This window comes from Mirounga angustirostris, unplaced genomic scaffold (genome assembly GCF_029215605.1).
Source record: "Mirounga angustirostris isolate CCGP_5_RB_7025 unplaced genomic scaffold, mMirAng1.0.hap1 SCAF_5, whole genome shotgun sequence".
Classification (NCBI taxonomy): Eukaryota; Metazoa; Chordata; class Mammalia; order Carnivora; family Phocidae; genus Mirounga; species Mirounga angustirostris.
In genome coordinates, this window is record NW_026991713.1 from 114,934,204 (window position 1) to 115,078,382 (window position 144,179).

The 144,179-nt window shown below is 40.0% G+C and overlaps 1 protein-coding gene and 2 pseudogenes across 4 annotated transcripts; 1 reads left to right on the plus strand and 2 right to left on the minus strand.

Moving 5' to 3' along the window:
* Positions 1-692: 692 nt before the first annotated feature.
* Positions 693-116,658, minus strand: APBB1IP (amyloid beta precursor protein binding family B member 1 interacting protein). 3 transcript variants are annotated; one of them, XM_054507320.2, is made up of 14 exons: positions 116,638-116,657; positions 70,290-70,361; positions 65,386-65,473; positions 61,891-62,183; positions 58,891-58,968; positions 52,608-52,767; positions 51,108-51,229; positions 39,505-39,591; positions 36,819-36,962; positions 32,177-32,287; positions 19,546-19,644; positions 18,859-18,982; positions 10,974-11,077; positions 693-8,484 (listed from the first exon to the last, which is right to left on the minus strand). In XM_054507320.2, the coding sequence occupies exons 2-14, from the start codon at positions 70,359-70,361 to the stop codon at positions 7,975-7,977; spliced, it is 1,992 nt and encodes a 663-aa protein (XP_054363295.1). In that variant the 5' UTR covers positions 116,638-116,657; the 3' UTR covers positions 693-7,974. The 3 variants fall into 3 exon arrangements, with proteins under 3 accessions (XP_054363295.1, XP_045730225.1, XP_064448004.1); XM_045874269.3 differs by lacking the exon at positions 116,638-116,657 and adding an exon at positions 115,659-115,793; XM_064591934.1 differs by lacking the exon at positions 19,546-19,644 and having other exon boundaries at positions 116,638-116,658.
* LOC123844155 (large ribosomal subunit protein eL21-like) lies at positions 26,906-27,586 on the plus strand (annotated as a pseudogene).
* Positions 95,549-97,220, minus strand: LOC123844156 (elongation factor 1-alpha 1-like; annotated as a pseudogene). Its single transcript, XR_010411676.1, has one exon. The product of XR_010411676.1 is annotated as an elongation factor 1-alpha 1-like (transcript).
* Positions 116,659-144,179: the final 27,521 nt, after the last annotated feature.

Genomic DNA, 144,179 nt, shown 5'->3' on the forward strand with positions numbered 1-144,179 from the left:
AAACAACACTAGCAACAATATATTAGAGGATTATGGCTTATGTGTAAGTGAAATCAAGGACAGTAATGATATGAGAAACAGGAGGGGGGAATAAAAAATATTTTGTTATAGTACTTGCACTGCCATGAAGCATTGCAGTGTTACTTGAAAATGAACTTGGATTACTTGTAAATACATACTGCAAACTCAAGAGCAACCACTAACAAAGTAAAAATAAAAAGTATAATTGATGTGCTAAAAAAGGAGAGAAAATGGAATCATATAAATGCTCAGTTAAAACCACAAATCGGGGGCGCCTGGGTGGCTCAGTTGGTTAAGTGTCTGCCTTTGGCTCAGTTCATGATTCTAGGGTCCTGGATCGAGTCCCACATCAGGCTCCCTGCTAAGTGGAGAGCCTGCTTCTCCCTCTCCCTCTGCTGCTCCCCCTGCTTGTATGTGCTCTCTCTGTCTCTGTCTCCCTCTCTGTCAAATAAATAAATAAAATCTTTAAAAAAATAAAACCACAAATGGTAGAAAAAGAGTGGAAGACAAAAGGAGAAACAAAGAACAAGGGCAATGAGTAGAAAACAGTAACAAATATGGTAGATAATTATCCACCTACATGGGTAATTGATTTAAACATCAGTTGTCTAAATGCAGCAATTAAAAGACAGATTGTCAGAGTGCTAGTCAAAAAGCAAGACCCAACTACATTCTGGCTACAAGAAATCCACTTTATTTTTTTTATTTTAAAGATTTTTATTTATTTTTTGACAGAGAGGGAACACAAACAGGGGGAGTGGGAAAGGGAGAAGCAGGCTTCCCGCTGAGCAGAGAGCCCGATGCGGGGCTCGATCCCAGGACCCTGGGATCATGACCTGAGCTGAAGGCAGATGCTAAATGACTGAGCCACCCAGGCACCCCCAAGAAATCCACTTTAAATACAAGAGCACATATAGGTTAAAATTAAAAGGATGGAAAAAAGATATACCAAGCTAACATAAACAAAAGAAAGTTGAAATAGCTATATTAATTTCAGAGCAAGGAAAAGTATCAGGGATAAATAAGTGCATTACAGAATGATAAAAGGGTTTATTCTTCAAGAAAACGTAACACTCTTTAATGTGTATGTGCCTAACAACAGAGTGTCAAAACACATGATTCAAAAACTAGTAGATTCAACAACCTTACGTCAGAAATGGACCGATGCAGCAGGCAGAAAATTAGTAAGGACACAGTTGAACTCATCAGCACCATCAATCAACTGGATATAATTAACATCTACTGGTTATTTTATCTCATAACAGCAGAATACACATTCTTCTCAAGCTTACATGAAACATTCACCAAGACAGACCATATTTTGGGCCATAAAACACACCTTAACAAATTTAAATTAATTAATTAATTATTTTAAGATTTTATTTATTTATTTGGCAGAGAGAGAGAGAGAGCACAAGTAGGGGGAGTGGCAGGCAGAGGGAGAGGGAGAAGCAGACTTCCCATTGAGCAGGGAGCCCGACATGGGACTTGATCCCAGGACCCTGGGATCACAATCGAAGCCGAAGTCAGACATTCAATCAACTGAGCCACCCAGGCACCCCAACAAATTCAAAAGAATATAAATCATACAATGTCTGCTCTCAGGTCATGATGGAATTAAATGCAGAAATTAATAGCAGAAAGATACTTGGAAAATCTCCAAAGACTTGGGGATTAAACAACACACTTCGAAATAACATAGGAGTCGAAGGAATCTCAAGAGGAATGAAATAGTATTTAATGAAAATGAAAATACAACTTATCAAAATCTGTAGGATGAAGTGCTTAAAGAGAAATTTATAACACTGAATGCACAGAGTAGAAAAGAAGAATGACCTAAAACCAATAATCTAATCTTCCTCCTTGAGAAGTTAGAAAAAGAATAGTAAATTAAATCCAAATTAAGCGGAAGTAAAGAATTGAAAATTAAAGCAGAAATCAATGAAATTGAAAACAGGAAATCAATAGAGAAAATCAACTATACCAAAATCATGTGGTCATATCAATAGATGCAGAAAAAAGCATTTGACAAAATTCAACAGCCATTCATGATAAACAGTCTGCACAAACTAGGAATAGAGGGGAATTTTCTCAACTTGCTAAAGAACATCTACAAAAAACCTACAGCTAACCTTTTACTTAATGGTGAAAAACTAGAAGCTTTCCTGCTAAGGTCAGGAACAAGATAAGGATGTGCCCTCTCACCACTGCTTTTCAACATATCCTACTGGAAATCCTAGCTAACTTAATAAGAAAAGGAAATAGAAGGTATATAGATTGGGGAGGAAGAAAATAAACTGTCTTTGTTTACAGGTGACATGATTGTCTATGTAGAAAATTCAAAAACAACTGACAAAAGAAAATCCTGGAACTAATTAGCAATTACAGTAAGGTTGCAGGATTCAAGGTTTTATGCAAAAGTCAATTGCAATTGTATTCCTATATACTAGCAATGAACAACTAAATCTGAAATTAAAAATACCATTTTCATTAGTTCCCCCAAAATGAAATGAGTACATTAGGGAAAATATACAAAATTAAGAGATACAGAGGATAGTTAGAAGGCCCGACATACATTTCACTGGAGCTCCAGAACTGGCAATATTTGAAAACAAAATATATGAGAATATTCCAGAATAGTGAAATCCACACATTTTAAAATTAGGAGCCTCCACAGATTCCCAAGTATTCAAATAAAAAGTAACCCACACTTGGACCCCAATAAAGAGAAGTCTTAAAATCATCCAGAAAGGGAACAAAAAGATGACCAAAATGAAATGATAATTTGACAGCCAACTTCTCAACAGCATCAGTGGAAGCTAGAAGATAGGGGGACAACATTCTCAAATAACTCACTGTTCTTTGGTATTTACTAAAGTTTATCTACAGCCAATCCAGAATTTTATATACAGTGATACCATCTTTCAAGAATGAGTGTGTAATAAAGACATTCTAGGAAAAAAAAACAACCCTGAGACAGAATTCAAACACTGGACAATATAGTGTGTGTGTGTGTTTGTGTGTATGACTGAAATTAAAGTGTTCTCAAGTCTTGTATTGTCCTGGTTAAAGCTGTTTAACTTTAGACCTTCTTAAGTATGATATTGTCACTTATAGGTAGCCACTGAAAGAATAAAAACAGAGTGTATAACTTTCCAATAAGATTCAAAATGGAGTAAGGGAAAAAATCCTTAGTTACATGAAAAGATAGAAAGACAAAAGCCCCAGAAAAATCCAGATAATAGAAAGTACAAAATAAGATATTAAAAACAGTACAAAATAAGACTTATACATATAATCATCACAGTAAAGGTTAAAAAAATAAATTTGCCAGTTAAAAGACAATGGTGGCTGGACTAGATATAAACACAACAAAATCCACTTCTATGCCATCTACAAGTGGCAAACCTAAAATATCATGATATAAAAAGTTTGACAATAAATGGATAGAAAGATTTTTCAGGCAAATAACCAAAAAGAGATGGTACAGCCGTATGAATATACCAAGCAAAGAGCAGTATACAGAGGTCTACCATTCAATTTGCCAGGAAAATATACAAATAAATTTTGTTTATACTTAATATTAAGTGTCAGAATATGTAAGGCAGAATTTACCAGAACAATTAGAAGCTATTGAAAAATCCACCTTCATCAAAGGGGATTTTAACACATTCTTCCAAGTAGTTGATGGAACAAGCAGACTACATATTAGGCTGTGGAAGCCTTGAGCCACATGCTTAGCAAGGCTATTCTAAGCAACATTTACAGTACATTGTACCTAAACACATGTGGGTCATTTATAAAAACTGACCATATATCAAGCCAAAAAATCTCAAATTTCAAAGGCTCAGTTATCATTGAGTTTGATAGTTTCAGTATCATACCAGCCATTGTTTCTATGACTAAATAAAATATGTAAATCACACAGTAGAAGCTTAAATGTTCATTTCCCTCTGAGACCCGCTGAAAGCAGGAGAGTCTGTCTCCTGGCATGTTAAATCTTGTTTCTTGTAAACTTGATCAAACCCTGTGTTTTGTTTTGCTTCGTAGTTATCCTATTACCTGGGTCTTTGTCCTGTTGGCAACATTATACACGAAATTCTGTAATTATTATAAATTATGATACAGGATTACTGTCTTAATCCCACAGTTCCTTCCTCGATGGCTCCACCCCAAAGATGGTACTTCCCTCACATCCAAATTTGTGGCTAAGCTTTTCATGAAAGGGGAACAGATTTTGGTGCATTTTCAAGGCTGACCTAAGTAGACTCATGTATAAGTAGTGTTTGTGAAGACCTTTCTGCTAGACACTAGAGATTCTGTTCCACTTGAGTGAAAATCACACAGAGCTCCTGATCTGGTGCTTGGGCCTAATGAAAGCAAACTTCTGCCCCAAGATGAGGCAAAAGCAGCCCCAATTTCTAAAATTCCTGACTGAAAAGACCTTAACAAAGGATTCTTTCTTGGATAACAGAGATCAAAGTGGGCCCACCACACAGGCAAAGACTAGACACACACAATGTATTCAACCCTTTGGTTCACTAAAACTATCAACACTTTGACCACAAAATCAGTTAATTCTCTTCGGGAGCTTTCCTAAAATTCATATTATCAAATGTTAAAACAAACATTTTAATGTTTGAATTTTTATATATTTTTTCCCTTGTAGAGGAAAGGTATGGTATGGATGGGAGTTACAAAACTGGGGCTGTAACCCAGCTCGGTGGGATCTAGGTTAAGCACATTGTCAGGCCCGATTTCTCTCTGTTAAGTTAGGAATATGTTTGAAGTGACATTTTTTGGGTCTTCTGTGAAGCCCATAACAACCACAGCTCTCCCTCTGCCCTCTTCAGTGCCTTCATCCTCCTCTCTCAGCCTTCTTGATCCACAGTGATGGGTCCCAGTACCTCTGGTGTTATGTTCTGGCTACTAATGATTTGGCTGAGCAATGACCCTTTATTCACTCAGGCCAATGAGGTTCTCTTTTAGCGAATTTTCCCAGTTGGGGCTAAAAGGTAGACTGCCAGTCCATCCTGGCCTCTAGACAGATGCAAAGAGAAATTCAGCAGTTGGAAAGTGAAACTGTCTTCCACCATAGGAACCGAAAGGTGGAGTGTCAACACAAAGAGAGTAACAATGTTTGCAAAGAGAGGGACAAGGAGGCAAGTGTATGGACAGGAGCAGAGATGAGAGGGGAAAGCTATGAATTTCCAGGCACCAGTTCTAGGTCCTGTGCAATAGTCTAGGGGCACATGTAGCCTTGGGTACTGGCATTCTGCTCCTCGGAATTGTGTAATTAAGTCCTACTCTTTGCTTAAGATTGCTCCAGGGTCTTTGTCATGTAAAGTCATGATCCTAATTAATGTAGTGGGTCGTTTCCAGGGTCCCTTCATCTTGGCGATTCTGTGGCTGTGGGATGGAGAATGTGTTTGCTTCCTGCTCTAGACATGGCTGGGAAGTGCCATCAAGGTTTTTATACTCTGAAATCCAGTCGGCAAAGGATTATTATTTTTTTGATGGCAGAGGCACTGAATTCTAAATTACTCTTCTCAAGTACTAATGCGTTTCCTCATCTGCAAACTAGGTGGTCATTTTGAACAAAGCAAGTAAGATCCAGGTAATTCTAACGAACAACTTTTTGTCCTGAACCTCACAGGCTTGGTTCATTAACCTATGTCAGGTTGAAGCAACCTGGACAATTCTGTGTGGCCACAGACATTCTGTTCTACATTTCCTCTGTGAGCTCTCCATCTCCAAATCAGTTCCTAAGAAAATTCTGCCATTAACACCTTTCTTGTATTGTCCTAGAGATCTGCATAATGATCAGGCTTTCCTCAGGTCTCAGAAAAGTTGTGTTTTTAATGCATCTGGCGTCAAAGATCATCATAAAACAAAAACAAACAGGAAAGGGTTACTGTGCATGAGGAGACATTTAATGTAAAGCATTTATCTTCTATCCTATTTTAGGAACATGCTTAGGAAAAGTGTAGAGCACCTCATTAATTTTAATTACTAAATATTTTGGCTTTAAGATCTGAATTTGCCTTTCTGTAATGTCAATTTAGAGCTTACTTCCCCCCAAATATTAAAACATAAGATTAATCATCTTCACTTAGATGGTGTAATGTGTTTATTTGCAGAAAGCTTCGCTGTCAAATACATTTGTAAAATGCTGCATGTAATTTCCTCTGAAGATTATAATGCATATTTCCAATAAACCTGTTTAATTTGAAAAAAAAGATTAATCATCTTCCTTAAGTAGAAAGTAACATATGAGTTATTATTTATTTTCTATCTGCTTTAAGAAGATTTTGAGATGTGGAGAAAAAGTAACCCTTGTGCACTGTTGGTAGGAAGGTAAACTGGTGCAGCTGCTGTGGAAGACAGTATGGAGGTTCCTCAAACAAAAACAGAAACACCGTATGATGCAGTGATACCTCTACTATTTGTCCAAAGAAAACGAAGACACTAATTCTAAAAGATAGGTGCACCCCTACGTTTATTGCAGCATTATTTACAATAGCCAAGATATGGAAGCAAAGTAAGTGGCCACAGACAGATGAATGGATAAAGAAGAGGTGCTATATATACACAAAGGAATATTAGCCATAAAAAAGAATAAAATCTTGCCATTTGCAGCAACATGAATAGACCTAGAAGATATTATGCCAAGTGAAATAAGCCAGAGAAAGATAAATCCTGTAAGATTTCACTCATACGTGAAATCTAAAAAAAAAATCAATAAGCAAAAAAAAGCAGAGACAGACCCTTAAATACAGAGAACAAACTGATGGTTGCCAGAGGAGAGGGGGTGGGGTGGGGGAATGGGCACAATGGGTGAAGGGGAGGGGGAGACACAGGCTTCCGGCTATGGAATGAATAAGTCACAGGAATAAAAGGCGCAACATAAGGAATATAGTCAATGATATTGTAATACCTTGTGGTAAGCACAGCCGTTACATACAGAGTTCTCGAACCACGATGTTGTACCCCTGAAACTAATGTAACATTGTGTGTTAATTATACTTCAAAAAAAAAAAAAAGATTTTGAGGTGTTTCACAATTAAAAAGAAAAAACAGAACCATGGAAATAAAGCTCAGAAAATCTAAAAGGATTCCCAGAAGTTAGTTTGAAAGAGAAGTGAGATAGGGTAACAGGAACTCAAGATAAATTGGCTATTAAAATTGAGCATCAAATTTATCTGAGAGATAAATGACTGCCTTTTCCTGTCTCTAAATTTTAATTTATAGTGTACTTACAGCAGTGTAATAACAGAGAATCCCCAAACTCTACATATCTCTTTTCTTCATTACTATGTTATTTGACCTTTGGAAAACCAAAACCAAAACAGTATATGTCCAGAACCCCCATCAATCAAGCCATGAGTCTCAAAGAAACTGAATTCACTTTGCCTCTCCTGTTTTTTCCTTTTTTCTCTTTCGATTTTTCAGAAAATTCTGAAGGTCATGGGGGTGGAGATGGAAAATATCTCCAAGATCAACAATACTTTAGAAGGCCCACGACTTTTGAAAGCTATTTCAAAAGGTCAAGTATATTGTAACATGGCGTCGATATCACAATAGATTTATATACACTGATATTTTTAGAAGTATCATCTCCAAGAAAAAAAAATTTAACTTTTATTAATTTGATGCTTCTGAACATAGTAAGATAAAGGAACATAAAAAATTTTTAGTTAACTTGGAAGGGAAGATGCATTCACAGAAGTGGAAACAGTTAAGATATGTACATTTAGCAGAGACTAACTTCTGTGTTAGGTTAATGGTTATGAATGTATCTGAGCTACGGTGAGACATTTTACATCATTTCTCGTCTGAATGGGTCAATATTTTATCGAAAATGAACAAGATGTCACGGAAATAAAGTAGTAAAAATGCACTTGAGGTGAGAAGTGATTATGCCCATCACAAGAAGATACTGATCCGTTTCCCTTAGGATATGTTGCCTCTTTTCTTTTGCAAAGCTTTCATGAGATCGGACATGAAATCTTGCTCTCCGCTGCCTCCCCCGCCGGGCGGCGCTGGGTTCTCTTTCCTCTTCGGGGGGACTGGAGGTCTTTTGACGCCAAGGGCGGGCGGCTTCGCGGCTTCGGGGGCAGGTGCAGGTGGGGGCGGGGGCGGGGGCGGCAACGGAGAGCCCGCATCCCCTGCGAACGACGGCGGTGGGGGAGGCACGAAGTCCGGGGGCGCGTCGTTGAAATCGGGGGGCGGCGGAGGGAGCTGGCCGTCCTCCAGGGGCGGCGGCGGCGGGGGGGGCGGCAGAGAGTCGTCGGGCGGGGCCGGGAAGCCGCCGCCCGGGCCCTTGACCCTGGCGGATGTCTTCGGGCTGCTGCAGGAGTCTGACGACCGCCGCAAGGGCGGGGGCGGCGGCAGGCTGGCCTTGGGAAGCTGGTGCGCCCTCGGCACTCCTGGCTCGTGGGTACCAAGGGCTGGCTTCTTGTCCTTCAACAGAGCAAACGCAGCGTGAATTTCCACTGGACGGTGAGGTCTGCCTCCCGAGGGTCGGGGAGCCTCCATTCCTCCGGCCCTGCGACTACATACAGGTGGTTCACGAGCTAGCTCCTCTTTGCGTTAGGAGAATGACTCCAAATGGCCCTTAACAGTCTTACCGATGATAACATTATTTAACGCTAATCTACCATGTCTTCCTCAGTAAATGGAACACGAGGTGTTTATTATGTTTAGATTATAGATGTATCTCTTCCCAACCACCACATCATCGAAAGAGCTTTAGTGATACAGAGCTAAGCTAGTTATGGGGTTACTTCAGTCTTTACCTACCCTAAGCTCAGCCTAAGTAAACTCAGAATGGAAGCAAAACGGCTCTCCTGGAATTCCCACTCAAGCCTTGGTTCCCAAGACAACCCCCCTCCCCCCGCCCCCGCCCGGGGGTCCTCAGCCTATGCAGCCATAACATTTTTCTTGGTCTGAGTTGAGCTGGTTGTGAAGCTCAGTTGTCAGGGGCAGGTGTCTATAAAATTATTTTGCTTCTGTATCATACCTCCAGTGGCCGAAAGGTGATTAAGAAGCTTCCCCAAACCTTCCCCAAAACTCCTGGCTTAGATGTCCTCCTTTGATTAGTACAAGGAAGATGGAAGGGAAAAATAAAACAGAGAGAGTTCTCTCTAGGCTACCGGTAAGCTTTGTACAAATCTGGGCACAAAAAATAACTCTCCTAGCAAAGAACTGTTCTGCCTTCTCTTGCATCAGTGATTGCTGGCATGCCAAGAACAAAGATGCCTTTCCCCAGGACTGTGGGCTACCAGGGAGAAGCCAATTACAGGCTTTTCTCCCTCTGGCATGACAACTTCAAGGGAGGCGGTGGGTGGACTGAGAATCCACACACCTGGTCCACAGTCTTAGATTTACCTTTTCTTAACTGTGTGAAAGTCGGCTGGCCAATCAGGGATAAAATGAGCATCATAGGCTTTGTTATTATCTAGGCCTCAAGGTTATGATGATACCAAGTGAGCTAAATGTGTGGCTCGGTTCTGTGCAGTAAAATCATGCTGCCCATGCTACTCCTGGAGGAAACCAGAACATCAGACTTGGCCAAAGGCTAAAGAGGCACAGTTCCCCTTCTGCCAACAGTGGAATAGATGATAATAGTAACTTAACATTTATATAATGCAACTTCCCCAGGAATTTCAGGCAGCTTAGCTGAATCCCTCTGTTTTCCTGATAATTATCAGGCTTTCATTTTTTTTCTTTGGCTTAACCACCTCTTACCACTGACGATTAAATTTAGAAGTTATGTAGTTTTTTTTTTTTTTTTCCTACAAAGTGCCTTATGATTGAGTTTCTATTTTATTTGGTTTATTTGCTTGGCATGATAAGCTAGTTGACTAGTGATGTACACTTAAAAACAATTCTGAACAGGCAGTTTGGGAACTGATGTTCACACAAAGCAAAGTGGTTTCTATTCTGGGATCCTTTTGTTGCTTTCAGCATTTTCAAGTGTTTCTCTTCAGTTGGCTTTACAGGAACCATAGAAATAATAAGAGCTGAAGGTGAGGTGCCTGATGTCGGACTTGAGAAGCTCATAAGAATATTAGAGAAACACAACTTTTAATGGTCTACAATGGTTTTCAGAAATTATAACAATTTCAAAAAATACAAGATTTAATTGCTCCCACCACTGGCTGATGGACAAAATGAGAGGGGGAGAATGAAGTGAAAAATAATGGAAGGTACAATTATTCAAGGCTGTTTGAATCACACGTGGAAAATATTCAACAGAATAGTCACTTGAAATGTTACCAGTTAGACTAGTATATAGATTACAACTTTCAGCTACAATTTTCAGATTAAATAAATCTTCACTAATCTCTACTGAAAAAAAAGTTATAGAGAATGTTATATCAATTTGGCTATTATTTTAAAATGTGTTTTCTTTTCCATCACCCTGAGGATGTATGTTGAACATTAACAGAAAAATATAAAATGCACATTTTCTAATAGAACCCTTTTAGTAGTCTTCTAATCTAGTTTTGGGGCTTAGATAGCATTTAATATAGGGCTTCTGACTAACTGTTCTAATTTATTCAAAAAAAGTAAAAATCCCAAGGGCTTAAAACTCAGGGTCCACTTTCAGAGTGCTAAAACCACTTGCCCTTCAGCAAGAAAATCCCTTCAGCCAAAATCAATGTAGCTAAATTAAAAATGTTTACCAAGCATCAGCATTAAAAAAAAAATTCTTCCATTTTCCTGGAGCAATGTGATAACAGTTGGCTTTAATTTTCCATTCTAGCCTGTATAACTTTAAGATTAACAAAAAGGCAACTATCTAAATAAAATTATAGTGACTTCTTAGTTGTTGGAACTAGATTTTCTCTTTTTAGGAGAGCAGTTATTGGACACTGCTAATGGTTTAGAATATGGGCTTACTGGAGACAGGCTGAGAATGTCAGTTACTTACTCTCTGGCCTTACCTTAGTTGTTTCTGCATGCCTCTGGGCTTCTTCGAGAACAGCGCTAACAGAATGTGCAGCCTGGGGAATCTGACCATTGGCCTGGGTGGTTCCTATTTTAAGTCCTGAGAACGGGGAAGAAAGACAAGAAGAGTGGATAAGGCATATTCAACATTCTTGCAAGTTCATCTAAAAACATAAAGTAGTTTATATATTTCCAAAGCAAAAGACAAGGAGTCATAGGTACACAGGCCTTAACAGAAAATCTAAGGTTCTATGGCAATATTTCATGAGATTCAGCAAAGGTTCAGGAAAGTGAATGCTTTATATAGGCTACAACATCTGAATTAACTAGGGGCCTAGAGAATAGCATGTTCTGTTTTCAAAAGCCTTTAAAGAAAAAAAATTATTTATTCATTTATTTTTAGAGAGGGAGAGTGGGGGCAGAGAGAGAATCTTAAGCAGGCTCCACACCCAGCATGGAGCCCTACACGGGGCTGGATCTCAACAACCCTGAGATCATGACCTGAGCCAAAATCAAAAGTCTGACACTTAACTGACTGAGCCAGCCAGGTGCCCCTTAAAAGCCTTTTGATAACTGGAGAATAAACTTTGAAAAACTGTTTAAAAAATTGCTGTTGTTGAAGATTTTTCTGAAATGTATGTTTCTAGTTTCATACTATGCCGTGTGCAGGAACAACTTTTGAGCATTATTCTCAACAAAATGTACTATGGGCACAAAAATAGTAGAGGGGACTGAGCAAAATGTGCAGGCTCCTGAGATAACCGGGAATGGATTTGCTTCCAGAAAGTTCTGATAAGCCCTTATTTTATTTTCCTGCCTTTTAATTTACCCTTTGTCACGAAAGTGAGACTAACTGAGGTTTCACAGTTTTGAGGGAATCTGACAGATTTCTTCAGATGTCCGTGGATCTCTCCAGTTCCTTAGAGAACATCCTGGAAAGGCTGGCCATCTCTCCACACATGAAAGCCATTTCTCCAATGCCCCCAGCCAATGCTGACAAGAGGTCTTCTCACTGAATGAACTCAGAGATTGCTTTAGCTATGCTCAGTGCCAGCTATTCTGTCAAATGCTTGTGAAATTACCGTTTGCTTGCTTCTTCAAATATTTTTCCAATAGTTTGAGAAACCCATTCATCTACATAACAACTCAAAGAAGGCTGTTAAGAACTTGAGATTGGGAAGAAGCGAGTGTTTGATGGAATGGGATGTTAACAGGGCCTCAAAGTGTCTCTCTACAAATTATGAAATACCAGATGAAAAATCTGTACAGGAGAGAAATCGGACAACACATTAGCCAAGTGATCAAAAGGCACGTTTCCGATGAGGGGCAAACAGACATCGTATGCCTCCAATCGTGATACCCTGAGAAGGACATGTAGCCCTCACACAGGATTCCCGCCTGAAATGCACTATCTGAAATGAATCATAAGGAAACATCAGACACATCCAAATTGAGGGGTGTTCTATAAAATACATGGCCCTTATTCTTAAAAAGCTGTTAATGTCCTGACAGAGAAAGGCTGGGGGAATGTTCCAGATGAAGGGGAACTAAGGAGACATGGTAAGTAAATGCCATACACGAGCCTGGGTGGAGTCTGAGCCAGGAAAACACGCTGCTATCGAAGGCACTGCTGCGACGGCTAGCAATACCTGAACATAGGCTGTGGCTTAGATAATATTAATATGAAATTCCCTAGATCTGATAATTGTACTACGGTTAGTAAGAGAATAGCCTTGATTTTAGGAACCACAAAGGGAAGACTGGAGGGGGAAGGGGTATGAGGTAGTCCGTCTACTCTCAAGTGGTTTGGAAAAAACATGTCTGTGGATAACATATGGAGAAGCGGGAGTTGGGAGATAGAAATGATAAGGCAAATATCTCAAATTTTCAAATATCTCAAAATAAGACAAATACTCAATATTGGTGATCTGGGGAACGGGTTCTTTGTACTATTCCTGCAACTTTTCTGCGTGTCTGAAAGGACTTCAGAATAAAAAAAGATATTTGTGTCCATTTATGCAGTTGAAATATTAGAACAGGCTAGAACCACGTTCTCTACTAGCAGTTTTTCGTTATAAAATCCATGTTCCTATTCAGCAAGGACAGCCACCTCGTTGTTCTGAGCAGACCTTCGCTTGCCCTCCTCAGCGCGCCCAAGCAGTATTGTCCGCACGTGCCCCGTAAATGTGCATTTCTCTAGCTCTAGGCTCATTAAACGTCTCTAATTAGCCAAAGCTTTGTTCTGGAGGTCAGGAAGCAATATGTCTAAACATCTTAAAGCCTTAGGATGTTTATACTTAAGACTTTCTTATACATATTCAAATCCTTTCTTTATATTTAAACACCTTTGTACAAAGTGAACAGAAACTGAAGCTGAATCCTGAAGAGCATTGGGGGAAATTCCTTTAAAGGGCACTAATGTATTTTCTTTTTGCTTCTTTTGCCCAAACACATACACGGGCTGATTTCTCACCAACACATTGTGTGTTTTTATGTTAACTAGGATGTCCTGGTCTTTAATCTGTCTGTGAGAACAAACGAATAATAATAATATCCCAAATGCTCTAAGCTGCTGTCTTCCCATGTACCAGGAAATCCAATCTTTTCTATGGGCTCTCTGCCCCATCCTGGGACAACCCATGGGTACCCACATAACCCATATATTCTGTAGGTGTCACTGACTTGGGATCTAGGTTGTCTGGGTTCACTGTATTAACAGTCCTTGCTGTCAAGTAGCAATATAGTCTTTCTCTCTGCCTCTTTAGGAGTTCTTAGAGGAATTAGGGGTTGGAAGTTGATTAAACAAATACGAGCCCCAAATGCTTTACAGGACTCAAGTGCATTCTGAAAATTGGACCAAATGCCATGTCCCTCATTCTTAACTCACGTGGTTTGTGAAAGGCCAATCCTCCCACTTGACCTGGCACGTCAGAGGGCAGCAACCTCATGGGCACAGTGAGATCGATAGGAATGGGCACGAAACAGCCCTCCCAGAGATGGGGCTCTGTTTTTCAGAGATGGGGCGTTCTATTTATACTAATATTTATAGCTGTGTGAACAATGTAAGCCCAGAGAATCACTGGCAGTCCTTGCCACCTTATGGAGACAGTGCCTAAGAAAGAAACCGTATCTTGATGACATCACTTACACTCCTGGATCCTGCTGTGCCTGAAAGCAGCATACCCCTGGACCTCCTATTTTGGTGCATTAATAAATCTCTCCCCCTCATTCTTTGTTGCTTAAACCAGACTGAGTTGGATTTGTCAATTACCATGTGAAGAGTCCTGACTAAAAACAGTTGCTAAAGTCAAAGTGATTTAATAAGTGCTAAAAAAAAAAAAAAAAGAAACCCTCTATGGCTGTTCTCTAATATGAAAAAGAAAAAAGCTGTCATTTATCAAGAATAAATCACTTGTTAAGCACTTTGGATACAGAACAATGGCTCTCCATGTTTTTTTTCAGTTGGGAAATCATAGCAGAAACACCTCATGATTTCCTTCAGTGTCTAGAGGAGAAAACAGTTCTAAACTAATCAAACAGATTATTAATTATGCCTGGCTAGTAAAGGATAATTCACTGTAGACCTGAGGATAGGAAGGAATTAGCCACATGAAAGAAAAAATATCACAGAGGGAACAGCATCCGAAGTCCCTAAGAAACGATGGTGTCTGGGGCTTTGAAGAACTAGGAAAAACAAGTGGCCCATGAGCCAGGAACAGGAAAACACAGGGGTGGAAAGAGGCAGCACAGCTGGGCGAGGCTCTTGATATGCAGGCTTGGTTGGCCTTGCTAAGGATTTGGGACTTATCTAGATAAAGGGCAGTGGGAAGCTTCTGAAACGCTACCGGCAGGGGAGAAATCACATTTACGTTTAGAAAGGTGACTCAGGGCGGGAGAGAAGTCTGCAAATGTAGGGAGTTGAGCTGGTACACCACTACCATGGGAGGCCAAGTGAAAGATCACGGCAGCTTAGGTTTGATGGGGATGGAGATGAACAGACCTGGACAGATTTGACCGATATTTAGAAGGTAGAATCAACAGGATTTGGGGGTGATTGGATTTGGGCATGAGTGAACTTTTCTTGCATGTGTCCTGCATAAGCAACTGGGCAGATGATTATTATTTACAGAAACTCGAGAACAACAATGGAAGAGCAGGTCTGGAGGGTAATATGATGAGTCAGTTTTACAGATGTTGAGTCTGATGTATCCAAGTGGAGCCATTGAGCAGACAGTTGGATACATGGTTTTGGAGGTCAACAGAGAAGTCTGGGTTGGATTTATATATTTGTGGGTGGTCAGCACAAAGATGGTGCCAGGAGTGGATTTAGACCACTTAGAGAGACAGTGTAACAAGAGAACAGGGTTAGGATGGACTGAGTTGTGGATAATTTAAGGTAGAAGAAGAGTTAGTAGAGGAGGTTAGAAAAGAGTGGCGGGGGAAGTTGGGGGTGAGATGGAAGATCTGGAGTGTGTGCTATCTGGAAAGCCAATAGAGGAGACTGTTTCAGGGAGGAAAGGTCAATCCTGTTGATGCTGCTGAAAGGTCAGATAAGAAGATAAGTTTATAATACTTGCATTTAGCAGCATAGAGGCCACTGGTGGGATTAGCAAGAGCCTTCTCCATGGGGTATTAGAAGCAGAAGCTTGCCTGAAATGGGTCGAAGAGTGAGTGAGGGTAGAAAAGTGGAGGCAGCATATGTGGTCCACCCTTTAGAATAGTTTGGTGGTGGCGGGGGTGGGGGGCAGTAGCTGGAGGGAGATGTGGAGTCATAGGAGGGTTTTAAAACTTACTTGCTTGAAGAAGGGAGCAGTGTTGATGAGAAGGACCCAGTAGAGCAGAAGAGAAAGTAGAAGAGGATGGTATAATCTGTCTAATCTTTGTCCTGAGTTCCTGGCACAGAACTTCTAAAACCTGGGTATTTCCAAAGTGATTGGAATGTCTTTGCTATTCAATGAACCCCTAGGATCACATCTGGGTTTATGCTAACAAGATGGCTTGGGATGCGGGTTGGCTATCAGAAACACTAACAGGTGATTAGAGGGTTGGGGGCTTTGAGCTAACCCAACTTCTGGGGAGGGCACTGAAATCAATCATGTGGTCCATGAGAGGACAAAGAAGCTCTGCAGCCAGGACCCTCCAAGACCTTGGCTGGTCCTGATATGTATCCTTTATAATAACATTATAATAATAAGGATAGCACTTTCCTGAGTTCTGTGAGTCATTCTAGTGAACTGTTGAAGCTGAAGGGGTAGTGGGAACCCCTAAAATTGTAACCAGTAGGTCAGAAGTGTGGCTGGCATTGGAAGAAAGGCAGCCTTGTTGAGGATGTTGCCCTTGGCCTGTGGAGTCTGAGCTAATTCCAGTGGTGGGCATCAGAGTGATACTGCAGAAGATCAGCCGGTGTTGGAATAGGGGACCAGAGCATGCATGGAAGGACTGGCTCTTGTTAGGAAGTAACATAATGGACGCAAGCTAGGACGGGTACAGATGCAGGGAAGTTGTTGGGTTTTGTGGTGGGAAGTCAAAGGAGTTCCCATTTGATGGTTCCATTTTCTCTGCTGAGAGTGAAGGATTTGGGGGTTGGAAGTCTGAGGAGAGTGAAGAACATTTGAGACAATGAGAGAAACTAGGAATTACATTGACAGGAACAGGTTTTCTCAACATTATTGGCATCTGGGACTAGAAAATTTTTTGTTGTGTGGGGGGCTGTCCTATGCATTTTAGGACAGGCAGCATCCTTAGCCTCTACCCATTAGATATCATAAGCATTTCCCCTAAGGTGTGATAACCAAAATTGTTTCTAAACATTGCCAAATCTTCCCTAAGGGGCAAGGTCACCCTCAGCTGAGAACCGCTAGTCTAGAGAACTGTAGTAAGATCAATAGGCAGTATTAAGGGCCCAGTTGTGGGTGATGTCCAGAGCTCTGTGGTGGAATCACTTGCTTGGTCTTTTTGGTGAGCAGCCCCCATCCTAAAGCTACCAGGGGGTCCACCATGAGTCATCTCATTAGCCTAAGAAAGACACGATGGCTCAGGAAATTCCTTGGGCTCTTGAAGCTTTGTCAGGAATTGAGGCCAAAGACCAGATATATTTCTTTTTTAAAAAAATTTTTTAAATTTAATTTTATTATGTTATGTTAATCACCATACATTACATCATTAGTTTTTGAGGTAGTGTTTCAGATATATTTCTTACTGAACCACAGAGATAGTCTGTGATCTGAATGATCTGAATAAATACAGCTGATGCCCAAGATGATCCCCTGAGCATCTGATTGGATATGGCTCTTCCTGGCTGCTGACCACAAAACCCAACTTGCTGACGGATACCTCACTCAGCCAGAACCAGGCTAAGAAACCTGTCTGGGTGACAGGATGATATACAATACACTAGCTGCTTCATTCTGGGAAATGGCTGATATGCCAATGCTTGTGAAAATTAACTAGAACAATTAGTTGGTAAGAGACAGAGCTATTTGCTAAAGTCAGTGATCCCAATTTCAGAGAAAAGTGTTCAGAAGAAAAAATTCTTTGGCTGTCTGGAAAGCAAAGGCATCTTAGCGTTCCCTCAAATCAAAGGACTTACAGCCTTATGGGCTCACCCTCAGTGAGTAAGACCTAAGGCCACAGGATCTGCCTCAGAAATAGCCCAGGAGCCTTTACTGGAATAGCGGCTGGTGCTCCTGGGAGAGATGCCCCAGATGGTCTCAGGGTGCCTCATCCCAAAGAGTGACCCCATCTTGGGAAGGGGAAACTTGACAGCCAAGAACTACAAGTGGTGTTTCACTCCCAAGATGAAGACTGATAGAATTAGGAAACCCAACTCCCAACCAACCCCAGCAACCCTTTATTTAGTAACTCAATAAATATTTACTATATGCCAGGCTTGTAAACTCTGGGAACATAATGTGCAACCTGGTGAAATGGTCTGTTGTCCTTTGGAGACTTAGAGTCCAGTGGAGAAAACAGGCACCAGACACGTTCATGGATACATAAAATAATTACAAATCATGGTAAGTGCTCTGCAGAAAACAGTTTTATTCAGCATAAACACTTCCAGAAACTCACTCTACACAGAGCAGCCAATCTGGACACATCCAGTGAAAATATCTTTAGGTGTTGGGTCAAATCTGCCGTATTGCACCTTCTACACTTTCAAGCTGCTTTTACCCTTTGAGCAGCAAAGAATACATATACTGGCTTTGATATGACCATTCTCTAGCACTGAAGGACAATGACCAGAACTTTCCTGCTGTAAATGGTTCCAGTTCTTTCAACCATTATTTATCATAAAGACAAGGTGTTTGAATTACAGCGCAGCCACGGAGAAGACACTAGGCACTTATACCAGCTTCAGAATATCTTCAACTGTGGAGTGCGGGTAATGATCTATACTTTGCAGGGTTGGTGTAAGAACCAGAAATAGTCTATGTAAAATGATGCCTTGCACACACTTCATCTCTCAAAATTCTGTCCTCCTCAAAATACAAACAAGAAGCTGTTATGTTACCATAGAATGTGATGTCCAGGATTGGGTACAAGGCTCTGGCCATGATACCATGAGGCAAAACATTGGGGATTGATCTCGTCCTTTTCGTGGGCTGTCTGCTGGGTGCTAACGAAGCTTTGGACAAATATCACCTTTCTATTCTGATGAGACACAGTATTCTTCTAGTTCACCCTACACTGGTGGTCCCCATCTCATCCACAAGCATATCATGAGAAAAGTGGTTGAAGCTTTGCTAAGAATCACTTACAAAGAAATAGATACAGGTGGGTGTAGAGATCTTGAGCCAACATTTATAAAATGTGTTGGCTATGTTTGAACATGAGCTCTAAGCTTTGAGCAAGTGTCAGGATTTCTTCTTTGCACGGTACCTGTAGCAGGTGGGGCCGGTGGAGCTGGTGGTCCCGCGCTCACAGTGCCCAGGTTTGTCCACCGGGAGGCGAGCCCGGCTCTCGCCATAGCCCGCTGATAGTTATCGTAGAGAGTCTTTCCATACTGGGGAGAGAACACAAAAGAAGCAAGAAAGAAATCCATTTATCCCAAATCCTGCACCCAATTGCAATATATATATAGAAGGAAAAAAGTACTTTATAGCTACTTTTTACTTCTTTCCTGAGTTTTCTTAGTGTATTTCAATAAAAAAAATCCATAGATTATTTTCATGTGTTAAGTGATTTTCCAGATTAGCACAGTCAGTTAATACTTTTACCCAGATGTTAGAGGAGGGCTTTCGCCACCCACTTCTGATCACCGTAGGTCTTCATGTAAATCTACCACAGGTTATGTGTTGTGTTTCTCAACTTAAGCTCTCAACAAGTAAATAAAGATCTGAGAAGCCTCGTGGGAGAGTAAACCCTTGATTCTCAGGTCGTTGGAGAGGTCTGTGTTTCCATCACTCTCACCTATTAAAAAAACCCCATGGGCAAGAAAGTTAAGATGGTATCATAGCGCTGACCCACTAAGGATGGGTCAGCCATTTCCAAGTAGCACAGAGACTGCACCCAGGCCAGGATGCTGGTATACAACTCAAGACAGGGTGAGTCCACATGCTCTCTCACCTTGGCAATCCTTATTCCCATGACCCACTGGTTTAGGGTTCTCGCGTCGTCACAGCAGAGATATTTGATATACTGGGACTCCTTTTGAATTTGGGGATGCTAGAAAAAAGTAATTTCAAAGACCATTTATAAACTATTTATTAGCATCTTCCGAATTTTTTTTTTAAAAACTTAACAATGTATGTGATTTCCTGAGATGGTGGAAAATTGCTGGTAGCAATTTTAGGATTAGGACTAGGGGTACCTTTTATTTTTTAATTTTTATTTTATTTTTTATTTTATTATTATTATTTTTTAAAATATTTTTATTTTATTTTTATTTTTTTAAGATGTTATTTATTTATTTGACAGAGAGATAGAGAGCACAAGTAGGCAGAGACGCAGGCAGAGGGAGAGGAAGCAGCAGACTCTCCACTGAGCAGGGAGCCCGACGTGGGGCTCGATCCCAGGACCCTGGGATCATGACCTGAGCCGAAGGCAGCCGCTTAACCAACTGAGCCACCCAGGTGCCCCTATTTTATTATTTTTTAAAGATTTTATTTATTTATTTTGAGAGAGAGTGAGAGAGATGAGGGGCAGAGGGAGAGGGAGAGAGACTCTCAGGCAGACTCCCTGTTTCCCCGATGAGCGCATAGCCCAACGCAGGGCTTGACCTCATAAGGAACAGGGGTACTTTTAAATGGACTAAATTTTGAAAGGATTTAAGAAACCTGTGACATGATTTATCATAAGCACTTCTTACTATATTATCAATAATAATTTTCTCTTCTGCTTTTTTAGCTTTTGAAAGCCTTCGCATACAGCATGTCTCCTTCCCCACAAGAAACCCGAATTGTCTCTCCATTTATCAGATAAGGGACCTCACCTGATGTAATTCTTATGTCACAGAATTAATGCTCTGTGACTCCCAGTCAGACCGCGGGGTATTTCTGTTACCAGGAATTCAGGATTTCACCCATTCTTAATTGCCTTCTCCTACCCAAACTGGCCATTTTGGCCTCTGGAGGGATGGCCCAGAGAAGGAATATTCTGTTTATTCTCAATTGGCAACGGCTTGAGGTGCTGCACTAGGATCCGGGCCTTCCAGGAGCTCACAGTCAGAGAGAGCAGTGATACTGGCAGGAATGAAGAGGAGGGAGAGAGAGACACTGGTCCCTGGTCATCAGATCACCCTGGGCCCCTCTTTTTAAATCCTCGTTGCCCTTGTAATTTCTGTTGTGTGTGGCTGTCTCTGATAGACTGTGTGCTCCATTACGGTGGGGACCATGTCTGTCACTCACTGCTGAAGACCCCCAGTGCTTAGCACATGCCTGGTGCATGATCAGTATTCTGGTCCAGAGGTGGAAATACTTGTTGAAGGAAATAAATAAGAGCAAGCTTTCCTGTTCAGCCAGAAGTCTTATGGCTACAAGGCGAGGGGCAGGCAACCAAATCTAGATTCTAAGATTTGTGCCACATGAATTTTCACGGGTCTTTGTCATTTTTTTAAAAAGATTTATTTATTTATTTGAGAGAGAGAGGGAGAGCACGCCAAGGGCAAGTGGGGGGAGGGGCAGAGGCAGAGGGGAGACAGGCAGAGAAGCAGACTCCCCGCTGAGCACGGAGCCCCAGGTGGGGCTCCACCCCGGCATCCCAAGATCATGACCTGAGCCGAAACCAAGAGTCAGAAGCTTAACTGCTGTGCCACCCAGGCGCCCCGGGTCATTATCATTTTTAATAAGTTTCATTATATAGAAAAATAATTATAACCGTAACCATTGTGTGTGCACATGGGTGTTTGTGTAAGACCAACTCTTCTGCCTCCACTTCTCAGAGGGGTTTGCTAATCCTGCTAGCATGGGGACAAAGCGGTGGTGAAATGGAACTCCAAGAGAGTGGGGAGCTGTGTTCCGGGGCAGGAAAGGAGCGGAGCTATCAGTTCCTCTCTTAGGGCATCGCACAGACCTTCACTTTTGCTTTTGGCTTCAGCACTGACCATCAAGGACATGGCTATTTTCGAAGTTGATCTAAGTCAAGTGCAATGTGCCTTTGAACGTCAGTTTGAATCTGAGAAGCAGCATCCGGACTAGTCTCCGTGCTGATCTTTCCCACAACTCAGTGGCATTGCTGTCATTGCCCAGAAAGGATAACAAGACCCGTGCAGACTTGAAGAGCTTGATGAGAGGTTAGTAAGTTTGGGTTTTACAGATGAGAAAACTGAGGCCCAGAGAAGTTACTATATATTTTACACCATGGTCCACTAGACTCTTGGAGGTCTCTTGTCCTGCTACCTAGAATTTCTGTATTTATATTAAGCTATTAGGCCAAAATTCCAAACTTTAAAGATACCACAGAAAAAAATTAATAAAATGTAAAGAATTCTTCCTTTTAGCCTTTTGACCCAGTTGAGGAAATTCCACCTTCATACTTTTCTCTGTGAATGGACCATTCTCTTTGTTTAGGTCCTTCGGCTCTGAGAATTTGCATCCGTATCACTGGAAGAATGGTCTTTTTTTTTTTTTTTTTAATTTTATTATGTTATATTAGTCACCATACATCATTAGATTTTGATGTGGTGATCCACGATCCATTGTTTTCGTATAACACCCAGTACTCCATGCGGTACATGCCCTCCTTAATACCCATCACCAGGCTAACCAATCCTCCCTCCCCCCTCCCCTCTAAAACCCTGTTTGTTTCTCAGAGTCCATAGTCTCTCATGGTTCGTCTCTCCCTCCAATTGCCCCCCCATTTTTCCCTTCCTTCTCCTAATGTCCTCCATGCTATTCCTTATGTTCCACAAATAAGTGGAACAAGGCACCCTCCATGCTATTCCTTATGTTCCACAAATAAGTGAAACCATATGATAATTGACTTTCTCTGCTTGACTTATTTCACTTAGCATGATCTCCTCCGGTCCCATCCATGTTGATGTAAAAGTTGGGTATTCATCCTTTCTGATGGCTGAGTAATATTCCATTGTATATATGGACCCCATCTTCTTTATCCATTCATCTGTTGAAGGGCATCTCGGCTCTTTCCACAGTTTGGGTATTGCGGACATTGCTGCTATGAACATTGGGGTGCATGTGGCCCTTCTTTTCATTACATCTGTGTCTTTGGGGTAAATACCCAGGAGTGCAATTGCTGGGTCATAGGGTAGCTCTAATTTTAAATTTTTGAGGAAACTCCACACTGTTTTCCGAAGTGGCTGTACCAACTTGCATTCCCACCAACAGTGTAAGAGGGTTCCCCTTTCTCCACAACCTCTCCAACATTTGTTGTTTCTTTCCCTGTCCATTTTTGCCATTCTAACTGGTGTAAGGTGGTCTCTCAATGTGGTTTTGATTTGGATTTCCCTGATGGCTAATGATGATGAACATTTTTTCATGGGTCTGTTAGCCATTTGTATGTCTTCTTCAGAGAAGTGTCTGTTCATGTCTTCTGCCCATTTTTTGACTTGATTATTTGCTTTTTGGGTGTTGAGTTTGAGAAGTTCTTTATAGATCTTGGATACCAGACCTTTATCTGTAGTGTCATTTGCAAATATCTTCTCCCATTCTGTGGGTTGCCTCTTTGTTTTGTTGACTGTTCCCTTTGCTGTGCAGAAGGTTTTTATCTTGATAAAGTCCCAAAAGTTCATTTTTGCTTTTGTTTCACTAGTTTTTGGAGATGTATCTTGAAAGAAGTTGCTGTGGGCGATGTCAAAGAGGTTATTGCCTATGTTCTCCTCTAGGATTTTGATGGTCTTAGGAGTTTTCCTGAGGGTGACAATACGGAGCTCCCCAGTGTTGACTGTAGTCTTCCATTCTGGCCAGCAGATGGCAGCATACACTTCTGAATGGCTGCTGTGCCTTCTCCCCCGTTAGGGGTTCAAAGCTTCCTCATTAATTCTGAACGTTAGATTTTAGCTTTATTATAAATGTAACCCCAATGATCATCCTCTGTGGGGGCCTTTAAAATGGAAACTCTCTATCAACTCAGATAATGTGGCCTAGCAGCAAAAGTGGATTTGTAACATTAATTAACTGGAAGGTCATATTGATGACAAGTGACTTATTTCCTGGATGGAATGTAACATTCCACAGATGCCTGCAACACTCCCTCCAACAATGGAATCCGCAAAGTCAAACCAAAGTTCTTGTCTTTCCGTACCTGAAACACAGCTCCCTGACTTACAACAGCATTCTCATTGACGGTCATGTAAGAGGGGCAAACTTGGGTCTCTTCAGCAACTTAATGCTCACAATTTTTCTTAGAAAGCAGTTATTATTTTTTTTTTCTCCTGAGAAAATTTTTAAAGTTAACATTGTTACCTTGGGCTTGCTATCTTAAAATATTCTTCGTTTGTTTTTTGGTTCATGCTTCGCGAGAGCCAGGTTCCTAACCGCAGACTATACGTCACGTTGTGCTTGCAACGAAGAGCACCAATCAGCTGTCTGGGTAGAGGTACCCACTCGAGCGGTACCCACCCAATAAATAATTTCTTAAGTATGTTATTTATCCAAAGAGAGTAAAATGTGGTTATTCCATTGAACATAATGGGTTTTGAGGATAAAACAGAGGCAAGAACTCTTGAACTTGGGTTCTGACATGGCCCCCCTGTGATGATGAGGTAGATGTACAGACCTTGGTTCATTCTCACTGACTTCCTTACACTACATGCATACTACAAATGTACATGGGAGAGTCAGCAACCGATGACCTCTGAGGTTGCTTGCAATCCTCAGATTTTATGGTTCTAAGACGAGCTATCTAGTGGGTACGAGGCTCCTTCCTGGCTCCCAGGACGTCATACAGCAAGTCACTGTGCTTGTTTTCCAGTCATGGTTTAGGACCTTGCCAAGGGGTTTCCTCCCTGAGCCTTTCACTGAAAAATTATTTGCAAAGGGGTTTAAGGAAAAAAAACTGCTGGTTCAGTACCACTGGCCAGTCTCTTGTGCAATTGGTTGGATTGTTCCTGAAAGAGAGAAGCTCTTTCATGCAGCACAATACACAAGGGTCAGGGCAACTGCAGATCAGAACAGATCTTACAGATCCTCTAAACTGAGGTAACTCTGTGTTACAAAGGAGAAAACTGTGTCGAGAAAGATTAAGCCAAAGCCGAAGGAATGGCTAAGAACTAAAGACCTGTGCATTCACCAAATACCTTGGGGTGCTAAGAAATATACCTGTCATTAATAAGGATGAATAAGAGGCTCACACCATAATTAGGAAGTGGCGGCTGGGCATGTTGCTGGAGGAGACCTATGTCAACAAAAATATGATTACTCTATGACATGGTGAATTTCATAATAAAAGTTTGAAAACAGAGAATGAGAAAGGCTCTTTGGAAGAAGTGTATTCTATCACTCGATCCCATCTGAGGCACATCTAGAAATTCTGTGTGGCTAAGGCCTGGGAGCCATGGAAAGAAGAGGCAGAAAATGAGCTGGAGCCAGAGTCCAGTGCCTGGTGTCAAGCTCGCATCTGGACATTGTCCTGTAGGCATCAGACATTTTAGAAGATCAGAGGGATGCAGGCAACCCCCGGCAGTGATGTGGAAGATGGGCTTGGAGTGAGGGGGAAGGACAGACAGAGAGGGCTGGATGAGACACCTCTGTGATGGAAAATCAAAGGTTGATGATGGGTTGGACAAGAAAGGGAAGGGACTTCTAGGATGGTTTCTCTATCTGTAGCTTGGAAAAGTAGTTGGGTATTATGGGCGTAACTGCGTCCCCTCTAAAGATATGCTGTAGTCCTAACCGCTGGTACCTGTGAATGGGACCTTATTTGTAAATAGGATCTTTGTAGACATAATCTAGTTAAAATGAGGTCACGCTTGATTAGGGTGGGCCTTAATCCAATACGACTGGTGTCCTTGTGGGAAGAAAAGAAACACAGACATGCAGGGAGTGGAGGGCATGTGATATAGAGGCAGAGATCGGCGTTATGCGGCTGTAAGCCAAGGATTGCAAGGATTGCTGGAAACGGACAGAAGCCAGGAGAGAGGCATGGAGCAGATTTTCCCTCAGAGCCCTCCAAAAGGAACCAACCCTATGGACACCTTGATTTTAAACTTCTGGGTTCCTGAATTGTGAGAGCAAAAATTCCTGTTGTTTTAAGCCAGCTGGTCTGTGGAACTTTGATATGGCAGCTCCCCAAAAGTAATACAGTGGGGATGGTACCACTCATCTGGAGTGGGACTGCAGAAAGGAGGAGTTTGTGGGGGTGGAGAGAAAGCTGAAAACACCATGTGACAGGTTATGGCTGAAGTGCCCTGGGGCACAGTTATCTCAGGTGAAAGACTGGGAAGAGAAGGTGAGACAGTTGTCTATAGACTGGGAATTATTAGTGTGCAGACAACAGCTGGAGATGTGGCTGTGAATATGATTCCTCCGAAAGAGCAGGAGGCTGGTGAAAACAGAATATCGAACCCTGGAGAACATTCCAGTGTGTGTGGGAGGAGGAGGACCCCGCAGAAATGGAAGAGCAGGTGGATAGACGGGTCTGGGTTGAGGGCGAGCCTGTTATCACCAATGCAAATGACGCCAGGAGGACCAGAAGCCTGAGGATTGAAACAGCTGATTGTTCACCAGAAACTGTAATAATAGTTTCAGCACAGGAAGGAGGAGAAGCCAGCCAGAGTGCAAGCTCCACAAAGCCAAGTTATTTGTTTTGTTCACTGTGTATCCTAAGGTCCTGGATAGCAGTAGGTTGGAGAGAAATATTTTGGAATGAATGAGTTTTACTGACAGAATAAAAGTTGAGGACAAGGAGGACATACTGCTCTCTCAGGAAGTCTGAGTGAAAGGGAAGGCAGAAGCCAAAGGTGTGGGGAAGATCAAACTGAGGGAAGTGATTTGGAATACCCGCCCAAGGAATATTTGAATGTGTTGTAGCCCAAGAGAAGAATTCTCTGGAGAGAGGGTGAAGACGCTGAAGCAAAAGGGAGTCACGGATGGTGCAGGTCCCAGGGAAGGGTTAATGTTGGAGGGACTGGCCTTGGAGGAAGGAGCCTTTTCCTCTGAGACACAAAGTTGGAAGGATGATGACTGTGTTAGATTAAGTTGAGAGGTAAACAGGAAGTAAACCAGGGCAACTCAATCCTTCCCTTTTCTGTCTTCTCCAATTAGAAGGCAAGGTGTGCTGACTAGAGAGGTTCATAGGTGAGAGACTCTTTGAGAAGAGTATAGATGATGTCAGGGGATGAGGTAGGAGATTGAGTTGAGCAGAAAGCAGGGGGAAAAGCTGCTAAAATCTTCTGTGAGGGCAGGAGTTGACCTGGTCAGCAAAAAGCAGACTCAAGAACCAAAAGTGAGCTACTTAGCTCAACTGTATGAGCCCCACATGTGATGTGGCTCTTGAGTAGGCTAGGGAAAGGAAGGTGCAGTACTAAGAGAATGTTGACCCTAAATCTTAGCTCTAAGAGATTCAAGATAGGAGCGAAGAGGGAACCGCCATCTTCCAGTAATTCGCCAAAATGACCAACACAAAGGGAAAGAGGAGAGGTACCTGCTATATGTTCTCTAGGCCTTTTAGAAAACATGGAGTTATTCCTTTGGCCACATACATGCGAATCTATAAGAAATGTGATATTGTGGACATCAAGGGAATGGGCACTGTTCAAAAAGGAATGCCCCACAAACGTTACCATGGCAAAACTGGAAGAGTCTACAATGTTACTCAGCATGCTGTTGGCATTGTTGTAAACAAACAAGTTATGGGCAAGATTCTTGCCAAGAGAATTAACGTACGCATTGCGCATATTAAACACTCAAAGAGCTGAGATAGCTTCCTGAAGTGTGTGAAGGAAAATGATCAGAAAAAGAAGGAAGCCAAAGAGAAAGGTACTTGGGTTCAACTGAAGCGCCAGCTTGCCCTACCCAGAGAAGCACACTTTGTGAGAACCAATGGAAAGGAGCCCAAGCTGCTGGAACCCACTTCCTATGAATTCATGGCATGATAAATGTAAAGAAAATAAAAGACCTCAAGACTGTAAAAAAAAAAAAAAGAAAAGAAAAAGATAGGAGTGAAGAGAGTTCGTTCTCAAGGGAACACACTTTATGTTTAACAATAAGCATGAGGTGACCTTGGCCAAGTTCATGAACCTCTGGGAGTTTCTGTTTCCACATCTACAATGTAGAGATGATAATGCCTCCCTCAAAGGGCTGTTGAAAGATTAAGTGAAATAATGTATGAAAGGACCCAACACAGAGCCTGTAACATGAGAGGGCATACTACTATTAATATTAATGACAGAAGGGGTAATAATTAATATTAACGACAGCACAACAGGGCAGGGAGCTTGATGTGCATTTCTGTTCATTCATTCGTTCAACAGATGTGAATTAAGCATTTAATACTGATTCAGGCTCTGGAACATAATAGTAAACACAAAAGAAAAAGTTTATATTCTACTAGGGTAGAAATCCAATAAAAATATAAAACGTTACGTAATATAATTTCAGATTATGAAAACTTCTGTGAGGAAAATGGAGCAGAGTAAGGGGTAGAGAGAAGATGAGTTAATGGAGCAGAATTCCAATGCTCTTTCCATGATAACTCCACGGCCTCTGAACAGACCTCGATAAAAACATCATTTCTCCTGGAATATGTTTACTTCCACTGACCCGTCGCATTTAGCCTCAGACTGGAGTGAGAGAGAATTCACAAAGGAGGAACTCCATCACAGGCTCAGAATGGGAGTATGCCTCAAAGACAAGCACAAGGAAAGAAATGATTCTCGAGTACCAAGTCCTTTCTTTGGATTCTGGCATCTTCCCCGTGAGTATGCACAAGCTCTAAGGGACGGATGGGAGTATGCCTCAAAGACAAGCACAAGGAAAGAAATGATTCTTGAGTACCAAGTCCTTTCTTTGGATTCTGGCATCTTCCCCGTGAGTATGCACAAGCTCTAAGTGACGTCTATCCTGCTTTCTCAGAGTGTGGTCCTGGCAAATGGCAGCAGCAGCACCTGGGAATTCCGTGGAAGAGTTAATTCCTGGGCCTGATCTCAGACCCACTGAATCAGAAACTCTAGGGGCCCAGAAATCCGTGTTTTAGCATCTCTCTGGGTGATTCTCATGCACAGTAAAATTTGAGAACCACTGGTCAACAGAAATATTACTAATGATAAAGTGTTGTAATGATGACTACCAATTAATGAGTGCTATGTTTCCAGACATGGAACTCAGGGTGCTTTGAACATATATTATTTAATCCACATAAGAAGGGTCGGGTACAATCATCCCCACTTTGTAGAAGAGGGCCACAGGGTGTAGAGAGTGTCGATAATGTGCCAGGTGACAGGCCAGGACTCACACTCTCATCTTCCTGATAGCAGGAAGGTGGACTGTCATAATCAGTAAGCTCACACTGAATAAGACACTTTTGGACTGGATTTCTCAATCAGTGCGTGGCTATGGAATCATACAATCTCTTAACCTGCTTCTCCATATCCCTAATTCCTTTTGTAATGTATATACATATTCTTTGAATTCTGTACATCTGTTCACCCTAATGAAATATTTTAATGTCAAGAGATTTTTTTCCCATAGTGGACAGAAAGGGAAATAAGTGACCAAATGTTCATAAACAAGTTAAGTTCTCCAAACTGCAACAGACCCTTTTACTCAGCAAATTAATAACAATTCCCAGTATTGTGGGAAGGTACTGAGAATCATGCTTAAGAGCAGAATGAGCAGGGTGACTGCTCATAAAATTGGTTTGAGAACAAAACTGATCACATTCTGAGGAAAAGGGAAATGTTCCATGAGGACTGTTCCTGACTCCTGTCCATTTCTGTATCTATCAGGCCTGCTTTTTTCCTCTATCTTGGAGCCCTGTACCGCCCCTAAACCCCACTTCAGAGAAGCCCCCAACCCTCTCCTGAAGGCTTAGGCCTTGGATATGTGGGTTTTATTAAGCATTTTTTTTAATTTTTATTTTTTTGGATATGCGGGTTTTAGATGTGCTAGTCCAATACCCTGGGTCTCAGCATGGCCATTCTTGGTGCAGCCCAGAGTTACCTGCAACCCAGGTCAGATCATTCAAATCGTGATTCCAGGACCTACTTCCAAACTTGTGAGTTGGCATGAGAAACTGAGTTCCTGTCCTGCTCGCTGTGTCTAAACCTCATCCTGGGAACCTCTGGGTCTGGGATATTGTTTTTCTCTCGCTAGACATCCCTGCTGGCCTCTGGGCCCCAGCCCTGGGTTTGGGGCCTTTGCTCCCTCCTGACAACTGTCATTCAATTTGTCCGCTCTAAAGTGTATTCCATTACCAACTAAGCCCTAACTGTGGATGTTTGGAGGTAGGACACATTCTAATACTCTGAGTGTAAAACTTGGCTGTGCTTAGGGAAAGCAAAAATTCCTGGGCCCCATCCTTAAGCATTTTGAGTCAGTGGGTCCAGGGCCTTGGAACTTGTATTTTTACCATAAGTCTGAGTCAGCCACTTACTGACCAGCATTTCAGAACCTCTCTCAAAACCTTCTCCCTGCTTAAGAGATGCGGGCATTAGAATGCACACGTGGAAATGAGGGCCTTCAGTCTGCTAATTTCTCAGGGTCTCAGAATTCCAAACAAGGGCTATGGGGTCAGACAGGAATACAATGAAGACACGGTTCAGGCCGGCTGGTGGCAGGCGTGGGGCAGGGCAGAGATTTTGCATCCTAACAAACAGCAGTCTCAGAAAGGGGCCTCTGAGCCACCACCTGGTTGCTTGCTTTCTTTCTTTTTTTAAGTAGGCTCCACACCCAGCGTGAAGCCCAATGCAGGGCTTAAATTCTTGACCCTGAGATCAAGACCTGAGCTGAAATCAAGAGTTGGACGCTTAACCCAGGTGCCCCCACCGCCTGGTTTCTTATCGTGGTTCAGCCACTTACTGGTTGGGGAGTCTCTGTGCTCAGCTTCCACATCTATATTTTAGGGAGAATTATGGCTCTTACCTCAAAAGGTTGGTAAGAGGATTAAATGTATTAATGTATGTAAAGTGCTTAAAACATTGCCTTATAGATGCTATGTGTTTGTCATTATTCTCACTACCCCGTCTATGCCAGGAACAGGAAAGGAGATGCAGGAACCTGAAGTAGGCAGGACATTCTCCTCATCGCTCTTCCTTCTGACCCAAAGGGACCCTTGCCTCAGGGCCTTTGCACTTGCTGTTCTTGTTTCTGGAATGCTCTTCCCTGGGTAATTCTTCCTCCCTCACTTTACTCACATCTTTTGTTAAATGTCATTCCCTCAGAGACCCTTTCCCTGGCCAACCCATTTAAAGAGGCCCTGGTCCTGGCACACTCTGTCCCCTACCCTGTTTCATATTTATCCAGAGCCTTAGCATTACCTGATATCACTTTCTTTTTTTGTTTATTGCCATTTCTCTCACACTGAATATAAACTCCATGAGAACAGGGATTATTATAAGTTTGGTTCACTTCTGTATTCCTAGCACCTGGGACAGTACCTAGCAGATAGCTGGCATTCAATCAATATTGAGTAAATGAACGAATGAATGAATGAATGAATGAACGAATGAATGAATGCCCAAGCTGCCTGCGCTCAATCAGAGTTTTGGGAACGTTTGGGTCTAGGAGACAGACACCCAACTCCTGGAGTAACAGATGCGTGACAACCTCACACTAGTGTGAGCACCTCTGAGATCATCTCTAATGACGTGGTCCTTGACAAAGAATATGTTTGCCATACATGTTAAATGTTAAGTGTTGTCCTCCACTTACGAAAATGATGTAAACCTGTAGTATAGACTTTGAACCACTTCCTCAGGAGAGGTGACATGGACACCCACATGCAGTGTGGCAGCAGACATTTCTAGGAACGTGGTGATGGGCTTCTTCCGTCGGGGGGGGTGGGTGGGTGACTGACCTACAAAGGAATCTCACCAGGACCCTGGTCTTATTAACACCTGCTCCACAGACTTCCATCCCAGATGGAAAATGAGGAACCTGACTCTCAGGAGAAATTCTGTACACAGCCTTGTGCCATACCTATGGAATTAGATAATCAGCACTCTCTGGTATGAGATGTGATTGAGGGGCTGAGAAGGGAAAGGAATTTATGGTGTTTGAGGCAACGGTATGGTCAGAATAGCTACATAAATTCCCTGAATCCATTTCTAGGAGTCAGTTGTTAATTTGGCGGAAAACAATCACTTCTGCCCAACCTTCCAAAAGACGGTGCTAACGTAAACCTTACCAAACACCCGATAATTACCTTTTGATAATATACACCTTAAAAAGTTTCAAGACCCAGTAATGCTATTTTTAGACAAAGTTTTTTTTTTCTATTTTTTGTATTTTCTATATTTTTCCAGGAAATCTTGTGACGTTCCTAATTTCTAAAAACTTCTTACAGCGGAATAATGGTCCAATAAAGAACTGAAAAACCATAGATCAGATTTGTTCAAAATGGAGAGCTTTCATTTTTATAAGTGATGAAGAAGCCTGGACAGATTCATTATAAAATAGTTTTAGATTCAGAAACAGGAACTGAGGGCAGAAATGCTTCCACCTTTCCTATTTTGGTTTAAAATGAAAAAATTACTATGATACACTTGTGGTTAATTATATAACATTTAGCATTTTTTTCCCTTAAAAGGAAATATTGACTCGAATTGCTCACAAATCTAAATCAAGGACTTCTTATGACATACCTTTAAAACAAAGCAGTAGTCAGTGGGTGCTTTATATTTCATTTTACACTGAATCCCATAATAAATGTTGACATTTTCAAACTGTATAAAACATGCCAGATCTCGAGATGTCTGAAAGACAAGGAAAAAAATAACCTTAACTGAGTTGACAGCTAATAATTTTTCAAGGCTGTCCTTGATGGCACAACTAAGGATTACATGTTAGCAGAAAAATATTGAATTTTAGGTAACTTATTTAAGCATCTATCATGTATATATTTTCTGAAAGTCAAGCCGGCATTTTTAGAGGTAAAAGAGCACACCCCAGACAAAACGGTGTGCCATAGACCCAGCAGTGGAGTGGAACGTTGTACTGCTTTTCTGGCACCTGTATGTGGACTCCCAGGGCCAGAGCTGACTGGCTGACCTTGAGCCGCTGTTACTGGTGCGGTCAAGGCGAGGGGACTGACCACCTAGTCAGAAATTTCATTCTGGCTTCTGCCATTCCAAGTCAGTGATTTCATGATTGAGCATTCAAAAAGAGAAAGTCCTCCTCAGGATGAACAATAAGAGGTAAATCTGATGCTCAGTAAATCAGCACACACGTCATGCACTTCTCCCTGAGAAAAAAAAAGATTCCTTTCATGCTTTCTCTTCGGTGCTGACGTTGCCATGGAGACAGAAACCTCTCCACCATGTATAATGTGCTTGTGAGGACTGCAATCTCTCATCTACATATTTGGTTACACTTCAATTAAAATTCACCCTATTACTCTTTTTTTTTTTACCTTCACATTCTATAATTCTTTACTAGGTTATTGAATAAAGAGCAGAGGGCAGAACGGCTACACCTCAGTGCACAATTCCTCCTTTAAAGATGGCTGTACAGTTTTTTTCTTGTAAGATATTTTCTTCTGGATTTTCAAAGTCTTGTTTTCTTTTAAACTGAAAAAATAAAACCTATTCATCATAATTTTAAGAACAATGTATTATACATTTATATAATTAAATGAAAATCTTCTATGCTCCTTTTTTCTAATTCCATTCTTTTCTCTGGAAGTACCATTGTTAATAGTTTGGAAGTATTCTTCCAAATGTTTCTGGGTGAACATTTATATACATATGTATATGGGTAGACATACCTATATACATACATACACATAAACAATTTTAAAAATATGGATGATGAGATTTTACTATAAACACTCTTCCATGAACTTGCTATTTTCTTAACATAGTATCTTGGGGTCTTTCTATGTCCAGACATACGGACGGATACACAACAGTCATGGAGTGAGTACACAGTGCTCCACTCCATGGGCGTAACGATTTATTTAACCATTCCTACCACAGATGACTAGAGGTTATTGTAATCTTGCTCTTGCAAAAAATACTGTGCATATGAGCAAATATTTCCGTGCGGCCGATTGCTAAATGCGGAGCTGCCATTTGAAAGGGTATTCCCCTTTATAGTCGAAAAGATCTTGTTAAATTGTCCCCCAATTTGGCTGTATCAGTTTATATTCTAACCTTCTGAGCATACAGTGTCCATTTTTCTTACTTACTCCTGCTGAAATCTGGATATTATCAACATTGTTCATTTTATCAATCTCATAGGAAGAAATATTTCACCTTTCATTTTACATTTCCCTGATATACTACTGGTAAGACAGAGCAACTTTTTAATTGTTCACAGGCTATTGATATTTCTTTTTCTGTAAATTCTCACTTAATAAGCTTTTCTGTTTCTCTATGAGCAGGTTTTTTTTTTTCTTATTGATTTGTTGAGGTCTATATATTTTGTGGGTATTCATATTTGGTTATACATGCTAAAGTGTACTCTCTAACTCCAGAGCTAGTCTTTAACTTCTTGTTTGGTATCTTGGGCAGTAAAGAATTAAAAAACCCCTGGGTGGGGGGTTGGGGTAACTGGGTGATGGACATTAAGGAAGGCACTTGATGTAATGAGCACTGGGTGTTATATGAAACTGATGAATCACTAAATTACTTCTGAAACTAGTAATACACTACATGTTAATTAAATTGAATTTAAATTAAAAAAATTAAAAACACTTTACATGGTCAAATTTGTCCTTTTTAATTTTGAGTTTTTAGTCTTACTGAAGGTTTCCCCATCCCCAAATTATGAAAATATTAACCTATATTTTCTCAGAAAATTTAAAACAAAATATAGATAAAAGAAGATTTTATATTTTTTCTAAATATATTTAATCAATCTATGATTTAATTTGGAACATGGTATGAGGTAAGAAACTATTTTCTCCAAATAGATATATGATTTTATTAAATACCAATGCTATTTATTAAATACCATAGTCATTCCCCACTACTATAAAATGCTCACTTTAATTTCCCTTATATTACTAGATCTGTGTTGATCTGTTTTCTCCACTTGTACTGTTTTTACCTAATGTTTTGGCATCTGGAAGGAGGAGTTCTACCTCAATTTTCTTCACAACTTTTTTTTTTGGGGGGGGGAACAGTATCTCTTCCTGATTAATTTTATTTTATTTTTTTTTTTTCAACATGGGGCTTGAACTCACAACTCTGAGCTCATGACCTGAGCCAAGATCAAGAGTTGGACACTCAACCAACTGAGCCACCCAGGCGCCCCTCTGATGAATTTTAAAAATCAGTCAGTGAAATTCAAGTCAAAACAATCCTATTGAAATTTTTCTTGGGGGACACCCAGATGGCACAGTTGGTTAAGCGGCTGCCTTTGGCTCAGGTCATGATCCCAGGGTCCTGGGATCGAGTCCTGCATTGGGCTCTTTGCTCAGCGGGGAGCCTGCTTCTCCCTATGCCTGCCTCTCACCCTGCTTGTGTGCTCTCTCTGTGTCTCTCTCTCTGACAAATAAATAAAATCTTTAAAAAAAAAGAAAGTTTTCTTAGGATTTAATATATAGAAAGTTTGGGAAAGAATATCTTTTCATCCACCAACATGGTATATTTCTATTTATTTCAGTTCTATTTCACTTCCTTTATTAAATTTTATATTTTATGCCACATAGGTCTTGAACATTTCCTGTTATGTTTATTGTTCAGTATTTTGTATTTTTTTGTTCCTACTGTGCATAAAATATTTTGCATTATATTTTAATTTGCATATTGTTTGTACAAAGGAAAACAGTTTCTTATTTGGTAAATTTATTTGGTCCTAATAGCTTTTCAGTTGAGTGTCTTATATTTCTGGTAGACAATCATGTCAAGTGTGACTAAAAAGAGTTTTGTCTCATCTTTTCCAAAAAATTCTACTTCTTATTCTTTTTCTTGACTCCTGGATTGTTCCTCCATTCCAAGGTTAATGGTAGCAGTGAGAAAAAGTACTTTGGTCCAAAACCAGTTGAACACTTCTAATTTAATCACTAAGTGTGTTGTGATAGGTTTATTTATACATCTCATTTACATGTAAATGCCAAAGTCTTTTTTTCCCCCAAACACTTCTAAAACAAAATTATTTGTGGGTCAGCTCCTCTTACGTCCCCATTATGGGACTGGACTGAAGATGGCACAAATGGGAAGGTATCAGTTCTCTAAGATCGACACTACGTAGGAGCCGTTGCTGCCCCTAAACCGAGTGTTACCCATAGTGCCTCTCCTGCATTCCAACAGCGGTAAGAGAGTCTTCCAACTAGAGCGGCAGACCTGGATATTTCCCAGGACTTCACCTGCTTGGGAACGTGGGTCAAGCCTTATTGGAAGAAGCCTGCAATTTGTACATATGCCATTTGGTGGTGCCCTGGATTTGGAAGTGAAGGCAAAATGCTTCAGAGTACCCCAGATATAGATGAGAGAGGTATCCTAAAGCTTTTTATGGGTAAGCAAAAGATGGAAATGCCCCAAGCCTCTAAAAAACGGTCTTAGAAAAAGCTAAGGGTCAGAATGAGAGTCAAAATTCATTTCAAAGATGGAGAATTTATGATATGCTTGTAGATCTGAGGCAATAATCTTAAATCACCACGTAGTTTAATGATACCTAAGACACTCTTCTAAAATAGGCAGGTAAATGCATCTAGTACACCTCAGAGAACAATTTAAATGTTCAAAGTATAAGGGGTACAATCTTAATGTAGATCTCTCAACACTTATACCTCTATGATTCCAGATAAAGGAAGTTTACTATAATGGTAAATACAGAGGAAGAAAATCTTCAGAAATAGATATGTAAAGTAACAAATTAATCTCTAGAAAAGTGCTTCTGCCATAATTTTTGAAACCTGACTTTAAAATAGATAAAATTCGGGCGCCTGGGTGGCTCAGTTGGTTAAGTGACTGCCTTCGGCTCAGGTCATGATCCTGGAGTCCCTGGATCGAGTCCCGCATCGGGCTCCCTGCTCGGCAGGGAGCCTGCTTCTCCCTCTGACCCTCCCCCTCTCATGTGCTCTCTCTCATTCTCTCTCTCAAATAAATAAATAAAATCTTTAAAAAAAATAGATAAAATTCTTCACCTTCAGGAGAAAGCTATGGAAAAATTCAAAAGGACTTCTGCAATTCTGTCTGAATAGGGTATGTATTTGTATAAACATCGTAATAACATGAATTTCAGAGCGAAAGAGTGCATTTAAGTTGCCACCTGAGGATTTCTTCAGTTTCATTTTCATAAAATGATTTTTTGATAAAGAGTTTTATTTTTCCTTCTCACCTTAGTCTTTCCTTTGGGTACATAATAAATTCCAGAAGCCCGTAAAAGAAAATAGCGCCTTTTCCAGGATTTCTTTCCATCTTCTTTCAAATAAAGAGCTCCTTCAAGTTCTGGCACAATGATGGATGTTCCACAGAAACTTTCCTGAAATTGAAATTCCAATTATAGAGAACCCAGGAAAGAAACAAAAACCACATTTTTGTTCACATTTAAACAAACTATGGCAAACTAGGCTTTAGGCTAAAAGTCATTTGTTTATAACTCTGAATGCATACAATTACACTGCATGCTATTTGTCAAAAGAGAGGAGGGATACCATGGTGGTTGAATCTCAGCTCTTGAGTTACACTTCAAGGCTTCTTCACCACTTAGCTTTGTGAACGTGGGCAAGTCACTAAATCTCAGTTCCTTTACTTGTAAAAACAGAGTCATAATAGCCCAGCTTAACAAGAAAGGTTGTGAGTACAATCTTGGTTTACTCTAAAAGTAAGCATTCCATAAAGGCTATTTCTGTTATTGTAAGTTGGTAAATACAAGAATTATTCCTTTTCCTACAAGTAAAAAAATTACTATTTTACTGCTAGGAAATAGAAAAATTAGAATATATAATCCTATACCTAAATATGTGTAAGTTAATTTATTCCTGTGATGGTTTTCTTACTGAAGAACAAAACAAGCAATTAATACTATGGTAACAGAAAAGGAGAGGGACAAAATAAATTTTCTGGGTGTAGATTTTCAAATGTCAAAACTTGCGTACAGTTATATAATTCTTAGAAATTTCTTTTAAAAAGCAATGCAGTAAAATTACATATCATTCTATCTCCCAGTTCAAATACTCAAATTTATTTTGGGCTTTCTTTTTTATAACTTTCAACCTCCTTTTGGGGTGCCTGGGTGGCTCAGTCGTTGGGTGTCTGCCTTCGGCTCAGGTCATGATCCCAGGGTCCTGGGATCGAGCCCCGCATCGGGCTCCCTGCTCTGCTGAGGCCTGCTTCTCCCTCTCCTACTCCCCCTGCTTGTGTTCCCTCTCTCGCTGTGTCTCTCTCTGTCAAATAAATAAAAATAAAATCTTGAAAAAAAAAAACCCAAAAAAACCAAAAAAACTTTCAACCTCCTTTCATTCCATCTCATAAATGTAGAATAACTTTTATTTTTGTACCCTGAAAGTAAATTTATATGTAGTAGAGCTGGGATACATTTGTGTTCACATTTCCCCCCAGTTTAGCTAGCATTAGTTTCCTTGTCAATAATCTTTTCAATCAGACTTTTGTTCCAAATTGGAAAGCAGGATAATGCTGATTTTTCACAGTATAACATGCTTTGTATTTTCTTTCACATCCAGCTTTTAATACACTGCTCAAGTCCTGTATCAAGAACTATTCAGGCAATTGTATACATCAAGGCACAAGCAGTCCCTGATTTACAGACAGCTGATGGATAAGCACTGATTAAAAACAAATGGCTGTGTCAGGAAACTTCACCCTCCCCTTCCATGTCTGTCAGTCCTGATCACTGCTAGGTACACTCAGAACCTGAATCTCCTTGCTGCTAGGGACACCTGGTGCTTTCTCTTCCTCAACTCAACCTGGAGTCTGGTAAATGCAGAGAACATCCCCATTCCCACTGCAGGGCCTCTGCGGGAAATACCCACTGTGTGCTCTTGGCCCCTGAAAGCAGAATCTGTAACATGTTTTCAGAACCTTGGGAGTGGCTGAAGGTTCTAGCACCTCCTCCACCTGGTACAGGGCTGGGAGAATGTGGTGGGGAGAGAAACCTGTGCGGGAGCCTGGCCAGACCTTGGTGAATGAGAGGGTGTTCGTCAAAGTCAACCAGCTGGTTCCAGGTGTGAATGTGGCCCAGGTGTCACTGGGTCTTCTGAGTTTTCAGAAGAAGCCTCAAATCTACTAATTCAAAAAAAGGTCAACACACTGTTGAAGAGGAAGAAAACCTGTCTAGGGCTCCAGCATGCCCATCTGTGACCTGTGATCTCTGCACTCCTTTGCATTATGTGCTGGGAACAAAGCCCTGAGTTTCAGCATAGTTAGTATGTGAAAACTCACTAGGAGTTTAAAAAAAAATCAACCATTAAATGAACTTCTGGAACATGACCCTATAGTGATAATCACAAACATGTGCAGAGTAATCGACACAATGCTTCCACTACCTCCTGGGACAGCTGTAATAATTCAATATGATCCAGGAGACTGAGGTCCTTGGACTCGCCCGATAACACATGAACCTCAGTGGTAGGCCCAGAACTTGTGTCAGGTTTCCCAACTCCAAAGCTCATCCTTCCTACCACACCTGGCTACTGGAAGAGCGTCTTAGAATTCACTGTAAAGGTTTGGAATTCCTTACATCTGACTTCTGTGGTGCACTTAAGTAATGAAAAACATGGAACGTTAAGAGGTGAGTTTTATGCGGATTCGTAAGTGTTTTAGTCCAGAATTACTAATCCAACTTCATGAAAGTGAAATATAGGCCAAAGCCATACTTTTAAACAACTAACTCAAAGAACCAGTTTAATTACCTAGCTATAATTTAGTAATAATTTGATTTTAAAGCCCCAAGTTAAAATTTCAGTGTGTCTCAGAATCTCCCATTGTTCTAAGAAGCAAATAATTTAAAAATAGATACAGTTAATACCCTTCTCTTTTCTTCCACTCAGCAAAATTAAACTTACCTCAAGTAAGGATTCCTTGTTCTTAGCATTCATTTTCTCATTTGTTTCCTTTCCTTCTTTTTTTCCTTTGTTATCCAGGTAAAAATTCTAAATAAAATATACAAAGAGCAGATCAGTAAATGTTCATCGCCATGCTAACCACTGCAGGGAACCCATGGTCTTGCTGGAGAGAGAACACCCACCTACAGGAAATAAAGTGGGAACCACAGCCTATGGTATGTGTCAACCAAACACCTACCGACCGACCGTTTACCAAGCGCTGACTACGTCGTCACTGAGGCTGATGTAAAACCTTCTCTTCTAGGGGCGCCTGGGTGGCTCAGTCGTTAGGCGTCTGCCTTCGGCTCAGGTCATGATCCTAGGGTCGTGGGATCGAGCCCCGCATCGGGCTCCCCGCTCTGCGGGAAGCCTGCTTCTCCTTCTCCCACTCCCCCTGCTTGTGTTCCTGCTCTATCACTCTCTCTGTCAGATAAATAAATCAAATCTTTAAAAAACAAAACAAAAAAAACCTTCTCTTTTTTTCTCAGCATTAAAATGCTCTAAATACCATAGGAGAGAACCCAGATCCACAACAGTGTAGATGCACTTAATGCCACTGAACTATACTTAAAAATGATTACAGTGGTAAATTCCATCTTATGTATATTTTGCCAAAATAAAAAACAACGAGCAGTCATAAGAGTGAATGCAGAGTGCTGCGCCCAAGTACCCCTCGCTGGAGAGTCCTGGAAATGTGAATTATGTATGAAAGAATGAGCAGAGAACACGAATGAGGAAACCCTGTAGCATGCGCTTTTCATCGTCATCTGGGAAAAGGAGAGCACCTGCAGGGATAGGTAAGGGAAAAGCCTTTCTAAACTGTGAAGGGCCTCATTTTATGAGGATATCCCAAAGGGTCAGGATCTGCAGTTGTGTCTTCTCTGAGATTTTCTCTGAGACCCCTCTCACTTTTTCAGCTCAGAATAAGTTTTTTCCCTCTCCAAGTGATGGTGCTATACTGTTTTCGTTTTAAAGAAAATGGAAAAAACACAAAGTAAACCAGAGCTGGAGTTCAGGGAGCTTAGTCCTTAGAACGGACTGATCGCCCTTGGGTCAGAACTTTTCATCAGTCGGGTGGTCAGCCAACGCAGTTTGGGCTGCTCTGTAGCAAGCAGCAGAGCTCAAGAGTGAACTCATTATCTGTTACACATGGAGCTGTGGGCAATCTGAGCTGAACAATAAGAGAACTTTAAAATGGGAAATGAGACTTTCAGTTACAGCTTGCTCCCTTTTCTCACAGCTGAAAATGCAAGATTCGGAGGCAGCTGAAAAGCAAAGAAACAGAGCATTACTTTTTAAAATATATTTTAAAAATACATTACTTTTAAAATACCACCTTCTTGGAATTAAGAGCAAACCAAGCAGTTATCAGTCCATGAATAAAGATCTGTGAGAACCCTCTACATGTAAAATACCCCTGTTCTGAGAATCTTTTTCTGTCTCATTGAGAAGATATGTATAAATAGATGGCTATGATCTATAGATGGGGAGCTACATGAGACACTGCATAAATTCAAAATGAGCCATTTCTATAGGTTTTCAGAAAGGAAGACAATCACTGTAGGCTGAAATGGTCAAGGAAGGCTTTGCAGAGGGGGTCAAAGTTTGAACCAGGCCTGGAAGATGTTCCATATTCAGATAGGGAAAAGGAATGAGGAAAACATTTGAGGCAGGAAGAGAAGCATGTACAAAGGCCTGGAGGTAGTTAAGGCCTGGGTATCTTCGAGCCACCAGTCTGGCTACGGCTCGGGACTAATGCAGCACAGCTGAAGACCAGACTCTCCCTGCCAATTCTTCTCTTCTCCCCATGTCCGAATACACTCGGGGCCCGTCATCAAGTGACGGAGCGGTGCCTTCGCCTACCATGGGTGGAATTCCTGTCCTTGCCCCACTTGTGTTGGGCTTAGCCACGTGACTTGCTTTGGCAGAACAAGAATGTGGGTGGAAGGGCATCGATTCTGAGCAGAGGACTTGAGAGGCTGTGTCATGTGTTTCCACACAACCCCCTGTACTCTTGCCATTCACCGTGAGAAGCATGTGTCACAGGGAGCTACTGGTTTGAGGACAGTGAGAGACAAGACATGACTCACATTCTGGAACCAAGGATGATGACCCAGGAGAGAGGAAATGTCTGTGACTGTAAGCCACTGGGATTCGGAGGTTGTTTTTATGCATTGAACACTGACTGATACACACGCCCACCCTGGCTGGTGAGTGGATCTAGGGCACTGAAGCCAAGGGTAGACTTTCCTTTAACATAGGAAGCCATATTGGAGACCAGAAATGTGATTACTGTAAGAGTTCTTCCTGCTGGGCCTGGTCCTGGATGGTCAAAGATGAACCTTGGTGGGAGAGGGAGGGTGGAAAGGAATGGCAGAAAGATGCCATGATCATTCCACCATGTTAATTTTCTCCCTCAGTGGCTGGTACCCTTCTGCACCTGAGGAGCAGAATGAAGTTATGTTTCTCTCTCTGTTCCTCACTCGTGCAGCCATCACTGAACCACAACCACCACCAAATTTCAGTTAAGGAACAGAACAGATGATGGAATGAACATTGCCTAAAATATCAACAACGATCATTGTTGGAGTGCAGGATTATGGATAATTTAAATTTCATTTCTTCTGTTTGTCAACTTTTTTCCCTTACAATAAGTTGATGTTATTTTTGAAGTCAGAAAAATAAAATATGTTACTAAAAGAAATAAAAAGAAATTCACTAAGCAAGCCACCTCATATTAACTGATTCACCAGTACCTTCTTTGAAAAACAGATTGTTCAGGCTCCCAGCAAGAAGAATGGCTAATGTTAATACTGCAGAGCTTCTCTACCTCCAGACACACTCCTCAGTCCTTACACCTCTCTTCTGGTTTCCAGGCAACATCACTGGTCTCTGCATAGTGGGACTTTGTGTTGGCATGACCCTGGGAAACAAAACTCTTCAGGTTGCAGCTGACTTCCACTTCAACAGCAGGCCTTATTTAGGAATAGCAGACAACCCTGTGCTTCCAATCAACTGGGAAGAGGAACTTTTCTAACGACAACCAGGCTGAGAAACTAAGCTGCTTTTAAAATAAAGTTGCTTTTATTAGGATAGTAAGTGTCCCGGTGCTCCTGGGTGGCTCAGTGGGTTAAGTGTCTGCCTTCAGCCCAGGTCATGATCTCAGGGTCTGGGATTGAGCCCTGCGTCCGGCTGTCTGTTCAGCGGGGCGTCTGCTTCTCCCTCTCCCTCTACTCCTCCCTCTTGCACGCATGCTCTCTCTCTCTCCAATAAATAAATTAAAAAATCTTAAAAAAAAAGAGAGAGAGTAGGTGTCCTAACCCACTTTACCCAAAAGAAACAGTACCACCTGGGCAAGAGGGGCCCCTGCCCTGACTCCACTCTTTAGAGGGTCTCTGCTCTAACCTTCACCCAGCCACTCCCCTACTCACAGGGCGACAAGTCTGAGGGGCTAAAAGGATATGCCCACTTGGAGCCAATGATCCCCCTACATTTCAGTCCACACTCTACAAACCCAGACCCTTGGACTTCCCTGCCCAAATGGCTCTGAGACTCTGCCCTATATCCATCCTCCCAAGGGTAGATGTTACATCCTAGGCCAGAGGGCGGCCAAGGGGCAGCTCGTTGCAGGGGAGTGATGGGTTGTCTGGAGTCTACTCTCTGGGCTGGATCATCCACATCATGCATGCAAGGCTCCCATGGTGCAGGATGGATGGGATGGGTGGGGCGGGGGGGGGGGGGGACGTCTAGAGGTAGGCCATGAGCAGCTCCAAGATACCACCTTGCACAGAACTCAAAGAAATCTAGGAATACTAAGTCCAAACTTTTAGGTCATTATGAAGGCATTAAGGTAAGAAGATAGAACACATTTAACTGCTTATTAACTTGATTTAGAACTTTAAATATATAGATATATGGTATATAAGCCTTCAATCTACTCTTGCCCCGGGCCCTAATAAATATTGGGGGTGGGCTTGCACAGAGGCCTGTCCTCCATTCCCTGTGGGATTCCACATTGCCTCCCACCCCATCCTTTTTATTCTCTTCTTCTAGTCATCAGGCCTACTTGAAATGCAAAATAGAAATACAAAAGAATTTCTTCAGACTCTTTCTCTTTGAGAAGATGCTTAAGTTTCTGGGACATTTGAAACCTTGGGAAACTTTCTCAGTTATAGAACAGCCACAGTTGTTAATGAGTAGAACATGACATCTCCCCTTCCTCATCCTGGATTTTCCTGCCCATCAGCCTACAGCCTTTAAAGTCTACACCCTGGAACCTGGGCTAGAACAGGTCCCCATCTCTGACAACTTTGTCTCAGTGCTTAGGATACAGTGCTAAATACCCTTCCTCAGCCCACAGTATCCTGGCTATACTTCACTGGCTACTGACCCCATGCCCCCAGGCACACAGCCAAACAGAATGTCCCCATGTCACTCATTTGTCCTCTGCATGGACCTCACTTCCTAAAGAATGCTGGTTGCTGTTTTTATTTTCACACTAGTTCCTAGATGCTTCTGCTCCTTCTGTCCATTACATCCGGCAGATAGGCCCTTGCATCTTGCCTACAGTCTCTTCCCTGGCTTTATTCTAGGACAATGTAGATGCTCAAGAAATGTTTGCTGGTTTTGAGCATCTTGAGCAAATACCTGGCATCCTGGGGAACCTAGGGATTAAATCCTTACCCCCTTAGTTTGTCCTGAACAACTTCAGGTAGCCTGAGGTTAGACTCCTATTCACACTTCTTTGAGTCCTTGCCCAAAACTTCCGCGATTATACAACACCACTGTCCTAGATCAAAGTCTGGTCTGGCTCCACTGTGATCACCCTAATCTGAGAGCAACCGCTGGAGAGTGGCTACCACCCTCCTGCGTGCCTCCACTGTTTCTCTTCTCCAGACTATTCTCAACAATGAAGCAAACTAAAATAATGATAATTATTACTCTTTGTGTGGATGATAGCCTTTAATTCTCCCCGCACACTTCTAAAAACAAATTATCTCCATTTTCAGACAAGAAAATAGAGACTTGGTGAAGTTAAATGATTTGCTCAAGGGCCCACGGCTAAAAAGCAATGGAATCAGGATTCAAATCCCACCCATCTAACTTTAGGATCCACAATCTTGGCCACTCCATGAGAATGCTTTCCAGGGAGAGGCAGTTTTGTAGAAGGCAAACTTGAACAGAAGATGCCATATTTATGATGCTGAAAACTCTCAGCACAGTGTGGCAGGCCCACCAACCTGGCCGGGCACACCACTGTCCCCACAGCGTTCTCCACAGCAGCCTCAGTGGGCCTTTCTACTCCTTGAACATGGCATACAATCTTGATTCTGGGCCTTGATAATCCTGCACTATAGCTTAGAATCTCCCCCCCTGCCTCTCTCCCTCATCTCAATTCCCTTGGTGAACATCAGAAACATTGCTTCCTCAGGAAGGCTGCCTCTGACCCCAAGAACTGGAAGACCCTCCTGCTGGAGGCTCCCAGAGTCTCCTAGTCTGTTCCCATTACAATATACACTTCACTGGCTATAGTTAGCTAAGTGTCCTTACTGGTTGACAAGAAGTTCAGTAGCACCCACCCTCTTTGAGCCTCCTGAGAGTTGAAGATGAAAATGACACAAATCATCATTTTAGAGTAGTTGTGACAGATTCAGAAGTAGGGAGACAGTTAACTCTGGGGGAGCCGGAGCCACCATTCAAGGCCAGGGGCCTTTAAACTGTGTCCCCTTTGGAGCGTGTACTGAAGCCGCTTGAAGGGTACATGGGCATCAAGTTCCACATCCTCAACTTCCATGTGTACTCTTCTCTAAAGTGGACCTGCCTGAGAACGGAAGGCCCTTTTCCCACTTCACACGAGAAAGGCACACCTTACAGCCACACCGAATCTTACTGACCTGGGTGGGAAGTTCAAAAGCTCCAAACAAAGGGACAACTTGAAACACAGGTGTTGAGAGAGGGAAAGACTCGCCACTCAAAACAAATCTTTTTGGAGGTCAAGTGGTTTCTAACTCTGCTTCTCCACAATGGAAGGCAGGCACCTAATCATCTTGTCAGGTGGTGTATTAAAAGAAGCGTCACTGGGGTGCCTGCGTGGCTCAGTCATTAAGCGTCTGCCTTCGGCTCAGGTCATAATCCCAGGGTCCTGGGATCGAGCCCCACATCGGGCTCCCTGCTCCGCAGAGAGCCTGCTTCTCCCTCTCCCTCTCCCCCTACTTGTGTTCCCTCTCTCGCTGTCTCTCTCTCTGTCAAATAAATAAATAAAATCTTAAAAAAAAAATTTTAGAAGAAGCATCATTGATCCCTCAGTGACAGATAACTTGGAAGGAGTTCAAGAAACGGAATGGCATTGCTCTCACAAAACTCTTCTATTCTCATCCACTTATTTATAGGAATAAGGTTTTTCACACTGATATCTATAAAAAGTACTTAACTTTTATAGAAACGAAAAACAGCAATATAATTGATACTGAACATTCATCCCTTTATCCTGGAACAAATCCCCCCAGATTTTTCTTTTTTAAGCTTAATACCAATATTTATGATTTTAATGTTTTTAAGTTGTTTTAACCAATTGTGTAATTTCTTAACACTTAAGTGCCTTATGATGACAGGATATAAAAAATTACTTATCAATTTATAAACAATTTGTTGAAGAGAAGTATGAGAGAGATCAAGAAGAGACTTAGAAACATAGAAATATATTATAGTAGGAGAAATCTTTGTGGAGAAAACAGAATGGGAATAGTTCATGGGGAAAAACAAGGAACAATGTAAAATTTTCCAAATGTTAAAAAAGCTTATTGTACACCACCAAGAGTGAACCCTAATGTACACCGTGGACTTGGGTGATAATGGCATGTCAATGTAGGTTCACTGATTGTAACAAATACACCACTGTGGTGGAGGATGCTTACACTGGGGGAGGCTATGCATGTGTAGAGAGTATATAGGAATTTTCTCAATTTTACTGTGAACTGAAAACTGCTCCAAAAAATAAAGTCTATTAAAAAAAAAGCTATTATAAAAATCGGGGTGCATGTCCCCCTTCAGATCCCACTTCCCTTTTTTTCCCTCCCATCCTCTTTTCTTTTACTATTAGTTGCCCTTTCTACTCGGTTTATTTGGACCATATCTGACCGCCTTCTACTGAAGATAACAATTTTCTACAATTTTCTTCTGAATCCTGCAGTTCATTAATTGTATTGATATATTGTCTAGAAGGTCTTTCAGATGCTATTTCCTGTCCGGTTCTGCAGTATTTTGTCATAAACACAATGTTGGTTTTTCCTCTTCTCTCATACTAAATCAGGGCAAGATTGTTCTGTAGGCAGTAACTGTCAACAGGCAAAATCTGTGGTCTGCCTTGAGCTGTACTCTCTTTGCATCTGTGTGGAGGATATTTTTTCCTTAGGGTGAGGTCTGAGGGGTTAACTGACTGCCCAGTTCCTACTTTCACTGACCTTCTAACCTTGGGTTTTTATGAACTAATATAGTAATTACAAAGCTAAACTTCTCAGCATACACCTTCACTAAAGCTCTTCTGTACTGTCAGGAGCATTTTGTGCACTGGGACTTCATCCTACACCGCTCTCCTCTTAAAGCTGGAAGAGCAAAGATGATCTTCATTTTTGTATCCTCCATAAATAGCGCAGGTTACACGTGTAAACAGATACTCCATAACGTTTGCTAAAGCCAAGCAAATGGAGTGAAGTCCACTAAAGTTTCATCATATAAGTCAACCTGGGAAAGACATTCAATATTTTGAAACCTTTTGAGAAGAATAAATAAATTGTTCAGAGTCTTAGCCTTTTCCTTTTATAATTTCTGGTTAAAACTAGTTCTTCGTGCACAGTTTCTAACTAACCCTTGGAAGAGTTCCTAGACAGCACCCTAATCCATCTGGGCCCGAAGATCAAGCCTGTAGGCTCACAGATGTAGCCCAGACTAGGGAGTGGAAGCAGATATCAGTAGGCACTACTCTGTTCTGGGATTCGCCACTACGTGTAAATGTTGACAATTATGTTTAAAAATAACTAACAACCCAAATGAAATACAGGATGGATTTGGATTTTTGAATTAACTGCTTGAGATACTGCTTGAGGAGAAAATCTAAGGCAATTAAACAAAAGAATCTCCAGATTTTGTTTCCATAAGAAACTTCCTCCGGAAATACTCTTCTCTAGGATTTGTTATTCTTTTGGTGTAAACTTAAAAAAAAGTTCCTGTTAAAAACGATCAAAGGGTCTCAGCATACAGGTTTTACAAAGGGACTGTGGGTATTTCAAAATTACAAAGCCTCCCTTTTAGGAGTCATGGTATCAACATGGGAATGGTCACAGTCTACTTCAAGAACAAGGCAAGAGCCCTAAGGTCAGCATGCTGAAGTAGCTATTCACGCAGAGCACTGACCAGAAGATAGATTATGCAACCAAACACTGAGAAAATGGAAATACTTAAAATCAGCAACTTCAAAAATGCTTCCACTTCCATTATGGTCTTTAAATGTGATTGTAAATTACAAGAATATACTTATATAGTTTTTAAGAACATATTATTATCCAGAAGAATTCAGCAGGAGGATTTCTGCTTCCTCCTATGATAGAGTAGCTTGCAGTCAGACCAAAGCTCCACAAAAACAGCTAGAAAAGCTGGATTAAAATATATCTGTGCAAAGGGCTTTGGAGAGCTATGGAGGCAACCAGGACTCAAGGGGCCAAGATCCAAAAGAGAAAGGAACCATAAAGAGGCGCTGAGACATTCTGAGAGCCACATCCCCTCCCCGCCCCCGATGAGAGGCTGAGAATCATGGCAGAGGACTTGAACAGGCTCCTCACAGAAATGGATATTTACATGGATAATAAACATTTGGAAAGGTACTCAAATCTTTGGCAATAGAAAATTCAACTTAAAACCACAGGCGATACCACTACACATTCACACAGAATAGCTAATTTTATTTATTTTTTAATGGCAGCACCAAGGGCTGGCAAGGACTTGGAATAACAGGAATTCTCATACAATACTAATGAAGGCAAATCATGCAATCACTTTGGGAAACTGCTTGGCACTTTATCCTAAGGCTAAATATGTGCATAACCTGTGATCCAGCAATTGTACTTGTAAGTATATATACAAGAAAAAAGTCTACATATGTTCAGCAAAAGACAGGTATGAGAATGTTCTCAACAGCATTACTTGTTAAAGCCTCGAACTAGATAAAAAATCAAATGTCCATCAATAATACAACAGATAAGCTTATTCTGGTACAGTCACACAATGGAATACTAAAGGGCAAAGAAAAAGAACAAACTATGGACTGCCATATGCAACAACATGAATGAAGGTAAACACCAAAGAATAATGATGATTCCATTTTATGTAAAGTTCAAAAGCCAGAAAAACCAAGGCCAGAGAGGTTGGAATCATGATTATCTTGGTAATGGGGATCAATGGCTGGGAAGGGTATAGTGAGTCTGCTGGTATACTATTTATCTTGACACGCGTGGCAGTTAAATGGGATGTGCACTTTGTAAACATTCATAGTGTGCAGTTATGTTTTGTGTGCTGATGCATTAGATGCCACGGCAAGCTGCAGATCCACTAACACCCATTTTCCTCCTCCTCCTCTTGGTTAATACAATACTATGGCCATGTTACACAACCTCTTGAGCACCATTTTTATAGACTCAATGTGAAAGTTTCTTTCTGGAGGAACTGTAGAAGGTGGGGACTCTGAATGTAACTCCCAGTTGTAGTTATGTGTATGGTTGTTCAGATAGAGATTGCTTTTGTCAGCTTCTTGTGTAGCTCAATATCACCATGTAACTAAGTGCTGGCTAATGGGATGGAAGCAGAAGTAAAAGTGTCATTTCTAGGTCTTTCTAGTAAGAAATCTGGTTGTACACTTCCCTGGCTCTTTCTTCCCTCCCTAAGGACTGGAAAATGGCCCGGTGAAAATAGCTGCCTTGGGCCCAGAGATAGAAGCCACGTGTTGAGGACGGCACAGCCCCCTATATCTGGACTGGTATGTGAGGAAGAATTAAGCTTCTAGCTGGTTTGAGCCACTGATTTTGGGGAGTCTCTTTGTTACAGAAGCTGAGATGGTACCCTAAATAACAGGCATTAAATCATGCCATTGAAGGTAGTTATGGTTTGAAACTTTGTGTAGTTGATCCCTGAACAACTCAAGGTCCATTTATACACAGATTTTTTTTGATAAGTACAGTACAGGACTATAAACATACTTTCTCTTCCTTATGATTTTATTAATAATTTTTTTCCTACCTTACTTTATTGTCAGAACACATTATATAAGACATATAACATACAAAATATGTGTTAATTAACAGTTTATGTTATTGGTAAGGCTTCCCAGTCAACAGTGGGCTATTAGTAATTAAGTTTCTGGGGAGTGAAAAGTTATACACAGATTTTCAACTGCATAGGTGGTTGATGCCCCTAACCTCTCCCCGAACCCCCAATGTGTTATTCAAGGGTCAACCATACTTTTACCGTTCATTATTTGTCAAAGACAATAGTATCTTTAATTGCTTTGTTGTCAGTGAGCCACCACAAAACCTAGAGGTGACTCTAGAAAAAAGCACAGTGCAAGGGAAAGAATATTTTCTCATGAGGAAGCTGAGAGTACCCTTCTATTTCTGCCTCTAGTGATATGGGACTTAGTTTTTTTTTTTTTAAAGATTGATTTGTTTTAGAGAGAGAGAGAGCGCACAGGGGGAGGGGCAGAAAAAGAGGGAGACAGAGAATCCTCAAGCAGACTCCCCCCTAAGCATGGAGCCCAACACAGGGCTTGATCCCAGGACCCTGAGATCATGACCCAAGCCAAAAGCAAAAGTTGGCCACTTAACCGACTGAGCCATCCAGGCACCCCAGGACTTGGTTCTTTTAACCTGTAAAATATGAAGGTGTCTGGATGTCCCCAATGATCTCGTCTGTGTCTAACATTCTTTGACTTTCCGAAAAAGACTTAATGACCCTCACGCAATTACGGTTGGCTGGAGGCCTCAGTGGGAAAAGGCCTATGCTCCTGTGACATCCTTGTACATATGACTTGGGGGAAGCCTTTTCAGATATGGAGAACAATGCTTTTTATTATGTAGACTGTTTGTAGAATTGAATCACAATAAACTGTACATTTTCTAGGTGCTCTCTTTAGTTATCCCAGCATCAATAAGCACCAAATATTAACAACAGCAAAAAGGAGTGTCTTTAAAACACGAAGCATTAATGACCCTTTGTGCATCAAGGTATCTTGAATTAATGTAGCCAAATGGAAATAAGGACAGAAGAAGAGGATTAGTCAACAGACAGATATGCTTTGGATGCTGAATCCAAAGAAACAAATGGGTTTCTTTTCTTTCTAAATCCTTCAGGGGCCTATTAGTTGACATATGACCTAAGAGTTGGGTTTGTGTTTTTTTAAAGGAATACATTTGCAGTATTTTGTGAGACAGTGAATGATGTTTGTTAGTATACAGGTGACACTAAAAAAAAAAAAAATCCTCTATACTTTATATGGTTTAACTATATACAAGTTATCTTACCTGGGGGTTTTTAAATACAGCATATTTTTCCTCTTTCTCCAGAAACAGCACTTTATTTTCTGTGTCTCTTGTCCAGTCTGATAAGACTTCAACAACATTTTCATGGTCTTCAAAAATCCTTTCTGATGAAACAAGAAAAAGCATTCTTTTGGACCCAAAACATTAGGCTTTCCAACAGAGAAATAAGCTAGTACTAAGTTAAACACAATGCTTCCAACCTTTCATTGGTTTTTAGAAATTCCTAATTCTTACATGATGTCATATTGTAACACCCCTATTACATTTCTTATTCAGTATCAGGTCAACTTATTTGCCATAAAAAAAAAACATGGCAGATGAACATACAATATCGTGATAATGGCCAGTCACTGCACTTTTTTCTTATTAGCATTTCTGACTTTAAATAGTCCCAGATGGAGGTAAACATCCTATCCGTAAGGAGGACCATGAAGCAATAATTGGCCAAACAACTCTGAATGAAATTGGGAGACATCTGATATGTTCTCTAAAACATCACCCCTGAAGACTCTAAAAACAATGTATGCATATCTGAACCAAACCTAAACATAAAGGAAGGCTTTCATTTCTCTATTTGACTCAGAGAGTTAAAAAGTATTTCAAGAGATTTCAGTGTAGAACTTTTACTTCAGAAAAAAAAAAATTCACTGAAAGCTTCTAAAGCAGGCAATTCTGTATTCCACCAAGCTCTCCTGAGAGAAAAAACTGTTCTGAGTGACCTTAACAATGAGAAGGAGAAGTAACAAGAATGTTTCTTTAATTGCTTTTTTACTTTTTTTTTTTTTAAACTCCATTAATTTCTACCAACTGTCTTTTGCTCTTTGGGGCTAAGCCTCGTCAAGTCGACAAAGTGAGTGGGGATGGTGGAGGAGAAATGAACATTGATGTACGGCAGAGTTACGCTATAGTTTAAAGAAGCAAACGCTAAAGAGATATTAGCTGCAGATACGCAGGCCCTCCCACAATCTGCTCAATTTACTAAGCATGCAGCAAGAAGTATCATCCTGTCACTTTGTTTTCCTTATGGAACCACCAGAGAAGTGGCAATAATAATGCTGACATCTCAGGGGGGCCTGGGTGGCTCAGTCGTTAAGCCTCTGCCTTTGGCTCAGGTCATGACCCCGGGGTCCTGGGATCGAGCCCCGCATCGGGCTCCCTGCTCCGCAGGAAGCCTGCTTCTCCCTCTCCCACTCCCCCTGCTTGTGTTCCCTCTCTCACTGTGTCTCTCTCTGTCAAATAAATAAATAAAATCTTGAAAAAAAAGATAATCCTGACCTCCCCCAAGGTGTGGCCACTTGCAACAATCCGAGTCTCTTCACCACAGAGAAATGAAGAGGCAAGCACTGAATCTGACATAAGGGGAGTGATTTGTGCCAAGTCTTGATAGCCTTGAACCAAATTCTTCTTAATAATAGACCAAAACCCATCATAAAGCAAACCCACAGGTTTCTGGAGCAGTCTATTATGGGGGATGGGACTTACCAATTTGCAGTTCTGTGTATATTTCATAAAGACACCAGTCTACGTTGCAGTCACAATGGGTTTTCTCAAAAAGGTTGTCTAGAACGTCTCGGGCCAATTGCCGCTCATCCACCATCAGTGACTTAGTGCTGTTATCATTCATGTGCACCCTGACAACAAGCTGAGGATAGAGCCACAGAGCAGCCAGTAAATTTCTGCAACTGGAGAAGGCCACGGAGATTAAGGTTTCAAAGCTCTACCGTCTCTGCGAATTTAAGTAAGAATGGGTCCTGCAAAGTCACTCAATATGAATTCAGATGCTCAGTACTTGTCTAAGGTGCTAAGAATATAGAGGTCGAGAAACCAATTCACAAAAAACAAAACAAAACCAAAACCCCCACTCATAATAAAGTCTTTGCCCAGCCTTCGGACGCTCTGCATTCTGGTGAAGGAGACAGGAAACAAGCAGAATCAAAGAAGTGCTGACTTCCCACTTTCATGACATCTTTCTGGCACTTGTCCAGGTTCATCCTGGAGCCCAGAAGCATGTCTTGATTCAAAGTGTGTCTATAATAAATTCTTCTCTTTTGTTTAGCTGGAGCTGAGTCCTATTTCATGCAACCCGAGGGTTCTGATACTGGCAAGACCAAGCTGGTTACTCTATAATTGTTTTGAAGGTCAGGGTACAAGGGACACAGAACCACTGAGAGGCCTGACGGGGGCCGAACAGGCTGTGCCACAGCAGAACATGTTTGAGATTAGAGGTGGATTGAGCAAAATGAATGAAGACTGAGAAACAAGCTATTAGGGAGGCATGCAGGCAAATCAGCGATCAAATTTACTTTTCATTTCAGTTTTTAAAAATTCTACTGTACTGATTTCACAGTCAAATTAGTCATTATCCCATTCCAAATCTGGAGGGTCTGATGGCAGCAGAGTTTACTTATCTTCAAAAAGACATAGGATTTCACTGTTTTTTTCCCCAGGCAACTTGGCAAAGTTATTAAATCTTCTGACCCCCCCAGAGAGACCATGATTCTGATGTAATATAACAGAATTAATTCATGATGTAATACAGCTAGGGTCTGAATTTTTCCTGACACCTGTGCATTTGTAGTGTGTTTCTAATTACGGTAGTTGTTATTTATGAGTGCTACCGGTTACAATGGGGCTATATACCCAGTCTTCAAAAGGAACAATGGAAATGTGCCCACTAAGCCTTAATTTATGTTTAGGGAAGATTTCCTAGAACTCCTTCTGGGAAGACCCGTGCTTTTATTTTATTCTTTACCAAGATCACTGATCCTACCTAATTAAGTGGGAAGTAGGTTTAGAGTCAATCAAGTTGGAGTCTATCTTTGATTGCAAGGCCCGAAGGAAGTGTCGCGCTTCCCTTTTCACACAGCGCTGCTTGCCCATCAGCCCGCCGTGCCTGCAACTACACACACAACGCACACCAGCGGAGGACGCCTGGAAACATCGTCCGTCAGAACCACCTGATACTACCCTTGCTTGAATTTCTATTCTAACTTGAAAAGAGAAGTGTGAAATAGCTAAAGACAAGTTCTGCCTATTCTGTTTGTCTAGGGTTGGCGCTGGCTACTCACAAGTGAGACTTATCCCTACGAAAAATGTGAACAGATGGACTGGAGAGGCCACACAATTGGTAACATTTCTTCCTCCCCAAAAGTTTGGGTTAGGTTCTGAGCCGCTGAGAAACTGCCTCTCCTGTCCCACTTCCACGCAATCTGATCTTGAACGCGTTCTGTAGTGTACAGAATGAAGAGCACAGTTCCTGTGGATTGTTATGCACAGTTATGGAAAACAACTGAGGGTTTGGGTGGAGATAGAAATCTGGGCGAGGGGCTGGCAGGGACCACAAACTGAAGCACTCATATATGCCTTCTCTTTTCAACACCTGCACACAGAGAGTCAAAACACAGGCATCAGGGCAGTAAAAGTGCATTTCCTCTCCCCAGGATCATTCAAATTAGACCTTTACTCCAGGCTTGTCTGAAAAATACTTTTTTCTCCCTTTAAAATCTATAAAACCTGTAGCCCAGAAACTTCTTGTTGGATAGTTGCTTTTTTTTTTTTTATTGTATGTTTGTCTTTTGATGTATTTAGAATGATAGGCCCAAGTGCCACAATGTCAAAGATACACTCATCTGACCTGAGAAATGAAGCATGGAGGGTTGCACAGAAAAAACAGAAAATCCTCAAATAGTGGGCTTTACTATGATTTATTTTCTGTGTGTAGAAGGCATACTGACTGCTCTCTGCTGAGAATTATTGCTATGGAGTAGCTACGTGTCCTAAGAAACACTGCCAATATTAGGATTGAGAAGACTTAATCTCCCTGAGGGAATAATTTAATGATGTTTGACCACATTTCATTTTTGCATAGGGATTCTTGAGAAAATAAAACATATGTTTGTGTTTTGTTTTGTTTTTATATAGAGAAAAAAAACCTAAACCACATAATTTGACAGTGATGAAAGGTTGTTTTTTTAAATTCTTTTGGCAGAAATTGCAAACTAAATTTAATCCACATGTAGTTACGAATATCTACAATTACAGAACTTAGAAAATAAAAAAACCAAGAGAAGGCTGGGGACTTTTAGCAAGAAGAAATTATATTTACTATTCTTCACAGCTTCTATCACATTTACAAGCTGAAGAGTAGCTATACCAACACATAATATTGCTAGATCCCAGTTATATGTGATTCAGCAAACAGAGCGCTTTTCATATCTACGCTGTTTGATAGAGGGTAGAATGACTTAAGCATGGAAAAACCTCCCCTTTCTAATCTGTTACAGTAAAGACTTTATGGTTTTTATAATTTCTCCTTTTTTCTTTGCAAGTTGTTAAATAAAAGAATTTCCTAGACCTAAATCCTTTATAGGTTTTTTGCTTCTGGGCTAAAATGTACACATGGAGTTGTTCTCCTGTGTCACAGAGCTTTAAAACAAATGAACAAACATATGAAATTCACGAGTTTCCAGTTCCAAAAGCTTTGTAATGTAAGCTGTGTACATCATTCGCAATCCAAAATGATATCAACACCCCACAGAACACTTGAGGGCCAAGTACGTCAAACAGACTTGATTTCCACATTGCAGATTATGTATGAGCACATCTCAGTTATTCAGTAATGTGCAAGTATGTCTCAGTTATGCTCACAGGCTTTTGTTTTAAGAGATACATTTGGAGCGTCTGAAATCAGACCAAATATTCAACTTGGCTTCTTCATTTTCTTTATTTTCCCACTGATCAGAGTGGCTTCTGTTTTACATCTTCTTTGTTGAATGAAAATAGATCATGCTTTGTGTTTACTGTTGCAATTCACCCACCTAAGTTATGGAGAAGTTCTCTGGCTTTCTGATACACCGCAGGAAACAGGTGTCATCTCCTACCCGTCTCTTAACCTCCAGTTGAAGCAAATCGACTCACTAAGCTAGTTGTCCTACCTTTTCATCTAACAATCAACTTCTCTTTTCACTTCCCCTCTGAAAATACAGCCAATGTGGCCCCCTTTTTATAGACAATCCAGTGGTTTAAAATAGTTTAAGTAATTACAAATTTTCTTTTTACTCATTTCCTTTTGTGTTTTCATCTTACAGGTAAAGTCAGCAACCCAGTGCAGCCCATGTTCGTGGACAGTGAGCTGCTGTGCTAGGTGGGCTGTACAACAGGCCACCCTGCCTGTCATCTTTCCCCCTACAATCCATTTTCCACAAAGCAGCCAGGATGATCTTTAAAAATCAGATATTAGGGGCACCTGGGTGGCTCAGTCGCTAAGCATCTGCCTTCGGCTCAGGTCATGATCCCGGGGTCCTAAGATCGAGCCCCGCATCAGGCTCCCTGCTCAGCGGGAAGCCTGCTTCTCCCTCTCCCACTCCCCCTGCTTGTGTTCCCTCTCTCGCTGTGTCTCTCTCTGTCAAATAAATAAAAATAAAATCTTTAAAAAAAAATCAGATATTATCCCCAGTTAAAAACCCTCAAATGGCTTCCCAAGGCACTTATAATATATTCCAGACTCTTTCTTGGGACTGTGAGGCTGTGTGGCCTGGCCTGCCTCTCTGACCTCAAATCCTCCTCCACTTTCCCTCCTACTCAGTGGCTCTCCGAGCAGTGGCCATATAGCCCTGCCCAGGATGCTCCCTCACCCTGTCCCTGGGGAGCTGGCCTGTTCTTGCTGCCAAGGTCTTTGCTCAAGTGCTGCCTCCTCAGAGAGGCCTCCCCCATCACTAGATCCATTTAGAAGTGACTCAGGCACTCTCCATCACTTGTTTCTGCTTTACTTTCTTCCTAACACTTACTCCTCCTCTAGAATTTAACTCTAGGTAGGCAGGGACCACACCTGAACTGGTTTACCTCTGTAAACCCAGAACCTGTTCTATAAGATGGGGATGCATCAGTGAAGAAAACACCAAAATCCCTGCAAGAATTTCTGTGGGGGTGGGGAGGGGAAGTAGGCAATAAATAGGCTAAACAAGTAGAGTGGATATTATGTTGGATGGTGATAAGCACTGAGGAGAAAAAGAAAGTAGGGAAGGGGTGTGGGTACTGGGGGTGTATGTGCAATGCCAGATGGAGAAGGCCTTACTGAGCAGGTGACCAGACCTAGGGGAGAAACAGAGAAAACCCACTGGAATCTGGGGAAGAGCTTTCAAGGCAGGGCACCATAAAGCATAAAGTTAAAAACTGAACCCAAAGGTCCTGAGGCCAGGGCATACCTGGAGTGTCTGAAGAGCAGTGGTGAGACCAGGTAGCGAGAATGGGGTAGGTGGTGGGGGACAGTGGGCAGCCAGACCATTTAGGGGCTTTAAGCTGCTATGAGGATTGGGCTTTTCTGGTGAGATGGGGTGCCGTGGGAGGCTTTAGCTTGGGAGGGATGAGAAGACAGGACAGGAACTGGAGCATACATAGAAACGTAACAGTTCATCCACAGTAACAGGAAAGACTATGGACTATTTGTCACAGGTGCAGGCAGGCAGGAAGGTAAATGTGTCGGGAGCTTATGGACCCTTCCTTCTGAGTACTTCTATTTTCTTAGTGCCACGGGCAGCAATATCATTAGCTGGGAGAATGTGGATGAGGAAAGAGGTATTGGAGGTTTTAAAGTAGAAGACAGATAGAAATCATTTCCTCGGTAGCGGTTAGTGGGTGAGTGAGTGCGCTGTTGGGAAGCCCTGGGCAGTGCTGAGAGCCCAGGTGAGTGGGAGGAGAGCTGGATTTAGGGTTTAACAAGGTGAGTACGAGGGGAGAGAAGGGCAAGGCAGCTGAGGATGTGAGATTCCGGTAACTGACCACAGGATTTAATCATAAGTAGAGAACTGGAAAGAATAATGGTAAAAAAGTTCATGCATGTTTAGAATGACTGGGACCAGACTGATCTGGGAAGACCCTCCTAGATGAACCCTGAAGGTCTGGATCCAGGGATAGTCAAGGACTATTTACTGAATATCATTCAACATGTACTGAACACCTTCATTCAAGGAACCATGAGAGGTGCTGTAGGAACAGAAAGTCTAATGCTCTTCACCCAGCTAGAAGTAAAAATTCTTACGTGGTCTCAGACATGATATATGCTTCAGGAACTGAAATAAGACTGTTTCAACTTTCTCCTAAGTAACCAAATTGACTATTATTAACACGTAACTGTTTTTAGGTATGTGCTTCTACTGAGGTTAATTACATGTGTTTCTGTTATAATATCTGTGTTCCTAGAAAACCTACAGTCTACAGAAAACACTCAGTAAAATTGCAGGCTTATTGGAAAAATAGGATTAAGCAGGTCACTCAAAATTTATGCAACTTTGAACCCAGAGCACTAGCCAAAACAACATTTGGGATCTCGGGACATAACCAGGACATCTAGGGTGGCCAGCAGGGCTGGAGGCTACCTCAGGGGTTATGAAAACTGCACATAAGCAATCGTGGAAATGCTAAGGCGAGGCCAATGGAAGCTGAGCTCTGACCCAGTAAAGGCGGGTCCAGACGGTGGCGCCAGGACACCTGAGCAGAACCCAAGAGGGTGCGCCCCCAGGGGAGGGAGCCCTGGGAGTGGAAACTTGGAATCTTCCACATTTACACTAACATAGGTCCTGATTTATCGGTCACAAATGAGCTAACTGATGTCACAGAAAGAATAACCATGTAATTATCTTTGTACTAAAATTTAAAAAATTACAACTATTTAGAAAACCCTCAAAATTTTATTTATTTATTTTTATCATTAAGCATAGTACCATGTTATTAATTTAACTGCCCCATGTAAAAGTGATTGACAGTTTACCTTCTTGACCTTGGCCTCCTTCAGTTTTTCCAATGCTAGCTTAATTTTATCAGCCTTGGCTTGGGCTGCTTCTTCTTCCTGTAAAACAGCAAGACATTCAACACTGTCCACTAGAAAACAGTAGTGAGGAAGTAGCCATGCCATGGCTAACGAACGTCTCAGTTACTTTATGCTGACAAAAGGCTGTGTTAGGGGGCACCAAATTTCACACTTGATTTTCAGAATTCAAATGACTATAACAAAAATCTTCGGCCCAAAGATGTAGAAGGCAGTCACCCTTTATATCTTAGAGACAGTAACCTCAAAGATAAAATGACGACTCTAAAAAGGCCTCACATGTGGACTCCACAAAAAACTGAGTGACTCAAAACTGGGGTCTCACTTGAGGAATCTGCTAGTGAACTCAAGGGATTTGAGCACTCCTTGAAATTACACACATTCTTCTGGATCAGTGTGCGTTTTCTGGAATTCCTAGTTTTTATTCATACCTAAAGGGGGACTTACCTTCCTGTAAGTTAAGACTTAGACTCAAACTTAAACTTATAATTCACCAAGAAAACACTGACAAACACTTGAGTAGGCAGAAAAGAGACTGAAATATTTTATGAGCCCAAAAGCCTTTGATTTTTTGTAAGTAAATATTCTAAGAATAGGATTATTAAGGCTCTCTTACCTATTTATTTTTTATTTTTAAAATTTAAGTTCAATAGCCAACACATTATTTATTTATTTATTATTTATATTATTGTTATGTTCAATTAACCAGCATATAGTACATCAATAATTTTTGATGTCGTGATCAAGGATTCATTAGTTGACTATAACACCCAGTGCTCATCACATCATGTGCCCTTCTTAATGCCCATCACTGGGTTACCCCATCACCCCACCCATGTCCCTTTCCACAACCCTCAGTTTGGTTCCCGGAGTCCAGAGTCTCTCATGGTTTGTCTCCCTCTCTGATTTCTTCCCGTTCAGTTTTCTTCTACCTATTTATAATGATGAGGAATGAGCTGTTCTGGTTACTTTCTAATTACTTGAAAGCAGATATACATCTTTTTACACCAGTGATTCTTAATTTTTTTTTTTTTTTTGAGCCACCAACCCCTTTAGGAATATGTTGAAAGCCATGAAGCCCATAAAGCCTTACATGGGTATTCAACTTTGCATATACTTTCAGGAAATCATGGCCTCCTTGAAATCTTCATGGACACTACATTAAGAGCCTCTGCTCTTTAGAATGGCAGTTGTCCAAGAGACAAGAGAAAGCAAGTGTTGGGGAGGATGTGGAGAAAAAGAGAACCCCTTTGCACTGTTGGTAGGATTGTAAATTGGTGCAGCCACTATGGAAAACAGTATGGAGGTTCTTTAAAGAACGAAAAATAGAAATACCCTATGATCCAAAAATTCCACTTCTGGGTATATATCCAAAGAAAATGAAATCACTCTCTTGAAGACATCTGCATTCCCGTGTTCACTGCAGCATTATTCACAATAGCCAAGACATAGAAACAAACTAGTGTCCGTTGATGGGTGAATGGATAAAAGAAATGTAGTATATATACAATGGAATATATTTTGCCATAAAAAAAGGATGAAATTTTGCCATGTGCAACAACATGGATGGATCTAAAGGGTTTATGCTAAGTGAAATAAGTCAGAGAAAGACAGATACCATATGATTTCACTTATCTGTGGAATCTAAAAAAGTTGAACTCAGAGAAACAGAAAGTAGAATGGTGGTTGCCAGGGGTTGGGAGAGGGTGGGGAAATGGGGTGATGTTGGTCAAAGGGTACAAACTTCTAGTTATAAGAAAATAAGTTCTGGGAATCTTATGATGTACAGCATGGTTACTATAGTCAACAATACTGTATTGTGTACTTGAAAGTTGCTAAGAGAGTACATCTTAAGTGTTCTCACCACATACACATGCATGCACACATGCATACACACAAAGGTAATGTGAAGTGATGGAGGTGTGACTAACTTTGTTATGGTAATCACATTGCAGTATGTGTGTGTATCAAATCATTACATTATACGCCTTAAACTTATATAATGTTATATGTCAATTATAAAATAAAGCTGGGGAATAAAGGAGTCTCTGCTCTACACGGATCACTAATTTTTAAATAATATTTCTACAATAAATACACAATAGAACAATGAGCATGATAGAATATGACTTACTATTTGATATATATTTAATATTTGTTCATTCAAAAGGCACTGTAGAAACTTTCAGGGTTACTAGGGTCATATTTATGAATACCAATCATCATCACAAAGTACAACAAATGTGGAAGCAGAAGGAAATAGAGCTGAGTTCTTACATTAAAATATTTTTCAAGTGGCTTCCCATAAGAAAAATCCTTAAAAGTGCTCTTTTTACTTGCATGAGAGACATAAGTTAATGTCCCAAATAATGATGATATGAATTTTCCCAGATGTATGGCTTCCCAGTGTTCAGAAATTTATTAATACCGAGCACTCATCATCACCTGCCTGGTCTACGACAACTTCTCCACCCAACTACGACACTACCATGATTCACAGGTATCTTTGCCCTACTGAACAGAGCTGCCAAATTCAACAAAATTCCATTTAATTAAATTCAGAAGTATGTAAGGAATGCTTTCAATTCTTTACATACCGGGGTAGCACCAAGGACAGAGACACATATATCAATTCCACAGTTCATGCCAAGTTAATAAAACATTACCCCAAAATGTTGAGTACTATCAGGGAACACTGCATACAAATATAAATTTTAGCCAAGCTATGTTAACTCCTGAATATGGCCCCAATATGTTCTTTATTCACACCAATGTGTCTTTTTATGGACGATTCTGGCTTTGCAATGAATGTACTCTGTATCCTTGTTTTTTAAGTATCTCAGAACTCCAGATACTTATGAATATAACTGTCATTTTGAAGAAAGTCAAAGATCATGGGTAGCAGAGGCCAAGAGTCCTGCCATCTTTGCCCCACACACTTACCTGAGAGAGAGGTTCAGGAGGTGGTGGTGGCAGAGGAAGGTCTAACATGGGATCAGCTGGTGGAGGTGGTAAGTCATCCTCATATTGGCTAACACTAACGGCAGCAACACTTGCTCCATAACCAAGAGCCGCTGCCCCGCTGAAATCTGGTACCTCCAGGGATGCTGGATGATGCTGATTCTGACAGGACTCTTTCTGTGCCTGAATTGTCCTCTGCTCAGCCTCGCTTATATCTGCCACCAGATCCGCCATGAGAGCATCTAAATCTTGGTCTTCCAGTGCATTTAAGGACTCTGATGGGGGAAAATCATGTTAATGATCAAAACAACAATTTATGCCTAGAAAAACTGAAAGGAGGTCATTTTTAAGAGTGATATTTGGGTACTGGTTGTCAGGGGCTGGTGGGGGGGCGTGTGGGAAATCAGGAGAGGTTGGCGAAAGGGTGTAAACTTTCAGTAGTAAAGATGAATAAGGTCTGAGGATCTAACGTATCTAACACGGTGACTATGGTTGATAACACTATTGTATAAGTGAAATTTGCTGAGGGAGTAGAACTTAAATGTTCTCAACAACAATATCCAAAAGGGTAAATATGATGAGGTGATGGATGTGTTAATTAACTCAATGGAGGAAATCCTTTCACCAGGGATACATACATCAAGTCATCACATTGTACACTTTAAACGTCTTACAATTTTGTCAATTAAACCTCAACAAAGCTGAATTCCTCCCCCCACTAAATAAAAGGAGAAAAATATGTTTGCTACCCTCACAGATTAGCTATAAGTCAGATCCAAGCACATGATTAGCTGTCTAAGTAGGAATTCTTATATATTCTGGTGCAAGATCTGAGAGTTTTAGAAAAGTAGGGGAGGGGAGATGTTGGAAACAGACTGAAGGGGAGTTTTTCCCAGGTCTTAGGGGGACAGACAGAGTACCACTGATAAATATACTTGGAAGAAAGTAGGTCTCAACCAACTGGGGTTTAATAGGATTTAAGACCTTTGGTAGGGATAAAGCCTCTGTAGGGACACCATCCAACTATGGAAACTCTCAGATTCAAAGAAAGAACAATTAATGATAAACAGCAGGAAATAAAGCACTAAGGAGGTTGAAGTAAAAAATAATTTTTAAAAACTGGGCTTATGTGGTAAAGACTTCGTAAGATGGTGAGCTGAGAGTTAACTTTTAGGAAAAGGGCAGACATAGATTTTCAGAGTGAGGGTGAGGGAGGACAGTTCTCATTGGAATTTCTTCCATGTGATTGGATCAGACGTGTGATCCTGAAAGCTGACCTATGGTGAGGCCTATGGGTCGTGGGGTCAGTGAGTGGTGTTAGCAGAGTGCTCTTGTGATCAGGCATGCACTGGATAGCAAAGGTAATGAACACAAGATGGACTGGATCTTGAAGTGACCCACGAGGAAGAGGATTCACCTGCTGTGTGTAGGATGAACTGGAATGAGGAAATGCAGCCTACTCAGCAACAGGCATGAGGCTTTGTGAAAGAATTTATTGCCAAACATCACTGTATTAAATACCATGTAGCCTACTGTACTCATGCTAATAGTTCTAGTGTATAGCCCTTGGACTAAGGTCTGGATCTCCAATCTGAGTAAAAAGGATTTATTTTCTTCTAAGCAAGTTTTGCATATGACTTCTTCATAAAATTAAATTAACTTAAAATTTTTGCAGAGAAAATATATGTAGAACAAATGAAGCTCATTCACAATTTCCTAATGCCAGCAATTATATGGTGACTGTTGCCATATAAGCAAATGATTTTAATCCTTTATAAAAATTTTAGGGACAAAGTTCCCATAATAATTCTCATATTAACAACTTCCAAAGCAAATCATAATTCTAACTATATCTATATAAATTGAGCAATATGGAATTGGGGAAAAAGAATGACATGGATTCTGTTGAGAAGTCTGTCACTAACTCTCTGAATGACTTTGAGCAAAGTATTTTAAACTCATTTTGGCAATGTTTTAAGTGAAGACAATAAAACACATTTCTTTTCTAATTCCCAACACATTTATTTTTCAGTACGTATCAGTACTTTTTAATAGTTTTGACGTAGACCCAAATTGTGCCACAGGTATGCGTCACATCTCCTTAAGGACATGAGTTTTTTGTTACTGTACTTTAACATTGCTATGTTTATATATTGCTGGGTTTCTTTGTTTCTGTCATTTTCAGTAATTTTTGGATACTAGATACTGAGTGCTTAGAAAGCATTAGTTGAGGGGCGCCTGGGTGGCTCAGTTGTTAAGCGTCTGCCTTCTGCTCAGGTCATGATCCCAGGATCCTGGGATCGAGCCCCGCGTCGGGCTCCCTGTTTGGCAGGAAGCCTGCTTCTCTCACCCCTGCTCCCCTGCTTATGTTCCCTCTCTCGCTGTGTCTCTCTGTCAAATAAATGAATAAAATCTTAAAAAAAAAGCAAAAAAAAGCATTAGTTGAGTTGACTATAATTGCAGTATTAATTTTAATTGAATTGTTTAAAACTCAGCCATTGTGAGCGTGATGAGGCAAATCTGCATTGTTTATATGTGCAAGTATATGTTACTTATTAATTAATGTCATACATTTTACCAAAGTGTATTGCTTTTTTGAAATTTCATGAGTGTTACCATCATTCGTGATGGAAATGATTGACAGGAACAGTAAATTTATATGGCAAACAGAAAAGAAGGTGGGAAAAGAAGTCAGAAGAGATGTATTATAATTTATCCAGATACAGGCACTGGCACATAAGGGTTTATAAAAAAAATTATTGAAAATAACAGAAGCAAAGAAACCCAGTGAGTGACAGAAATAAAACTTGGAATTTTGGATTTCTGTAACTGGGCTTCTCCAATATTTTGTTTTTCATTTTTTCGGTGGGTACTGCCAGTCTCTAGAAAATCTTTTTCAAGAGTTGCAATGAATTCTCATTAACTTGGAAGCAATTAGTTCAAGATTCATTGTAATTTGAATAGCACATGGGCTATTGTCTCCACACTAAATAAGAAGAGAGATTTTTGTTAATAAAATAATGTGACCATCTCAGGGAGGATAAAAAAATGTCAGAGCAAATATATATTAATTATATATCAATTAAAATATATTTTGAAGCATCTATTCATATATTATCAATCATTTTGAAATGGATAATTCATTATTACTCTTGAAGGGATATTTCCTTATTAATAGTTTTTTACTCTACTGTATCTTATTACTCTCAGGGTTTAGTAATAAGGAGAAACTCCCTTTACTTAAAAAAATAGTTTTGATACTTCACATAAATGCAGGATATAGTATTCCCTTTCATCGTAAGCAAAAATACCTTCTTGGGGCCCAATTTAATCCAGACACCATAAAACACAATCTGAAATCCAGGACTTTAAAACGTCCAGGTTCCTTACATTTTTGTTTTCAAATCATAGTTCTGTACAGATTTTAGTCATCATTATCATCTCAAATTACTTAAGAAAAGAAATTATTATGCTTACCATTTAAATCTTTAAAACCCACACTGTAGTTAAATTCAGCTCTGGGTGGTTTGGGGTCCGGAGGAGGAAGAGTGTCAACTCCTAAACTCTGTGAAAATAGATCCCCGCCCCCAAAGTTATTCACCATACGAACACGTTTGCAGTGTATTTTATTTATTTTATTTATTTTATTTTTTTAAAGATTTTATTTATTTATTTGAGAGAGAGAATGAGATAGAGAGAGCATGAGAGGGGGGAGGGTCAGAGGGAGAAGCAGACTCCCCGCCAAGCAGGGAGCCCGATGCGGGACTCGATCCCGGGACTCCAGGATCATGACCTGAGCCGAAGGTAATGTCTTAACCAATTGAGCCACCCAGGCGCCCTGCAGTGTATTTTAATCATTAAGTCAAAAATCATTTATTGTTTACACATTTTCTTTCTGAAGATGTTAAGAACTGTATTCTTACACGAAAATGTTTTATGTGATTTTTTTTCCCCTACAGAAAATTACAACTTAAAGTTTGCTCTACAAGGGGCGCCTGGGTGGCTCAGTCGTTAAGCGTCTGCCTTCGGCTCAGGTCATGATCCCTCTCCCACTCGCCCTGCTTGTGTTCCCTCTCTCTCTCTCTGTCAAATAAATAAATAAAACCTTTAAAAAAAATTGTTCTACAAGGTACATCTTGAAATAAAACCAGATCAACGAAGAATGATGAGCATGAGATAGTTCATTTTTATAAATAACAGAAAAAAATCTCCTGTAATGGTGATTTGTGACACATACACTGTATGCAATTCTATAAGGACTTTAGTAATGACATCAGAGAAAAGGAATGTCTAGTCACTTGGAAGATAAAAGTTGTTTCAGGATGAATCTGCCATTAGATAGTAAAATGTTACACAGTTACTCTTACCTAATAAAAATTGTTAGAAAGAAATTAAGACAGAATAAGTTATTAATTGTGTAAATAATGGTTTTTAATTGAAAAAGTGACTTCCTATATGATTTAAAGGCTGTAATACATATACAATCTAAATTTTCAAAATGCTTTTATGTCTATAGTTTGAAACGTGATTTCCCCCACTCTGAAACATGAACATTTTCATGACAGTGAGTGCATCCTTTGATGCTAACTTGATTTGGTAAATAATATCCTTGTTTATGTCTTAAATTTCTGAATGAAAAGAATCATTATATGTATGAGAATAAAGTATTGGGATATCCTCAATTATAAGTAGAAACAAAAAAAAGACCACTAATCAAGAAGTTAAAACAATTAATCCAAGCAAATTAGAATCAAAGATAAAAAGTAGGGAAAAGTGACTGCAGTCCCAGAATTCAATCTGAAAAACAGAACCAGCAAAATTGTGGTGAAGAGGGGAGGATGACAGATGAACTAGGGGGCAAATACCAGAAAAAAAATTTAGTGAGATAAAGTACAAAGAAATTCATTAATGAGTTCGTTCGCTGTGACTAAGAAGTCTAACATCACAATTAGGGCACAATTAATCTTTGCTCAGGATATAATTTACTATGGTATTCAAAGAAATTAGAAGTAGTTCTCTAACAAAATATTAATACATAAATGTGTGATAAAACAAGCTTCCAGTAAAATGTAGAGAGAGAGAAAAAAGAGAGGAGACTCATTTCCAGAAGGAGCTCCCTTCATCATAGGAAGGTCATTCAAAGCCCAATGTGAAGTAAAGAATGTAGCACGTTCTCCACGTGTCTGGTGATTTTAGGTGATATACAAACACACAATTAAAATTTAAATTATTGTGTATCTCTTTGGATGTTTGTGAAAAAATTAAGCTAGAACATCTAACCTACTTGAGATAAAGTTTAATTTTAAAAATCAATTAAAGACAAATATTAACAAAAACAATAGGACAGATGGGTTGCAACATGGCAAAAATCATGAAGGTGATAATGTGAATGACTAAAGATTGGGAACACTGCTCTGTACCCACTAACTTCTGAAAATTTATTTCATCAGAAGTTGAATAATGGTGATTTTCTAACTCTTTACTCCTTTTCAATGTTTAATTGGAATTCTATGATAAAGAAGAACTTTCTTGGGGCCCCTGGCTGGCTTAGGTCCGTAGGGTGTGTGACTCTTGATCTCAGTGTTGTGAGTTCGAGCCTCATGTTGGATGTGGAGATTGTTTAAAAATAAAATCTTAAAAAAGATAAAGGAGAACGTTCTCTCATCAATTATTTGTTTAGTCTGAAATATAGTTTGGGACCATAAAAAGACTAAGATAAATGCTTGGTTCTTTATCAATTTTCAGAGTAGTAACTTAATGCTCTGTCAATTTCCAATGACGACAGATAAAGTAGTTTTGTTTTTGTTATTTTTGTTTATTCTTGGTATCAATATGAACTCAGAGTTTGTTTTTTTGCCATGTTAGATATTTAAAATTTTTATATTTAAATATTTCCTTCTTTCTTTCATGGCTTTTGGGTGTCCTATCTTGCTTAGGAAAGCTACCCACATCTTAAGGTTGGATAAACATTTTTCTCATGTTTTCTTCTCTCTATATATATTTCATATATTTAGATCTTTGACTCACAGAACTCATTTTGGTATAAGGTATGAAGTAGAAATTCAGCTTTTGATTTTCCAGACATTCTCCCAACACAATTTATTACATAGTTCTCTTTTTCCTACTTATTTAAAATGCCACTTTTATCATATTTTAAATTCTTGTATATATTTGGATCTAATTCTGCGTCATGAATCTGTCTAAATGTAGCATTGCCTCTTCTTTTTCATATTTTCATGGATATTTGTGTATTTAAATCTTTCTCATATAAATAGTGGAAATGGCTGGGTTCCCTTTCCACACAAAAAATCCAGTTAATATATGTATTGATTTCTAGCCTTTATGTCTCTCTATGCATAGATACACATACATATACACATACACAGTTTCTATATGCATGATGTACATATATGTGTACACACATATATACATACACATGCATATAACACACACTCACATATATATGGAGAGAGACAGAGACAAAGAGACAGACGTAGGGAGTGATAATGCAAATGGAGCAACACATCAATTAATGAAAAATCTGGGAGAAAAGTAAACGGGAGTTCATTGTATTATTCTTTCAACTTTTCTCTAAGCTTGACATTATTTCAAAATTAAAAAGTTAAAATCACAGTATTACATTTTAGATTCCTTTAATTTTGCTTCTTTTGGGAAATTAGGAAGCCTCTGGTTAATCCAACCATTTCAACCGCACTGCAACTTCAGGGAATAGAATATGCACAAAATTCACAAGTGAAGATCAAAATACAGCTTTTCTAATGGCTCAGAAAATACTCAATAATCTCAAAGGGCACTTGACAATGGCTGAACTGAAGCTGAGCTTTTAAACTCAAGGACAACGTGGGGCCTTTTCTTTACCATGAAATCTTGAGGCCTACCTGTCAGGAGAAATGCATTAGCCAAGGAAACCCTGTGACTACATCCACTTGAGCACAATAAAGAAAGAGCAAATACCATAAGGGCCTTGAGGGGAGGCAGGGGTCCAAGACACAATGAGGGGCTCCCTTCCTACTCTTGAGTTAGACTAACAACACTCAGTTGAGGAACTATGAAAACCCCAAACTGTGACCAATCAGAACAGTCACAGGGGACACCTGGGTGGCTCAGTGGGTTAAATGCCTAACTCTTGGTTTTGGTTCAGGTCTGATCTCAGGGTCATGGGATGGAGCGCCATGTTGGGCTCTGCGCTCAGCATGGAGTCGGCTTGGGTTTCTCTCGCTCGCTCCCTCTGCCCCTCCCCCCTCAACTCTCTCTCAAATAAATAAATAAATCTTTAAAAAAAAAAAAAGAACAGTCACTCTCCCAACTGGAGTACAAGTGAGTGAATGGATGAAGAACACAGATATTCACTCAAACCCTTCCCTTTCATGGGTGGCATAAGAAGTCCCCTCCTCCGCAGGAATGTGGTGATCATCCTAACATTCACTGTTAATCAGCATCCCTTTCATCTAAGCGTACGGTCTTATATTTTGTTTCTTCCTTCACAGAGTCTAAACTTTCTTGAATTTTACATGAACTATAAAGCAGATGCTAGCTAAAATTGATTTATTTTTCCTGAAATAAATATTTTTTAAAAACAGACTATTCTTCAATTACTTTATAGAAAACTTTAAGATCCTTGTCTTATTTAGGAATATCAGATTATTCTTATTTTAATATATTATGCAGAAAGTTATGAGTTGACTATGTTCTGAATCAAAGAAGCATTTATGAGAACACTACAAGACACGCTAAAGCTCACCTAACTTTGTAACCTGGGTCAGTGGTCCTCAGGTCAGCAGCCCCTGGGCTCCAGTCAGCCCAACAATGGGGTGATCTGAGTTAATCTAGTCCTGGTGTCAGTGGCTTTTTTCCTAGATGTGAAGCTTGTCTGAGTGGTCTTCATTCTTACAGAGAACTTACTAAGTTCTTACAGACTAATCAGAAGTCACAATAAGTCCCACTTATCCTTTAAAATGTAGCATTTCCTCAAAGATTGGTAAAGAATCTCTACTAAAGACCATGTGATTTTCTTGGTTAGTCTTTATATAAAAGTAACTGCAAGGGAGATTGTTCAGTAGTGGTGGTTGTGAGGGTTTGCTTGGGGAAAACTTCTCCATTGGCTAAATATTTGAACATGATAAGCACGGGAATTGCCATAATAGAATGTATGTGTGACCGACGCATTCAATTAACTGAACTCAGTACAATCAGGAAAACAGCTTTGTTTTATTCCCCACCACTGTTATAGTTACAACAGGAAGATACGGTATTGTCAATCTCCAGCTGTTGTTTTTTTAAAGACAGCTCTCTCATAATATTAAAGTCAAATTCTGTAAACCCGTCTTTTACTAATTTGAAAGTTAAGAAGGGGTATTTACCTGGGTCAGAAGATCCATCTCCCCCAGCAAATTGCTGAACATTTGGTCTATGTCTTCATTTGACTCACCCATCTGAAAAAGGAAAAAAAAAAACAAAACCAGATATAAACAGTCTAGTAAAAGCCTGGTCCTGGATAATTGTCCCACCTCTATTTTCCCCAAGAGCCCTGTCCATGGGCAAGTAAGTTGAAAAGAGAAGGCTATGGAGAGAAATGTTCATTTCAGCCTGAAATTCCATGCCTGCCTTCTTTCCAATTTGCTTGGTCCAAGACTGAACCAAACCATAGGAACTGTCTCTATTTTCTCTATTTCTCAGACTAAACTAGTCTCTGTGGGGCCAAGTGGACAAAATGAGTAGCTACAAAACTGGGTTGGCCTGAAAGGACAGGGAGACTTCAGTTAAAACAAGAGAGGACTATGAGACCATGGGACAAGCACATTCCTAAGAAGCAGACACATCTGAAAGAATCAGGTAAACATGCACATGGGCAGGGAGGCATGTATTTGAATCCAAGGAAGCCATTCAGTGAATGCTCAGGCTCAGACCACGCGAGGTGAGAAGGTGAGCACTCAGGTCCGTGACAAGTAAGGCAGACACTGCAGGTGTCTCTGTGTGAAAGCCTGAGTCAGGGAGGATGCAAACATAGCATCAGTGAGCGAAGATGGAATAACAGAGAAGGAAGATCCCATTTTTGTGTAGGTTGTTCGGCTTAGTGTTTGTTACAGTCAGAGAAGGAAAGACTGCTGCAGATAGGTCCTGCCTCTGGCTGGGGAGGGAAACCACTCACACGTGGTTTTATTCCCTCCCAGCTGCTTACAAAGCATCCGAGTCATACACTTCCTTCTTTAAATAACCTACAAAATGGAGAAAAAGTATTTAAGTCAACAAAATACTCGTGGTTTCACACGTTGTCCCCTCAAGCAATTCATCTGGTATTCAAAATCTAATCATGGATGATTCATTTATTACTTTAATAAGAGGAAACTAGCAGGGTAAACAATAAAATTCCAGAAATACCTATGTGAGTTTATTTTCATCAGAATATTATGCAGTACAATGTGACAAAAAAAGAAATCCTTCAGATGAATTATTATTAACAGGGAAATTTAAGAGTAAGTGTATCCTAGTGAACATTTCCTGAAGTATATAATTGTCAAATCACTAACCTTGTACACCTGAAACTAATATATGATATGTAAACTGCATTTCAATTTAAAAAAGAGTGTTAGTGTTAACACATTTTAAATTTTTCATAAGAGAAAAGTAATCCATTCAGAGTGAAAAAAATAAATTTATTTGCTGACCTCGAAAGTGCTAGCCAGTGTTCCAAAAAACTCACGGAAACCAAAGATGATGTTAATAATAATAAGAATCCTGCCATTAAAGCTTTCTCTTAAATCATTAAATTAGGAAAAACACTAAAATGATGAAGAATAAAGTCTTGAAAAGAAATGTGACACTGGTGAGTCAGAAAAACCTGTTGAGCTCAAAGACCTTAGTTTCTCAGCCTGTACACACCACTGATACACAGCGGGCAAAGGACATGCGGAGTGAATCACACACCTACGATGGAAATAACTCAAAACCAACAGCATTCTCATGACCTCTGGTAAACTCTTCTTGTGTTCATCTGGTAAGACCTTGCCCCCTGCCCTTTCATTCCCTTTTCCTAGAGTCTGTTGGTATTGAATTATTAAAAGGAGTCAACATCAAAACTGTGCTGTGAATCTACAGGCATAAGTAAATCTGCTGCTGAATGAATCGTAGTGTAAAAGAATTGTAACCTTGGGGAAAACAGTAAGACATTTGAGTTAAGGGCCTTTATTAACATAAATTTAGATTAATCTGTAAATTCAATCATCTTACATATTCATCCTCCCTGAAAGAGAACCTTATTTTTTGAATGGACAGAACAAGAATTACAGGGATATATATATAGTGTATTCAAATACACATAAACACATGCTCAAGCATGAAAAAATAGGGTTGTGTCTATTTGTATGTGTGGTGTCCTCCAAAGGTCAAAATCAAGATTAGAAAGAGAGAGCCAAAGAGAGAAAGAGAACACCCAGCCCTGAGAGCTCAAGATGTTATTTGGTCCAAAAGAGCAAGGGTGGAGCTGCCTTAGTCAAGCAATGGATTGCAAAACAAGCAATGTGCACATCATGATTGGGTGGAATTAACATCTTTTTGTGTGTATGTAATTTCTGAGTTCCTTTTGGGTCTTGGGAAGAACAACAAACTGTTGATTAGGAAAAACTGGAATAATACTTTATCAGATTTTTTTTTTTTCTGGAGGGGAGGGAGTGGCTAGGAGAGGGGTGGGTGGTTGAGGCTGCATATCCAGACTGAAATTCTGCCTTAGAAAGATTGTCTGAATGGCAATGGAATTTGCCATAATGCTCAGTATTTCCTTAAGGCTCAAATTTCTAAGCCTCAGTTTTTACCCTCAAGTAATTTCTTTTCTCCGTGTATATAAATTTCATAGATAAAATTCAAACATACATATTTAAAAAATCTATCCACACAATGGATTAGCAATTCCAGCCATAATTTTGGACCTAGATCAGGACCTTATTTTATCTGTCAGAGTAGCTTGTCTAAAAACAGCCTACTATGAGCACGTCTATCATTATTGCCACTCTGGTGCGTTCTCCTCTCACATGCCTTAACTTGGCTAATGGTCATTATTCATTCACTTATTAGTCTGATTTAGAAACCTTGGCCTAGTCCCTGATTTCACCCATTCTTCCATCGAACAGTCAAAAAAATCCTGTTAGTTTTTCCTGTGGAGCAACTCTCCCTTCTTTCATCCTCACTGTTAAGCCATGGTTCCGCCCCTCATCAGCTCATCCAACACCCAACTTCCTGGATCCCTCCTCAAGCCTCACCACCATCACAGTGAATTTGAAATACAAATTTGAATGTGTCACTCTCTTGCTTAAAAACATGATGTGGTTGGTGATCATGATGAAGTGGAAAGAGTTCAGGTCTCAGCCTGTCTTTCAAAGTCCTTGATAATAGCCCTTGACATTGTCTGAAGAGGCTTTAAAAAATTCTCTATGTCTTTGTAATATGCTTTCCTATCCACCTATCCTTCATAAAATCCTATTTATTATTCATAATCCAGCTCTGATGTCAACACTTCAGTGTATCTTCATAGCCTGTAGAGAGATTTACTGTCCATTGCCCTTGGTAGCCATATCAGTAAATCCTGGCCCCAATAACAAGCTTGATAAGGTATTTCACCTCCAAGTTTGTTTCCTTGTCTGTAAAATGAGAGGAATAATATATAGTTCACAGGGTTGTTGTGACATTGAAACAAACAGCATATGGTCCTTGGCATAAGCACTAGTAATAGCATTTACTATAGTGAATCATGCTCTTTTTTGTTACCGTGTTTAAACCTCTTTCCAGACTGAGAGCTTTTATTAAGTATGGATCAGATCTCATTCATCTTTGTGTTTAAAAATGCTTTGTTGGAAGCCCAGAGAGACTAAATAACCTCCCAGCTTAATGGGAAGAAGTGAGCTAAACTGCAGGCTCAGGCCACATAGAAACTCTCTATTAATCCACCTCCTATGGCCTAGACGTGGCAGTCAACATCAATACAATGAAGAACCTTGTGTTATAAACATTTTTATAAGGAGCTTTTGTCAAATGCCTGCTTTCTTGTAGCACCAGATTAAGGTATAAATTTGTGGATGGTCTAATTTGAATGTTTTGCAAGGCTCATCTTTTCAGCTTTTAGTTATGCATAATCTTTACATGAATTGAGGTACTGGTACCAATAACAGAATGAAGAGTATCATTTAGTAAAATTAAAATAATAAAATAACAAGGGATGTATTAAAAAAGGACATCATTAAAATGAATCAGTCAGTTAAGTTCAGACAAGTTAGAATTGGTCTTCAAAATTCCACCAGAACAGATGCTACCTCTCTCTGTTCTGTGCATGGCTGTGGGTTGAGAGAGAGAGAGGAATCTCCCCATTTCATCATCTGCCTGATAATAATAAAAATAACTATTAACACACTGTTAGGCGTTCTCACTCTGTGCCATGCATTGTTCGTGTCCTGATGAGATCCATCCTCACAACCACCCTTCTTTTTTTGTGTGTGTTTCTTTTTTTTTTATTATTATGTTATGTTAATCCCCATACATTACATCATTAGTTTTTTTTTTTTAAGATTTTATTTATTTATTTGAGAGAAAGAGAGAGAGACAGAGAAACAGCATGAGAGGGGAGAGGGTCAGAGGGAGAAGCAGGCTCCCCGCTGAGCCGGGAGCCCGATGTGGGACTCAATCCCAGGACTCCGGGATCATGACCCGAGCTGAAGGCAGTTGCTTAACCAACTGAGCCACCCAGGCGCCCACATCATTAGTTTTTTTTTTTTTTTAAAGATTTTATTTATTTATTTGAGACAGAGAGAATGAGAGACAGAGAGCATGAGAGGGAGGAGGGTCAGAGGGAGAAGCAGACTCCCTGCCGAGCAGGGAGCCCGATGCGGGACTCGATCCCGGGACTCCAGGACCATGACCTGAGCCGAAGGCAGTTGCTTAACCAACTGAGCCACCCAGGCGCCCAGTTTTTTAATGTAGTGTTCTATGATTCATTGTTTGCAGATAACACCCAGTGCTCCAAGCAGAACGTGCCCTCTTTAATACCCATCACCAGGCTAACCCATCCTCCCACCCCCCTCCCCTCTAGAACCCTCAGTATGTTTTTCAGAGTCCATAGTCTCTCATGGTTCGTCTCCCCATCTGACTTCCCCCCCTTCATTCTTCCCCTCCTGCTATCTTCTTCTTCTTCTTCTTTTTTTAACATATAATGTATTATTTGCTTCAGAGGTACAGATCTGTGATTCAACGGTCTTGCACACTTCACAGCACTCACCCTAGCACATACCCTCCCCAATGTCTATCACCCAGCCACCCCACCCCTCCCACCCCCCACCACTCCAGCAACCCTCAGTTTGTTTCCTGAGATTAAAAATTCCTCATATCAGTGAGGTCATATGATACATGTCTTTCTCTGATTGACTTATTTCCCTCAGCATAATACCCTCCAGGTCCATCCACATCATTGCAAATGGCAAGATTTCATTCTTTTTTGATGGCTGCATAATATTCCATTCACAACCACCCTTGATGGACATTTTTATTTTCCCCATTTCACAGATGAGGAAACTAAGACACCTAGAGGTTAAGTAACTTGCCCAAGGCTACACAATTTGAGTCAGTCAACAAATATTTATTGATCTCAGACACTGTTAACAAACCTCTGGAAAAGGTTCCCACAACTGTATTTCTCTTCATCAGTGTGTCAAGGATTAAATACCTAGACTTTATCTACATACTGTATGTCTTTTTATTTTGAAGACAGTAAAAAAAAATGTTTGGATCTTTGCACTGAGACTGTAACTTTTTAACTTTATTCTATCTGTATTTCTCAGTGCAGGTAAGCAACGCTTTGAGCCTATAGCTAGATTGCCAGAGCCTGAGTATAAGTAGAATTCATAAGAAAAAAGACTGAAAAATTCGAGGCTCTGTCAATCTGAATTTGCTTTGGTATTTCATTATTTTTAAATTAAAAAAATAGCAGGCAATGTTCATTTTTTTCAAGTAAAAAAAAATCAGCCCATGCATTACAACTACAGAAACCAAAGAAGTGAAAATTAAAAAAAAAAAATCTGTTCATTATGGGGATCACACTTAGTACGGGATATGGAGTGTAGAATCCAGAAGATCACAAATGCTGATGGGAACTATACAGTATGATTGGAAAATAACTGACAATATTGAATTCCACCTGATTCCTTCACTGTAGTTTTTTTTTTGCAAAATGCAATGAAAGCACTTATCAAGAGGAAGTGGCTCACAGAACAACACAGCACGTGGTTAAAGGTTCTTGCAATGTTTGGGAGTGGGGAGTAGCTAAAGCTTCTGTGTAACATAAAACAGGAAACAGAAGCATCTCTAAACTTATACATAAATCAAATAATACTCAACAAAGAACTAAGATGAAGAAATCTCTTGGGCCAACTTAACAGGCTTTTTACTACACCTGAGATAAGTGAAAATTTTAAGAAATAAGCTAACAGTTATTAAGTTAGTAAGATAATCACTATGATCACATGAACAATACAGACCAAACACAACAATCACTCACAAAGGAAATTCACGTGGATGTTGGGGATATGCATATGTATGGTCACGCAAAAGGAACAGTCAAGACAACAGGGTTCTTTGGTAAGCAATATTGTGATGGCAAGAGTTAGATGGAAAAAAACACATCTGTACCTGAAAAAGGAATCATGAAATGACATGGTTTATTTCAATAATTTAAAAACCACTATGGATGTGCTTTCAAAAGCCTTAGAATTTGTCACAGTGTAGAGTCAGACACATACACAGTAGATGAGATGGGCTACCATATTTTTTTAAGGTATGATTTTTAAATGTATTTACTTCCAAACTGCTTTGCTTTTGAGTGAATGCAGGGTGGAGTAGGGCAGAGTGCAGCATTATGCTAGGTCAAGTCCTGGAGTAGGTGAAAAGTGAGATGGCTGAGAGACCCAAAAATGTTCAACAGGACTAAGAAGTAAACAGCATGTAACGCAGGGAAATAAAACTCATATGAACTCAATATTCTCACTTCCATCTGTCCAGATGGCTTTTCTGTGTCTTGGGGAGACAAGTGGTAGACTATTTTCACTTGGATATACATCAGCTGAAAAGTGAATTTTAAAATCTTGAGATTTTCTCAAGTTGCCTTTTAATTCTGTTTTGAGCATCCATATCAGGAATGGGGAGCTGCTTTTGTATTTGGGATCCACTGTGACATCGAACTAAAGTGACAACATAATTTAGGGGTTTTTTTAAGAGACAAAAATAGAAAATATATTGTTCACTCACCTGTAAATTAAAACTGTGGACATTAATTTTCATACAGAAAACTCCTGTGAATATTTATCTATATTCACCATCTTCTACTCATCTCTATTTTCTCCTCAATCTATCTTGCCATGGCTGAATGTTTGTGTCCCCCCAAAATTTATATGTTAAAATCTAATCCCCAAGGTGATGGTATTTGGAGGTGGGGATTTTGGGAGGTAATTAGGTCATGACAGTGGAGGCTTCATGTTGAGATCAGTGCCCTTATAAGAAAAGATACAGGAGAGCTTGTTCCCTCTCGCTGCCCTCTGCCATGTGAGGATACAAGAAGATGGCCATGTGCAAACCAGGAAGAGGGCTCTCCCCAGACACCAGATCTGCTGGTGCCTTTATCTTGGGACTTTCCAGTTTTCAGAACTGTGAGGAAATAAATGTTTGTTGTGTGAGCCACCCAGTTGATATTTTTGTTATAGCAGTCCAACCCTGACCAAGACATACCTCAGGTGGACTTTAGTTCCCCCATGTAACCCAACTGTGTGTCAACATTCAATGACTTTCATGTTGCCAAATCCAATGATGGATTCTTAGCATCTTAAACAACATTTATCATCATTCATTGATCACTCTCTCGGAAATACTTTTTTCACTTGGCTTCCATAAAAGCTTTCCTTCCTGCTTTGCCTCCTAGTAGAGGCCAATTGATCTGAAGCTAATAAAGCCTAAGTTTCAGGGCTCCTCCTTTGTAAGTCCTTGCTAAGACTGCATTTCTCTTCCAGCATCCCAGCAGCAGTATGGAACATTGTTCTCATGCTGAGAGATGATCCTGGTAGTGGTTCCAGGGCTTAGATGGGGCCAGTGGGCTGCCAGCACTACCTCCACTCCACCTGGACTCTAGCAAGTGTTGGATCCATAGTAGATCTCATGGACTGTGGAATCTACCTTCTATTCCAACAAGAAGATCTGAAGGAGACACTGTTCTGCTCTGCTCCTTGCATGAGGTCACCTCGACTTAGGCTTCATGGCCACCCTACACTGTCCCCAGGACCAGCCTAGCAGTTGGGAGGTAGCAAGAACTGATGGCTATATGGTCCTGGCTGAGCGGGAACAGCTGCTTCCTAGGCCATTGGGAGCCATGGGGTGCCACACCACAACTAGTGAGAGAAAATACCTCAGTTCTCTGAGGTCTTTCTCCTGGGCAAGACACACTGCCAGAGGAAGAAACCACAGAGGAAGTTACAGATGAGGCCTTACCACAGAGAGCTGTGAGACTGAAATAAACTTTTTCTAAACTATCAATAATAAAATTAATTGTGAGCAACCATGCTGGAGGAAAGACTAAATTATCTATTACCTCTATAGAATATTGTTTCAAATTCATCCTCATAGAGAGAGGTGATTGAAGAATATGCAGCCAAAATGTAGGAAAAAATTGTATCAGGCAAGTAATTAGAAATAAAAATAAGTGTTACTTTTTGTATCTTGTGATGTTTGTTGCATGGGCTTTTAAAAAATTGGTAATTTGTTGAGATTTCCTTTCTCTAAATAAATATTTTCTTCAGTTCTTAACTTTTCATTCATAATTTTGTATTCTATTTTTTTAAAGAGACTCTCCCTCCAGTTGTATATAGGCCCCAGAGATCCTGGAACCGTCCCTGCCTACCTCGCTTGCCTCTCGTTTGAGCCTCCTCCATTGATTCTGCTCTTCTCCCTGTTCTAGTTTTTCTCCTGGCCTCTATCTACATCCACTCTCTAGGAAACATCATGCTGCCTTAGGCTTTAAATACCTTATACATGCTGCCAATTCCAAAGTGTATCTTCAACCCAAACTTCTCTCTTATTTCACACATTCAACTAGTACTTAGCACTGCCCCGCCCCATCTCTCTGATTTTATCTCCTTTAACTCTGCTCACACCAGCCTATAGCTGTTCCTTGAACACTGTAAGCATGCATTTGCACATGCTTTTCTGTCTGGAACACCTGTTCCCCACTTACTTGAGTGGCTTGCTCTCCACTGCCGTTAGGTCTTTGCTTGCGTGTTCCCTCATTACTGAGGCCTTCCCTATTTCAAAATCAACTCTTTCCTACAACTCCCATTTTCCCTGCTTATATTCTCTTTCCACTTACCAACTAGAATGTAAGCTACATGAGGTCAGGGATTTGATTGTTTTTGCTTACTGCTAGATTCCAGCAAGCAGGGCAATGTAGATACATGATAGTGAATATTTGTTCAATGAGTGGATGAATAAAAAGTTTTTTTTTTTTTAAAGATTTTATTTATTTATTTGAGACAGAGAGAATGAGAGACAGAGAGCACATGAGAGGGGGGAGGGTCAGAGGGAGAAGCAGACTCCCTGCCGAGCAGGAAGCCTGATGCGGGACTCGATCCAGGGACTCCAGGATCGTGACCTGAGCTGAAGGCAGACGCTTAACCATCTGAGCCACCCAGGCGCCCTGAATAAAAAGTTTTTAAAGATTAAAATGTAATATATTCCTTTAGGCTTCATGAAGGCGTGGTTCACCTTTATATTTCTAGTGCCTGCTTTGGTCATGGAAGACCTTCAGTAGTATCTGCTGAATAAATGAATGTTTTAAGGGACAGCAGTGAGAAGAAATGAAGCTAGGGGAAGACAGATTAAAAAAGGAAAATGATTCTACAACCACCTTAGTGGATGTCAAGAATAAATGGTGGATGTTGACATGAATGGATGAAAGATGGTTAGGGAATGATATTGACTCAGAGTAACTCCCTACTCTGCTAAGTCAAGCTCCAGGGTAGGTGAGATGGCTGAGTAAGATCCCAAAATACTTAACTTAGAAGCAGGACAGTAAGTAACATAAATGTTACTTAGCTCTTTCAAAGGCTACACCTTTAAATGTAGAAATCTGGTGGACCCAACTTTAACCAAATGATCGAACTTAGGATCATCATTGATGAGACAGCCTGAGACCACTGTCCCTGATGTGATGCACTGAGGACATGACATCACCATAATGCTGCTGCCAGAATGTTTAGCCTGAGTCTAGTCAAGAGGAATCAATCAGACAAATCCAAATTCAGGGACATTCTGCAAAACACCAAAGTGACTGGTTTGGACTCTTTAAATAAAAGAAGATATAGGAATAATTTGGAAAATTTGAATATGGACTATACATCAGAAAATGCATTAAGTCCATCAAATTTCCTGAATGTGGTAATTGTAATGTGACTGCGTAAGAGCTCTTTGTTCTTAATAGATAAACAGTGCAAAAAAATAGAAGAAATACAATAAAATGTGAATAATTAGTGAATGTGAGTGAAGGGAATATGGATGTCCGTTGCACTATTCTTGCTTTTTTTTTTTTTTTTTTTGCTATTGTTGAAGTTTTGAAGCTTTTCAATGAAAAGCTGGAGAAAAAAAGAACCAATCTTTAAAGTCAGACAGACCTGAGTTTAAAAAAGCAAGGCAATACAAAACAAAACAAAACAAAACAAGAAAGAGGAACAGGGGATAATAAAATGTAGAGACTGGCAAAGACAATGTAAAAGAAAAGAATCTATCTTGTGAACTGCTGTATGTTGATCATCTAATTCCCACAAAACCCATGTGGAGATCAATATTTCTCTCATTTTCACAGATGAGGAGCCTGTGCTCAGGAGTCTGAGTGATGGGCCCAAGATCACACAGAACCACGGGTAGAAAATACACTGGGACTCACACAACGCATCTGCCTAGAGATGACACACATTCAAACACACACACAGAAGTAGAACTCTGAAGTGTGGATTACATCGTGATGAAGTTATCTTAAATCTTAAACATAATACTTACTAGGTTATGTAGTGTCTGTTAAAGTTTTATATCTTTATATCCTAAGAATGTATACCAATCAATCACCCACTATTTTTTTTTACCTTTTTTTCACTTATAAATCAAAAGTTCTAGATACTTTCGTCTTATTATCAGGATGAGCTATTTATACAATTAATTGCCAAAGCTTTCAGATTGTAATTTTCAAAGTGAAAAGAGATTGAAATGGCAGGTTATGCATTGCCAAGGATTGCCCTTTAGGTACCAAATGCCTACCTATCAGAAGCTTCTATTAGAATTCAAGAGAAGATATTTAACTTCCAATAGTGCTTAAGATAATAAAGAAAAATAAATCACTGTATTTAGCCAAGTAAGGAATATAGAAAAATTCACAACTTTCTTTGATAAGCCTAAAAATTATACTGTGAACTCTAATGGTTTTAAGGAACAAGAGCGTATGGCCTTGGGTAGTGAACGGCTGGGTGTCCTGACATGCTCTGCACATCTTAACATCTTTAGATTCTCAATTTGTGAAGTGAAGACTGTTTTATTTGTAATACTAACAAGAAATTATATGTAATTCTGTGATCCATTTTGTGTTCTTAGATCTTAAAATCTTTCTAAACATTTAATGCAGCATCCTCCCAACTCCAAAAAAGAAAGTATTGATGAATTAATCAATCAAATATGACAGTCACGTTGAGTGTTCTCAAGATGAGAAATGAAAAATGACCTTTGGCTTAAATGCATCAAAGTCCCTGGTTATCTTGGGAGCGCTGAGGGTGGGAGCCAACAGAGGGCTTTCAGAAATGAGTGGGAAACCGAGATAACAACACAGACAACTTTTCTGGGGCCACAGCAATTATACGTGCTTTCTTCTCTGTCGTTCAGAATTCTTCCAAAGTCACTTTCGTGGCTCTGAGCATCTTTCCCATGGATGTGCTGCACCATCATCTAATCAAGTCTCTATTGTTGGAAATTTATGGTTTGCTCTTCTTTTTAAGATATGATGCTAGGAGCCAGATGTTTGCATTTGCAGAAAAATTATATGCAGCACAGCTTAAGGGATAACACTGGAAATATCAACCAATTCTTGACTTTCTGTGGGGTGAGGAGTTTTCTGTTGCTGCATCGTGGTCAATATTCTGCACCTGTCACTAGAAACCCCCAAAGATTGGGGCTCTTGGTAACGATAAGGGTCAAGTGTGGTAAACTCTGCATTAATGAGCTCAAGCAGTGTGTGTCCCACTGTGCCGTTTATTTCTCTCTGTTTGGAACTATTTACAGCCATCTCTGTGACTGCTGGTGTGTGCAAAACCTATTAGGGTGATACATGCCATGGAAAAAATTTACATCGGAAAAATCTGAGGTACATTTGAGATTTTTTCAGTGACAACCCAGTTTTAATTCTTTTCCTGAGTCTCTTACTAAAATTTCTCTCTTCTTCAAAGATGCTAGTGACAATACTTTTCACTCTCTTTTAAAGAAAGGAACTGAATCTTTACTCTCCCACATTTGAGATGGTTCATCCCTTAAATAAAACAAAAAACATCCAGTATTTTTGTCCTAAACGACCTTCCATAGGTAGCTAGGGTGCGGTGTGTGGGGGCTTCTGTTTTGTGTGCATTTATCTCCCCCTCCATAATAAGTAAGCCCATCTAGGCGGGCCTCAGGCTGGGGAACCACTGAACTGCAGGGGCCAGACAAGACCCTCCCCCAGGAACAAGACTGGAGTCTAGAACCAGGATGCCTGGGTTCAAGACTCAGCACTTACTGCTGTGTAACCTTGGGCAAGTTACTAATTTCTCAGTGTGTTAGTTTTCTTATCTGTGAAAAAGGTGTGAAAAAAAGCCTTTTTCACAGCGGGTCAAAGTGAGAATTCTATAAATTAATGCATGTAAAGCGCATAGAATAGGCCTGGCTTGGATGGAAGGGCTCAGGAAGTGGAGGTCCTCATCCTATTAAGCAGTCGGAACCACAGCCATCTTTCAGCCTCCCGGAAGCCTGGAAGGTCGATGTGCAAGGACACAGGCTGAGGTCAGACACTCTGATTGTGGCTTTGGAGAGGAGGAGGATGGTGATGACAGCACGGAGTATTGTTAGTCAACTGTCTCCAGACCAGGGTCCTCACTCTCACTCCATCCCTTCCCACCAGAGATACCACATGTGGCCTTGGATGGTCTTGGTTGCAACTGGCGGGGGCGGGGAGGTCAGAAGTTGAAAAAGGGAGAGAGTTGACAAAACAAAAGGACTGCATCTTTTGGGACCTTAATGGAAACCGAGAACACAGGTCTCTGTTTTGCGGAGTACGCGGGAACTGCCCAGAGTAACAGCTGAGGCCACACCAACTGCACAGAGGTCGAAAGTGGAAGGCAGCACTGCTGCTTCAGGAAGGGGGAAAGCAAAGCGGCCCCAGGAAGAACACATAGCCTGCAAAGACAGCATCACAGACGGTGCAGCAGGAATGACTGCATTCCCTGTCTCATTACAGCCACGTCCAAGGGCTCACACGAGCCCTGCTCAGGACTCCGGGAATGAGCCTGGAAAAGCCTACAAAGTGGGGGTACAGAGACACCATCTAGGGTGGCTGGAGCAGGGGCTAGTCCTTAGTTACTGTAATGACCACATTTCCCAATTGTTCCCTTAGGTTAGCATGCCCTAGAGAAACGGAGGACACACAAATGTATTCGCAAAGCTATTGTTTATTTTCACATGAGCTCACTTACTTATACAATGATAGGTAGCGGTTTTATACCAGGATTTCTCACTTATGAATTCATTCATTAGCTCAAGAAGCAATTATGGAATGCAAACTCTGTCAGACCCCGTGGTAAGTACTAGGATCCATACCCTGAGTATATGTCCAGTGAATGAAGTTCACAATCTAAACAGGATGACAGACATGCAAATAACTTAACGGCACATAACAATAATATAAAAAGACATGGATAGAATAATACAGGATCAGAGAGGAGAGAACATTCGTTCTTTTGGGGTGAGTTGTTCTGGCAGCCTGAGAGGGAAGGACATGTAGCAGCTAAGAGCATGAGCACATACGCTGGATTCTGAAAGACTTGTGTTCTGCTCTGCACTTACTGTGGTGTGATGTTGGGAAACCTTAAATACCTACAGTGTCTAAATCTATAATATGGGAATATTTCACTGGGTTTTATGAGGATTAATGTGTGCAAAGGGCTTACCAAATGCCTGATACATGTTAAAGGCCCTATTGTCATCATTTAGATAGTACATATATCTTATTAAGAACATGACCAGACGCTTGAAAGCACATGGCAGGTTGACAGACTTGAATAATCTAGTGAGGCCAAAGCTGATCTGCGGATTTGGTTCAGCATTTCCTCCTTGACAGTGGTTCTCAAAGTGTGGGTCTTCAGATCGGTAGCAGCCACATACCCAGACACTTAGAAATGCAAATTCTTGGGCCCCACCCCCAAATTGCTGAATCAGTAACTCTGGGGGTGGGGGCAAATAATCTTTTTAACAAGCTGTCCTTGTGATTTTATTGTACACTAAAGTTTGAGAGCCACTGATCCATAAGTAGATTGCAAACTCCCAAAACAAATAATGTAAAGGGATTATGAGAACCAAGACTTTTAGCCAAGACACAGATGGCTTGTGTTTCACACCAAACACAAGGAAAGAAGGCATTTCGCACACCCTGTAATATCTCATTGTAAAAAATGCATTAGAAATTATCACATCTTTTTATTGTTTGAAGGTACAAAATGAAAAAGAATCTAGTGTGTAATGTTAGGTACTGGGGGAAATCAAGGTCAGTGAATGTTCCTGTCCTGGGTATCTGGATAAGCTCTTGAAGCAAATATTCACTCAGTTCCTATAGATTGTGAAGCGCTTCCTTTCTTTACTCATATACAAGAAGCATATTCACAGTATAATGACGATAATGATGATGATGGTTGGTGGTTTTAAACACGCCTCCGGTTCTTTGAGGCTTCTTCCATTGAGATGTGGAATCTATGTCTCCTTCCCCTGAATTTGAGCAGGCTCATGATCGCTTTGATAAATGCAGTATAAGTGACACTTCGTGTCTTTGGAGGGTAGGCCATTAAAAGCCATCCCCCTGGGTCTCTCAGAACTCCCTCTAGACATTCCATCTAGGAGCCCAGCTGCCATACTGTGAGAAGCTTGAGCCACCTGGAGGGGCCACAGGAGGACTCTCATCACCAATCCCAGGCCAGTCAGGTGCGTGAAAACCCTCCAAGGGACCCCAGTGTTCAGCTGTTTGGGTCACCCCCAGATGTTCAAGTGTTCCCAGTTGAGGTCACAGACCTCGTAGAGCTGAGACAAGCTAGCCCTGCTGTGACCTGTCTGAATTATGCAACAGTACATAAGTACGACAAGTAATCATAATGTGCAGGATTTCAGAGCACTTCCATGTGTCAAGCACTATACTGTTTTTTTTTTTTTTTTAAGATTTATGTATTTATTTTAGAGAGAAAGAGAGAGAGCGTGCGCACAGTGGGGGGGGGGGGGCAGAGGAAAAGGGAGAGAGAATCTCAGGCAGACTCCGTGCTGAGGGCAGAACCCAACGCAGGGCTCGATCTCACGACCCTGAGATCACGACCTTGAGATCCCAACCTGAGCTGAAACCAAGGGTCTGACGCTTAATGGACTGCATCACCTAGGTGCCCCTATACTATGTTTTATATGCTACACCTCTTATCCTTTCTACTGCTCTGTATGTGTGTGTATATATATATATATATATATTTTTTTTTTTTTCTCTCTGCAAAATATGTTATCCTCACTTGCATGTGAAGGAATGGAAGCTCTGAAAAGATAGGTATCATACAGGGGCACACATGTGGCAAATGACTAGTTTCTGACAAAATTCAATGCATAGAAATGCCAAAATGGGGCGCCTGGGTGGCTCAGTTGGTTAAGTGACTGCCTTCGGCTCAGGTCATGATCCTGGAGTCCCTGGATCGAGTCCCGCATCGGGGTCCCTGCTCTGCAGGGAGTCTGCTCCTCCCTCTGACCCTCCCCCCTCTCATGTGCTCTCTGTCTCTCTCATTCTCTCTGTCTCAAATAAATAAATAAAATCTTTAAAAAAAAAAAAAGAAAAGAAATGCCAAAATGTTAGTCTGCACCCACCCAAAGATGGTAACTAGGAAATGGCAAATTAAATATTGATAATGATATAATTATGCCATTAAAAAAAAACTTTTAAAAGTTAATGCTTTTTCTATGGAGAATTTAATCATACCTACTCATCAGGAGGTACAAAGATCATTAACTTATTATTAATTACAATTAATAATTATATAATTACAATATACAATCCATAGCAATGTCAGCATTAATAATTTATTTTGCCATAATTATGAGATGTTTGTCATGAAAAATACAAGAATTTGTGTCCTTGAATAAGCCAACTAGATAGAATTAACCTAACTACAGAGCATCACAAACAGCAAACTAGTTAAGATCTGAGCAGATTTATGAAATGAAGCAGGACACCTATCAGTTCTATGATATATGAAAACATTTAATGGCTCTATGAGCGTTTCTCCAATTTCTTTGTGAAGGTTATTCACACACAATTTCCTATGGGTATTATTTTTATATATGGCAAATGAGAACCTTTTAATTTAATTATATTTTTCTCCACACAGTCTACATGGGATCACACCCAGTCTATAGCTACAGGATTTAAAATTTTTCTCTTACAGTTGTGAGAAAGCACAAATAAAGAATGAAAATAATGTACCTGAAAACACAGAATGCTCCAGAGTTCTCTGTCAGTTTTGGTTAGACCACTAAGCCAGTTCTCTATTTAATTCATGTATCAAGAAAATAAAAACAGTGAATATGGAACTTGGAATTATCTTTCATCATCATTCAAATGGTATATATTGGGGCCCTTGTTCTATCATCAGAAAATTTATTAGGTGTGAATGTGTTACTGGATGAGTCAAACCTGAATTCAGTCCTAACTACTGCATGACTTTGAGCAACTTAACCTGTTGAACTCCAGATTTTTCATCTGTAAAATGGGAGTTAGAAAACCTAATTCATCAAGTTGCTTTGAGAGTTAAATTAGCATAGTCAGGCCCCAGCATAGTAACTGGCACACAGTGGTGCTTGTATGTAGGTAGATAAATTTAAAATGCACAGACAGAGAAAGACAAATACAGAATGATCTCACTTATATGTAGAATTAAAAAAAAAACCCACAAAAACCCAAGCTTATAGATACAGAGAACAGATTGGTGGTTGCCAGAGGCAAGGGTGGGGGGTGGGAGAAGTGGGTGAAGGGGTCAAAAGGTAGAAATCTAGTTATAAGTTATAATCTAGTTACACGGGTGTGTAATGTCCAGCATGGTAACTATAGTTAATAATACTGTATTGTATATTTGAAAGTTACTAAGAGAGTAGATCTTAAAAGTTCTCACCACAAGAAAAAATTTTATAACTATGCATGATGACAGATGTTAACTAGAACTATGGTGATCATGTCACAATATAAACAAATATGGAATCATTATGTTGTATACCTGAAACTAATATAAAGCTATATGTCAGTTATAGCTCAAAAAAAAGACCAACAATGCCAAGTGTTGATGAGGTTGTAGAGCAACTGGAAATCTCATATATTGCTAGCAGAAATGCAAAATGGTATAGCTGCTTTGAAAAACAATATGGCAGTACCATACAGTACCATATAAAATTAAACATACGTTCACCACTCAGCTTAGCATTCCACTTTAAGGTATTAACCCAAGCAAAGTGAAAATACATGCTCACTCAGAAATGTGTTTAAATGTTCATAACAGCATTATTCATAAAACCAAAAACTGGTGAGTGAATAAACAAATTGCAGTAATTTCATTTCATGGAATCCTACTATCAATAAAAAAAGGAAAAATAGTAATATACAGAACAACATGGATGAATCTCAAAAATATTAGGCTAAATGAGAGAAGCCAAACATAAATACTGCATACTGTGTAATTCCATTTATATGAAACTCTAGAAAAGAAATAGCTATAGTGACTGAAAGCAGGTTGTTGGGGCCAGGAGTTGAAGGGAAGGGTTCAAGTGCAAAGAGGCACAAGGGATAAATATAGTTATCCTATCCATCCTTTAAGCTCAGGTTTATGATAAAATAAAATAAAATGACAACTTCTGGTTCCAAATAGTGGGAGGGAATATACACTCTCTACTAAAATTCTAAGGAAATGACTATGTAACAGTCTGTAAAGCAAGTCAGAATGGCACCACCATACTAAAAATTTTGAGGAATTTCTGGAAGATGTTAAGAAGAAGGGACTATATAGACTGAACAATGAGAGCTAAGGAAGCAGCAGTTCAATATGAGTCTAGAGGAGGGCTGCTAAAGATAGAGCCAAGGAAAACACCCAAGCTCAGGGTCAGCAAGGAGGGAATCCAGAGGCACCCCTCCCAACTGGAGAGGTAATTATTTAAAGGACTGAGTGCTATAGGCCATTTAATTTCTGTGTCACAGCTGGAAATATGAACTGTCACAATTGCCCCAGTCTAAAATCAGCAAGAATCTTTGCCTTAAATAACATGGGAAAAGTGTCTCATTGGTTCCTAACCTGGGTATTAAGCTACCCAAAACAAGTAGAGCAGTGCCTTGAAAGTTGGAGTTGCATGACACACAGGCAGATTCCAATCCAACCAGGTGACAATTCAATCAATCAATCAATCAATCAATCAGAAGGGAGTGGGAAGAGAAATGTTCACATTCAATGAAATGCACTAAGACCTCTCATGTGCTCCACCTCCAGCACAAAGCTTTGCTGGCCTCAGTAAACAGCATTCAAGGAGGGCTGAAACTTATATGTCTCATTGTTATCCAAACAAAAGGGAAAAGCTGCCTGTCTATTAATCCCCACATTCATTTATAGAAAAAACCCTATAGTCAGCTTTCTAGCCAGAAAAAGAGGGTTGTAACAGCTGCCAAGTAAATCCATACCATTTTCCTATATTATTCTAGTCCTTTCATTAAAATTATGAATCAACAACCCAGGGTCATGAAATATTTGAGGAAAAGCACGAGCATGGGAGCCTCAACACTAAAAACCAGAACACTGACCCCTGAGGAGACAGAGCTCATTAGAGAAATGGAAGAGAAATTTTTTAAAAATTTCAACTGATGCCTTCAGAGAATTTTAAGATAATATAGCAACTACAATAGGTTGCTATTAAAAAAGCAACCAAAAAATAAGAAAACAATATTACTTACAAACATAGATGCAAAAATCCCAAATAAAAGTTTAGAAAATCGATTCCAGAAACATATTAAAAGAATAATGCATAATAACCAGGAATGCAAGAACAGCTCACCAGTTGGAAATATATTAGAGTAATTCACTAACTTAAATATTAAATGATAGAACATATGATCATCTTAATGCATGGTGAACAGGTAGTTGGTAAAATCTAATATGTGTTCCTGATTAAAACCTCTTAGCAAGGTTGAAATAGTTGGTACTTTCCTTAATTTATAAGGGTATCTATCAGAAACCAATGGCAACCATTAATCTTTCTTTTTCCTTTTTAAAGGGGGCTCCATGCCCAGCATGGAGCCTAACATGGGCTTGAACTCACAACCCTGAGATCAAGACCCGAGCTGAGATCAAGAGTTAGATGCTTAACTGACTTGAGCCACCCAGGTGCCCCTGGCAACAATTATTCTAACTGTAAAACACAGAAACTGTTTCTATTAAAGTCAGATACAAGTCAAAAATTCTCATCATTATTGCTACTATTTGTCTGTTCTGGTGGTCTGAGACAATACAAGGCCAAAATAAATATTTCAAATTTATAGATATTTTATGGCAGGACCTGGCAAACCTTTTCTATAAAGGGCCAGATGATAAATATTTGAGGTTTTGCAGGTCACGTGGTCTCTATTACAACTACTCCAGTCTGCTGTTGAAGGGAGAAAGGTGCTGTAGACAACAAGCCATGGCTAGTGGCAATAAAAATTTTTTATTTACTTAAAAATATTAAATATTTAATATGTAAATATTAGGTAACACGTTACTGCACAAGCAATGGGCCAAATACAAAACCAAATAGTAAATCAAAATATGTCTCAAAACAAAAGAAAAAGAAAACACAATATTTCAAAACCTATGGGATGGAGCAAAAGCAGATGTTAGAGTGAAATTTATGCTATAAATGCCTGTGTTAAGAAAAAAATTTCAAATAAACAACTTAACATTACACCACAAGGAACTAAAAAAAGAAGAAACTAAGCTGAAACTTAGAGGAAGGAAATAACAAAGAAAAATCACCAATAAATAAAATAGAGACCAGAATAAACAGTAACATAACATTGAAAGTAATGACCAGTTTTTTAAAAAAAAAATAAAATTGGTAATGGTTTAACTACCTTAACTAAGAAAAAAAAGAGAAGACTTGAAAACCAAAATGAGAAATGGAAGAGAAAACAATACAACAGATAACCACAGAAATACATAGTGTGGTAACAGATTACTATAAATAATTATATACTAATAAATCAGATAACTTAGAAAAAAAGACCAGATAAATCCTAAAAATATACAAGTTATCATGATTGAATCATGAATTGAATCCTACAAATACAGGAAATCTTCTTAGACCAATAACAAGAATGAAAATTGAATTAGGAATCAAAAATCTCCCAGCACACAAAAGCCCAAGACCACATGGTTTCATTGGTGAATTCTACCAAACATTTAAAAAAATAATTAATGACAATTGTTATCAAAATCTTACAAATAATGGAATGGAGGGAACACATTCAAAATCATTCCATGAGGCCAGTACTACCCTGATACCAAAGCAGGATTAAAACAATAAAAGAACAACAAAGTCTAGTTTGTCTGATATAAGTATTGCTACTCTTTCTTTCCTTTTTTTTTTTTTTAAAGATTTTATTTATTTATTTGACAAAGACAGAGACAGCAAGAACATGAACACAAGCAGGGGGAGTGGGAGAGGGAAAAGCAGGCTTCCCGCCAAGCAGGGAGCCTGATGCGGGGCTCAATCCCAGGACCCTGGGATCATGACCTGAGCTGAAGGCAGACGCCTAATGGCTGAGCCACCCAGGCGCCCCTTCTGACTTTCTTTTGACATCCATTTGCAAGATAAATGTTATCTCCAACCCTTCACCTTCAATCTGCAGGTATCTTTAGGTCTAAAACGAATCTCTTGTAGGCAGCATATAGATGGGTCTTTTTTTTTTTTTACCCATTCTGACCATTACCATTTTTTTATCCTATGTCTTTTGCTTGGAGCATTTAGTTCATTTACATTCAAAATAATTATTGATAGATATGTATTTATTGCCATTTTATTATTTATTTTGTCATTGTTTCTGGAGATTTTCTCTAATCTTTTCTTGTCTTTGTCACTATTGGTCTCTCCTTTGCACTCAAGGAGTCCTCTTTAATATTTCTTGTTGGGCAGGCTTAGTAGTCACAAACTCCTTTAGTTTTTGTCTGTCTAGGAAACTCTTTATCTCTCCTATTCTGAATGATAGCCTTGCTGGATAGAGTATTTGTGGCTGCAGATTTTTCCCATTCAGTACTTTGAATATATCATGCCACTTTCTTCTGGCTTGCTAAATTTCTGTTTAGAAATCTCCAGCTAGCCTTATGGGTTTTCCCTTGTAAGTTAAGGACTTCTTTTGTCTTGTTGCCTTTAAGATTTTTGCTTTATCACTATATTTTGAAAATTTAATTAAAAAGTGTCTTGGTGTTGGCCTGCTTTTGTTGATTTGGATGAGCATTCTTTGTGCTTCCTGGATCTGGATGTCTATTTCCTTTCCCATATTAGAGAAGTTTTCTGCTATTATTTCTTGTGATAAATTTTCTGCCTTCTTCCCCCCTTCTTCTTTTTCTTCTGGGATTCCTATAATACAAATGTTATTACATTTGATGGAGTCACTGAGTTCCCTAAGTCTATTCTTGTGTTGCATATTTTTCTTTCTTTTCTTCATCTTAATTATTGTCCATTATTTTATCTTCTAGGTCACTAATTCATTCCTCTGCTTCTTCTAGCCTGCTGTTCGTTTAATCAAGGTTGTTGCCAATCTCATTTATTGTATTCTTCATCTCTGATTCTTTTTTTTAACTCTTTTATCTTTGTGGTAAGTGTTTCATTGATGTCTTCTATTCTTTTCTCAAGCCCAGTGAATATCCTTATGGCTGTTGCTCTAAATTCTCCATCAGGCATGTTACTTATATTTGTTTCACCAAGATCTCTGGTTGTGGTCTTTATCTTGTTCTTTCATTTGGGATAAATTCCTCCATCTTCACATTTTGTCTAAGTCTCTGTCTTCTTCTTCAATGTGGCATCTTCTTTACCTTTAGTTGTGGAGTTTGTTCTGTCAGTCTTCAGGCCAATTTCTGGGGTATTTAGGATGATTTGATATTTATCTAGTTGTGTTCATGGGACGAGAGGAGGCTAGGGTCCTCCTACTACACCACCATCTTTGATCTCAAACTTTATTTACAAAAGCCCTGCAACAGATTTGTTAAATAGGCAATAGGGAAAAGATGAAATTAGTATAATACATAGATGACATTATTGTCTACATAGGAATACAAGCAAAAAGTAAAATTAATTAGATAGCAGATGTGATGTAAATATATACAAAACAACAACATTCCCATATATCCAGCAATAAACGTTAGAAAATGATATGGCAAAAAAATCAAATTTGTAACAGCAACAAAAGCTATGAAGAATACAGAAATAAATAATAAACATTTTGCTAATTCTAGATAGAGAAATCTAAATGGCATAAAGGACAATGTGAACAAATGGACAGAACATGTTACTAGAAAGGAACATTCAATATGGTGAAGATATCATTCTTCCTAAATGAAAAGAAAATTTTTGCAATTTCAATCAAACTTCCAGATGTATTAAAACAAAACAAAACAAAAACAAACAAAAGCTGGCAAAAAAAAAGTTTTTCTTTCTCCTCTTCCTCTCTACCGCCCTCCCTTTCCTTCTTTATAATTTTATGGCAGATACTACTATCTGGCTTTCTGAAACCCTCTTTCCTACTGCCTTATATGATGTGTTCCCATAACACTGAAACTGGAAATCTAGAAATGATGTTTCCCAGACTCCTTTGAAGTTAGGGTTCTACCTGTGATCCAGTCAAGGAGACACAAAGACATGAGATCTGCTAGGTGGAAATGAGCAACATAACTGAAAGCCACATGTGGACAAACAATCTTCCAGGGACAGCTGTCCTGTCCATGTTATTTTATTTTATTTATTTTATTTTATTATCTTTTCAAGTTTTTATTTAAATTCCAGTTCATTAACATACAGTGTAATATTGGTTTCAGGTATAGAATTTAGTGCCCCTATCATTTTAGATTGAGTAGTGGGTACTGGCAGCAGCGATGTTTCACCAGAACAGTTCTGAACGTATGGCTGGGCATTTTTCCTGCCTGTTATTCCTGACTTTCAACATCATACCTGACTCCCTGACCCTCCCAGTTTTGTATGCAGCCATATGGCTTATAGTAAACTCCTTTCCATTTAATCTAAAATGGATTCTGTTTTCTTTTTCTTTTCTTTCCTGCTTTTTTTTTAGAGAGGGTGAAGAGGGCGGGAGGGATAGAGGGAGAGAGAATCTTAACCAGGCTCCATGCCCAGTGCGGAGCCTCATGCAAGGCTCGATCTCACAACCCTGAGATCATGGTAAGAGTTGAGATCAAGAGTCAGATGCTTAACCCACTGAGCCACCCAGGCGCCCCAGATTGTTTTCTGATCATTACAAGTAGTGAGGTGTTTTATATTCATTCGTTGACTAATATTTATTAAATACCTAATATCATAGAAATATTCATTCTCTTTATTTTACTTATTCAACCTTTAGAAATTTGATTCAAGAAAATTTTACATACTATGAAAGAACTCTGTTTGCCTGAAGGTGAAACTGCAGCATTATTGGAAATTAAAAGCAATTTAAACATCCAACAAATAAAGGAAGAATTGTTATTGTATTGCAGTCAATTTTTTTTGTTACTATTAAAAATAATGGCTATTATTTTTAGCCATATATTTATTTATTTATTTATTTTAAGATTTTATTTATTTATTTGAGAGAGAGAGAATGAGAGAGAGCACATGAGAGGGGGGAGGGTCAGAGGGAGAAGCAGACTCCCTGCCGAGCAGGGAGCCTGATGCGGGACTCGATCCAGGGACTCCAGGATCATGACCTGAGCCGAAGGCATTCGCTTAACCAACTGAGCCACCCAGGCGCCCATAGCCATATATTTAAGTAAAATAAGCAGGATACAAAATAATTTATATTCTAATTTATAATAATGTAAGAAAACCAGGGGCAAATAAAAAATACTAGAAGATATTAAATCAGCATGTGAAATAGTGCTTCTGTTAGGGTGCTGGTCTCTTTCTCTACTTTCCAAATTTTCCATCATGTGTCAATTTCATATTTAAAATAGAATTAAGAGTCACATTTGAGTTCAGTCCATAGAAATGATTTAAAGGGTATGCTGGTATAAGCAGAGCTTAATACATATTATATACATTTTTAAGTTGAGATATTATTGAACATACAATATTATGTATGTTTAAGGTGTACAATGTGTTGATTTGATACATTTATATACTGCAGTATGAGCACCACCACATGTTAGCTAACATTTCTTTTTTAAAAAATTTTTTAATTGTTATGTTAATCACCATACATTACACCATTAGTTTTTGATGTAGTGTTCCATGATTCATTGTTTGTGCATAACACCCAGTGCTCCATGCAGAACATGCCCTCTTTAATACCCATCACCAGGCTAACCCATCCTCCCACCGCCCCTCCCCTCTAGAACCCTCAGTTTGTTTTTCAGAGTCCATCGTCTCTCATGGTTCGTCTCCCCCTCTGATTTCCCCCCGTTTATTCTTCCCCTCCTGCTATCTTCTTCTTTTTTTTTTCTTAACATATATTGCATTATTTGTTTCAGAGGTACAGATCTGTGATTCAACAGTTAGCTAACATTTCTATCATGTCACATAATTATCATTTCTTTTCTGTGGTAAAACAATTAAGATCTAGTCTTTTAGTAACTTTGAAGTTTATAATACAGTATTGTTGACTATAATCACTATGCTGTGGATTAGATCTCCAGGACTTACTTATCTACTAGTTGCAAGTTTGTACCCTTCAACATCTCCCCAATTCTCCCATCCTCCAGCTCCTGGAAACCACCATTCTACTTTTTTTTTTTCTCCTCATTAAACTTTTGTTTTAATGGGTCTCAAAATTCTGTGACAGATTTTTGGTCAAGTTGTTTCCATTAAAAAGTACTGATTTTAGGGTGCCTGGGTGGCTCAGTTGGTTAAGCGACTGCCTTCGGCTCAGGTCATGATCCTGGAGTCCCTGGATCGAGTCCCGCATCAGGCTCCCTGCTCAGCAGGGAGTCTGCTTCTCCCTCTGACCCTCCCCCCCCATGTGCTCGCTCTCTCTCTCATTCTCTCTGTCTCAAATAAATAAATAAAATCTTAAAAAAAAAAAAGTACTGATTTTAAAAACTAATAACTTAAAACTGCCAAACACACACAAAAAACAAATGGTCCACAAAACATTCTCCTTTCCTTCTGAGGGTTTTACGATGCATTGTTATCATTAACCAGTCTTTTACTGTTAAACTTAAATGGCCAATTGACACAAACAGTTCTGAGACTGTTCTTCCACCACTGATTAAGACTGGGGTGGCAGGTATTGGGGATAATATTCATTTAGCCTTCTGAGCTTTCTGGGCAGACTTGGTGACCTTGCCAGCTCCAGCTGCCTTCTTGTCCACCGCTTTGATGACACCCACAGCAACCGTCTGTCTCATGTCACGAACAGCAAAACGGCCTAGAGGAGGATAGTCAGAGAAGCTCTCAAGACACATAGGCTTGCCAGGAACCATATCAACAATGGCAGCATCACCAGATTTCAAGAACTTGGGACCATCTTCCAGCTTTTTTCCAGAATGACGATCTATCTTCTCCTTCAGCTCAGCAAACTTGCAAGCAATGTGAGCTGCGTGACCATCCAGCACAGGGGCATATCCAGCACTGATTTGGCCTGGATGGTTCAGGACAATCACCTGAGCCGTGAAGCCAGCTGCTTCCATTGGTGGGTCATTTTTGCTGTCACCAGCCACACTGCCACGACGAACATCTTTGACAGATACGTTCTTCACATTGAAGCCCACACTGTCCCCAGGAAGAGCCTCACTCAAAGCTTCATGGTGCATTTCAACAGACTTTACTTCAGTTGTAACACTGACTGGAGCAAAGGTGACCACCATGCCAGGTTTAAGAACACCAGTCTCGACTCGGCCCACAGGGACAGTACCAATACCACCAGTTTTGTAGACGTCCTGGAGAGGCAGACGCAAGGGCTTGTCAGTTGGACGAGTTGGTGGCAGAATGCAATCCAGAGCTTCAAGCAGTGTGGTTCCACTGGCATTCCCATCTTTACAGGTGACTTTCCATCCCTTGAACCAAGGCATGTTAGCACTTGGCTCCAGCATGTTGTCACTGTTCCAACCAGAAACTGGCACAAATGCTACTGTGTTGGGGTTGTAGCCAATTTTCTTAATGTAGGTGCTGACTTCCTTCACGATTTCCTCGTATCTCTTCTGGCTGTAGGGTGGCTCAGTGGAATCCATCTTGTTAACACCAACAAGGTGTTACACCCAGGGTGTAAGCCAGAAGGGCATGCTCACGGGTCTGCCCATTCTTGGAGATACCGGCTTCAAATTCACCGACACCAGCAGTGACAATCAGGACAGCACAGTCAGCCTGAGATGTGCCTGTAATCATGTTTTTGATAAAGTCTCTGTGTCCTGGGGCATCAATGATGGTCACATAATACTTGCTGGTCTCGAATTTCCACAGGGAGATATCAATGGTGATACCACGTTCACATTCAGCTTTCAGTTTATCCAAGACCCAGGCATACTTGAAGGAGCCCTTTCCCATCTCAGCAGCCTCCTTCTCAAATTTTTCAATAGTTCTTTTGTCGATCCCACCACATTTGTAGATCAGATGACCAGTAGTGGTAGACTTGCCCGAATCTACGTGTCCAGTGACGACGATGTTGATGTGAGTCTTTTCCTTTCCCATTTTGGTTTAGGTTGAGCGGTGGTTTTCATGACACCTGTGTTCTGGTGGCAAACCCGTTGCGAAAAAGCCATTCTACTCTGTTTTGATGAGCTTGGTTCTTTTAGAGCCTACACTCTCACTTATGTGAGATCATATAGTATTTGTCTTTCCCTGTCTGACTTATCTCACTTAGCACAGCACTCTCAAGGTCTATCTATGTTGTTAAAAATAGGATTTCCTTCTCTTTGAAGACTGAATAATATTCCATTCCAATAATATTCCAATATATACCACATCTTCTTTATCCACGCATCCACTGATGGACACTTATGTTGTTTTCTATCTTGGCTATGGTGAATAATGTCACAATGAGCCTGAGTGTGCAGGTATCTCTTTGAGATCCTGTTTTCATTCCCTTTGGATATATTCTCAGAAGAGAGATTGCTGGACCATAAGGTAGTTCTATTTTTAATACTTTGAGGAACCTCCATGCTGTTTTCCATAGTGGCTGAACCAACTGACATTTCTGACAGTGTATAAGGGTTCCCTCATTTCCGCATCCTCGCTAACATGTTATCCTTTGTCTTCTTGATAACAGCCATTCTGACAGGTGTGAGGTGATACCTCATTGTGGTTCTGATTTGCACCCCTGATGATTAGTGATGTTAAGCACTTTTTCATGTACCTGTTGGCCATTTGTATGCCTTTTTTGGGAAAAATATCTATTTAAGTCCTCTATTTTTAAATTGGGTTGTTTGTTTTGTTGTTGTTATGGAGCTGTACAAGTTCTTTATATATTTTGGATGTTAACTTCTTATCTGACACATGGTTTGCAAATATTTTCTTCCATTCCTTAAGTTGCCTTTTCATTAAATTCCATCGTGAGAGCTGCTCACAAAAAAAGGGAAAAAGGTACTCTTCCATCCTATCTGATTGTGACTTTGCTCTCCAAAACATTGTCAGGATCAATTTGAGGTGGAAAGTGTATTGCAACAGTTCCCTGTCTTTCTTGCCCATGCTCTTAGTGAAAAGAAAATTCAAATGAAAATGTATCCTTCATGTGTTGTTTCTGATTGGTGAATTTTATGATTATTTTTATAAAAGAGATTTTGTTTATTTTTTGTTACTATGCTTAGTAACTTTCCAGGGAGTGTTTTTCTTGTCAGAAGTTAATTATTTTCATTATTTCTCTGGAGCAACAACTGCAATTAAGAATTTAGCATTATTTGTCTAGGTTCAGAACTGATTCATTATTAAACTTCCTAGCCAAAAATATATTCTTTTATGTATTCAGATTATTTTGAAAACTAAATCTCTCTCTATATATGTACATATATATAGTATATAGAAATAATACTAAAGATTCAGCTTATAAAATTATGACCTTAGCAATGGTAATACATTTCTTCTCTATATATGACTGATAAATGGAAAAAAATAAAGATACTAGAACAGATTTGAGTAAAAATCAGACTTTGCTTTATAAAATTAGGCTAAGCTTATAATGTTTATTGAAAACTAGTCATATATCAGAAAATCTCAATAAACCCAAAGGAGAAATCATACAGGCTGTATTTCCTGATTAAACATAATAAAACAAAATACTAATAAAATATTAAATAAATAAAAGAAATCCTTAAGAAAAAAGCATTTCCCTAACAACTTAGGGATTAGAGGAAAAAATTTCAAAAGGACATTTTCAAACTACTTAGAAAATAGCCATAGGAAAAAATACACACACACATAATCAATTTAACCAGACTCAAAAAGAAAAAAAAAAAAAAAGAATGAAAACCTTCCACAATGACAATAATTAAAGCAAAACAATAATAGTATAAGAATAAAACAGACAATGATGGAACATAACAGAATGCAGAAATATGTTGAAGAATATTAAAGAATTTGGTGCTTTATAATCTTACCAGAATGGGAAACATAAAATGAAATGCAGTCTTAATGTTTTTGGCTACCATACTATAGTCTTTGTTTTGCACCAACTTTACCATTGATAACTTATTTTAGAACATTGCAACTGTTCAGTGATGTCCTGATATAAAAGACATAATATATTAAGAGGGAACTTAGGTTCACTCTGTTATGGACACTGAAAGAAAAATGGGATACTGTGCTTGGTTAGTTTCTTTGATCAGGTATTCATGTACCTTTCCAGATGGATGTCTCAGTAAAACTGCCAAGACACCACACATGAAGTCCTCACACCTTCCATTCCACTCATCTTCCTGTTATCTAGACAGCTATCTTGGCAAAGGTATGACCATTAAAATATCCAGATTTCATAAAAATGCAGCTGTAACTATTTTTTGAAGCAAAGGTGGCAACAAAGTTACCACTTCAGAAAAATGATTTAGTCATTTTAGCTCTGATCCAGGATTATCTTTGGGATATATCCTCCCTGATCTTTGTTTTCTATTATCTTTATTCCTATTCTCTAATCTCTGTAGATATTGTTGCAGAGTGAAGCAGAAACAGCTTACTTATCCATGTCTCCATCTCTCCTCACATTGAGCCCTGCATTTATACTTCCGTTGTTCATAGGACATTCCCACATAGGGCAGTGTTCAACGACAACATGGTCCCCTTCCAGCTTCCTCTTCTCCACCCTGCTCCTCACCATCGGTCATGGTGCTGCAAGAACCAAGTTGGGAACTGGGGAGAAAGTCAGCACAGCTCTGGGTGCTAACCATATGCCAGGGAAGAACAGTGCAGTGAAGTGAGGCTGAGACTGGGTGTTTGGGCAGAAGACACTGAAGTCAAACGTCTGAGCCACGAGAAATGTGGAACTGAAACAGAAGCGTTAGGAGGTGGAAAAGCAGATGAGACAAAGTCAAGAACAGGCTCAGCGAAGAAATACAGGGTGGGCTAACATAATAGCTGTGGGTGTTTGCGATGACCAGACTCAGACTTGTGGCTAAAAAGAGCCACCTAGACATGACTATCCCTCTGCCCACATAATACTGCCCCCCCCACCAAAAAAAAAAAACCCTGAGTCTACATTTGTCTTTACCTATAATCCAATTATCTCCTCTCAGCCATTCTCAGGAATTTCAGGGGCATCTTGTTAGCCTTCTGTTCCAGCCCCCAACTGGATCAGCCGGTGTGTCTGGTCAATGCAGCCTTCCTGATGCCCTTGAACTTGTCCCATTCTTTCCACAAGTATCACCCTAGTTCAGCTCCTCCATAGGTCTTACCAGGACTCTGCCATCTGCTTACTATTTATCTCCCTACCTCTAGTCTCTCCTTTAATCCAGTGTCTAAAATGCCACCAGGGTTTTCTTATTAAAACCCAGTTCTCTTCATATCCTTTCAATTAGCAATAACTTTTCAGTGGCTCTCTCCTGTCTCCAGGATATAATCTATACTTTTTAATGTGGCTTTTATGTTCTTTCACAGTCCGATCCCCATCAACTTCTCCAACTTCACCTTCCAGACATCATCATGTTCTTCCCATAAAACCTCCCCTGCTGCTATAACTACTGTTTTCTTTATAACCCGCTGGCACACTAGATGCCTTCTTTAATGTCCTGGAGCCAGAGTACAAATTGCTTCTAATGCATCTTTTCATCTTCCCAGTGGTTAGAGCAGCACCTTGAACACAGTCCCTGCACTCCATATTTTAAAAAATATTTTTATTACGATATAATTCACATAATGTTTAAAGCTTATAATTCAATAGTTTTTGGTATTTCTATAGGGTTGTGCAACCATCAATAAAATCTGATTTTAGAAAATTTTCTTCTCTCCTAAAAGAAACTCCATACTCATTGGCAGTCACTCACCATTTCCCTCCCCCACCCTAAGCAATCACCAATCTACTTTCTTTCTATATAAATTTGCTTATTGTGGGCATTTCAAATAATGAAACCATACAGTATGTGGTCTTTTCAACATGATACTCTATGTAGAAAGCCCAAAAGACTCCACCAAAAAATGGTTATAACTAATACATGAATTCAGCAAAGTTGCAGGATATAAAATCAATGTGCAAAAGTCTACTGCATTTCTATACACCAACAATGAAGGAGCAGAAAAAGAAATCAAGGAATTGATCTTATTTGCAATTGTGCCAAAACAATGAGATACCTAGGAATAAATCTAACTAAAGAGTTAAAAGATCTATACGGTGGGGTGTCTGGGTGGCTCAGTCGGTTAAGCATCCAACTCTTGATTTTGGCTTAGGTCATGATCTCAGGGTTGTGACATCGAGTCCTGTGTTGGGCTCTGCGCTGGGTGTAGAGCCTGCTTAAGATTCTCTCTCTCCTTGTCCCTTTGCCCCTCCTCCACCCCTTAAAAAAAAAAGAGATCTGTACTCTGAAAACTATAGAACCCTTAGGAAAGAAATTGAAGAGGACACAAAGAAATGGAAAAGCATTCCATGCTCATGGATTGGAAGAACAAATGTCTATACTATATTTGGATTGCATTAAATGTGTAAAGCAATACACACATTTAATGCAATCCTTATCAAAATACCACCAGAATTTTTCACAGAGGTAGAACAAACAATCCTAAAATTTGTATGGAACCACAAAAGACCCTGAATAGCCAAAGCAATCCTGAAAAAGAAAAACAAAACTGGAGGCATCATAATTCTAGATTTCAAGCTATATTACAAAGCTGTTGGCATCAAGACAGTACGATGCTGGCGCAAAAACAGATGATCAATGGAACAGAATAGAGAACCCAGAATTGGATCCACAATTACATGGTCAACTAATCTTTAACAAAGCAGGAAAGAATATCCAATGGAAAAAAGAAAGTCTCTTCAACAAATGGTGTTGGGAAAACTGGCCAGCAACATGCAGAAGAATGAAACTAGACCACTTTCTTACACCATACACAAAAATAAATTCAAAATGGCTGAAAGACCTAAATGTGAGACAGGAAACCATCAAAATCCTAGAGGAGAACACGGGCAGAAACCTCCTTGACCTTGGTCATCACAACTTCTTGCTAGTCACGTCACTGAAGGCAAGGGAAACAAAAAGCAAAAGTGAACTACTGGGGTTTCATCAAGATAAAAAGCGTCTGTACATTGAAGGAAACAATCAATGAAACTAAAAGGCAGCCTTTGGAATGGAAGAAGGTATTTGCAAACGACATATCTGATAAAGGGTTAGTATCTAAAATCTATAAAGAACTTATCAAACTTGACACCTAAAAAACTAATAATCCAGTTAAGAAACGAGCAGAAGACATGAATAGAAACTTTTCCAAAGACATCCAGATGGCTAACAGACACATGAAAAGATGCTCAACATCACTCATCATCAGGGAAATGCAAATCAAAACACTATGAGATACTACCTCACACCTGTCAGAATGGCTAAAAATGGCTAAAAATACAACACAAGAAACAACAGGTATTGGTGAGGATGTGGAGAAAGGGGAACGCTCTTACACTGTTGGTAGGAATGCAAACTGGTGCAGCCACTCTGAAGAACAGTATGAAGGTTCCTCAAAAGGTTAAAAATAGAACTACCCTATAATCCAGCAATTGTAGTACTAGGTATTTACCCAAAGAATACAAAAATACAGATTCTAAGTAGTACATCCCCCCCTGATATTTACACCATTATCAACAATAGCCAAACTATGGAGAGAGCCCAAACGTCCATTCAACTGATGAATGGATAAAGAAGATGGAGTATATATATACAATGGACTATTACTCAGGCATTTAAAAGAATGAAATCTTGCCATTTGCAATGATGTGAATGGGGCTAGAGTGTATTATGCTAAGTGAAGTAAGTCAGTCAGAAAAAGACAAATACCATCTGACCTCACTCAGATGAACATATGGGAAGCAGGGGAAAGAAAGGAGAGAGGGAAATAAACCATAGGAGACTCTTAATGATAGAGAACAAACTGAGGGTTGATGGAGGGAGGTGGGTGGGGGACGGGCTGGATGGGTGATGGGTATCAAGGAGGGCGCTTGTGATGAGCACTGGGTGTTGTATTTATGTGATGAATCACTGAATTCTACTCCAGAAGCAAATATTGCCCTGTATGTAACTAAGCAAAACTTAAATAAAAAGTTTTTTAAAAAATGTGGTCTTTTGTGTCTGGCTTCTTTCACTTAAGGATAATGTTTTCAAAGTTCATGCATGTTATAATATGTATCAGCATTTGTTTCTTTTTATTGCTGAATATTTCATTGTACTGAAACACCATATTTTGATTATTCATTCATTAGTTGATGGACATTTGGGTTGTTTCCACTTTTCAGCTATTATTAATTATGCTGCTATGAATATTTGTGTACAGGATTTTGCATAGAATATGTTTTCATTTCTCTTAGGATTCCCAGGAATGGAGCTGCTGGGTTATATGATAAGTTTAACTTTTTGAGGAACTGCTGAACTGTTTTTCCAAATCTGTGGCGTGATTTTACATTCCACTGGCAGTGTATGAAGTTTTGAATTTCTCCATGTCTTCATCAATACATGTGTCTCTCATTTTGATTATAGCCCTCCTAGTGAGTATGAAGTTCTCATTGTGGTTTTAATTTGCATTTCCCGTATGTCTAATGATGCTGAGCAATTTTCATGTGCTAATTGGTCATTTCTATACCTTCTTTGGAGAAAAGTTTCCTCAGATCTTCTCCCTAGTATTAAAATGGATTATATGTCTTTTATATATATTATGTTGTTGTCATAAGACTTCTTTAAATATTCTGAATATAAGTCCCTTAACAAATACAGATGGGTTATGTTTCAATAAACTCATTTTAAGGTGAAAATATCCTAAGTAAAAAATGCATTTAATACGCCTAACCTACTGAACATCATAGCTTTGCCTAGCTGACCTTAAATGTGCTCAGAATACTTACATTAGTCTACGGTTAGGCAAATCATCTAACGCAAAGCCTATTTTATACTGAAGTGTTGAATAGCTTACGTAATTTATCGAACACTGCACTGAAAGCGAAAAACACAATGGTTGTATGGGTGCAGAACAGTTGTAAGTGTATCAGTTGTTGAGCCTTGTGATCCGGTGGCTGTAAGGGCTGAGGCTCGGGGCCAGTGCCCAGCATCATGAGAGAGTATTGTACCATATATCGCTAGCCTGGGAAAAGATCCACATCCAAAATTCAAAGTACAGTTTCTACTGAATGAGCACTGCTTTCAACCATGGTTGAAATTCAAATACAATTCAAAAAGTTGTAAGTCGAACCATCATAAGGTGGGGACTCTCTGTATATAATTTACTCTCTGTATAAAATATTTTATTCTATTCTGAGCATTGTCTTTGTACTTTCTTGATGGTACCGTATGCAGCACAGAAGTTTTAAATTGGAAAGAAGTCCAATTTATCTATTTGTGAGTGTGTGTGTTTGTTTGGTATTATATCTAAGAAACTATTACTTCACCCAAGGTTATAAAGATCTAATCCTATGTTTTCCCCAAGAGTTTTACAATTTGAGCTCTTCATTTAGGTCTATGATCCATTTTGAGTTAATTTTTGTGTATAGTATGAGTCATTTTTAAATAGATGCTATTGAGAGCAGAGTGTTTTTTTATACCTTAAGGTCCCCCCCGCAAAAAAGGTCTTTTTCTCTTTCTGTGATGTAATAACTTATAGTGCTCTGCACATTGAACCAGAAAATACTCATTGAGTCATTTGTGCAAATGTACATAGCAGTGAACCAGCCACTATGATAAAAATAAAAAGAAACTGTAACAGTAAGCACTAAACTGCTATAAGCCAGGACCAATCCAAATGGACTTAGGGTAAATTTATGATTGCTCCTGCAAAGAACCAGACTTCAGCAACACTGGCTTAGACTGAGTCCAACCATAGAAACATTACTGATTAACCTGGCATAGAAATTTATCCTTGATTTAAAATACACAGATACCAGCAAAACAAAACACCCCAAAACCTCAAGAACCCCAAACAACTGAATCAGCAGGTATGGAGTGAAATTCAACTTCTAGAAGTGTATGTGTTTTATATGTGTTTCACGTAGCAGTTACCAGGTAACTTTACTAAGTTAAACTACACATCCTTAAATACCTTTTTAATGACGATACATTCACAGTACTTAATTCATGGCTCACCTTTATATTCCAATTAGCTAAGAAATATATTGTTTTTCTCAGCATCTCTATCATTTATTTGCCTCTTGGTAAAGAGTCTGAACTCCTTATACCATTTGGCTCATTTTCCCAGCAGGTTCCTGAGTAACACAAATGAAGTTCTGTAGCAGAAACAACCTGTCAAAAATGAAATTATTCTCTCGTCCCTTTATATCAAATTGTGGAGGGTCATTCAAGCCCCTCCTCTGTCAATATGCACCAGGGGCAACTGGCCCCTGATGCCTTTTCCATAAGTGATCAGGGTTTGTACTGTAGCCCGAGGAACATCAGCAGTCTCCAAGATCACATCAATAGGCTGTCTGAGCACTCTTGTTCCAAAGGGTACAAACACCAAATCTGGCCATGTGAATCAGAGGAAGACAAGCAGAAGGTGAAGGAGTAGGTGGCAGGGAGGCCAGTACTCCTAGTCAGGAAGCAGAAGCTAAATGGTTGATCTATGGCCCTCATTGTTGCCTGTGTAGCAGGCCATCTTGGCATGTTCCCAGCTAGCTAGAAAAGCTGATCAGAGAAAATACCTTCCAGGATGAACTCATCAACAATCCCCACCACACATACCACTCCAAATTCATCAACATCTTTCATTAAACCTTTGCTTACAGTGAAAGTAGTTTATTTCTCTTCCTCCATACACACCATTTGTATTGTCTCTGTGTTATTTCTCCTCTTTTTCTTGACTTAGATCAGTCTTACCCACTACGCAAGGCCAGCTCAAGGCTCACTGCTGGATCCTGGTGATCTTCGCTCATCTTGAATCCTATAGCAGCAGTGTGAGGATCACTAATTTGACAGTTCATCAGCTTCCTTATGGTTTATCTCTGTCTTTATATGTACCGTTACTCTCTGAACTATGTTGAAGAGGCAAAATTTACACCTTAACTCTCTTGGTACCTGGCACAGTGCCATGGCTGGCACTTAACTCAATATATGCTAGCTCTTATTAATATATATTAATGCTGGCTTTAAAATAACAATAGTAGGAGTTATAAATATAGAACAATCATGACAGGTCAGACGCCCAGAGTGTCTCATTTAATTTTCAAAATAATCCCCTGATGTGGTGACATTATTCTAATTTTACAGGTTATGAAACTCAAGCTAGATTTGTGCTCATGCAACTAGTGAGCGGTGAACTGGACTGTGCCTGGGTCTAACTCAAAGGCTCACATTCACAATCAGCATGCCATGTTGCTTTCTGAAAACAAGTATTGTGATTTTTTTTTTTAAAGATTTTATTTATTTATTTGACAGAGAGAGACACAGTGAGAGCAGGATCACAAGCAGGGGGAGAGGGAGAGGGAGAAACAGGCTTCCCGCGGAGCAGGGAGCCTGATGCAGGGCTCGATCCCAGGACCCTGGGATCATGACCTGAGCCGAAGGCAGATGCTTAACAACTGAGCCACCCAGGCGCCCCAAGTATTGTGATTATTAAGAGGTGGAAGCTGGCACCTGCTCTGCTCATACCTCTGTTACAGTGTCTGTATGTCCAGCTCTAATATAATTGTGTGTCTGTCTTTCACACTACATTAGGAGTTCAGATATGGAACCTTGTATTTTCATCAAGTGTTGACACACACCATTTACTCAGTAATAAATATACTCAGCAGCTGGGTAATCTTGGGCAAGTTATTTAACCTCTCTGTTGGCTTAGTATCCTCAGCTGTAAAATGGCAATGAAAACAGTCTCTCTCTCACGGGGATGAGATGGTGTCTGTAAAGTGCTTAGTTTAGTGCCAGGCACATTTAAAGTGCTATTAGTGATACTAATATCATCTATTACTGTTATCAACATCATCAGTACTTTTATTACTATATTCTCCATCTAAAACCAGTAGTGGAGACAAACATCAGTCACATATTCACACACACATTCCCATGTTCACAACTGGATGGGTACCTTTGTTTGTTGCATTTCTGTGTACCTAGAAATGGAGCTGGACTGCCATTTTTTCATAGACCAGGCATTTTAAAAAGACCAGGCCACTGGGAAGGACATCTGTAAATATTGTTTCTACAGCAGAGATTCTTAACCATTCTGAACAAGAGAGGGCATCAGAATATCCCTGAGGTTTTTTCATACCAAACCCATGAATCAAAACAACTCCATCTTCCACATCTTATCACTACCTGTATTTCTGGAGTTGGGAACCACAGCAAAGAGAGTTACTGTTGATGCTTATGAACTAGTAGGTGGAAGCAGGGAGAGAGAGAGAGAAAGAGAGAGAGGTGGTAACCACTGTCGCCTAGGGCAACAGTTCATATTTTGCCGGATGTGGGTTTAGGGCATGCTGCTCCACCATTTAGTTCCATTCTTTTTCAGTCCCTGTTACTATTAGGCAGAATCCAAAAAATAAGGCAGGAGGGGAAGAGAAAGAATAAAAAGGAAGGTAAGCAATGCTAATCTGAGTTTGTTTGTTTTTGTTGCTAGATGACTAATAAAGTATTTGAGAGCAGATTTAAATATGAATTAAAATCAGGTTCCAGGGACAGACCCTATACTAATAGAAAATGCTATTCCCTTCTTTTTCCCTTTAGCTTACTTCATAATTCATCTAATATCCTCCATGCATCTGAAGCGTCAATGCATAGTTAGGACACAATAATTGTGCCATTATCTGGAGTTGTGCTGTCTACTTTGGTAGCCAATGAGGCTATTGAGCACTTCAGTGGTGGCTAGTTCAAATGGAGATGTGCTATAAGGGTAAAACATGCTTGGTTTAAAAGACTTGGTATGAAGAAAAAGAATAAAAGACTTCACCGATAATTTTAATATTACTTAAATTTAATGCAATTTAGTATAATTAATATTAATTAACTAAATGACCATTTGGGATATATATGAAATAAAATATATTACTAAAATTAGTGTTATTGTTTATTTTTTATGCTTCTAATGTGGCTTCTTGAAAATTTGAAGTTATACATATGGTTTGCCTTATATTTCTATTGAACAGGGCTGGTCTAGAGTGCTACAGTTCTGTGATTAAAAGTGTCATAACATTTGACTCAAAGATGACAGACTATAGTGACCGTATCATATGAATCTAATTTGAATATTACTCACCAAATGTTAAATATGAATTGTCCCCTTTCCTTTCCCACTGTACTTTACGCTCCAGCACTGCCAAACTGTTTCATACATGTGGGGTCTGGGGTGGCCTTCTTCCATCGGCCACCTGGAAATACCTTTATCCTTCAAAGTGCCTCTTGGTCACCCCCTATCTAATCTCTTCCCTATAGTCATCTTCTTCACCATATTATTTCTGCACCTATCACTGCATATCAGACTGCAATGTGTTTATTTCCAGGCTTGTCTCTCCCACTCAACTAGAAGCTTCTTGAGGTTAGGGGCCAATTCTTTTTCTATTTTATACCCTCCACTCAGGGCACATCGTTGGCCTTTAATAGATGTGTGTTGAAACTGAAAAAAAAAAAAAGTTCTGATTGCAGCATGTTGAACAGTTTCATGCAACTCAAGGATATGCATAAGAACCATACTCCCTCTGTAAGCCTCGCTTTGAGGGAGGCTTATCTGCTCTGACAGTCAGTGGAGTGAGCTACCTTGGAGTTTCAGCGTCTCTACTCAGTAGTGGTCTTATGAGCTATGTGTTTACAACATTGCATTGCATTTGCCCACAATCATGGCCCAAGCCCCTTATTTATGTTTGTTGCTTGCAATAGGGTAAATATAATGTCACTGAATTAGTAAGCATGTTAAGAAATAGTCTTGTTGGTTTGCTAAGCCATATCATTTATGGAATTTAATCAGAAGGAAGCCATCCTCTTAAAAAAACAAAAACCAATACTATATCCTGAAGTTACTCAGTTCACTGACCTGTCAGTTGTGAATTTTATGTTATTAGCAGACATGAATGAGATTGTTAATGTTGTACTATAAATAGAGTAGCCTTAGATAAATTTACTTAGTAACATAATTAATATACTGTAAATCTCCTGCAAAAAATTTTGTGGTGTTCCCTCCTTCCCTTAACGAATTATTTCTTTTATTTTTGAGATGAAATCTTAATGCACTTAACTGAAGACTAGAGTTTTGCCTGGTGAAAAACACAGTCTATTAAATGGTAATCGACCACTTAAGCAGCATTCCACTAAATACTACCATTCCATAACTATGCTGTTTTGATGCCTATTATAGCCAGAACAAAGGAAACATCAATTATCACCATTTCAGTATACTTCCTAATGAAGTAGGAAGTACTTTCAGCTTTCCAAATACTGTAACGGTGTCATCTAACATTCTTCAACAGCTGTTAGTGACCCTTTGGCCCTGCTTGAACACTTGCATCCATCTGAAATCCAGCCGTGTCAAGGGGAAGCTCCCCTCTCTTCTGAATTTGGTCTTAGATTTTGAAAATATAAAAACCTTAACCTCTGGTTGAGATAAAAATCTCCTTTGTGGAAGAGGTCTTTGTCCGTCGTCCCTCAGAATCTGCTCTTAAACACACAGAAACCTTGTATTGCATAATGCCCATCTCACTGGTTAGCACTTTATGTATGATCTTTAGTACCTATTTCTTGCTTTTCCACTCATTAAAAACAATTTTCATTGTCTAGACCCTCATAGAGGTAGAATATTACTGATTAGTTGACTATATTCTTATCTGCATAATAAAGATTATTGGTCAACCTTTTCAGCAAGGGTTTTGTTTTTTTCTTTCATTTTCAGCAAATTTTCAAAGAATGGTTAAAGCTTTAGGATCTAAAAGACCTGGTTTTACGTTCCATTTCTTTAACTCCCAAGCAATCATTTCTAATTTTGTAAAGTGAAAATAACAGTATATTCTCAAATAGCTACTTAGCCTAAATGACCTTAGCCTTATATGTAATAAGCACATAGTTATTACCAGTTGATACTTCATATCCGTATCTGAAGCTGAACTTCGGACCATCTCCTCTCCAACCTCCCCATCAACTGATGGCAGTTCCATCTTCTAGTTGTTTAGACCAAGACTTTGGAGTCATCACTGACTCCTTTTTCTCTCAAACCCCACATCCTATTGGCTCTACCTTCAAAATACACGGTGATTCCTAAAGCCTCCTAAATGGCTCCTGGCTTTCATCCTTACTCTGTTCAGCTTATTCTCAAGCAGTCAGAGAGAGCCTTTTATTTTTTATTTTATTTATTTTTAAAAGATTTTATTTATTTATTTGACAGAGACACAGCGAGAGAAGGGAACACAAGCAGGGGGAGTGGGGAGAGGGAGAAGCAGGCTTTCTGTGGAGCAGTGAGCCTGATCCCAGAACCCTGGGATCATGACCTAAGCTGAAGGCAGACACTTAATGACTGAGCCACCCAGGGGCCCCAGAGTGAGTCTATTAAATGTAAGTCAGATCATGTTACTCCTTTCCCCAGAATTCCACAATCGCCCCTCAGTTTCACTCAGAGTAAAAGCGAAAATTCTTACAATGGCCCACAAGACCCTACATGATCTGCCACCTCTTTGTGCTCCTCTCCAACCACATCTCTTGCTACTCTCTTCCTGTTCTTATACCTTCTAGCCACATGGGCCTTCTTGTTTCTTGAATACACCAGGCAGACCCCTGCCTTATAGCCTTGGCCCTGGCTGTTCCCCCTACCGGGAACACAGTTCTCTCAGATAGCCTCTTAGTTAACTCCTTCAAAACTTTGTTCAAATCCTATCTACCCAGTGACGCCAAACCTGACCACCTTATTAAATACTACAACTTTACTTTGTTTAACTTTGTCTTTTTTTATGACACTTTTCACTTATTACTACCTACATTATTTACTTATTTATTATGTTTACTGACTATTGTCTATGTCTCCCCATTAGAAGTATAAACTCCATAAATGCAGAGATCTTTGCCTCTCTTGTTCGTCAACATGTCTCAAGCACCTGAAATAGTGCTTGGCAAATATTTTTTAAATGACTGAATTGTATTTAAGGTAGAAATCTAAGCAATATGAAAAAATGATGAGTTCCTAAATTATATATTCTTTATTACACTTAAAAGTTATAGTTATCCACTGGTGAATCTTGGTCACTTCAGTAATGACTAAGATACCCCTAACTATTTCCATGGTACTTACTCATAATCATTTATAAGCCACTTTGCTTTTATGCTATTTAAAATAAGTCGTCTTCACCTAACAGGGCACTCTATTTATAATCGTGCCTACAGTTGGTGGAGATTCTAATCTCAGTTTCCCAAGTGCCAGTGCACTCTTAATTCCCAGTTTGACATGTTTGCAAATGCATGTACATGCTTTCTAAATGCTTTTTTTTTTTTAAAAAAACCCAGCACATTCCCAATACTGATTATGTCTGTTGAGAAAATAGGGAATGCTATTGGGAGGAAGTCAGAAGATATATTGGTAATATTTTACTTCTTCAGGTGGGTGATAGGTATCCAGATGTTGGCTTTATTATTGTTATAATCTGCATATACATTATACACCATCTTTTGTATGTATGAAACATTTCTTTTTTTTTTTTTTAAAGATTTTTTATTATTTATTTATTTGAGACAGAATGAGAGACAGAGAGTATGAGAGGGAGAAGGGTCAGAGGGAGAAGCAGACTCCCTGCCGAGCAGGGAGCCCGATGTGGGACTCAATCCCGGGACTCCAGGATCATGACCTGAGCCGAAGGCAGTCGCCTAACCGACTGAGCCACCCAGGTGCCCTGTATGAAACATTTCATAATAAAAAAGGAAGGACAAAAATAAATCCAGTCTAGCATTTACTTGTTCTACTACCACTCTTTATCTTCCCTCCAGTTTGATACGATGTAGCTCTCTGAACATAGGTCATCTAGCCAGTTTGTGGAAACATAACTGCTGTTGATTTATCATTTATACCCTCTCCCAGCCCACAACCATCTCACTGATGAGTCTGTGATATGAGATCAAATCAGAAAGATCCCCAGCAGAAACAAACAAACAAATTAAACTCATTGCTTTATTGATTTAATCAACCTAGCAAGCTATCAAGAGGGATGAGAATAAAGACAAAAACGAAAACATGTGATGGCTGCCAAAGCAGATTACTTTTTCAAAAGACATACATAAACATAATAACTTCACAGTTGATTATAATATTTTGTCTTCCCACTATAGCAAGGCAAGTTCCTTGCTTACCTTCATTTCATCCTCCCTTCCTTGACCCCACTGTGGTATAGGGATCTGATATCTGCTTCCACAGCGCACAATTCTGGTCACGTGTAGAACTGTAACTGCCCATTTATGTGCCCCCACCCAACTAGACTAGAAGTTCACTGAGGAATGGTCCCATGTCTTTTCACCATTTGAGCCCTATTCCTGGGACAGCTCCTAGGGTTTTGGTATGAGACTAGCTCAGTTCAAAGGTCAGCTCCTCTTCTTACTCTCTGTGTAACCTTCTTAACCTCTCTGTGCTTTCATGGCATAAGCCCAGGATGTGAGGATTAATGCAATGACACATCTAAATTAATTAGCACAGAGTCTGGTCCAAAATGTAAGCTAAATAAATAGAATAATTATTTATGATCACCATTTGGTGATAAAGAGGAAGCTGAGTTGACAGAGAAGAAAGAAAATAACTCTTACAATACGATTCTTAGTGATTCACGTGCATTGTCAATCTTCAGGAAATGTTTAGAAACCACGTCATGAGTTCAAGCTTTAGAGTGCATGCTGAGACGATGTGGTTCCTTGGAGTGGTGCTACATCTCTACCTGCTTATACCTCAGGGTTGGTACCAATGGGCTTGCCTAGGTCAGGGGCTTGTGACATTTTGATGGTACAACCCAGAAGTGGAACTGATATATCTGGACACTTAGCAAACATTTCTTGAGTCCCAACTATGGTCCCAGGAATTTGGCTAGATAATGAGGATGTGGTGGTGGCAGGTCACATCCTCTAGTCCACAGGCCCCACCTTGTCATGCCGCACGTCCAGTCTAGCCCCTTAAACTGAGTGTAGCTCATTCAATGCCAATCCTTAGTGCTGCTGTTCTCTCTTCTCAAGAGACATCTAACTGTCAGCTTTTCCAAATATATAGCAGTTTCCCCTACAAATCATGTTTCTCATGACAACTATAACTGTAATACACATACACATGACTATACAACCAGTGTACCGATCTAATGCCTCAAATCCTGGCATTTATTATGCACTTGAACTTATAATAATTGCTTAAACTTTAAGCTATTTGCCACACAGGATGACAGAACTGACATAAATATAGACATATTTACATACTATAATATTAATTATATTAGTAAGCATTGTTCTATTTTGAGGTGAGAATTACTAAGATCATTCTGTTGCCTATAAAATAAACTCATGAGGTCTTTGAAATGGAAAATATTTTGGTGTGGTAAACTATGAAACACCAACTTAATTTATTATAAGATTTGTGGACTCACTAAAAGGTTTTGGATATAAAGATAATTAAAATAAGATCGAAGAGGGTTTAGAAGTAAATGAAAATAATAATAATTACTCCTTTTCTCTTTCTTTTGAAAGTAGTATGGTTTGAAGAAATTCAGAGTCGCATATCAAATACAGACATTTATGGCAATAAATTTTATAAATAGCTCATTCTAATAATAATATGAAAATATCTAGAACGTTTTTGTTATAAGTAAATAAAGGTTAATAAAATAGATGATTGGTATACATTCCTAGGGTATAAAAATATGAAACATTAATGGACACTACATAACCTAGTAAGTACTGTGTTTAAGATTTAAAGTAACTAAATCATAAGGTAATCCGTATTATAAAGTTATATTTCTTGAGAAATAATAATTGAAAAATTTTGAAATTTAATATCGACCGCCCCAAGCTTGGGCACATCAATTCCCCATCTTAGTTTCTCAACAGAATGGAAATCGGCCATCTTACATATAGACCAAAAATTGACTACTTTTAAAAGAACTTCCGAGAAACAAAAGGCCTCAAAAGTGTTGATATTTCAGACTCTAACAAAATCTGTTATCATTATGACATTTTCCGTCCTTTTCTGTGTGATCAGCAATTCTAACTTTGCCAGCATTTCAGACAGGACAAATTCAAAGAATTATAGCAGTTCGCCAATTGCTATTATAATGACAGACATACTCTAGCCCAACAATCTCACTTTACGAATAAGTTATCTCAGGTCCAGGGAGGTTAAAGCACCTTAATCAAAGTCACCCTTGTCTAGTTAAAGGCAGATATGGAGTTATAATCCAAATATCCCAAGTATCCAGAAAAGACACAAATATTAGTACCAGTGTGAAAATTATTAAGTATTAACAGCCTGAAGATGACATTATATTTCTTAGACCTTTCACAACATGTTAAACAGGCAGGAAATACCACCCGGAAGACATTATAGAAGATTTCTTAGTAGATTTTCTGTGAATTTTGCTAGCCAGTCTTAACTGTAAGACTATTTCAGTGAGGCCAGAGGGAAAATTGCCAGTGTACAAAAGCTCTCTTTTCTGAAATTTCTGTTCAGAGGCCTAGAATTTAGAATTAGTAGTAGGTATTAAGTACCCTTGCCTTTATTTAAACCACATTTTACCACCAGAAATAATACCCTGGGGAATAATAAACTCATGTGCCTTTTCCCCATGTTACTTTCCTCCTTCACTCCTTTTCTCTTTCTCTAATAACCACATTAAAAGTTCTTTTTGAACCACTTTACTCTGAGTCGCGCTAGAAACTACACGTCTGGTGTTCTACAATGGTATAAATAAGAAATACCTTCCCACAAGGAAAATCAGAGGTGCAGGGGCAAAGTCTTCAGGGGGACTCCTGGATAGGATATCCTACTCAGTTTCCTTCATTCTATGAAATGGCACTCCGGACATTCACTCTACGCCAAATTATGAGACTAACTCCTGGTGTCCAAACCGGCCCTCTATCTTATTTTAAAATGGAAAGGCCAATCACTGGTAAAGATGTTTTTAAAAAGAAGAAACAGATGTCCAAAGTTTTAAAGTCAGCAAACACTCTAAGACACGTCAGACTGCGATCGTCACTCTCAAATTCTCACACGACTCGCACTGAATCTACAGTGCCTTAAAACGCGCCCCCCCCCAGGAATTCCTTCCGAGGGTCAGGTTGGGGCTCCTGGGCTGCTGGACAGGCGAGGGTTCAGACGGGTTACCCGTCTGTCCCTGAAGCAATTTTCTGGGCAGGAAATCAGTCAAATGTGATGAAAGAAAACGCGGGGAAGACGAGCCCGCGCCCCAAGCCCCGCGTAGCTGGGTCAAGGGCTGAGGTCAGCAAAGGGGACCCCGGGGACGCGCTCCCCTCGAGGGCCAAGCGGGAGGCGCGAGTTCTCCGGGCCACGGCCGGGAGCTGCGTCGGAGCCGGGACCAGAGCCACTGGACACATGGTCCCGCGGCAGCCCCAAGGGTCCCGGCTGCAGCTCGCAGGGCGCCCGGACCGGCCGGCGCCGCTTACCTTGACGGCTCCGCGCGGACTCGGCAGGGATTCTGCGCGGGCGCGGGCGCGGGTGAGGGCGGGCCGGCGGCGGGGCAGCGGCGGGGCAGCGGCGGGGCAGGCGAGGCGGCACACTGGGCTCCACCCGGGCTCAGGTCCGCCGCCTCGGAGAGGAAGTGGTGTCAGCCCTGCCCTTTCCACGCAGCGCGCCGACGTGTGGCGCTCGCCGCGCCGCTTTGCATCGAGGTGCAACGGGGGCGCCTGGTGGGAGGCACACCCGCGGGAGGATGTGTGGATGAAGACTTCTAAGACTCGGGGGCTGCTTTTTCCAACTCATCGGGTCTGTGCCTCATTTCCCCTATTTCTCCCCCGCCACACCACACCCCTGAAGGGAAAAAAAAGTTTTTGTTTTTTAAGTTCTGGGAAAAGTTGGGCCTTCCTCTCTCGCCCCTCCCCTACGCGCGCCCTCTTCTCTGAGAATTCCCTCGCTGAATGATCCTCCTTTGTCGCTCGATCTATTAGTGGCTAAGGGATGTGGGGCCAGACGACGGCTCCGCATAAGCCCGAGACCCTGGTCTCTTTTGCAACGGCCTTCCTGAGTGTTTACTTCAGCCCCTCTGCGCTTCCTCTTTCGGGCCAGTTGAGCAAGGCCGGATCTTCCCGCGGCGCGCAGCCCACCCTTGGGGGACATGGCGCGGGAGTGCGGAGCAGAGCGACCCCGCGCCTGCGCGCCTGCCCGCCGGTCCGCAGGGACGCGCTCTAGGGGGCGCGGGTCTCTGCGGGAACCCGGGTGGAGTCGGAGGTCGGGGGTCAGGCGGGGAAGGGCGCGCTCGACTCAGCCCATTTCTCAACTGTGCGATTGGCAAACCCCCCAAAGTTTAACGACACTGAGTTGGCGCGGGAGGCTGTGAAGAAACAGGCACTCTCACACATTGCGAGTGGAAATCCAAAGTCGTATGAACCCCGTGGAGGCGAATTCAGCAATAGCTATTAAACTTACATATGCAGTTACCGTTTGATCCAGAAATCCCACTTCTAGGAATGTCTTAGGACGATTGAGTGATGACAAAAAGTTTTGCATATACCCACGCCCGGCAGGATTTGTGATAGCAAAGGACTGACTGGAAGTAACCCGAGACTCATCGGAAGTAGAGCCTCCTGAGAGTGGGGAGATCTGAAAATACAGAAGTTAAAAACAGTTAGGATTTGTAAATGTGGTTGAATGAACCTCCTCTTCCCCTGTAAAAGCTGTGTCTTCAAGGGCTTTTTATGTGGGGAAGGTGGTGGAGAAGGCATAAAGACATACATTGGACACGTAAATTAATTAGGTAAATTAGATAATTCAGTCATTTAATAAAAAACTTATAAGCACCTACTCATCTAAGAACGATGAAAATAGTTGTGAAGAAAACAATTCCTGCTCTGGTGGGTGGTACTTTCTAGATGGAAGAAAGCAAATTAATATTTAACATGTTAAGTAATGTAAGTATTTTGAAGGGAATTAAGAGGTGAGAGTGATAGTAGGGGGATGGAGCCGTTATATTAATTAGGATCATCAAGGAAGAGCTTTCGATATGTGTCACTTGAGCCAGACCTAAATGACATGAGAGATTAACTCATGTGGATTTTTGAATGAGAATGTTCAAAGGCTCTGGGTTAGGAGGGCACTTGAAATACTGGAAGAACAGCAAGGAAGCTAGTATGGATGGAGCAGAGTGAGAGGGAGACAGGTGGTATATGAGATCAAAGAGGAAATTGTGGCCAGATCATGTGTGTCCTTTCTGGCTATGGTAGGGACTTCACTGTGAGATAGGAAGCCATTGGAAGGTTCTGAACAGTCAGTACTATATAGAAAGTCAAGCGATGGAGTGACTTACATAGAAGAGGAAGAGTGGGCAGGCAATATCTCTTTGCAAAATAATGAAAAGGGGCAGCCATTCCGAGGTTTGGAAAAACATTCCAGAGAAGGAAGAGCAAGCAAAGGTCTTAAGATAGGAACATAGAAGGTTAGAAAGAAGGCCAGTGTGACTGGCATATAGCAAAAGAGTAGGGCAGTGGTAGAGGATGGGGACAGAGAGGTAGATAGGGACCAGATCAGGCAGGGCCTTGGGGTAAGCCTTGAGGACTTTGAGTTTTATTCTGATTGCATTGGGGAGCTATTGGAAGGATTTTAGAAAGTACATGATTTGACTTCTGCTGTATGCCATCATGCTGGTTGGTGATTGGAAATGGATCGGATGGGGCAAGACAAAGGGCAGTGAGAGGTCACTCAGTAGGTTGTGGCAATAGCCCAGGTGAAAGATGGTGGTGGTTTTGGTTAGTATTCTAACAGTGGGGATGATGGGAAAAGTTTGGATTCAAGACAGTTTCAAAGCAGAACCAACAATGTTTGCTGATGGGCTGCTGCAGGAGTGGGGAAGTGGCAGAGTGGCAGAAGGGATTAGGAACTGAATGTGAACTAGTGTGACTGGAGTCCTGGGAGCTCTGGTGTGAGGCGAGGCTAGACAGAGAAAGGTCAGTAGGGACAAACCATGTAGGACCGTGAGAACCATGTCAAAGATTGTTTTCTCATCCTAAAAGCAGTGAGATTGTGGTAGGATTTGCGCTTTAGGAAAATCACTCTGGCTATAGTTTGGGGAATTGATCAGATGAGGAGAAAAATGGGTGCAGGAATATTTCTGAACTAGGCTGGGTGAGAGATTATAATGGTTTGGACTAGACTGGTGGCAGTGGAAATAGAAAGAAGTGGATGGACCTGAGAGATATTTACAAGGTAGTTGATAGGAGACTGTGATGAGTGGATGTGGACAGAGTGAGGAAGAGGGAGGAGCCAAGGATGCCCACTAAGATTCAGGCTTGGATAATGATGGATGTCACTGCCATTCAATGAGATAAGGAACTCTGGGGGTGGGGAGACTGTTAGGGGGGAAGGGAAGATAGTTTTATTTTGAACAAGTTGAGTTTGACAAACCTTTGAGGCATGTGAGTGGAGAGACCTCATGTAGAAAGGTGTGTAAGTGTCTGATGCTCAGAGCATGGTTTAGAGTTAGAGATGCACAGTTTGGGTAATCTACCTACAGGTGGTCATTGATGAGATGGCTTAGAGAGAAGTGAGTAGGATGAGAGAATGACCTAATGCTAAGCCTTAAGGAACATCACCATCAAAGTAGAGGAAAGCTGAGCCTGCAAAGGAGACAAAGGAAGAGCTCTATGGGGAAGGAGGCAAACCAGAAGAAAGTAGTGTTTTGGAAGTCACAAGATGGGGTACTCAGCCATGTCTGGGGATGTTAAGACTAATGTAAGATGAAGATCAAGATGTGCCCATTAACTTGAACCATATTAACAACCACAGAGACCTATTTTATTTATTTATTTATTTAATTTAAATTCAATTAATTAACATATAGTGTATTATTAGCTTCAGAGATAGAGTTCAGTGATTCATCAGTTGAATATAACACCCCATGCTCATTACATCAAGTGCCCTCCTTAATGCTCATCACCCAGTTACCACATCCTTCCACCCACCTCCCCTCCTGCAACCCTCAGTTTGCTTCCTATAGTTAAGAGTCTCTTATGGTTTGTCTCCCTCTCTGATTTCATCTTATTTTATTTTTCCCTCCCTTCCCCTATGATCCCACAGAGACCTGTTTTTAATAGCATGTTGAGGCTGGAGGCCATATGGGTTGAGGAGTAAATAGGGTATAAAGAAATGAAGACCATGAGCAAAATAACACTTTTGAGCAGTTTGCATGTAAAGACAGAAGGATAGGAAGGCAGAATCAGACATGTGAAACTGAGGAAGATTTTATTATTTTTTAAAATGGTTTTCTAGTAGGAAGAATCCAGGTGAGAGTAAGGGTTAAATTTAAAAGAGAGTAGAGATAATTGACAGTAAAAAGCTCTTAACTTCTTTTTTTTTCTTTGTAATTGTAAACTTACATATAATATTATGTTAGTTTTGGTGTATAGTACAAATCACACATAGTGATTTGGCAATTATATACGTTACAAAATGCTCACCATGGTAGGTGTAGTTACCCCTATTACTATACAAAATTATTGCAGTATTATTGACTATATTCCCCATGCTGTACTTTTCATTCCTGTGACTTATTTAATATATAACTGAAAGTTTGTACCTCTTAATTCCCTTTGTCAATTTCACCCATTGCCCGCCCTCACCTCCTCATCTCTGGCAACTACCAGCTTGTTCTCTGTATTTATAAATCTGTTTCTGTATTTTGTTTGTTCATTTGTTTTTTTAGATTCCACATATCAGGGAAAGCATATATTTGTCTTTCTCTGTTGGACTTAACGAAATACTCTCTATGTCCCTCTGTGTTATTGCAAATGGCAAGATTTCATTCATTTTTATGGCTGAGTAATATTCTATTGTATGTATATATCACATCTTCTTTATCCACTTATCTATCGATGGACACTTAGGTTGCTTCCATGTCTTGGTTATTGTAAATAATGCTGCAGTAAACATAAGGATGCACATATCTTTTCAAATTAGTGTTTACATTTTCATCTGGTAAATACCCAGAAGTAGAATTACTGGATCATATGGTATTTCTTTTTTTAATTTCTTGAGGAACCTCCATACTGTTTTCCAGAGTGGCTGCACAAATTTACATCCTCACCAATAGCACACAAGGGTTTCCTTTTCTCCACATCCTCACCAACACTTGTTATTTCTCGTCTTTTTGATTCTAGCCATTCTGACAGGTGTGAGGTGATTTGTCACTGTGGTTTTGATTTGCATTTCCCTGATGATTAGTGATGTTGAGCATCTTTTAATGCGTCTGTTGGCCATCTATTTCTCTTCTTTGGAAAATGTCAATTCAGATCCTCTGCCCATTTTTTGATTGCATTATTTGTTTTATTGGTGTTGAGTTATATGAGTTTTTATATATTTTGGATATTAATCCTTTATTATATGTATCATTTGCAAATATCTTCTTCCATTCAGTAGGTTGCCTTTTGGTTTTGTTGATGGCTTCCCTCACTGTGCAAAAGCTTTTAGTTTGATGTTGTTTCAGTGGTTTATTTTTGCTTTGGTTTCCCTTGTCTGGGGAAACAGATCCAGAAAAATATTTCTATGGCCAATGTCCAAGAGTTTATTGCATGTTTTCTTCTAGGAGTCTTACGGTTTTAGGTTCCACATTTAATCCATTTTTAATTTATTTTTGTGTATGGTATAAGAAAGTGGTATAAGAAAGCTTCATTCTTTTGCATGTGGCTGTCCAGTTTTCTCATCACCATTTACTGAACAGACTGTTTTTTTCCTATTGTGTATTCTTGGGTCCTTAAATATGAGAAATAAGATTTCCTCTATTTTACCAGAAAGGAAGGAGGGTGGGTTTGGAGTAGACAAGGATTTTCTTCTTTTTGATAGCTGTGAGATAAAGAAGTTCTCATTTAAGGCCTTTATTTTCTTTTGTAAAGTAAGAAAAGAAGTAGAGTCTTCTGCTGGGAGTGAGATAGGAGGGACTATCATAGACTGTCCTAGATTAGGGGAGCTGGAGAAAGTTTGATAAGGTCATTGCAGAGGATGGGAGAGAGAGTTGACCAGAAAAATTTTATGAGCTTTCCAGGCAGCCTGAGAACCTATTTGAAATTGACAGTAATGGTGTAAGTAATCTGCTCAGTCATGTGACTCTCCTCCAGGACTAGGTTCCCTAGGTTTGGGGAAAGTTTAGCTGTTATGGGTAAGGTTAGGTTATTGTGTTCAGAAGGCAGGCAGATTGAATTTTGCTTCTGGAGGCATCAAGATTATGGGTGCTCACAATGTCCAGAATGTGACCATTGTCTTGGGTGGCTGAGGTGATCAAGGAAGTGAGAGGCCAAGGGGTTATAAATATCATCCCAGGTAACTGTTTAAGTCATCCAGGATTAGGGCGGCCACTTCTCAGAGTACCAGAATGCTAACTGGATGAGAACGCAAGAAACAGGTAAACAGGTGTAATTCATGACTCTTCCAGACAAACAGAAAGATGACAAGAGTTAAAGTCATCTTAAAGGAAGACTGGGAGTCAGGTGTCAGGGTTTCAAAATGAGACTGGGACTGACTGGGATTTGTAGAGATGACAGATCCGAAGAGGTAGACAGAGTGGTTTGCCCAAATGGTATGAGCCTCAAGAGAAGTCAGTTTGCTTTTTGCTTTTTTTTGGTTTTGAATAAAAGGAGGAGCCACTAAAGGTCTGCCGGTAGTAATGGGGAGCATGGACAACAGCAAACTCACCTTCTAAACTTAAGGTACGTGGAGTGTAAGAGGATAAACTACTTTTCCTTGAGAAAGCTGCAATGAAAATGCAGGACAGAGGAACACTCCAGAAATTGCCTCATGATACAGGAGTGGCAGTAGAGTTTGGGATGTCGGGAAGACAAGGGCCAAATGAATCACAGGTGAGGAAGAACAGAATGTCATGGGATGATGGTATGGGAGAAATTTCCCCTGGTGACTTCTTTGTGGAGGGACTAGTGAAATAGTCTTCCTGGAGTATCTGCAAGCATTGTTAGTGGTTAGACAACGTGGGCTCTGGCACCATAGAGGAACTCAGTTTAAGTTTAAATTGAGTTGGATTTTAATGGTGTCTTACTACCTTACTCTTTTGACACGTCCACCAAGTCCAACACATATTTTGGCCCATCTCCTCCTGGCTAAAGAGTGTTCACCTTCTGGCAAGGGACCTGGATTGACCTGAATTAAGATTTCTGCCAATTTTAGGTGGGGAGGGTTTCCTTTGGTTTAACATTTCATAAAGTTTCTCCTGTTCATTTTATTTGGATTATCCTTAATTGTAGGGAATATTTGCTTCTTATTTAAATACACAACTTTTACACCATATGCAATAGACTGTATTTTCCAAAGATGGCCATGACCATATGTCCCTTCTCCATCAAGAGGTGGAGTCCATTTCTCTCCCTCCCCCTTGAATGTGCGTGGGCTCTGTGACTGCTTTGATCAATCAAAGACAGCAGAAGTGTTGGTGGACTTAGCACTTACTGGCTGGCAGCATCTCTTCCTGCCTCTTTCAGCCCTGAACACTCATGAAGCAGGCTACTCCATCAGGGAGACAGGCCACATGAAGGAGAGAGGCCAGCTCAGACATGAGCTGAAGACACCATCTTGCACACCCAGCCCCATCAAACCTTCAGAAGATCCTAGCCCCAGTCGTTATCTAAATGCAGCAACACCAGAGAGTATGGAGAACCACCCAGGTGAGCTGAATCAACCTACAGATTCCTGTTAAGCCTCTAAGTTTTGGTTTGTTTAAGCAATAGTGGTTTGTTCAAGCAATACTCAAGACGTTTTAGGTACTTCCATGTCTCATGTTTTTGTCATAATAAAGCTTCTGTGCTTGGCTTTTTAAATATAAACTGATAAAATATAAACTATGGTTTCTATTTTACTCATAAAAATGTATAATTAGTATACTATTACTAATTTATATGTTTTATATATAGTATATGTATTTTTTCTTGCCCATTAACAAAATGTTCCCTCTGTCTGACCTCTGACTCTCTACTTGTCCTCTGGCCCCTGTTCTCAGATATTCCTTTCCTGCTCCACACCCTAGTGATAATCAGTGGGAGGAGTACCAGACAGGCTGGATGGAAGAATAGCAGCAGGAGGAGAAGGTTAGGGAAGAAAAGAGAGAGAGAGCTCAAGAAAGCTTGGGAGAGGATTTTTGGTGGGGAGCTGAGAGCAGAGCAGAGAGAAGGATGTTTTGGGGACATTGTTGGGTATGAGAGAGGTAGAGAGTGAGAAGGAAGGGAGGAAAGGAATTTTAAGAAATTGGACTTGGTTGAAAATTAAACTTGGCTGATCATTTCTTGGCATTGACACTGCACAGAGGCTATGCCCATGGGAACCCAGTGGTAGGTTACTCAATAAGCATTAACATCTTTGAAATACTGAGATATATATGCATATACTGTATCCTCCCAGAGCATGTGTCTGTAAAGTAGTGATCATTGCTACCCATGGCTTAAGCCAGAAGAAGTTCTTGGAGAGAAGCTCTGATAGCTCATTGAACTCAGACAGGAAGTACAGCTGGGCCCCTTGAGGGGCTACACTAAGAACCAGAGGACCACCAGGAAGTCTTTCCATCTCTCTTTAATTTTTCTTTAAAAAAAATTTTTATTGTGATAAAATATACATGACATAAATTTATCATCTTAACCATTTCCAAGTGTACAGTTCAGTGGCATTAAATACATTAATAATGTTGTCCCCACCCAGGTACCCCATTACCTTTTTTAAAATTTTATTTTTAAGTAATCTCTACACCCAATGTGGGGCTCAAACCCACAACCCCATTAAGAGTCACATGCTCTACGGACTGAGCCAGGCAGGCACCCCTGAATAGCTACCTTTTAACAGCATTTTTGTTTGCCACCGACACAGTTTTACCTTTTCCAGAATGTCATGTAAATGAAATCATACAGTGTGTAGCCTTTTCAGATTGGCTTTATTCACTTAGCAGTATGCATTTAAAATGATCTAAGTGTTTGTGTGGCTTCATAGCTCATTCCTTTTGTCACTGAATAGTATTCTATTAGATAGATCTACTGTAGTTTGTTTATCCATTCACCAAGGACATTTTGATTGGCCCCAATGTTTGGTAATTATGAATAAAACTGCTTTAAACATTCATATGCAGGATTTTGCAGGGACATAAATTTTCAAATCAGTTCGCTAAATTCTTAGTAGCAGAGTTTCTGGTTCATATAAGACTATGTACACTTTGTATGAAATTGCCAAGCTGTCCTCCCAGTGGTTGTACCGTTTCGTACACTCATCAACAATAAATGAGAGTTCGTGTTGCTCTGCATCTTCACCAGCAATTGGCATTGTCAGTTTTTTGGATTGTAGCCATTTTAATAGGTATGGGGTAGTATCTCATTGTCATTTTGATTTGCATTTCCCCAGTGACAAATGATGTAGTACATCTCTTAATATACTTGTTTATTATCTGTATATCTTCTTTTGGTGAGGTGTTCATTCACATCTTTTGCCTTCTTTCTTTCTTTCTTTCTTTCTTTCTTTCTTTCTTTCTTTCTTTCTTTCTTTCCTTCCTTCCTTCTTTCACTTTGTTGTGTTATTGTTGGGTTGTAAGAGTTCTTTGTTTATTTTGAGAATGCTAAATTTTTTTAAAAGGTTTTATTCATTTAGGGGCACCTGGGTGGCTCAGTCATTAAGCGTCTGCCTTCGGCTCAGGTCATGATCCCAGGGTCCTGGGATCGAGCCCCGCATCAGGCTCCCTGCTCGGCGGGAAGCCTGTTTCTCCCTCTCCCCCTTCCCCTCCTTGTGTTCCTGCTCTTGCTGTCTCTCTGTCAAATAAATAAATAAAATCTTAAAAAAAAAGGTTTTATTCATTTAAGAGAGAGAGAGTGAGCAATAGCACAAGCAGGGGGGACGGTCAGAGGGAGAGGGAGAAGCAGACTCTCCACTGAGCCTGATGTGGGACTTGATCCCAGGATCCCAGGACCATGACCTGAGCTGAAGGCACATGCTTAACCAACTGAGCCACCCAGGCACCCCGAGAATGCTAAATGTTTAATATCCAACTTCTGCTCCCTCAGTATTAACGCTAGCAAGGTCTGAAAACCCTCTTCTCCCACCCCCATTTCCTTTCACACAGTGGTAGCAAACGGCAGCTATCACGGGTCAGCTTTTGTATGAAAGACCAAATCTGGTGAGAAACGGTTTAGGGCTGTCAATATGAAGTGTGTGACTAGGCACACTATAAAATCGATACTTAAAATCTTTTCTCTATTAAAAGAGCCCATGTGTTTTATCCAGTATAATTCCCAACCCTGGGTGCACATTGAAACCACTGGAGGAACATTTTTATGTTTAACATTTTTATGTTTACTGATGCCTTAGGTAAAACCTTAAAATAAGTGTTGATATCAAAACCAACTAAAACCATATGGGACACTACTACATACCCACTAGAATGGCTGGAATTAAAAAGATTGAGCATACCAAATGTTGGCAAGTGTATGGAAGAATTGGAACTCTCATACGTTTCTGGTGGGAGTGCAAATGGCACAGCCACTTAGAAATTAGCAGTTTATTAAAAGGTTAGACATGCACTCACCATATGACTTGGCCATTCCAATCCTAGGTATCTATCCAAGAGAAATGAAAGCATATGTTCACCCAAAGACCTGTTGTACGAATATTCATAGCAGCTTTATTTGTAACAGCCCCAAGTTGGAAATAACTCAAATGGCCATCATAAGTGAATGGATAAAACACACTGTGTAATAATTATTGCATGGAATACACTCAGCAACAAAAAGGAATAAACTGTTGATACACCTGATAATGTGGATGAATCTCAACATAATTATGCTAAGTGACAAAAGCCAGATTAAAAAAAGAATGTGTGTCGTTTGATCTCATCTTTTACATAAATTCTTGAAAATTCACACTCATCTGTAGTGCGTAAAAGCACTGAGAAAGGGAGGGAGGAGTGAGAAAGGGAGGATTATAGAGGGGCACAAGGAAACTTTTAGGAGTGATGAACATGTTCATAATGTTGATTTTGTGATGGTTTCCATTGTTGTGTACATAGGTCAAAACTGGTCAAAAAGTATGCTTTATATGTGTGCAGTTTACTGTATGTCAATTGTACCTCAGTAGAGTTATAAAAAAAAAATCTTTTGCACCTTGGACTGTTACTTAATTCATGGTTTCAAAAATGTAATTAAATTAGTGAAAATCTTATTCATCAAAAATAAGGGGAAATCTAAATTGTATGGAATATTAATATTTACAACAAGTATTGATAAATAAGGAAGGATCACTGCTTCAGATTTTTCAAAACTGAACATTTTATTGTTGGAAGCATTGATCTAGAATATGAATATGAAAGAGAGAGAGGGAACATAAAATTGTATGGGAAGAAATAGGAAATCAAATACCACAAACTTTTTGGAAGCTCTAATCCCAGAGGCGACAACAAGCTATTGGATATTGCAGAGCCTTACGTGTACTTTAGGAAAGTGTTGAAATAATAGTAGGTGTATTTCCATAGCAAAGAGGGTTTTGTACCAGTACTGAACACTGAAAAAAAAGCATATGGTTTAAGAAACACTAGCGTTACATATTTTAAAAGTTTAGAACACAAAATTTGCTACAGGTCTTTTTCATCCAAGTTAAGTTATTTTATCCTGCTTTTTGCTAGATCCATATGGCTCTTCGTAGTAGAAACCAAAACACACGAACTTCTCAGACTATCTAACAAAACTCCATTTCAAGTTAATTTTGGGGAGCAGTGTGGTATAGAGCCACTATATGTCTTGCCTCCCTAAACTGTCATTCCTTGTTTACATAAAATTTAAAATTGCCTTTGTACTTAGGATAAAATTTGAACTCCTTGACATGATCATTAAGACTTTATAAAGGCGGGGTGGGAATCGGAGGGGGAGATGAACCATGAGAGACGATGGACTCTGAAAAACAAACTGAGGGCTCTAGAGGGGAGGGGGGTGGGAGGATGGGTTGGCCTGGTGATGGGTATTAAAGAGGGCACGTTCCGCATGGAGCACAGGGTGTTAATGTGCAAATAATGAATCATGGAACACTACATCAAAAACTAATGATGTAATGTATGGTGATTAACATAACATAAAAAAAAAAAAAGACTGTATCAGATCTGGTGCCAACCCCACTTCTCCAACTTCTAAGTTCAAGCCATATTGTCTTCCTCTCTTTTCTTGAAAATTGAGAAGTTCTTTGTTGCCTGGAATGCAAGTCTCTGGTTCTCTGCTTGAATGACATCTTTTCATCCTTTTGATCTCAGCTTTATTATGACCTCTTGCCTGTTGTTAAGTAAGCTCCATGAAGACATGGAGAAGTAGCTGAAATAGGTGGTAGGAGGGGCAGGTAGGAGGTAGGGGACTGAGGGAAACTCAGGGAGGCTCCATTTCTCCTAGCACATTTTCCTAAACTAGTGCCTTTTCTATGAATAGTGTGAAATAGTCAAACACCACGAACAGACTGTACCTGTGATCAGACGATGAAACATAAGGAGGTCAGAAGATGGTGTTTTTTTATATTCTCACCCTACCCTCAATTGTAAAATGAGACCAATAATAATGTTTTCCTTCCTGAATCACAGGGTTGGTGTTTACATAACACATGCAAGATTGCTTTGAAAACTATAAACAGGAACAGATGTTGATAATTTCAGGCTAATGTGGTCTTCACACTATAGTGGTGCCTTCCCTTGTGAATGCTGCCAAGGACAAAGCAGCTCAGTGTGCTTAGAGGAGAAGTTCTTGGTAGGCATTTCATTGCCTGCTCTGGGACCTCAAGAAACTCTGCACTCCATTGCTGCTCCTGCAGCAAGATTCAGACACCAAGTTAGTAATAATATGTTTATTTTATTCTTTCAATGAACACAGCAAAGAGATACATTTTAAATGGGAAGCTTTTCTCTGGTTCACTTTAGTACAGACTTCTCTCCTTCCCTCCTCCACTCTCTTTCTCCCTTACCTTTCCTCCCTCCCATCTTCCCTTCCTTCTTATCTTCATCCTTTGAAAAAGGGATCTGGTCAAAGTGAAAAACTGTATGAACAAATGAATGTCAAGCTCAGTAAAATAAATGGCAGAGGGTGCTGGTGTAATCAAATGACTGAGCAGAGTTGCTAAGACCCCACAAAATCTATCTCAACTACTTTTTTTTTTATTATGTTATGTTAATCACCATACATTACATCATTAGTTTTTGATGTAGTGTTCCATGATTCATTGTTTGCTTATAACACCCAGTGCTCCATGCAGTACGTGCCCTCTTTAATACCCATCATCAGGCTAACCCATCCTCCCACCCCCCTCCCCTCTAAAACTCTCAGTTTGTTTCTCAGAGTCCATAGTCTCTCATGGTTCGTCTCCCCCTCCGATTTCTGTCCCCTTCATTTTTCCCTTCCTACTATCTTCTTCTTCTTCTTCTTCTTTTTTTTTTTTTTAACATACAATGTATTATTTGTTTCGGAGGTACAGGTCTGTGATTCAACAGTCTTACAGAAATCACAGCGCTCAACTACTTCTATTTTGCTTTGCTTTATCCTGTTTTATATTCTATGATCTCAGGTAAAAGTATAAAATAACTCATTGCTGGGAATTTAAATTTTTAATTAGAACCATATCAAAAATATTTCTCCACTTTTTAATTGTAACTTGTTCTCCACTGGGGACAAAAACCATATTGTCTTCCGCTCCTGAGCCGTGCTTACAATCAGTCAGTGAGATGATAATTGGTAAAATCACTGTGTCTGTCCATAGTTCTCTTTAATTTCAGCTCCCATCCTTATCTTGACTGATTCTAAGTTATTTTTATTATTTTTAAAAGGCATCTTACTCTGCTTTTTTTCATAGTATATCTTTTGTGATAATATGATTCTCTTTCATTTGAATCTTGTGAAGCTAATCCTAGCAAACTTCCGAGGGCAGGGTCACACAGTCTGTGTCCCCTGGCCCTCTTCCCCTTCAGTCTATGGAAACTCTCCTGGTTGAAAGCTCTCTGTTCTACTCTACCATTCTGGGCGCACAGGAGAAACACTTGGCTAATACAGAAGGTTAAAGATTCTGCATCCACTCAATGTGTGTGGGGATGTTCCCCACACCACCATGCAATTCTAGGACACTAGCTGGACATCCAGTACTTCAACTCAACTCTGATACCACAGATAAAGGATTAGAGCTACAAGGCTGCCCCTCCCCTGCAACTTCAGATGCCAGTCTTACCTGGAATTCTGATTCACCAGCTACAGGTCGGAAGTTGCCATAGCTCCCTCCTTGGGTTTGATTACTTTGTGAGCGTGGTTCACAGAACTCAGGAAACCAGTTTACTCCCTAGATTACTGGTTTATTATGGAAGGATGTAACTTGGGAACAGCCAGATAGAAGAGATGTATATGGGGAGGTATGGGGAAAGGTCACAGAGTTTCCACGCTCCCTCTGAGGGCACCGTTCTCCCCAAATCACCATGTGTTCACCAACCTGAAGCTCTTTGAACCCTGTCCTTTTGGTTTTCTTTTTTTTTTTGTGGAGTCTTCATTACATAGACATGATTGATTAAATCATTGGCCATTGATGATTGATTCAAAACTCTAGCCCCTCTTCCCTCCCCAGAAATCAGGGCGTGGGACTGAAAGTTCCACCCCTCTATTCATGGTTGCTTTCACTGGCAACCAGCCCCCATCTTTAAGTGCTTTCCAAGGTCACCTTGTTAACATAAACCCAGTTATGGTGGAAAGGGGCTTGTTATGAATAACAAGACACCCATTTAACCTTTATGGCTCTCAAGAGATTTTAAGAACTGAGGACAAGAGACCAAATATTACAACAAAAGATGCTCCCAATGCTCTTACTGCTTAGGAAATTCCAAGGCTTTTAGGAGCTCTGTGCCAGGAATCAGGACAAAGACCAAATATATATTTCTTATTACAAATCACAATAATATATGGGGGCTCAGGGATTATGAGAGGCTTTTCTCGACCCATCTTCTTTGGCTTGCCAAGCAGTTGTATTTACTCTCCCAGCTGTGGGGGTGTGGGGGACACTGACTCCTTCTAAGGGCAACCAGTTTGGAATCAGGGCATAGGTCCACCAGAATCAGAACTCGCATTTTTGCAGACTTGGCTGAAAAGCTGGCCAACCCATGCCAAGGGCTTTCTCTGGTTCCTCCCAGACTCTGTCCTCCCACCCAAGCTCTGTCTCATTGGAGGCTGGAAATGTAAGTGGGACAATGAATTCTGCTCAATTACATATAATATCAAGTCTTTTTTTTTTTTTTTCTTATATGTTGTGTTAGAGTCCATTGCTAGGCTCCAACATCCATTGTATTCTTCTCTAATACAGAATTTTGGAAAATGTGTCCTACCTCCCCTAAAGCTTGTTGCAGCCATGTGAATAAATTTTAGCTCATGAGAGATAAGTGAAAGTATTATTTTGGACTTTTGGGAAGCCTCCTTCAAAGGTGCCTTTCTTCAGATCCTCCTTCTTGCTGCTTAGAATGCAAACCTTGGAGTGGCTCTCTTAGACCACGAGATGACCTTGAGTATAGAAGCCACACACTAAGGATGGCGGAACAGCAACATGGGAGGTGCCTGGGTATTTGAGGGTTCTGTGGAATAGCTGCATTAGCCCTCGATGACCTACTTCTAGATTGTTGTTTTGCGAGGGAATAAGCCCTTGTGTGAGTAAGCCCCAAATTTTAAGATCTCCATTATACAGTGTTAGTGGACAAGGCTGCCATAATACAATACTATATGGGGTGGGTGGCTTAAACAACAGAAATTTATTTCCTCACAGTTCTGGAGGAAAGAGATCCAAGATCACAGTGCCAGAAATCCAGTTTATGGTGAGGCCTGTCTTACTGGTCTGTAGATGGACATCTTCTTTCTGTGTCCTCACATCGTCTCTTCTCTGTACACATGTGGAGTGAGGGAGGAGGAAAGAGAGCAGGGGGAGAGAGGAAGGGTGTGATCTTTGGTGTCTCTTCCTCTTCTTATAAGGACACCTGTTCTATTGAATTAAGACCCAGCCTTATGGACTCATTTAACCTTTAATGACCTCCTTATAGGCCTTATCTCCAAATATAGTCACGATGGGTGGGTTAGGGCTTTAACAATGAATTTGGGGGGACAAGTCCGTAACACATACAGAAAAACATGATTTCTATTTAATATGCCCAGGGACCTTCATTTCTGAGGTTTAAGAGCAAAGAACTTGACTGTTTTTGACCTTTTACATTTTCGGGTTCTTGTTGATTATAGACACTCATAGATTTCTATCTGACACCTGGAGCTTGACACCTGAAATTTCCAAGCTGCAAATGTGACACTTTGTCCTCCAGATTTGCTGAGACAGCCCAGCCCTACAGACCCTGTTGCTCATGTCTGGCTGTCTGGGCTGAGATGTGGGTATGGTGAGGAAAGTCTCTAGATACAGGGAGGTGCCTGTGGAGGTGGAAAGATACAGGTTGATTCTGGTGAATATTATCTTGACACACTACCACACCCTTCACCTCTTCTTAGTGGGCCCCCCACTTGGTAGTCAAAGTGGCCTCATTAATGGTATAATCGGACCATACTGCTCTTCCTTCAAAATTAGGGTATATTTGGCCTCATTTGTATCGATGTGGACATTTTGATTTAGGGATATTTTAACATGGCCTACAGAAGAAATTATTGAAGTTTCAGCTTTTATATTATTAAGTAATGTATAAAACAGATATCCTCACCATATGCCTGAATTTTACAACTTTTAAGATTCTGTGTCCTGGAGCAGGGATTGGGGGATAAGGTGGAGAGGGGGAGTTGAGAATGAGGTGGGCTCATGGATTAAAAAAAAGCCTGGATGGGTGTCAGGGAATGGGTAATGATGGAGCTGGGGTTCGATGCCACTTGGAAACATGGAGCCACAGATACTTCCTGGCTCATTCACTTATATCAATCTAGCAGAGCATTTGTTTTGTTCACTGGGAATTAGATGCTGCATGGTCAGCAGACTCTCTGGTTTCTCTGTTAATGTTTCAATGAGTGTAAGCAGTTACTTTTGATAAATATTATACTTTGCTCAATAATGGGACTGTATTGAGTTGGATAGTGTCCTCTCTAAGTTCATCTGCATTGGAACCTCAGACTGTGACCTTATTTAGATTTTTGCAGATAGTCACGTTAAAACAAGGTTATATGGGATTAGCTTCAGCCTCAAATACAATGACTGGTATCCTCTGAGAAAAGGGAGATTTGGAGACAGGGAGACAGAGGACACACAAGAGAGGTGACCATGTAATGACAGAGGCAGAGATTTGAGTGATGCAGCCATAAACCAAGGAATGTCATGGATTGCTGGCGAGCGCCGGAAGTCAGGAAGAGGCAGGGAAGGAGTCTTCCTTAGTGCCTTCCCAGGGAGCATGGCCCTACCAACACACTGATCTCAAGACTATGTTTTCAGAACTATGAGAGAATAAATTCCTATTGTTTTAAATCACCCAGATTGTGGTCATTTGCTACGAAAGCCCTGGGAAACTACTATATGCATTTTTTCTTTTAAACTCTAGAGAATGAACACATCTGCCTTTTAAAGTTTTTTGTAATTGTGCTAATCTTATTTGATTGGCAATATATTAGACATTTGTCTAATTCATCTGAAACTGTCTAATGTTAGTTTTGGAAGTAGTTGGAGACTAATTTAATTCTAATTATATCCTTGTGTCATTTATTAATTGTAAAGGTAATACAGGCTCATAAAAATACAAGGAATACAATAATGAATGAAGTGCAAGTCTGCCATAATTGATATGGGAATTAAGGGTGGAATAAATGTTTAGGATGATTTTTTTAAATTTTATTGTTATGTTAGTCACCATACAATACATCATTAGTTTTTGATGTAGTGATCCACGATCCATTGTTTTCGTATAACACCCAGTGCTCCATGCACTACGTGCCCTCCTTAATACCCATCACCGGGCTAACCAATCCCCCCTCCCCTCTAAAACCCTGTTTGTTTCTCAGGTCCATAGTCTCTCATGGTTCATCTCTACCTCCAATTCCCCCTGCCCATTTTTCCTTTCCTTCTACTAATGTCCTCCATGCTATTCCTTACGTTCCACAAATAAGTGAAACCATATGATAATTGACTTTCTCTGCTTGACTTATTTCACTTAGCGTAATCTCCTCCAGTCCCATCCATGTTGATGTAAAAGTTGGGTATTCATCTTTTCTGATGGCTGAGTAATATTCCATTGTATATATGGACCACGTCTTCTTTATCCATTCATCTGTTGAAGGGCATCTCGGCTCTTTCCACAGTTTGGCTATTGCGGACATTGCTGCTATGAACATTGGGGTGCATATGGCCCTTCTTTTCACTACATCTGTGTCTTTGGGGTAAATACCCAGGAGTGCAATTGCTGGGTCATAGGGTAGCTCTATTTTTAAATTTTTGAGGAACCTCCACACTGTTTTTCAAAGTGGCTGTACCAACTTGCATTCCCACCAACAGTGTAAGAGAGTTCCCCTTTCTCCACAACCTCTCCAACATTTGTTGTTTCTCTCCCTGTCCATTTTTGCCATTCTAACTGGTGTAAGGTGGTCTCTCAATGTGGTTTTGATTTGGATTTCCCTGATGGCTAATGATGATGAACATTTTTTCATGTGTCTGTTAGCTATTTGTATGTCTTCTTCAGAGAAGTGTCTGTTCATGTCTTCTGCCCACTTTTTGACTTGATTATTTGTTTTTTGGGTGTTGAGTTTGAGAAGTTCTTTATAGATCTTGGATACCAGCCCTTTGTAGTGTCATTTGCAAATATCTTCTCCCATTCTGTGGGTTGCCTCTTTGTTTTGTTGACTGTTCCCTTTGCTGTGCAGAAGCTTTTTATCTTGATGAAGTTCCAAAAGTTCATTTTTGCTTTTGTTTCACTAGCTTTTGGAGATGTATTTTTTTTTAAAGATTTATTTATTTGAAAGAGCGAGAATGAGAGAGAGGGAGTACATGGGAGGGGGGAGGGTCAGAGGGAGAAGCAAGCTCCCCGCCGAGCAGGGAGCCCGACGTAGGACTTGATCCCAGGACTCCGGGATCATGACCTGTGCTGAAAGCAGTTGCTGAACCAACTGAGCCACCCAGGTGCCCCTGGAGATGTATCTTGAAAGAAGTTGCTGTGGGCGATGTCAAAGAGGTTACTGCCTATGAGTTTGATGTTTTTAGGTTCCACAAGTGAGATCATGCAGTATTTAGCTTTCTTTTCTGATTTATTTTATTGAGCATACTGCCTACAAGGTCTATCCATGTTGTTGCAAATGGCAGGATTTCCTTTTTTCTCATTGGTGACTAATACTCCATTGTGTGTGTGTGTGTTTTCTTTATGTATTCCTTCATCAATGGACACTTAGGTTTTTTCAAAACCTGGCTATTGGTAATAATCCTGCAATAAACACGAAGGCATAGATATTTTTTTGAGATAGTGATTTTGTTTCCTTCACATATATACCCAGAAGTGGAATCACTGGATCTTTTGGTAGTTCTATTTTTAATTTTTTGAGGAACCTCCATATTGTTTTCCACAGTGCCTACACTAATTTTTATTCCCTCCAACAGTGTGCAGGGGTTCTCTTTTCTCCACATCTTCACCAGCATTTGTTATCTCTTGTCTTTTTGATAATAGCCATTCTGGCAGGTGAGAGGTGATATCTCACTGCTGTTTTGATTTGCATTTCCCTAATGATTAGTGATGTTGATCTTTTCATGTACTTGCTGGACATTTGGATGTCTTCCTTGGGAAAATGTCTATTTAAAAGCACTCTGCCCATTTTTATTTTTTAAAAAGATTTTATTTATTTATTTGACAGGGAGAGAGAGCACAAGCAGGGGGAGCAGTGGAGGGAGAGGGACAAGCAGACTCCCCGCTGAGCAGGGAGCCCAATGTGGGGCTCAATCCCAGATTCCTGGGATCATGACCTGGGCTGAAGGCAGATGCTTAACTGACTGAGCCACCCAGGTGCCCCTAAGAGTACTCTGCCCATTTTTAAGTTGGATTGTTTGTTATTAGCTATTGAGTTGTGTAAGGTCCTTATATATTTTGGATATTAACCCCTTATGAGATATGGTTTGCAAATATTTTCTCCCATTTCATTTTGTTGATTATTATTATTATTTTGTTGTACAGAAGCTTTTTAGTTTGATGTAGTCCCACTTGTTGATTTTTGTTTTTGTTGCTTGTGCTTCTGGTATCTATGTCCAAAAATTTGTTGCCAAGACCAATGTCAAGGAACTTTTTCCCTAGGTTTTCTTCTAGGAGTTTCTTCTAGGACTTAAATTAAGTCCTTAATGCATTTCAAGTTAATTTTTGTTAATGGTGTAAGATAGAGGTTCAGTTTCATTCTTTTGCATGTAAATATCTAGTTTCCCCAATATTTAAGAGACTATCCTTTCCCTAAGTCTTTGCTCCTTGTCAAATATTAGTTGACCATATATGCATGCGTTTATTTCTAGGCCCTCTTTTCTGTTCCATTGATCTATGTGTCTGTTTTTATGCTAGTATCATACTCTTTTAAATACTATAGTTTTGTAATATGGTTTGTAATCAAGAAGTGTAATGCCTCCCACTTTGTTCTTTCAAAATTGCTTTGGCTATTTAGGATCTTCTGTGTTTCCATGAGATTTTTATTTTATTTATTTATTTTTTAAGATTTTATTTATTTATTTGACAGAGAGATTGAGAGAAAGAGCACAACAAGGCAGAGCGGCAGGCAGAGGGAGAAGCAGGCTCCCCGATGAGCAAGGAGCCTGATGCGGGGCTCGATCCCAGGACCCTGGGATCACGACCGGAGCCAAAGGCAGATGCTTAACCGACTGAGCCACCCAGGTGCCCCCCATGAGAATTTTAGTATTGTTTTTTCTATATCCAGAAGAATGTCATCAGAATTTTGATGGAGATTGCATTGAATCTGTAGTTAGCCTTCGGTGGTATGGGCATATTACAATATTACTTTTAATCCATGAGCATATAATATCTTTCCATTTATTTGTGTTTTTGTCAATTTCTTTCCTCAATGTCTTATAATTTTTGGTGTCTGGATCTTTAACTTCCTTGGTTAAGTTTTTTCCTAAAGGGGTGCCTGGGTGGCTCAGTTGGTTAAGTGTCTGCCTTTGGCTTGGGGCCCTGGGATGGAGCCCTGCGTAGGACTTACTGCTCAGTGGGGAGTCTGCTTGTCCCTCTCCCTCTGCCCCTGCCCCCTATCCCCCATTTGTGCTCTCTCTCTCTCAAATAAGTAAAATCTTAAAATTTATTTCCTAAATATTTTATTGTTTTTGATAATATTGTAAGTGGGACTGTTTTCTTTATTTCTTTTTCAGATACTTCATTGTTAGTGTATAGAAATGCAACTGATTTTTTGTATGTTGATTTTATAAAATTTTTGCTGAATTCTTTGATTATATTTAACAATTTTTTGGTGGAGTTGTTAGGACTTTCAGTGTATAACATCATATCATCAGCAAACATAAACAGTTTTACCTCTTCCTTTCTGACTTGGATGCCTTATCTTCTTTTTCTTACCCCATTGCTCTAGCTGGGATTTTCAGTATTAATGTTGAATAGGAGTGGTGGGAGTGGGCACCTTTGTTTTGTTCCTGATATTAAAGGGAAGGATTTTAACCTTTCACCACTGAGTTTGATGTTGGCTGAGTGTTTGACATAAATGGCCCTTCTTATGCTGAAATATGTTTCTTATAAGCCTAATTTGTTGAGAATTTTTATCATGACAGGATGTTGAATTTTGTTTAATGCTTTTTCTCCATCTATTGAGATGATCATATGATTTTTGTCTTTCATTCTGTAATGTGATATATAACAGTTATTAATTTGCATTTGTTAAGCCATCCTCGCATCCCAGGAATAAATCTCACTTGCTCATGGTGTATGATCCTTTTAATGTGCTGTTGAAATCATTTACTAATATTTTGTTGAGGATTTTTGCACCTATGTTCATCAGGAATATTAGCCTGTAAATTTCTTTTTTCATAGTGTTCTTATCTGGCCTTCGTATATGGGTAATGTGGGCCGTGTAAAATGAGTTTGGGAGTGTTGCCTCATTTTCAATTTTTTGTAGAGTTTGAGAAGAATTGGCTTTAATTTTTCTTTAATTGTTTGGTAGAATCCACCCATGAAGCCATCTGGTCCTGGGCTTTTTTTTGCTGGGAGATTTTTGATTACCAGTTGAATCTCCTTACTTGTTATTGGTCTGTCTGAATTTTCTATTTCTTCATGATTCAGTCTTGGTAGGTTGTCTCTCCAGGAATTTATCCATTTCTTCTAGGTTGTCCAATTTTTTGGCATATAATTGTTCATTGTAGTCTCTTATGATCCTTTGTATTTCTGTGGTATCAGTTGTAATGTCTTCTTTTGCATCTATAATTTTATTTTATTTTATTTTATTTTTTAAAGATTTTATTTATTTATTTGAGAGAGAGAGAATGAGAGACAGCACGAGAGGGAAGAGGGTCAGAGGGAGAAGCAGACCCCCTGCTGAGCAGGGAGCCCGATGTGGGACTCGATCCCAGGACTCCAGGATCATGACCTGAGCCAAAGGCAGTCGCTTAACCAACTGAGCCACCCAGGCGCCCCGCATCTATAATTTTAATTACTTGAGTCCTCTCCCTCTCTTTTTTCTTTTTTGGTAAGTCTAGTTAAAAATTTGTCAATTTTCTTTATCTTTTCAAAAAACCAACTCTTAGTTTTGTTAATCTTTTTGTTTTCCTATTCTTTATTAAGTTTGTTTCTGCTGTGATCTTTTTTATCTCCTTCCTTATGCTAACTTCAGACTTTGTTTTTCTTGTTGTTTGAGGTGTTGAGTTAGGTTATTTATTTGAGCTATTTTTTCTTTTTTTAAAAAAGATTTTGTTTATTTATTTGAGAGAGAGAGAGAGAGCACAGCAGGGGGAGGGGCAGAGGAAGAGGGAGAGGGACAAACAGACTCCCTGCTGAGTGTGGATTCCCTACTCTTCCATTCCAGGACCCTGAGATCAAGACCTGAGTCAAAGTCAGATGCTTAACTGACTGAGTCACCCAGGTGTCCTTGAGATATTTTTTCTTAAGGTAGACATTTGTAGCTATAAACATCTCTCTTAGAACTGCTTTTGCTGCATTTCATAAGTTTTGGTATGTTATGTTTCTATTTTCCTTGTCTCAAGATATATTTTGGTTTCTCTTTGATTTCTTCTTTTACTCATTGGTTGTTCAGGAGCATGTTGTTTAATTTCCACATATTTGTGAATTTTCCAGTTTTCCTCCTATTACTGATTTCTAGTTTCATACCGTTGTGGTCAGAAGGGACACTTAGTATAATTGCAATCTCTTCAGTAAGGGGAGATTTTTCCCTTGTGGATGGGGGATGCTGTAGCATGTTGTGACCCCAGGTCTCGCGGTGCAGGTTGCCAAGTGCAGGGACATGTGGTGGCACCAGCACCAGGGGTCCATGGTGGCCTGCTGACTCCGGTTGCTGGATTCCACAGTACTGACAACCGTGTCGTCCTTGGTGAGCACTGCGAGGGTAGAGAGAGGAGGTTTGCAGAGGCTGCAAGTGCTCTCAGGGTCCTGCAGCACCTCCAGGCCCAGTGGCTAGGGATCAGAGTGAACAGTGGCAACGGCTGGAGAGGGGGATACGTACACTTGGCTGTGGGGGCCCTGCTGAAGGTGCCTGTGGGGCAAAAGCCAGGGAAATCTGTAAGGGGTTTGTAGTGGCTGTGCTGGCTGTTGCTTTCTTCTGTGGTGAAAGCTGCTGGGTTTGTCTCCAGAGCAGGTCACTGGGAAACTGACTATGGGTACCCCCTGCTTTTCTTTCTTGTTCTGAGCTATGACTCCATACATCTCAGCTTTGCTGGTGTGAGTGGGGTGAAACTGAAGTGGGGCCTTTGTGCGGGGCCCCAGATGGCTGGGGAAGCTGGTCACGCACCCCACTCTTCTTCTCCCTGTGAGGAGGAACTCTTTCTGATTGGGAAGTTCCCTTTGGTGCTCAGCAGTGCTGGCTTGGAGAATGGTATGATGCAGACAAAATGAAGCTGTCTTTCTTCCCTTTTTATGCATTTATTCTCAAGTTTTTTGTTCCACGGGGTTACTGAAGTTTCTTACGTGGACTCCTGAACTCTCCCAGAGCTGTTTTTGTTCCTGGATAGCTGCATAATTGTTGATCTTTGTTGGGGGACAGCGGCTAGGCTACTCTGCCATCTTGGTTACATCACTCTCCCTGATAGACATTGAAATATATGTAATACACACATATTATATATATGGAAATAACAACGAAGAAAACAAAGCTAGACCCCTTTCTCATACATACAGACATAGTAAAGATTTAATATTAAAAGACAATAAACAATTAGATACAATTTTGGAGAGCGAATTTTGAAATAGGGGAAATCCTCCAGACAGACCATGAAACCTAGTAATCAGAAAGACAGATATGTCTTTCTACATATATATTTTTTAAAGTTCATGGCAAAAAAATTTTATACTAAATAAAAAGGCAGACTGGAAAATATATTTTCAATAGATATTACAGGCAAATCTGTTAATATTCATAATAATAATTTCTCTAGATTAATAAGACATAGAAAATACATAAGGAAGGAAAGGGCAGAGGTGAGTCATAGAAGATAAAATATAATAACCAATAAATATATGAAAAGATACTCAAACTTGCTAGAAGGCAAATTGGTGAAAGTTAAGGCATATATATATATATATATATATATATATATATATATTTTAAGATTTTATTTATTTATTTGACAGAGAGAGAGGGAATAAAAGCAGGGGGAGCAGTAAAGGGAGAAGCAGGCTTCCCGGCGAGCAGGGAGCCCGATGTGGGGCTTGATCCCAGGACCCTGGGATCATGACCTGAGCCAAAGGCAGATGCTTAACGACTGAGCCACCCAGGTGCCCCAAGGCATTTATATTTTTAAATCATGTAACTGGCAGAAAAAAAGAAAAAGAAATGAAGGGGAGAGATCACATTTTGTGCTGTCAGAGGTGAGGAAAGCAGGTGATCTCTTACTTTTCTTCTGGTCCTAGGGAATTATTGTGCCTTTTCTGAAAGTAATCTGACTGTATCTATTAAAATTTTTTTAAAAATCCATTCTCTTTGGCATGGGAATGTCCATTTTGAAATCTACCTTATGGAGATAATGGTGTGTAAAACCATATATTGCTTGTAGTGGCAAGAAAGCTGAAAATGATTTGGTTATTTGTCAATTAGTGAATGACTAATTTAGAATGATGTTAAAAAGCCAAAGATTCATTCGTTCATGAAAAGATACTGATAGGGAACAATGTTATGTGACCTTGTTTCTGTAGCAAAAACTGCTCCAGAGGAGAAAGTGCCCTGACCTTGATTTCAGTATTTTACAAGAACTCCTTCTTTATCTTCGAAACCTCTCACTATGAAAACATTTAGGTGTTTGAGTTCATAATCTGTTCTGCTTTGCGTGGGTATGGGTTTTGGCGATTTTTTCTGATAGAGTGAGCTTTGCCTTGATGGGCAGTTACATAATCCCGGAGCTGTGCACATGCCAAACTGTCTGTGGTTTAAGTCTACAATATATTTATGTGTATTGATATATAATTTGTACATATTGGTATATCTATATCACATATATGATATGTATTAGTACATCTAACCAGTGGTAATTTTTCTGTAGCCTATTAAGCTGGAAACTCCTGGAGGGCAAGGACTCTTATTTTGTGAGAATTAATAGTTCATTAAATGAATCATACTTACCTTAGATAGTTATCATGAGGCTAGGAGAAGAATGCATGCAAGAATATTTGGCACAGGGTGCTCACGTAAGCGGTATTGAATAAATGTTATTTGAATTAGAATCGGAAAGAATAGTTTTTAGTATAAATCAGTGTGGTAGTTTCTTAGTGTAGAAAAAAATCACCATGAATGAGAATGATAGGAAGTGATGTCAATGGACAGAGAATTCAAATAAAAAGACCCAGGTTTGGAGTCTGAAGTCCTATTTGGAGTCAGCCCTGGCAATTGTGAGCTTGGTTAAATCACTTGACCTTGTTGAGGTTCTCAGCATCCTCAAGGATTTATGCTTGCATTACAGAGTTGTGTGAAAAACCAAATAGTAGTGGTTTTAGCACTGGGAAAGGCTGTAACAGATTTTACGGAAACACTGATGAATTCTGTATTGAACAGTTCTCTACGCTCACCCTGCTCCCAGTGTGTAGAATGACACGGTTAGCTTCCATTACATTTTTTCATCCTTACCTCAAGGGACAGAAAACCCTGTTTATCACATACCAGGTTCTTAGGAATATGTCCTCAGGGGATAAAACAAATGGAACATAAGCTGGGTATTTATTTATAACCCTCCTAAACAATTAAAAATTAGGCAACATCAAGAGGCAGAATGATGTACTAGAAAAAACTCAGACTTTGGATCCTGACAGAGCCCAGTTCTGATTTAGGCAGATCAGGGTTTAAATTCCAGAACTTCCAAGCTGTTTGATCTTGGGCAAATTCTTAGTTGCAAGTTCATCTTTTTTTTTAGGATTTTATTTATTTATTTTGATGGGGAGAGAGAGAGAGAGACAGCAAGAGAGAGAACACAAGCAGGGGGAGTGGGAAAGGGAAAAGCAGGCTTCCCACGGAGCAGGGAGCCCGATGTGGGGCTCGATCCCAGGACCCTGAGATCATGACCTGAGCCTAAGGCAGACGCTTAACGACTGAGCCACCCAGGTGCCCCATAAAGTTCATCTTTTGTAAAGTAGGGATACTAGTACCTGTCTGGCAGAGTTATTGTGAGGACAAAATCAGATGTTACACACACCCACCCACACACACATACACACACACACAACTTAACACAGTGCCCTGCACATGGTAAGTATGGTCTTCCGTAAGTGGTGACTATTAGTAGCTATAAGACTGCAGTCGGCCTTAAAGAAAATCTATGTAAAATAAATACTTGGTACATAATTGGTGCTTAATAAATGGTGGCTAGTACATAGTTATAATCCAAACCAGGAGAAAATATTGACTCTTTTTGTTGTTCCTAATGCTTAGTAATTTATTTTTCTTAATGTTTAATTGTAAGTAAGGCATCAAAGATGCTTACAGCTTGGATACTACTGATTGCACAATACTGGTGGGTAGTGAAAAAAAGCATTTAATGAGATTCCTTGATTGTGTGTGTCTGTGTGTGTATGTGTATGTGTATTTGTATGTGTGAGTGACAGAGAGTCACCCTGGTTGGGGGGGGGGGCTGCTAGCTCATCTATGATAAAAAAATCTTTAAACTTTTAACTGGCAAAAATATGTTAAAAAGCAGTTGAATTGATATTTCCTGATATTTAGAGAAAGCATCCTTCCTGTAAGTCATTCTTATTTTCATGAAATGCATATATAAAATTTCTGTTTCAGGTGACTTATAGTTAGTGTCATGTACTAAGGCAATCAGAAAGTATATGTTTAGTCTTTTTAAGGTAACTATTTCCTAGAGAGCAGAACATTACTATATTGACCTGACTGATTTTGCCATAACAGAATTGAAAAAAGAAAAATAATGGGGGAGGGCAGGGGGTATAATTTATAGGTCTACGCACCATGGCTTCTGAATTCAAACTGGATTCTCATTTGAGGTGGGCTCCTGCTAGCTGGGTAGAGCCCTGTCACCCTCACCCTCCACCCCTGCTGACGACGCCTGACCCTTAGAGCCCAGGCACCCAGGTCTCCAAGGCTGCTGTGTTACTCCAGGGGCCAGGGACTTAGGGGAGGCACCTGTGAGCTGGCCCACACTGCTGCCCAGCTGGGAGGCACAGGCCTTGGTGTGACATTAGGACAGCGGGTGGGGCTAGAGGAAGTCCACCTGGTGGTCCTCAAACCTTGTGTGCAGCACATTCAGCTGTGGAACTTTATAGTATAACTGTCTGGATGCCCTCCGCTGGGCTTGATACAGCTTGGGAACTTGCCCTTTACCATGAGCTTTAGGTCATTTGAGACTTCTGGCAAGTCAACTGCCCATAGGTGGGTTTTAGATATTTTCTCTGTGCAAAGGAGAATTTCATGTCATGCCTCTGATAAGCCCAAGGACAAAGAAAAAGCTACAAGTAGGACATCAAGCTAGTTGAGACTAAGTGCCTTGCATCAACCAATGGGCATGCCTAAGATAAACAATTTTTAAGGAGCTGAAGTGGCTTAAATGATTAACTTACATGTCGTAACTATAGAGAACAAACTGAGGGTTACCAGAGGGGAGGTGGGAAGGGGGATGGGGGAAATAGGTGATGGGGATTAAGGAGGGCACTTGTTGTGATGAGCACCGGGTGATGTATAGGAAGTGTTGAATCACTATATTGTACACCTGAAACTAATAGAACACTGTATGTTAACTCTACTGGAATTAAAACATAATAATAATAAATAAATACAAATGATTGGTTTACAGAGACAGTTGACTTATTGACAGCTTTTCATTTAAAGCATTTTCAGATAGTCTGAAGAGCACTTAAGGTTACACAATTCAATTCTTACATATTCATAACACATCTTGCTGCTCTAAAAATATTATTCAATTCTTTATTCTTTATTCCTTTGCCATACAAGTTCAATAGAGGTATAAAGGGCCAAGGAACCTCTTTTGAACTTTCCTGATCCTCATTTTCTCCGCTGCTGTCACTGCTTTTTATCCTCCCCTTGCCTTGGTTTCATGCTGTCAACATCCCTTTGTATGTAGTCCTCCTGCTCAGACATTTACATGTTTATATAATCTAACGTCTATGGACCCAAACCCCAAGTCCTAGAATGTCTCTATTCACTAAGAAGATGCCTTCAAGGTAAATACGAGTCAGGTATACCCGAAAACAAAAGTAGTGGTTTCATTCCACTGGGTCAAAATAAATTGTGATGATATGGGACCAGATGACAGAACTCAGACTCCAGCTAATTTTCTTTTTATTGTGTGCCGTGAGCTTGGTCAGAACAAGGTACATCTCT

Excerpts from the sequence above, each read along its gene's own strand:
- APBB1IP (XM_054507320.2), bottom strand. The coding sequence starts at position 70,361 with ATGGGTGAGTCAAATGAAGACATAGACCAAATGTTCAGCAATTTGCTG. Across the intron at positions 11,078-18,858 it reads ACCGGCCCCACCTGCTACAG|GACTTAAAATAGGAACCACC; the intron begins GTACCGTGCAAA and ends CCCCGTTCTCAG. Across the intron at positions 8,485-10,973 it reads GGCATGCAGAAACAACTAAG|GACAAGAAGCCAGCCCTTGG; the intron begins GTAAGGCCAGAG and ends GCTCTGTTGAAG.